The sequence below is a fragment of the Puntigrus tetrazona genome, chromosome 21 (genome assembly GCF_018831695.1).
Source record: "Puntigrus tetrazona isolate hp1 chromosome 21, ASM1883169v1, whole genome shotgun sequence".
NCBI lineage: Eukaryota > Metazoa > Chordata > Actinopteri > Cypriniformes > Cyprinidae > Puntigrus > Puntigrus tetrazona.
In genome coordinates, this window is record NC_056719.1 from 11645381 (window position 1) to 11771699 (window position 126319).

Below are 126319 nucleotides of genomic sequence, written 5' to 3' on the forward strand. Positions count from 1 at the left end.
ACCTTGTGTACACACAAAAAATAGATGTTTACAGTGTTCTTCTGTAATTAGAAAAAACTTTTGTAAAATTACCTTTCTAGTACCAAAAAAACTAAACTAAATATAAGCCTCGTTCTGCTTAAAGCATGCGGGAGCTAATTTACAACTAATCAAATCTCAAATGGTTAGGATAATTTTCAGAGGATTAATGAGAACATTTAGTCTTTTCACATAAAACAAAAGATATCTTGAAGACCTTAGTTTAGTGCATATATACATTTGTATCTAAAAAAGCTTTTAAGGGTAATTTTTGAAGTTGAGCAGCATATTGCCATTACTGTCAACATATGGAAAGTGCTGTATTAACATTCTATTTGACATCTTTTATGTATCAATCAATCATTTTATTTATAGCTTTTAACTTCAGGTTGCATCAAGCACTGTGATGCATAATGACAGGGATGTATAGTGGCGAGGTGACCAATTTCTTATTAAATGCAGAGCGGTCTCTGTAGTCAGTTCAACGATAGTCACTAAAGTTAAGTATATACATTTATATGTACATATAAAAAAGTTTAAGTTTGAACTGCATGGTACAAATGAGTACATGTTTTCTTTTGACATTATCTGTTTCAGTACCGTGTGTTAAAGATAACTATGAGAACCTGTATAGTAGTTAGTCTTTGACACAATCTGCCGGAATAGACAGGAAATTCTGCATGTAATAAAGTAGCATAGAGTTGAGACTCTGTTTTTACAGCTCCATAATTGAAACAATGGTATGCTTCCTTGAGTGGTTATGCAGTTACAAAAATATTTGATGTGCTCTGTTTGCACAAATTAGAAAGACTTTTTTTGTATCCATGGTACCATATAGTTTACATGCATGACTCATCTAATAAGCTAGTTTGCATTCCTCTATATTCCCTTTGGTGAGCTGTTGAGTAGCTGCTTCTCATCAATTTCAGGTTTTCCGTTCCATATTATCTATCCTCATTTTCAGATCTCTCTGTAAATACCTCCATTAAGTCACGCTGTTGTTGCTTGCTTCACCCCGTCTTTTCAAACTCATATTTCAAACATCACTTTGCCCATAAACAAAATGTATATACCTTTCGCTTCTCTGCTTTGAAAGTATACATTAAGTAGTGTCTATCAGCGGCATGGTGTCTGTCTTTTCATGTTCTTACTTCTCTTGAAGCATGCCAGTGATGTGGCCAGAAACTCAGAGTGTATCTTTGAGGATTCGCTAATTGGAGCACTACTCCAGTATATATAGTTCATCATATTTTGGATGGTTGACTCTGCATATACTCTCTCTCTCTCTCTCTTTATATAATTATTATGAAAAAGTTTTGTAAAGTTTACTGTGCGAACAACTAATATCGTTTTCAATCTCGCTGAAACTGCTACGCTCACCTTTCTGTACGCCTGTTGCCTTCCAGGCGGACTTGAGCTTAGGTGGTCCATCACTGCAGGTGGATGTCACTTGAGATGCCTCAGCTGACTCAGGTCTCAGCAGGCGTTCATCACCATCATTACTGGCGCTGGGCTGAGGCCCTCGGGCAATCAGTGCCAGCTGGCCAGCTGGCGGCATCCCTGGCGCAGGCTCCCAGCAGCACCTGCCATGGCCTGGACAGAAGCCCCCATCCTGTCTCTCTGCTCCCTATCTCCCTCCATCATCGCTCATCAACGACAAAGCCCGACCCTATCTGGCAGCAGCACGCTTTGCTGGGGAGAGCGGAAGGCGGGGCATGAACAGCCTCTGCGGCGGAACATGCATGCACAAAGCACTAGCCACACACTAGCCTCAGCATCCTCCGGCAACTGCCAATTACTTCGCTGACAGTATGCGTCTCGAGGCAGCCAGGACCAATTTCCCTATGCCATCCACCACTTTACACCACCCCTGCGGACCGGCCCGACGATTTGGTTTAGCTGGCGCACCAGTGCAAATCGACCTCACCACCACACAATGACTCAAGGGTTGCCAGGGGCAATGAGCAGGTGGCGGCACGTTAAACTTACAGACACCGTCGTCCATTAGGCTAAGAGGCCATACGATATGCTCATCCTCCCTTTCCCATACTTCCGTTCTCCTTCTCATCCCTTTCTTTCTCACCAAAATTGGTTATGATTCCTAGCCTGCAGGATCTCAGGTATATAATTGATCCTGATGAAAGAGGCTCCACTTCATTGGAAGAGAGATGAGACATTTTCGATAGTGTTTCATCCCATCAAATGTAGGAGTCGCTGGCACGGCACTGATGTAGCTTACTATTGTCATACTCTAATGACGCCAATGATGTACAACCTGCACATTTTTACTGAAAATAGTTTGTTCGAGAATATACTATTTGGTCAGTTTGCCAAGTGTGCGATGTTTTGTAGATGTTATTAGGTGCGCGAAGTGAAATGGTCAAGCATGGTCACTCAGCTTGTAATGTCAGGACTCTTGAGTGTTTGTATTTAAAATCTTTGTTCCATTGCATCTGATGTTGCAGTGAATACAGTGTTTTTACCAGTGCAGTGTTTTTGCAGGCCTTGGAAACCTAGAAGTTAGCATCACTAACAAAGAGCAAATCAAGTCATTTCCTAATAATTTTTGGATTACTTCAGAAATAGAAAAATGGACCACTTCAAGAATTAAAATTACATCATTAATCCACTTGTTGATATCGATTTGAACTACGATTCAGATATTTTTGGGTGTGAAAACTGGAAGGCTTAGAGCTATCTCATTGATTACCAAGTAATGAACTGCTGTCATGGTCCAGAACAGTTTTGAAAGACATCATCCTTAATATCATTTTGTATATACCAAAAAAAAATGCGCAAAGCTTATGTTCAAGGAATGTTTGCGTTAAATTCGCCAGAACTGAAACATATCAACCAAACATCAAGTGACATATGGACAGATGGATCTGGAAATTACAAAACAGATAACATAATACAGACAAGTGTGTGGAATCAAGGTTGTTTGTAAGAGGCAGGTTGTAACTAGTAGGTTGTATACTCTCCATACAAAGTAATCTGTAAGTCGATTAATTGCTGGCACTTTACCTAAATCTACATCCAGAAACCTTCAAATACCTCAATGAAACTTATTTAAATACTATAAATTTTAAGTTTATGTCCCATTTCTGACTTTTCTTGCATTCCTGTTTTTCTCCACGCATTTTCATGGTAAAAACAAGTTTCCCATAGCTAAATATATATTCAATAACATTGTACCCAGTCTATCATGCAAGCTATTTTATCACGTAACAAATGACATTTCAGAAACTGTAATTAAAAAATAAATGAGATGGAATGTACTAAGAGAGAAAAAAGCACAAGCAATGCCATTTATTCATTATTTATTTGTGCATGTTTCATATATGTACAACACGAACGAAGCTCAAAAGTGCACTGCAGATGGGATTTGTTGAAGATCGCGTCAAAAAGAAACAAAGTATGTTTATGCACATTATTCTCTCTCTGCGTCTGAAAAAGTCAATATGTGGCGAAAAGATTAAAGGTTGTTGGGTATAAGAAAATCATTTTACTCCAGTTTACTCAGTCTGCTATTTTATTCCAACTGTTACTCCTGACCAGTTGCGTCCATAAATATATAGTTTATACATAGATTACATTTCAGCTAAGTGTAAAAAGGTGCAACGAAAAAATGAACTTATTGCTCATTTATAAGTCAAAACCCGGTTCCGAACTCTGCAGATAGGTAGATCTCCAGGAACAGGACTGATCACCCAGAGCTAGCCTAATGATGGGCGGCAGCAACAGAAGTTTGTCTCAAATCTGCAGTGTTGTATTTTTATTTTGCATCGCATCTTCCTGGAAATGAGTTTCTAACTGTGCGCATAAACCTACCTAGCTTTTTTCCTCAATGAGAGAAGTTAGCCTGTGCATGAGGCTTCCGGTTTGTTACTCTATAGGTCAATAACAGAGTAGGTATACAGGTATATATAATAGTAAACAGTTATACAGTTTGCACTTTGAGATAATACATTAAAATAACGTGATAAGACACAACAATTTTCAAAATATCAAGCAACAAAACAAACTTATAAAGCTGAAAATAGCCTATACCCATAAAATTTTCAAATGGCGGCCATTTTTATGTCAAGAAAAAGGTGGATTGGAATGTGTGAAAGAACTGTGGCAGACATTTTGAATTCAGCCCTCTGGTTTCTCGGCTTTCCACCTGGCTGGCCAGTTCAATTATCACTAAGAGCTTTCCGCTCCTCTTGTGTCAATATACACGATACACGCTTTTGTGCTGAGCAAAGGCTCTTCTGAAAATGAAACTTGTCAGACACACAAGTTACACACTAGCACTCCTTACGCATCTTGTGGACACAATTCATCTCATGACAGGTTCATCTTTTTACTGGAATTGAAATGGAGGTTGTAGAAAACTTAAATTGTGAGAGTGGCACCGTCTTCGTTTTAATTTACATAGAAGCTTTTGCTTTGCATCACTGATCCCTGACAAGATATAAACTTAAATCTGTCAATCACTTTACCAGCGCTGTCCGCAGAGGAAGTAAAACACAGCGCAAAACTGCTAAACCTGTTTCCGGCAAGTTATTATATCAATTGATCGGTTTAAGTTTTGGATGTAATGTAAATACATTCCTTGTTCTAGTCATAGACTGTAAAAAAAAGATGGGCGCAGCATCTCTGCTTACTTCAACTATAGAAATCGAAGCCAAATCGTCTCAGCCTTCTTGAGTAAATGGCGTCATTTGGAGTAAGAGTCTGCGCAGTAGAGATTAGTTTGGAGCCCGAATATGTACAATATTGTTATGAGATGGAGCCACGGTTTCAAACTCTCACAGACCCAATCAACCACAATGACATGACTGTTTTTATAGCATCAAATTACTAGCTAAAACAAAACGAACAATTAAACATATATCAGAGTGAAAACAACTACCATAAATGACTAAAAACATATTTCGGAAAATTGTATTAAAAAGTGTAATAAATGTTTTTATTTTGACTCAAGTCCCATTTGTTTACATGCAGCCAGCCACTCAGGGGCGATCAAAGAGCAGGCAGCTTCGCTTTCCACGACACGTGAGGTAAACAACTACTTTGGTAATGTTTTCTTAAGATAGGGTATGTGGAATTGACACTTGAGTAACTAAAGATATATAGGTGGTAGAAATGACAAATTTAATGAAAAATGCATTTTACAAAATAGCAAACTGCAAGGTATCAAACCATATGTTGCCAATTGTGGTATATTTACTAAATTAAGTAGTTTAATCCATTTGTATTGTAGTTTTTATTTATTTTATTTATTTATTTTTACAATTCCCTAACAAAAGGTCATTCCACTGATGTTAACTAGAAGCTTTATGTGTAATTGTGAGATAAACAAGAAAATTTCTGATAACTGAAAAGAAAAGTGGACTTAACTTGGGCCTTTTTTTCATAGATCTTTAGAAAACAAAAAGGAGGAAGTCAAGTGAGATATATATTTTAAATTAACAGATTTTTATTAAACTGTATCATTATATATTATATAATATTTATTCAGCATTTCGTATATATATATAAGGAATAAATATACAGTCTGTCTAGAGCATGTCAACTAAGTTATTTGAGGAAGAGAAATATTTATGATAATAGAACATATCCTTTTTATAGTTCTTTTTCATTGCTCAGTCAAGGTGACTGTGAATAGGAAGGTGAAAGTTAATGATTAAATTATTCCCAAAGGACATGGCAAGGTGATGTCATCTGACACTACAAAAGACGCATTTACCCAACTAAACAGGGATTTTAATTTCGTGTGAGTCTTCAGTAGTTCATGTCCTTATGAAGGGATCACTATGTTAAAACTGACTTTTACTTTAAAGAGTGTTATTTGATGCTTTTTCTGTGCCATACCTTACAGATACAGTAGTATTCTATAGGGACTGATCAGGAAAAGTTGCAGTGACCAGTGGCTGGGCGATCATTTAAATTCACACAGGAAATTATCCATAAATGGTGACAAAATAGAAGTATTGTCAGTGATGTAAAGACCCTGGGGCCCACTACAAAACATTTTTCAAAAACAATTTGGCGACAATTTAAAAAATGTTACATAACATTACATATTAAAACCCTGATCGTATAATTAGGAAATTTCATGACAATGTTAAAGACAATTACATGAATTTACTGCCTATAACCCTATCTTCTTTTAGACCCTGCATTTCCTTCATTTACCCCTAGAGGTAGACAGATCTCTGTTTGTCATACGAAATATTGTATATATTATTATATTAAATATTGTATTCATTATTATCATTTTAAACTGTTAAGTGAAGAATACCAATATAATTGTAAATATGCCTACTTATTGGTGAATGTATTATATTAATTACAACTGTTAAGATGTAGTCTATAATAACAGGCCAATTAAAAGTTGTGTTTGCTGTCATTTTGTGTATAAATATAAAGAATAGTTTACAGAGGAGGCAACAGGACAAAGTGGACACGAAGACATCTAACCGTTTAAATTAAATGTTTGGTTAAAATGCTTTTAAAATAGATTTTGTTTCGGTTGCTATGCTGGTTGAGTGCTTTATCATTTTGTATGTAGATCTAAATATTAATAAGATATTTGTATGTAGGTCTGCTGTTAAATATTAATAATAAACAGAATACGTTTCATTTCTATGGCCAAGAATTCGCTACAATATGACAAGACGACCTGTGCTTTGTTGAGCGTCCACCCACAAACCCTCGCCACCGGAAACAGGCCGTGAGTGTAAAGCGGAAGTCATAAAGGGTGGTGGAGCTCAAGTCTGGAAAGCACAGTGTCTTATTTTACGACTTTAAGTAACGGGTGAAAGGTGAGTGTATTTAAATTTAAACGTGTAACATAAAACTTATTTTACAAGTTTATTCATTACCCCGAGGCTGTGGGGTGACATAAAGTGTTCGTCGGTAGGCTAACCGGCTAACCGCCCGAGAAAATTTCATTCACGGATATAGCGAATATTTTGAGCGTCATTTTTTGATAAATAAAAGCTAAAACATTTTGACCATGAATTTAGAAGTGTATAATCCATTGAGTACACAACCGTTTCGAGTTTCCATGATGTTTGTTTATATAAGAGGGTGGTGGCTAAAGAGCTAGTGTGATTAGCTCTTTGTTACCAGGCAACCCGCTATTCCCAAAAATGCTGTTGTGAACAAGCAATTGTTTCCATTTCAGTTTATTTTTATATGTCACATGTATTTTGCATTTTATGAGGAACATTGCATTCAGTGTGCCGGGATGAATGTTATGCCGAACCTTAAATTAGAGTAACCTAAGGTTTAATTCCTTGTAAATAAGTTATTTGATATTAGTAAATGCGTATTTACTACATGGGAAATTGTTCAGCTGATCTTTTAACAAGTCAAAACAACTGCAACAACTCGGCAACATGAAATTCAAGAACTAGATCAGGAGCGGAGAGCTGGCATCACCTCGGCTGTATTGAATTTTAAAACCCAGCGGGGTGTGGGGAATGTCCTGAGATACTGTTTCCCTGTCGTCGTTTTTATGACTTGGGACCTTTTTTCTATTCTGGAGCGGTCAGATGCGGCGTTCTAAGCGGATGCGGTCGCCGGATGGCTGGATCGCGGAGTACAGTTGGGAGGAGAGAGTGGAGGTGCACAAGAGACCGAAGCGCAGCTCTCGCAGCGGGGAAAGAGAGCGGCAGCCCGGCAGAACCCATCACTATAAGACATACGAAAGGTGAGTAAAACATGCTGGCGTTTAAAATGTGAATTAGGTTTTCTTTTCAGTTCGAATGGTATTGGATTTGTTGTTGGCGTTGAGCCCTGTCGGCTTGTTCTGGGGGTTTGCAGTGCCTTGCAATGATTTAGTGTAGCGTGTTCTCGGATTCAGAAACAAACTGTCGGGGTGACAAGTGCTGTAATCGGGCCTGTCAGAGGGTCCTGATCGGTGTTTGCAATTCGGAGAATGCCACAGATGTAAAATCCTTCCGACAGTAGATTCCCGGTGGAACTTGTTCCAAATTTTATGCAGTGATTATGTTTTCAGTATCTGTCACATTGATTTAAAAAAAAAAATGTACAGTAGAAAATGTTAACAGCCATTTTATTGGTTTTCATTTGACCCCCCCAGGCATTTTGAAATGCAAACTGATAGCTTGTAAATGCCCATACACTCCCAGAATAAAAACTTTATTAGTGTTTACTCCAGTGAGATGCAACATTGTTCATTACTAATGACCTTTTAAAGTTGCTATGAAATTAAATTCTGTTTTCCAAATCGTGCTTTCTTATTGTGAATCATTTATCTCTGCATTCTTGTTAGTTTTACAATTTCGTATGACCTTTTTCATTTTAGTAGCTGAATCTTTTAATAAAACTGCACACTCGCTTCTACGTAGTTTTAAAATCGGTGTCCTAAAATCCAATCAACAACCAATGAATTTAACAAAATGTAACTCTTTTGTTAAACTGTTACACTTGGATGTGCTTTGAAAGCGCAGGGAAAAATGTCTTGCTGTTTGTCTCCTCACAACTTTTAACTTTAAAAATCAGGTGAATAAATCTAATTGGCGATAATTGTTCATCAAGTGGGGAAAAAACAGTAGGTGCAGTTCTGAGCAGGCACAGCACAACCATAAGTCTGTAACAATCTGTTGAAGGTTGGTTGTGGTAATATGAATTGAGATGGCCTTCAGTTGGCGTAATACAGAACGTTCTGCTTCTTTGCTATAGGTTGACAGCTGTGATTTGGATCGCAAGTTGTTTAAATCAAACACAACTCTTAGGCATCTTCCTAATAGATTTACTGCTTCAACATTGACAGGTTAAAGCATCACTTTTCAGTCACAACCGCTCTCTCAGGGCTCGTTTCTGTGGCTCATTCTAAGTATAGCTTGCTTGTCGGTGCTTCCCTTTCGAGAAGACACTTGATGCTTTCAGCACCCAGCAGATCACGATTCAGCATTCCTTATCCCCTGCTGAAAGGGCCGATAAATTGCAGCAAATGAAAGCCACCTATAAATTTAGCTGTCAAAGGACTCATTGTCATTATATGCACAACTGCGTTTTCTTTTTCAGTATCTGATGGTTGTTATTTGCAGGTGTCACATTAGCTCAAAGAGGCTGGAGTGCAGAGAGCGCAGGGCCAGAGAGGCCAGTCTTGAGCATGGAGGTTTTAAAGTCGCGTGGACCCGGTCCGGGAAACGGCGAGGGAGAAAGATGAGAACCATTACAGCCAGTCGTCCACGCATAGAGGACGAAGTCGACGGAGCAGCAGAGAGCGCCAGCGATCACGTCATCCCAGTCCCCGCTCAGACTCGGTAAACGATTTATCAATACATCGATTTTTCTTTCTTTTCTTTTTTTTACTTCAACTGATGTGTTTGTTAATGTTTCTGAAGTCCAGATTTACCTTAGAAACCATCTGCTCTAAACGCACAGTAAGGTGGTCAAGGAATCAGTTGTCTGATTCACTTGAACTTCACTCATTGGTTGCAGAAATGGCTATTTGTTGATTGCTTGAGGGTCTTGAACAGAATTAGCTGTTCTTAAGTGCACTTCAAAGAAAGTTGTTTCCTGTCTGAAAATGTGTTGCCATGTCTTTCTTCTGTAACACACACTATGGTGGCCCTGTGCCGTTGTTGGCGATGAATTTGAATTTGCTGCTGCCGTCGTGGCCTGGCGCGGGGGTCCGAATCACTCCCTTCCCTTCATCAACCCCCCCTCGCTGAATGAATGAATGATGCGTCACGGGCCTGATTCTGACTGGTGTTTGATGGTGGTGATGGTGATGATGATTCCCCCTACTCCAGAGAAGTCATCGCAGGAAAAGAACCAAGAGTATTGAGGATGATGAGGAGGGTCACCTGGTCTATCACAATGGAGACATGCTAAGAGCAAGATGTATAGAACACAAACCTTTCTCTATATAACTGTCTGTTCTGTGTCTATTAGTGGGACAATTCAGCCTACACTTGGGGTTATAAGGGGACCTTTGAAGACTTCTAATATTAACCACTTTGAATTTTAACTATCATGTGTGAAACTTTAATTGGGCACAGAATTGTAGATTCAATAAATAAGATTTAACTGGAATGAACTTGTCAAGTTCCGTTAGTACTGTAAAATCTGTACTTTTGGATGTTGTGTCCTCCTGTCCCAAAGCTTTACTTATGACTGCCTCTTTATCCTGTTCATAGATGAGATTATAGGGACTCTGGGCGAAGGAGCCTTTGGAAAAGTAGTAGAGTGCCTTGACCGTTCAAAGTAAGCCAGATTTTTTCACTACTTTGTCATTCAGGAAATGCTTGTTGTAATTGACATTTAACTATTTTTACATGCGCTCAAATAATCAAATTGATGGCTCAGTCGGATTGTAAAACTACATGCTCTTTGTGCTCTAAAGTTGTGTTTGCAATACATAAATGCACAATGTGAATTTGTTTATAAAAAGATAACATTCAGAATTAGAATTTGAATTGCATACATTTTATTTAAAAAAAAATGTGCATGTGAATAAAGCTAGTGTGCTTTTGCCTGCAGAAGCAATGCAAGAGTTGCGCTGAAGATCATCAAAAATATCGAGCGCTATCGTGAGGCAGCCTTGTCAGAGGTTGATGTGCTTGAGCGGATAAACTCGCTTGATGAGGAAAAGAGATTGTGAGTGTTTGAAATACTTTGTAAATATCCAAGGTTTCGGGACGGAATGATTTACTTCTATATCTTTGCAGTGCTTGTGTCCGGATGCTGGACTGGTTCGATCACCACGCCACATCTGCATAGTGTTTGAGCTGCTGGGACTGAGCACGTATGACTTCCTGAAGGAGAATGGATTCATGCCCTTCTCGTTGAACCAGATCAGATTCATGGCAGACCAGATATTCAGAGCCGTGCAGTGTGAGTATAGATGCAAAATTCTGCATAATAATAAAAAAAAGCTACGTAATTTCAAAATGTAGATCATTCACTTTTCTTTTTGCCATCAGTTCTGCATCGAAATAAGTTGACTCACACTGACCTCAAGCCTGAAAACATTCTGTTTGTGGACTCCAACTATGACATCAAGTACAACTCCAAAATGGTGAGTAACAGCGTAATAAAATGTCATATACTATGTTTCAAAGTTTTGGGCTCAGTAAATTAATGCAAGAATATATAACATTTATCAAAAGGTATTACAAAATATTTATATTTCAAATACATGCTTTTCTTATTTAAGGAATGCTTAAATATGTATTATGATTTTTTGAAGCCTTTGAGCAGTAGTAGGAGAGGATGATGACAATTAATGTTGAATGTATTCTAGAAGCGAGAGGCGAGAGGACCTTAAAGAGGCTGGATGTGAAAGTTGTTGACTTTGGCAATGCTACCCATGACCACGAGCACCACACCTCTGTGGTGTCCACACGTCACTACAGGGCTCCAGAAGTTATATTAGGTAAGACGTTTACGTTTGTGCTGTTGTTTATCCACTACAACATGATTTTTGAACATTGCAAAATCTGTGCTGGCAGAACTTGGCTGGAACCAGGCGTGTGGACGTGTGGAGTTTGGGCTGTATCCTGATTGAGTTCTATCTGGGGTTAACCTTATTTCAGGTGCAAATGACAGACTTTTTTCTATTAAAATGCCTTTGTGGCTTGATTTAGTTTTTTTTTTTTTTTTTTTTTTTTTTTTTTTATATATACACATGCAAAATACTTACAAAAACTCTTTTCAGACTCACGACAGTAAAGAGCATCTGGCGATGATGAGAGAGGTTTTAGGACCCATACCAGCATACCTGCTTCAGAAAACCAGGTGCAGTATAATAACTTGAGATAAAGCGTTTGTCACTTGTTTCTGAATACTTGTTTCTTACGTGATCAGATGTGAGACTATTTTAGATTTGCCTTTGACTGATGTGTGACTGTGCTTCATTGTCAGGAAGCGGCGTTATGTGCATCATGACAAATTGGACTGGGATGAGCACAGCTCCGCAGGGAGATACGTGAGGAAACACTGTAAACCTCTAAAGGTATGTATTTTTTTGGTGATGCATTCCAGTGGTCTTTTAACTTTTCCACTACTATCTGCACTGTATGTTTAATACTTAATTAAAAGTCTTGTGAACTACAAATTTTGGAGATGAGACTCATTTGTGTTTGGGTTGCCTTGATGAAAATAATATGGTTGAATCTCTGCTCCTTACTCAGCAATACATGTCCTCTAAAACTCCGGAGCACGAGCTGCTGTTTGACCTGCTGCACAAGATGATGGAGTATGATTCATCCAAACGAATCACCCTGGAGCAGGCCATTGGACATCCCTTTTTCAACCCGATAAGAAAAGAGAGAAAGTGACTTGGAGGCTACACAAAATGAACCTTACTGCTCCCAGGGAGACTGCTGCTGACTGTATCAGTCTGCTTTAAGACTGCCTGCTTCATCGCCTTTGTCCATATTTATTGTCAATTTGATTATATGGGCCAAATTTATCTGTACGTTTGGCAAATTAAACTTGAATGCGCTTTGAATACACACCATTTGTCTTTATTTTGTCATTCTATTTAATAATACTGACCTGGCATTCAGAATTAGTCAAAAGTCTGCACCACTATAAACTCTTTTTCTTTCCTCAGTTAGTGCTGTTATAATCTTTTTCCTGCAGATGGCGCTGTTCTAAAAGGCCTGTTCTTTACACTCTTAGTTCTGTGGTCTAGTTTTTTGAGCAAAGCACATGGACATCATCTGCGGAAAATTGAGATTTTGCAGGATGAAATGCAAATACTCTTTGTTGCAAAATGTAGTTTTTATTGCTGACAGATACAAACGATTCCTGCAATAAATCATTGGTAATTTGACAATTAGAGGCACACGTGTAATGTGCAGCGCACAAAAAGTCATCCTTTGACCGTTGCGTGAGTTTATTTTGGACGCTTCGACTTATATCTACAGTTTTCTGGTAAAGTAATATTTTCAATATCGAATTTATATTTTGGCGCGCGTGGCAAAGTGAGGTTAAACAAAACAAGTAAAAGGTTGAACAGAAAGCGAGGTTGCGTTTTAGACCTCTAGTGTTTGAAGCATGAAACTACGAATTATTTGCGAAGGAGCAATTGGTTTGGCAATTACTTGAAAGTGGCTTGGTTTAATTTTTGCTTGACATCAATGTCAAGCAAAACAATGAGAAAAAAATGAAAGGAGAAAGAAAAAAGTCATGTTTCCATGTTTTTAACCAAGCCTTCTCATTGGCTTACTATATTAACGGGGTCATTTTTTTCCGTACATCAAATATTTGCTTAAACATTTACCCTCGAACACAAAAAAATGGATAAGTATGTTTGTGGTTTTTATATTTTATGTTTGTGTGTATTATAATAAAATCTTACGTATTGACAGTTCTACAAAAGCGCTTAAGCGGCTGTCTGCTACAATTTCAGGCGCGCAACGTTAATTATAGCTTCATTATAATAGCTAAATTATTGCTTTATCTCATTTTTGCGTTTGAAACGTAGTAAAATAATAGGCTATGTTAAGAGTTTGTTTGCAAAAACATTTTGGGGTATTATTATTATTTTTATTTAAAAAATTAAATAAATTATATATAAATATATGTATGTCTAATAAAAACAACTTCAGTTTGAGATTAGCCTATCCGGAATGCGCAATAAAAATCGTTGATTGTTTTTTTTTTTTTTTTTAATAATAGTTAAAAACAGAGTTTTTGCGTTTTTGCAAATGATCTCTTCAGATGCTCTTAAAACCCCGTCAACCTGTTTTTTTTTCTTTTGACCTTTGTGGCAAAGAGGGGGGAGACCTCGCGTGCGCGCGCGCGCTCACACACACACACACACACACACACACACACACACACACACACATAGTATTTGCGCTCTGTCGTTTACATAGTTTTGTTGACGGCAGTTCAGCAGCGAAAAAGGGGCTGACTGGATACTCTGAGACACACTTCAGAGGAAACAATTTAACCTGCGCTCGAGACGCAGACGGGCGCGCGACCGTCAGAAGTACAAGCTCTTTTCTAGTGTGCGTCACATCGTTGAGTCTCCTGTCAGCCGCAGTTACGCCAGAGCCATAAACGACACTGAAATAAAGGTCTTCAAGAGTCTCAAAAGAGGATTCGAGAACAAGGATAATATTTTAACCGTAATGCCAACAATGGTTTCAACTGGGGATTCAAAAGATGTGTCAGAGACATCACAGAGCAATGGACATCACACAACACAGATATTTCATTGTCTAACGACCCTCGTGTGTTTCATGTTGTCGGCGTCTTCGGTGGCAGTTTGTCTGTTAATGAACGTCAAAACATCTCATCTTGAGCGTAAAATTGAACTTCTAGAAACGGAGCGACTGTCTTTGATTCAACCTGTGCACGCCACACTGGATGCGCACGCGACTTTTCGGGATGCGATAGAGAAACTTGTGCAGGAGGTGAGGCGTCTCTATTTTCATTATATATATATATATATATATATATATATATATATATATATATATATATATATATATATATATATATATATATATATATATGCACAGTAGTAACATTTAATATATAACGTGAATGGAAATGAGAGAATATAGCCTAGCTATTCACACTAGAAATGTTAAATAATCTTCCGTGTTTATTGTGTTAATAGGTGTTTTTTTATTACGTGTAGCATTCCGTTTTAGGACTAAAACATCTTAAAATGTAACATTTAAGAATATTCTGGTAATTTGTAATCATCAGTGTATAGGCTATATGCATATCTTCTAAATATATTTTTGTTTTCTCAGAAAATGAAAGAGGAATGTCAAAAATTCGCACAGTTCGAGAAGCAGCGCAAGAGTGCTCGTGTCCTCCAGGTTTGTTCCTCTGCATGATATGTTTTTTGTTCTTTTCCCTCCTAAAACGGTCAACGAAGGCGTATTGACTCTATTTTTTATATCGAAACTCAACTGTGCCTTAAACTGGGTCAATAAATGATGCAGCAGGTGACTTGCTAGCACGTGTTCAATGATCATTTCAATAGTGACTTGTCTCGTGAAGCTGTCTGCAGTTGTGCCTTTTCATAATTACGTTCTACACTGTTTTACAAACTTAAAATGAATGCTAAAGTTATAACCTGCGGTATAAATGCAATTAAAGATAAAGAAAACCTAGATGAAACTCTGAAAAAACACGCAAAGTCATTAGGAAATAACAGAAATTATTGTGACAAGTCAAATGGATGGACACAGAGATGTTGTAATGATGAAACATTTTTTACAGCCTGGATAAGTGTCAGTGTTCTGACATGTCAGCGTGACCACATGCAGAACCACAGCTTATATGCTTCATGCTGAATTAAATAACTAACATGTGGAAGTTATAAAGATGAGAGTGGTGCTCCTCTGTCCGCAGAGGCCGGTGGATGCCACAGATTTATTGTGTAAGCTCAGCTACGAGACATTAAAATTCATTGCCAGCTATCGGTGCAAAGTAGGGGATAGACTGAGGATACTTAACCTTGCATGAATTTGTTGCTCTGTTCTTATGTTTTAGTCCTTGGAAATTTGGCTGTTGCCTGAGAGAAAACGACAGGTTTACTCCAACGCTGTTTAAGAGACGTACCCTCTCAGGGCATAGTGGAATTATGCATGGAGAAATTTACTAGCCTATGAAGATTTCATGGTAGCGGTGCCTACCAAAAGAGGGCCTCCCATGCACCCTCTGATGTTGTTGCTAAAATGTGGGTATAATTTAACTTGTAGCCCTGTCCCACAGGACACTACAGTTTCAATTAAACTCAACTCAACTCAAAGCTCTTTTATCTTTTTTCTTTGGATTCTTTTTCGAGGACTGGTTTCATATCTGTTCATGTATAGCCTTATCGTGCTCATTGTTCCTTTCCATGCTTAAAATTTTGCCATGAGCAAAGAGCATATGTAGAGTTTTGCTTCTCATATCGTTATCCTGAGGTACTGTGGCTAGAAATGAAATACAGTCTTTTTCATCCCTGATATTGAAATATCAAAGAGGATGGAAGAATAGTAGAAAGAACATGAAAGGCATAAGACATCAAAAGTCATCTTGTATGATGCTTGATAACTTAATAATGTACGTTATCTTTATGTATTCTACGAGATCTGTTTAAGATCTTATGGCAGATATTTTGAAGAAACATGAGATGTATTTAAGATAGATTTGTTTTGTTTATATTGTTATTTTTGAAAGAACCATTAGTCCGGTTTTAAAAATGATGTTCAATCACTTTTCTGAGCAATCAAATGATTTATGCTTATATAATGTATAATTGTGTAATTACACCTATATAACAGGCAAACAATCCCATATACTTACACAAAAGGAGTCTCAGCTAGGAGCCAGAAAATAATACAGATTACACAAAGAATGGGCTTTTTTATGATCTTCAATAGTTAGTATTTGATCATTTGTATTTAATCATTCACTGTTTAGATCAAAATAGTAAAGAGTCGGTTACGATTTAAGTAAAACTTAACCCTTTTATAGGAGCTTTTATTGGCAGTTTCACAAATTATTTCATGGTGCTTGTTAAGGGTATATCTAGAATGTACAGGCTGGCTGCTTGTATAATAATGGAACACTTACTGTGATATATTTATTTTTTTCTACAAGTATACTATAATGGTATTTGTTATCATTCCAATAAAAGTTAAGAGTTAAGTTATTTTGACATTATTTTAAAGAATATAATTGCAATTTATTGGAAGTAAGAATCTTAGTTCTTAACAGTGAATAGACCTTTTGTTCCTCACTTAAGTTGCACTTCCTGTCTCCAATTAAAGGCTCAGGTGCTTTGGTGAATTAAGCTGTTTTTTTTTAGCTGAATGGTAAACCTGAGTCATCCGTCTGTGCAATTTGCTGTTCCTTCCTTTGCTTTTAATGGGCTTCTTTTCAAGGCAGACATCAGAAAACGCACTTGAACTACATACACAAAAGAACCAAGACCTGCGGACCATGAACTAATGAGCTCAACAAAGCATTTAATTGACCCAGGCCTCGTCAAAACCGAAGCCACTCAGACTTGGGCTTCCTCTGAACCTGTAATGACAACACACTGGTCGCTTAGACCTCAAAATGAACTCTCAGACACTTCCCTATAATATTTAAATTCATTGTAGCTACGAAATACAGTTAAACAACCTTCATAATTAACAAACTGTACCACTGGTACAAAGACTGTGTATGTAGTAATATGCAAGTTTTGAGCTCTTCTATATGAGTTTGAGTTTCAAAACCCTCCTCTTTTGGTTGAAGCTCTGTGATCATCATGCTGAAAGCAGTTAACATTCATCTCTATTGTGTTTACTTGTGAGCATTTGTGAACTTGTCAAAATCATTATACTGTCTTTTTTTTTGTAGTATTGTCTTGTCAAGGATGAATAATATTTCCAAAATCGTCATTTCAGTGTGCTCTACTCTACATATTGCAACACAGCAAGAATCCCAGCCACATCACCAGAATACAGATGTTTGCATTCATTGCGAGTCTCTATTGATAGATCCCACATTCATAACTGAGTCCAATAATACAGCTGCGTTTGTTTCACAAGTGAGCCTGCAGCTATACTAGCCATTGCTTAGAAAACCTCTGTTATTGCCACTACGGACAAACACATTATCTTTAAACCAAAATCTGAGCGTGACTGTGAAAAGCTACAGTAGGAGAAATCCAAATGTTTCACATAACTGCGTGACCCCATACCCAAGCCTCAGGGTGATGTAGATCCCAACCCGTCACGGATCCGGACACCTTGTCTCCTCTCTCAGGTTGGGAGGTTGCTCTGGAAACTGCGCGACGTGCTTGGATAAACGTGCTTCTTAAGAATGTAATCCGCCCTTGTTTTATTGGCCTACCCATTGAGAAGGCTGTAAGCTTTAATGCTTCCTCCAAAAGTCGTCTAGGGCTCTAAGGGTTTCGCTGTGGGTGAGATGGAGGGTACAGATTATCTGTTGGCCTCTGTGTTGGTTTTGAATTTTTTCATGTCTGATCTACGTTAAGCTTTCCCCTCTGCGCGTAAGTGTAGTCATATGCTATAGCTTCATGTTGATTTAAGTAGGCATGAAGCAGGGTAACGTGAAAATCTAGCCTTCTCCGTGCACACTGGGTGCTTATGTGTTTCTCCACACCGTGTTAGAAGGCTTTTCACTTTGCTGAGAAAAAGCGGATATCTCAAAACCTGCGGCCGAGGAGATGCACTGGAAAATGAATAAATATTTTTCTCCAGAAACGACTGGCCAACTATAGCGATTGAATCTCCAGCACACATATTGCGTTGCTTCCTCAAGGCACCTCGAAAAATCATACTGCAGATATTTTGTAAAAGAACAGTTTAAACTGAAATGACGATTCTTTTGTAATGAACTTCTCATGTGTTTCCCAAAAACTTCCATTTTTCATCCATACAATGGAAGTCAGTGGTAACCAAAACAGTTAGGCTACCAACATTTTTCAAAATATCTTTTAATGTTCCACAGAAGAAAGAAAGTCATACAGGTTTGAAACGACATGAGGGTGATGACATAATTTTCATTTTTGGGGCGAAACTATCTTTTAAGTGCAGCCTGCGAGCACATGTGCGGCACAAACTTTTCTTATTACTTTCAATTGACATGAGTCTGTAGCTGCATGGCTTTGCGAAATAGGCGGTCAGAATGTATCTCCATCAGGATCTAGCTAAATAAATACAAAATAAAGGCAATAGCTGTATGGGTTCTGTACTCTCGGCTTATTAAAAGCATCTGTCTGTAGTTTGTGGGAGGGCATTCTGGCATACTCTCAACATCACTGTAAAAACTCCTCCCTGTTTGGCTGCAACATTTCCCAATTTCATTTGAATGAAATGTGAGGCCATGTACCCACTGAAAATAGAGAGGAGATATGGAAGCAATTATGGTATGTTAGGTCTGATTATCAGAAAAAATAGGTGATTTGTTGATCATATGGTAGACTCGCTCTTTTCACTCCCTCTCATCTAACACCTCACAAGAATTTATACATTTGGAGAACATTTTTACCTCCTTGCTCAATCCTAGGTGATTTTAGAGATCTCCAATTACAGTAAAATAAAACCAGGGTTCTTTTGTAACTATTTGATAACTGCAATGAAAACACTTACTACGTTTTTCATCTTTGTCAAAAGTGATCAGCGTTATCTTTTCTCTTTAATATCAAAGGTTATGTTAATTTACATACAATAAGAGTGCTGTTGCGGAGTCCTGATTTTCACGCATGTGAAGGCCTCTTTTTTTAATGGTTTGAAGTTCTTCAGATCTTGGCTCAGCTTTTTGTTTGTTTCGGGTCTGCATGAAAAGAAAAGTTGGCAGGCCTGTTGCAGTTTTAATTTGTTTCCTAATTCGTTAAACAAGTGTTAAAATGCTCTTTAAGCACTTGCGGTTGACAGAACAGGGTAATTCTTAGACTATCTGAAACACAAGAAAGCCATTAATTGAGTGTTTTCATAACAGCTTACTGGAACCTGTCATGGTTCATTCATCTTCATGCAGTTCTAAGTCAGTATAATAAAAATTCTTCATCAGATGACTCTCATGAATCCATTATTTTCGTTCTTTTGCATGTCCACCGTAGTATGATACTTGAAAACAAATGACTCATTCAAATTGGTTCTGTACTTTCAAATACCGCCTTAAAGAGATACTCCACCCTAAAATTAAAATTTAGTCATTAATCACAATGTACCACAAGATATTTTGGATGAAAACTGGGATATTTTTTGACTGTCCCATTGACTGCCAAGTAATGAACTCTGTCAAGGTCCAGAAAAGTATAGACATTGTCAGAATAGTCGATCTGCCATCAGTGGTTCAATCTGTATTTTATGAAATGACAAGAATACTTGCAAAGAAAATAAAAATAATACTTTTATTCAAACAATTTGTCTCCTCTGTGTCTCTCCATGTCACTGTAGAGCCATTTTGGAGAGTAACCGCTTGAATGGCAAACTGAGTAGACTTTTTCTTTGTCAGCTGCACCACCAGGATACTCTGTTTTTTCGTTAAAATCAAAGCGTAAATACACATAGAAAATGTATCCTTGTGTTGCGCCTCTAAGAGGATGAAAGATTTTACGGGTTTAGAAAGACATGGGGTAAGTGATTAATGTGAATGAGTAACCTTTTAACAAAAAACATTTCTTTAATACCTAAAAAAACTGAACACTGAAATCTAGCTAAATGAATCAGAATATAATTAAATCAAGAGCTTGTGAATCAGAATCAAATTGAGTAACGCTAAAACTGTTTTTTTTTTTTTTCCCACTCTCTCGCAGAGAGAGAATCCACTGTTTTTCATTCTAGTCTCTGAGCCATTCATTATAATCTCATTCACATATCCATTTCCTTCCAGTCATTCCTGCTCTTTCAGTGGGGTTGTGTCGCCGGTTGAGTCGCACATGCCGGACATCATGCTGTCTGTTTGCATGATTATGTCTATTGAAGGAGCTTGATCCTTGTCCTTGCGTTGTCAGGCCTAATCTTAATTGCAAATCTCTCAAATGCCTCCAGCGAGCCAGAGAATTTATTTTCTCCCTCTGTTGTATCCCCCCATCTGTATGGCAGCATGCCACGTCTTTTCACATTTTAAACTTCTCCCTTAACTGTACTTTTGGTTTGCATGGTCCATGGCAGAACCTTGGAGCTGTGCGAGGCTTGGAGCCTGATTTCCTAGACTGAGATTTTTGAACAGGGTTGCACTTTTTCGCTGCCATGGGAGATCTTGCCATTTTTCTACAACATTTTTTACTGTCAAGCTGTGAGGTTTGTTTTGCATCGTTTTCACCTGGGGCTTTTCTGGAAACTGGTCTTGAGTGATTAAAAAAAGAAAAAAGGCATCCCTAACCGCTTTCAGATTGGGCTATTTAGGCTACATGTTGCTTAACTTTAATGTCAAACAGTGGAAAGACAGTAACGGTTCCTCATCATTCCCAGTCTGGTAGATTTTCCTTCCAAAGTCCTACACATTTAATTACAATGATATTATCTTTTGATGGCTTTTGGTGGCTTTTGATTTAAAAAGGTTAAGAAACACTGCTGAAATGGATCTTGAGTGACATGCGCAATTTCTTACATGTGGATCTCCACTGACTCTTCATGCTCAGTTTGTGCACCCCTGTCCTGATTCATTCTGGGACGTCTGATGAACAAACCTCAGGCAGATTGGCCTTTGAGCAGCTGCATTCAGTTATCTAAAAAGAAAGAATTCAAATCCGTGTGAAGACTACTTTGCAGACTTAGTCAGAGTTGCGTGCAGTTGGATTCAGGATGATTATAATCTCCTAATTATGTGTGTTATTGTAGCCCTGTTTTGATTGGCTGGGAGATAAGATGTCTTCCTCCTTCAACCAGTCTCTATTGAAGAGCAGTTCAACAGATGTCATTTATATATGTTTTTTATGTATCTTGACTGGAGGAAAAACACACTCTATATTTTGTAAGTGTACTGTGCTGACCTGTTAAAATTTAGGATAAATTCTCCCAGGATAGACAGACTCTTGTTGGGAAAGTTTTTCCTGTATTTTCTATTAAGCGTATACAGCTTGTTTATATGTGTGTTTTGGCTTTCGGAAGGCTGTGTGTTTGTATGGGTGTTTGTGGTTTTTGAGTCTGAGTGAATGTGTAGGCCTCCAGCACTTAGTGGGGGGTTGTATACTGAACGTCTGGCAACCCTCTGATAGTCTAAGTCAGACTTTGTCCACTGCTAGTGAGCTTCATCTGTGCCAAATAAACATTATCCTGCTTCAGACAACAAGTGTTGATTACACACAGTTGTAAAGTAGATTTTAAAACATTCTGTTAGACAAATTATGTTTAACTGTTAATAAATTACATTGCGGAATTTCAAGATAAATTAATGAATTAAATGAATTCAGTATAATTTTGTTTTACATTTTTAATGTTTTTGAAGTGTCATGCTTACCACAGCTGCAAAAATTTGTTACAGTAATACTGTGACATGTTATTAAAATTAAAAATAACTGTTTTTTATTTGAAAATATTTTATAATGTAATTTATTCCTGTGATAGCAAAGCTGATTTACCAGCAATAATTATTCCAATCTTCAGTTTCTTTCACAAATCATTCTAATATGCTGATTTGGAGCTCAAGAAATAATTAAATAAAAAAGAAAAAAAAATTTGTGGAAACTATTATATTTTTCAAGATTCCTTGATGAATGTGAAAGTTCAAAAGAATAGCATTTATTTGAAATAGAACCTTTTGATAATTTTTGCCACTCTTGATCAATATCTCACTAAATAAAAGTTCTAATGTTCCATCTAAACTTACATTTCTTTTCATTTCAATTTTGTTTTCATTAAATGCATATTTGCTAGGCAAAGAGGAATTTGAAACACTGAAACAAAAGGCATCCTCAGAAAGAAAGAAAATGTAATTAGCTTTTATTAGCTAGCCTAAATAAAGTTACTTTATGTCTTTCTAAATTGTTATATTAATGGAAAATCTTGCCACTAGTTATTCATTTTTTCTCACACATGTATATGAGGAGCACAAATTATATACTGGATTCCATGGACTTTTAGTTTTATTTCTGGGTTGCGATTGTGTGTAAAGTTTCACATGCATAAAGTTCTTGGCTTTATCTTCGCTTAAATGCAAGTAGTGTTGTGTGCCATGTTTGTGTGTGAGTCAATATAGACATATTTTTTGACTCACGTCACAGACTGTCTGCATCCCTCTCATCCTTCACTGAGAAAAACTAACTTCCGGATGTCCCCCTAGCGTTCATATCCTGGTGAGAGACCATCAGCGTGTTTTACAGAACAGAGGTGGGTCTGTTTCTCCCACCTACTTAGAAAATGTAAGCGCTCGTCATTGTTTAACTCTGTTTGTTTATGTTACTCTATAGTAGAACAACAAAACAGATTACGAAAAACCGAGAAATGAGCCGGAATAAATACTCCCTCATTTTTTCCACTTTCTCTCACATGGCTTTTGTCGAACATTAAAAATGTTGAGTCTGGTTTACAAAGGAACATCCCGTGCTTGAGAGGTCATTGAAGTGTTAGGATGGATTAGAGGTTTTCCTAAACAATGTGGGTCTGGTTTAGTGTTATGGCCTGGAATGAGCACTTTAAGTGAGTGATGGAAATCAATAGATTAAGCACAACAGTGTGAAGGAGTAACGTTTACTACGCTGTGTTAAACCAGGGTAGCTTGTGTCAGTGAGACTGTTGGACTGTTATCTAGACCGACGACTCCCTTGTCAGCTTGGACACAGTCCACACGAAGTCAACTTAAGGTCAGGCAACAACCAAAAAATGTGATGTCACCCAAACAACATGTATCATGGGATGCATTCAAGAATTAAATTAAATGAAATTAAATAGAAATGAATTACGTTTATATGCTTGACTGACTTATTATCAATTATCAATGTAAATGTTTAAAAAGAAATAACAGGTGGTTAAAGAATGTTGTATATATATATATATATATATATATATATATATATATATATATATATATATATATATATATATATATATATATAAATTTACTGATGCATTTGTTTGCTCTCATATTTCATGGTGCTTGTTGGCAGGTCATCGAAAAATTGTTATGAACATACAGTGTTTTTTGTTATTATGTACGCCCTGGTTTCTTTCACTTCTGAGTTATGACATCACTTCTTGAGATTCACTCATCTGCACATCTGCTGCTGTCGGCGCGCACACACACACACACACACACACACACACACACACACACACACACACACATAATCACACATTACACACCAGATAATCTAGAGTGACTCATTTGCAACTAAACATACAAACTGTCTGTTCACAGTTAATCCACTGCACAGGAAATGATTCCAGCTGAACCTTCTTTCACTTTTGATTACTCTGTCTTCTCCACTTACTAGCATAGCGCATCTGTCCCAGTTTGGCTCAGCTTTATATTAATGCTCATACAAGACCAGGAGCATTTAATTTAGCCATCTGCAGATGTGATTATAGTAATTCAGTGAATCTTCATTGAGTTTACTGAGCCTTATTTTATATCACTACTGTGGATGCTAAAGTTCAGTTAACCGTGTCTGATCTGCATCAGCTATATCATGGAACTCTAAAGTTCATTACTTTGAACAGTTGTAAAATTAGCCAATATCACATGAGAAAGAGTGCTGTTGTACTTAATATTAGAATGGCTGTAATTTGTCTGCAAGCGGTGACATGTTCATGTTTTTATCATAAAGCTAAAGTTAAAAAATATATAAAGTTCGAAATTAAACTCTAATGGCAAATATCCATCCTTTTTCAAATCATTCTTTTCTATGTTGGGATGCAGGCAATTTAAAATGAATGACTTATTCATCTAAGTATCACTAAGACAATGTAAGCTTTACGAAAAAGTATGTAAATACATTAATATGGCACATTTTAAAATGCAACATGTAGCACTGATCCATATGTTTTTCTAATAAGGAACCATTGGCCTGAAAAGGTTGAAGACCCCTGATTCAGATGTATATCAGAAGTATATACATCATATATATGTCATGCATGAGTACCGTGCAAAGGCCCATAAGCGTTGTTTCTCTGTGTGTGTTATTATTGCTTTTTTTGTGATAATTTGTTATGGTGCCCGACCCCTGTAAAAAGCTTGAAGGCTTGTATTTACCATTAATCTAAACAGATACTTAGCACCCAGCTTTCCCAGAACCTCAGAGCAGTGCAGTGCAGGTGTACACCAGTAGCAAAGCTCTTCTGATGAAATATAGTCCAGACTTTAGACCTGTGTTTCTCATTACCACGCGTCAAGATTTAAGCTTTCTGGAGTGGCGGAAAGAGTGTGAGATCTGGGCACAGCAGAGATACAGGAGGAAACTCAGGAGACAGACAGGGCTTCTGGCCTACATATGTTAATGTCATTACTCCGTTCAGTTAACGAGGGCAGACTGGGAGAACAGGTAGTAAAAGTAAACCCAGTAGAAGCGAATCCTTCCTGTGTGTTTAACGTTGGACCCTTAACATCAGGTGCCGCTGGACACGCTACATTAGCAGCTCTGGCCCACCTTTGAAGATCAGGTCAGAATACTGACACTCATTGATCCGTTGTCAGTGTTGATTTTTATAATAGACACCTGCCTGAACCCCACACAAAGCGAACTGGCATCACCTTTAAAAATCTTGAAATGTTTTAAAGGGTTCTGTCTTTAGGTCGTAATTCAGCTCAGAATATGAGCTTTTAACTTTTGAGTCTGCTTTACATTAAGTTGTTTGACATATACACTTTAGGAGTAAACACCATACTGACAGGTTGAGAATTTTGACCAGGAAACATTTAAAGTACTCAAAATCTTAAAGTGGTTTTGAAATTAGATGTGACCTATATGACCTTAAAGTTAACATGCTTACCTTCACAATAGTTACAGTTAAGAGTTCAACCAGATATTCAGTGAGGTAAAAATGTAGGACTGAATTTCTGCACAAAACCATCAGGAAAGTAAAGAGGTACATTTTGAGATTTCCATACAGATTTATATTTATTATATTCTGATTATACAGACTTTGATTTGATCTGAGTTTTAATTCAGTTTGAATTGATTCTGATTCATCCGGGAGAATTTATATTATATCTATTTTTTTAAATTCCAGTTCATCAGAGAGTCCTGTAAAATGAATAAAAATAAATCAGGATCACTTGAAACTGAAGATTGGAGTAATGGCTGCAAGAATAAATAAAAATAATGACATTACTATAATGACACTACTGTATTTCAGAGCTGTTTTATAGCAGAGTCTGAGAATCATTGCTTTTCCTGTTTTCGTTTATCTCTGTGAAGCTGCTTTCTACACAATCTGTATTTAATACAATGCCATCTAAATAAAGGACTGACACTTGTTTTAAATTGCAATAATATTTCACAACCTTGTTTTTATTACTTTTTTTTACTGGGATTTCAGTAACACTTAACAATAAGGGTTCATTAGTTAACATTAGTTGAAATAAACAAAAAGTGAAAAATACATATATATATATATATATATATATATATATATATATATATATATATATATATATTTAGTTTTATATGTTAATATTAGACCTGAGCTACTATGAACTGTGAAGAATGAAAGATTGTATTTTTATTAATGTTAAAAATACTGCATCAATATTGTATTGTTCATTGTTAGTTAATTAATATGAGTTAAAGCATTAATTTGATGTTAACTAATTAGTCTTAATGTAAAGTGTTATGGGAACATGTCCCTGGGAGAGTAATGTCAGAAAGATCAGTATCAGCATCTATAAAACCCCTCACCAACTTTCTCATAGTAACCCTCCAGTCTCCTGCAACTCCTCTTCTTGGCATGGAATCTATATCTAAAGTGATGCTTTCACTTTAAATTAAAACTAATCGTGAAATGGCTCATGAAAACAGCATGTAACAAAGACTATCTGCCATGAAGACCAGCAATCACTGCCTATAATTTGCAGCTTTATGAAGTGAGAGGCTGCTAAATTTCAAAAACTAAGACTGAAACATACACATGCTTTCACACAGACGCTCTTGAATGTGATGTACAGGAGGAGCTAGTCAAATTCACACAAATGACAGATTGAGTAGGTGTTACATGAAGCGCCTGGCTGAGGTGTGTGTGACCGTGACTGACTTCTGCTTATTCGGAGCTAATTTAAGTGTCCTGTCTGCAACCGTGTTCCATATGCCTGTCCTGCATACATCACAAATACAAGGTCCTGTTCCACCCCAGTTTGCTGCACTCCTTACATCAGGGTGCTGACACCGGACCACCCTCTGCCAGCGGGGTGGTGTAACCAGACCACTCATCTAAGCCATCACTCACAGGGTGACAACTCTTCTTTTCTCCACTCTGTCTTCAAACCGTAGTGCATTTCTGGACTCAGCTTACAGCTGCTTATGATCTTTAACTGGATTTGAATTCTATACCATGAAACATAAAACAGTGGACACAGGCAAATGCTCTAGCAGTTCCTCTCTTTAGAAACTCGTGCTGTGTAGCACAGCGCTATGGGAATGCCTCCAGTGTGACCGCGCTGAATCTGCTGTGTAATCTGTCCAATGGAAGGGCGAGATGTCACGGGCAGGTGACGTCACACCAGGAAGCTTAAAGGCAGGTGCTCTGAAACCGGCGTCAGCCTTTTGTCATTCAGCAAGTGCTCTCTGTGTGTCTGTCTTATTTACTTTTGCTTGTTTCTAAAAATGTGGAAAGCAGTGTAAAACAAGGGCGAGGGCAGGCAATACATGTATAAGCAGTGTGTGCATCCCTGCAATTGTGACTTCACACCACAGGGCTCACGCACACATTGTGTGTTGTCTGCCTAATAGTAGAGCATGCAGCGTTGTCTCCTGGAAGGCTCTCTTCTTGAGGTAAGGAGCCTTCACCAGCTTTCTCTGTGGCGCTGGTCCTGCTGTTGCCGAGGCAGAGCAGTGGCTGCTCTTGTGGACATCGCAGAGGGATCTGATGGAGGAGATTGAGATGACTGACTCCCTATTTCTTTCCCCTCCTATCAGAATTAGTGACATCTCTCTGGGATTGGAAGCCCGATTCGTGCTTTCTTCCTCCCAGGCAGGTGAATTTACATCGCACCTCTGTTCGCACCTCAGATGAGGCTGATGTGATCAGCGTCCATGAAGATCCACACACTACCTGGCATGAGGGGCTGCTGGTGGTGCGCCAAGCAAGCCCAGTGAGCTATTACTGCAAGTTCGGCCACCACCTCAACACCAAAGCATGCTGTTTTTTTTCTACACACTGACTTGTCCAGACTTCTGTGAAGATACCCTGCTTCTTTTTTGCCGCCTTCTTTTACTGTGGTAATATGGCAGGTTGTCTGAGCATTCCTACGGGTTAAATAGATGCTCACGAGCTGTCTGTCACCCAGAGCGGCATCACCTTTGTTACAGGCATACAAGGCAAATCTGCTGAAAGCTGGGTGAGCATGAACACTTAGATCCTGGAGGGTATCTGAGGGCTCAGGAAAACTGCTGTTTATGCATAGTGTATGCAGAGATATCTCTGGTTGACCCTGTCTGATGTAGTCTTCAGGACACCCAGCGTGTGCGTTTGGGTCTGTTCTGCAATGCTGTGATTACAGTCATATGCAGTCATTGTTGCCTTACCATTCACCGTTCCATGGAAGACACAGGGCAAACCAACCCTAGTGATATGCTTCCTATGCAAAGTGTGTCTGACTGTCCTGGTACTCAGTGCTCTGTAGCATCGACCAGACGGCAACAGTTCAAAGATGGAGTGTGCTGGATGTGAGGGGTCAGAGTGATTTTCTTAGCCCTTTTGTTCATTCTGGATAAGTACAGTTCTTGGAGAGTGGGGAGGGTTGTACCAATGATTCTCTCAGCAGTCCTGACTACCCTTTGTAGTCTTCTGAGGTCAGAATTTGTAGCTGAGCTGAACAAATAAATGCATAATATAAAAAAAACATGTCAACCTGGTGTTTGGAACTCCCAAAACCAAAATTTGAAACTTTCATAACCCTTAATAGAGGTACTTTAACATAGTGGCACTATTAAAACACATTCTGCATTACCATATTCTACTACCTTAACCTAACCAATACCTAAACTTAACACACTACCTTACGAACTATTAAGCAGCAAAAGTCGTAGTGAATGATTTGTTAATAGCAAGTTAAATTAAACCTAATATAAAGTCTGACCTGTTCTTCATATATGTTGACTTCAGTATAAAACTATTTTACAAACATTTTTACATTTACATTTTTTTTTATACTGTGCACTTATATGTGAAAATATATAGTAAATGTATGAGGTTTTTTTCATCATATTTAAGGGTTTTGGTGTAATAAAGTTTGAAATACTTTAAAGTGATACTGTCAGCACACTAAAACCCTCTCCAGAAAGTTGCATCTCTAATTTCATTTCCTTGAAAGCACTGCCGCTACAGCCATCAAAGCAGCACTTTTAAAACAAATCCACTGCCTTCAGCAATCAATTTCTAGACAATTACTATCAGACTTCAAATCACCCCTTCAAATGTTCCTGTTATTATACGTAATCCATAGGTCACTACAGTTAGTTGTGTAGAATTTCTTTGGTGAATATCTGTCATATACCCTAAATCTCTGCAAAGCACTAGTCTAAACCAGTTTTGTGGACGTGACCCGAAAAAACCCACCCAATTATACAAGATTTGCAATTGCAATTAGTTCAAAGAGTGAGTTTAGCAGTAAATGTCAGAAGAGTAAATGGCCCTGACCTTTCTTGAAGAAGCAGAGACTGAGGAGGAATGCAGCCCTCCACCTGCATGTGACGAAAGCCAAACCTACCAACCGCAGTATGTGTGGAATGTGGACCGTTTGTTGCTTTGGACAGCTGCAACTGGGCAGTTCAGGTATGAAGTCCTGGCATGGCCAATAGATCAACACCCAGCCCAGCGTAATGTTTTCCTTCACTGCAGGAGAGCAACACAGCACCTGCTGCACCATCACTACATTGCTAGGGGCACAACATTAAAGTATCTCACTCTCACTTTCTCACTCTGAATCTCCAAGCAAAACAAATGACCTTAACTGCACAAATAAAAATAATTGGAGAGTTTTAATCGCTGCAAATGTCCCAAACATGATGCCATTAAGTCATTTTAAGAAGCTATTTGTTTCTCATTTCCTGATAGTAAATGCAATTCGTGATTTTTTTTTTTTTTTCACAAAGTGCACATGTTTTTGATGAGAAACACCTGTTACCCATTAGGCAGCATCAGTGAACTGTTTTTGCATATATTTTGGTAGCACTGAATATGAATTTGGTGCTACTTTAGATCTATTTAAGAGTGATAATCTGCTAATCATTTTATAGAACTGACCAGATCTGTTGCCCATCTGTTGTGTTCAACTCCTCCGCCGCCCTTGGAAGATGGAACGTACTGGGAATGTCAGTTTGTATAATGATCTTAGGGCCATGTTTAATGCACATCTTGCGTAATTCTGTCTTTGAGGCTTTGTGGGACTTTGGTCTTCAAGCTTTAAAGGTCTTGTAGATCTTTTGTATTAAGGACAGTGCTTCCTGGGATTGTTGCGCAGCTGGAACATAGACTGATCCTTTTTGTTCTCATCTAGTTGGTAAATTACAAAAGACAGAACAAGGCTTCAGAGAGAATAAAATAAAAATAGGCATTTTAACGTGCAAATAAACAAACAAGCAAAAAATGTTATAAAAAAGCATTTTTAAATGTAAAAGAGTAAAACAATTTAGATATTTATATGTAATACATATAAATATCTAAAATACAATATACACATTAATTAATTTTACCACATATATGTATTTATATGTGGTAAAATATATTTAATACTTATCCATATGGTATTTTAGGATTTATACATATATAAAAAGATATATGTATTAGTGATTTCATATTATTTATTGCAATCAATTGCATGTGTGTGTTGTGTATATTTATTATGCATATATATGTATTTAAGAAAAATGTGTTATGTTTATATGTTAAATATATTTACATATGATATAATTTTTAAGAATATATATGCATGTGAATAAACACATGTACATTTTTTTCAAAATATATGCGGTGTGTGTTTTTATATACAGTACATAATAAATCTTAAACATACACACATATATTATGTAAACAAAAGCTTATTTTGGATGTGATTAATCACACATACTGTATGTGTTATTCTTTTATTCCTAATATTATTAATAAAATGTAATCATTTTATTTCTGACATTTATATTATATATTAATATTTACATAGTCACATCTCAAAAATGTCTAAATCAAAATATTATTTATTTGAGAAGGACAAGGTAAAATATGATTTCTTTTCATTGTAGATTTCCTGGGAATAAGTTGGTTTGAGCTGAATTGTTATTAATGGCATCAGGAAAACTTAATGGGTCATGGTTTGGCCCTTTTCCTGCCCCAGAACAGGGCACTGAACCCTTCGACCTCAACCATCCTGCAGCCTGGCATGCCCAATTGTAGCAAAGCATTTATCAGCACTCTCTCTGAATCATTACCACTGCTGATCGCTCCACAAAGACTTTAAGGTCCATGTCCACTGAGTTAACTTGTGTTTATACACAACTCGTGTCCAGTTTCCATCTTTGGTTGCAAAAGATCGGGGAATAAACACAGTTTCATTACTGAGCAGGCTTTTCAGCAGCTGCACGCTCTTGCTAGTGTTCATTAATTAGCGCTCATTCATTGTGATTACAGAGGGGAATGATGCTGGTGGAGTCGGGCTGGGAAGTAGAGCACAATTATGGGAAGCATTTCCTCCGTGTCTAATGGGACTCTAATAGCTGTGGATTACCGTAGGTTTGGAACTGGTAAAACAGCAGCGGTTTTCTAACACTGCCCCCAAAGGGACGTCTGCCTGGGCACACAGTGCTCAGCCCGGCCTGTTGCCGCTGATTGGTCATTCTTGAGAGGGTGGGACGGGCTTAGGATTCAGAAAGTAGTGGTTCAGGATTTACGGTGCAAGGCGTTTTCACTGACCTTCGTTGTAATGGATTTTCATTCTGCGTTTAGGAAGCATTAAAGAGACAACAGATGCAAAAATCCTGTCGGAGAGGGCTCAGTTGGAGCTCCGGCCTTATGTCGCTGTTGATCGTGTGTGTGTGTGTGTGTGTGTGTGTGTGCTATCCTGAATGCGTCTGTCCCTTATTATAGACATCCACACCACAGCAGCCACAGCCCAAATGTTTTCTTTGTTAAAAGAACTCAGGCAGAATAAACATTAACACAGTGGCTTTCTGCCCATCAGAGGATAGAGAGAAAGAAAGAAAACAAATAACTACCGCCATATGTGTCCTTCCCACACTTCCCATATCCACCATAAACCCTCATTGAGAAGGTTAAACATTTAACTGAGAAATAGAAAGCCAACATACCTCTCAGATATTGAGGATGATTGTAAACAGTGCACAGACCTTAAATAAACACACAAACACAAAACATACACATAATATATCATATGAAAAATCCAGAGAAATTTATTTTGCAATTATGCTACATACTTTCAGTTCTGAGGTACTTCTATTGTAGCTCTTTTCTTTTCACGTTTACAGTTAGACATTTTTTCAAAAGCGACAGTGGAAGCGACATAGTACATGTAGCAAGGAATTTTTTAAATTATGTAATAAATAAAAAAACTGACCGAATAGAAAAAGAATAGAGCAAGATAGTTATTTTAAACATATCTATAGAAAACAAGCCATTATTAAATAAAAACAATGCCTAAAATAAAGTAAATGAATGAAAAAAATCTGTCAATAAAATGAAAGTCTAAAAAGGCAAGCTTTTAAAGAAACAGAATTAGAATAAAGACTGCAAGAGTTAGATGATCAAATAAAATATTTTTCTTTCAGTAGTTTTCTTTTTCTTCAGTGAAATGATGTGAAATGACTGTCAAAATATTTGTGCCAAATTCTATGCCAAAATCTTTTTTTAAAGGGGTCATATGATGTTGCTAAAAATAACATTATTTTGTTTATTTGGCGTAACGCAATGTGTTTATGCGGTTTAAAGTGCAAAAAAAAGCGCATTATTTTCCACATACTGTACATTATTGTTTCTCCTCCAAGCCCCGCTTCCAGAAATGGGTCGATTAGTACAAAGCTCATTGTTTCAAAAAAACGAGGTGTTCTCTGATTGGCCAGTGCACTGTGATTGGCCTAGTACCACAAGCATGTGGCATAAATGTTATGCCCCTTACTATAACATGATGCCACTACCTTGCGCTATGACGCCACAACAACATCAGTGTTGTAAATACATCTTAACCACTGATTCTAGTTGTGTCTTCTTTTGGAAGCAAAGTAGTTTCACTTTCACAACGACACACAGCGTCTTCTGAACATGGCGCCTGCAGCAACACTACAGTGAGAATAACAGTTCCGCCTTCTTTTGCTTAAACATTTGGCTGGTGTTATAAAAAATAAAACCCACTCTATAATGTAGAAAAGTGAGGGCGTATTTAAATGAGACTTTTAAAAGTCATAACTTTATTAAAGAATATCTCTTTGGTTTGAAAATGTAATCTTTGCAACTTTAGGATCTTGCCTATGCAATCAGCTTGTAACACTCCAAAGAGAAAGGAAAACTTAAAATCGTATCATATAACCCTTTTAAAATAGTTTATTTTATATAGTTTAGAAAAATAATTATATTTCTATTGGCAAGAAGGTTTCGAGTAACACTTTAGAATAGGTAACACATTCACTATTAACTACAACCCTCAATAAATTCCTAATTTGCTGCATATTAATAAGTAAGTATAAATAAGTTAGTAAGGTAATTGTTAAATGTAGGTATTGGGTAGGATTAGAGATATAGAATTACGTCATCTAACATCATTTGTGCTTAATTACTACTAATAAATGGCTAATTTTGTAGTAATAAGCATGATAATAAGTTAACTAGTATATAAAGGTTGAGATACAGTATAATAAAGTGTTACCAAAGTTTCAATTTAATGACTTAGTATATAATGTGTAACTGCCATCTTATTTCAACTTTATTTTATTCATCATTTCAAATATTCTCATGTTTTTAATGTCACGTAAAGTTAAAATGCATTTTTTCTGGCATAGCTACAAAAAAATGGTGACTGACGTTGTAATTTAGTTTTTTTGGACCACATAACATTGCTTTTTATGGAGCTAAAATGAATAAAAGGAAACCTGTTATGTTAAAAAAAAAGACTCAACTAAATTCTTTTCTTTATATTATGCATTTTAATAAAATATTTAAAAACATCATGCAAGGGGCACATTCAGTATTACTTTTTATGTATTTTTAATAAATTAATAAATGAACAGCAATGACCCTATAACCACTGTTAAATGCTTAGACATATTTTTTCAGCAACGTATGAATTAGAGTTGACTTCCCTCCTGATTCCTGCATGGATGCCCAGCGGAGCATGTGTTTTTAATTTATTCTCTTACAGGTCAGGGTTGTATCTTTCCTCAGGGCTAATCAGGTATGATTTGAGTGTGTGATCGGAGCTCTTCTTTGTGATTGGATTAAAGATTATTTTGCACATTGCACCTCAGAATCATTGGAGTTCATCATTCATTCACACACATGAAGAAGGAGTTATGAAGAGTGTGAAGGATGACAAGACAATCTAAAGAGATAGATGCAGACAGACATGCAGGAATGCCCCTTGCTGTGTCTGTGATGCGGTATTGTCCATACTCTTCAGGTGAAGTCTATAGTGTCCATTCATATATCACTGGATATGGCAGCGTCAGTCCAGATGGATGTGGTTAGACGTCTGTAAAACTTCTGACCTTTCACATTTCTTGACAGGTCACAGAAGGGGGAAAGGGGTGAAATGAGGTGTTGTCATCTGAGGAGGAATTTGAAAAATGATGGCACTTTTATATAATGTGCTTTTCATTTTAGCCCATTTTTAAAAGTTTCAAGTGTAGTACTTATTATTTTTAATATAGTTCTGCATTCAAAGCTATGCTGAAAAGATTTTATTTATACACAAACTTGGCAACATTATTCATTTTTAAGTGTCAGTTACAGGTATAAACCTAGGAAACCAGACTTTTATCTGCATTTGACATGGCAAATAGAGATGTCCGACACTGAAAAGTTGGAGGCAGAAGGTCCCGTGGATGCTAACTCTTATCCTCCACTGCTGTCTTTTCCCTGGAAGACATGTGGTATGAATCAGTGCAATAGGAAACAAAGCGGTATGATGCACTAGGGTCCTTGTCTGTAATAATTCAAAACTTTTAAAAAGATCATGGGTAAAGCATTGATTGCATGGGAAAGGCAGGAGGAAGGACCATTAGTATGGCTTGGATCTTCTTTGAAGCTCAGCAAATTGTTTTTAGTTTTAGACTTGAGGATAAATATCAAAGCATAAAAGGATTGCTTTATACCCTTCAAAATCAAAAGTCATTTTTGACCGCAACATTAACTGTGAAAATATTTACCACACAGACTTGTCTGCAGAGAGTTTAGGGCATCAAAGAGGCTTTCAAAAATGGATTTATCAAGTAAGGTCTAAAGTCAAGGTAGGAAAAACATTTGTAAACAAAGAGTTTAAAATGAAGCAATGCATCTCAGTAAAATTATTCATGCTGATAATTTAGTTTTAATTTAATTTAATTTTATTAGATGCTGATTATTTAATTCTACAGTTGATTTAAAGCTGTTTTGACCAAAATTGTTGTAGCGCTGTGGTAAATGTTTTCATGCATATTTAAATAAAAAAAAATATATATATATAATAATAATAATAATAATAATATATGTGCTCTTTAATTATCCTTTATATATCTATTATATCTATTAGTTGTCGAAAAACATTTCTTAATATTTATGTTAAAAACAGTTATTTATGGTTGATATTTTTGTGGAAATTGTACATTCACGGATGAATAAAAAGAAATATTTTGTAACATAGTCATTAACTGTCACTTTTGACCACTTTAATGCATCTTCGCAGAACAAAAAATCATACTGACCCCAAACTTTTGCACTGTAGTGTATGTATTACTCTCCACTGACTGTGGTTGCAACAAAATTGCTGGTTACTTGTGGGAACATTGTTTGGTGCCATTTGTGGCATAGCAATTACACTTTTAATTGTTTTTATAGGCAGAAGCACAGGACAGCTTCCTTTGTTGTGATAAAAATATGTACCTTTAACAGAACGTTAATAATCAGAAAGTCAGTTGGTTTTGTGTTTCTCCATTCGCAACACATTAAGCGGCCCATGAATGTTGTCATAGTCAGTGCAAACATGTCGTTCTGGTCATATTTCATTTACTGTTAGGAAAACAGTTTGGCAGGGATGTTACAACATGGCCTTGATCTCCTTCTAATTAATCACACATCCTGTCACACAGCGTCAGTGAGTCAGTCAACACTTTTATTTAGGAGATAGCTTTTTGGCAGGCTGCTAAACAAGGGCATACCTAAATAAGAGCAGTGCTCCAGCTGTGAAAGTTCCTCTTGAAATGATGCCACTGCACGCTGTGGGAAAGTATCAACTCTGCGACACACCAAAGACTTTTACTGTCAACTGACAGCATTGGATAAAATCATTTTTGTCAGGAATTAATTGGTACTTGACACTGGACATTGTTGCGAGGAAGCATAAATATGTTTATTTTTCCAAACATCCGAGCAGTTTCTTGATTTTTTTCTCCATAACTCATTTTAGCATTTTGTATATTCTTTTTTTTTTTTTTTGAATTGCCACATGCTTTTCAAGGTCGAACATATGCTTTTGTTGTTCAGTGTTTTGTTGTATGAATGTACTTTAGCATTTCTGACCATTTTTGGAGCGTTTACCTCCACGTCCAATCAGAAATGCAAATGTGTAAGAAATGTTTTTTGAGCATCAAATCAAAATTCAAGACTGGTGTAATTAGCTGTCTCAGGAATAAATTCCATTTTAAAATACAGTATATCCAAGTTGAAAACTATGGAAGCTTGTTTTGACAGATTAAAAAAATTAAAATAGTAATTGTGACTTTGGTAACATTAATGACTGAAATCATTGCAAGCTTTGGCAGGTTTTGTTACTACATCCTTCTAAAGGAATTACTTTTTTGGATCGGTATTCTAAAGTGAAGATCATGATAACTCTCTACTAATTACTGAAGTCACTCTAAGCTTGTGAGGTTTTTGTAAGGTTCTGGTTAGTGTGTATGATTTAAATCATTACTAGTGGGTTACCTTCACTTTGACCTTCACTTCAGAATACGGATCCAAATAACTAGTAGTTTCTTCAGAAGGATGTAGTAACACTTGAGTCATTACATCAAAACCTAATATCAGCTTACAATGATGTCAGCTGATATTAGGGATTAATTCACATTAATTATTAACGTATATGCAGTAGTTCTTAGGAGTTCTCCAGTATATATTAAAAACTGTAGTTTTTGATTAGCTAATTGTGAACTACCAGCTTAAACTGAGTGCTATTACTTACTAAATTGTTAATCAGAGTTTCTTGTTAGATAATAGTAGTTATTACAGTGTTATTAGTGCATTAGTCATTTCTTCTTGCGTAGTTATTCACTGACGATGAAACAGTATTCTAAAGTGTTACCATGACTTTTATCTAATTAATCACAGGAATAAAATTCTCTTTTAACATTTATCCAAGTAGAAAACTATGGAACTACGGCTTTTTATACTTTTTTCTTACAAATTCTGAGTCAGAATTGTGAGCTATAATGTCAGAATTCTGACTTCTAGCTTGTTTTATCAGAATTGTGAGCTATAAACACAACTGTGAGTTATAAAGTCCAATTTGAGAAAAAAGGACTGCAATTCTCTGCATTTTCTTACAATTGTTAGTTTTTAGCCGACTTTATAACTCACAACTGCATGATTACATCAAGCAATTCTAAGAATTATTTTTTTAATTTGCGAGAAAAAAAGTCACAATCGTTTTTTTAATTTGTTTTATCAGCGGTGAAAACAAGCTATAGAAAACAGTAGAAACAGCTTCAGTGGAAACACAAGAAGGTCATCCAAGTTGGAAAAATTTATGTGAGAAAATCTCCATAGAGATCCTGTATTAACACAGCATTCGACACTCCATTACACATAATGACCACTGTTGACAATCAATGCAAACAGTGCTTAAATTATCTAATGGAGAAATGACAAATTATACACTAAATAGAGTGGTGAAGTGAAACTACACTGGAGAGGAATCTCACACTAAAAAGATTGATTATGCATGTCACATTTACCATACTATGTTTAATAGCTCTGAAGAAGCTCAGTAGTTTGACTATGGTTTACCAGTGCTGCAACACAACATTGATACAGTGTGGTTTAAATTAAACTGTTTTTGCAGATTTTTGTGACCAAACCAGTGTCAGAACCAGTAACAAAAATGTTGATAAACGGATATTAAAATTTGGGTGATACCAGTAAGCATGTTTTGGCTAACTAAACATACCAGAAGTATAGCTTTTGGGTATCTCTTGTTCTTTGAAAACTGACTGCTGGCTGCTGACTGCTGACTTGGCAATGGTTCAGAAAACAACCACTGACACCCTCCACAAAGAGGGTAAGTCACAGAAGATAATTTCTGAAATGAATGGCACTGTATCAAAGAATATTAAATGCAAAATTGACTGGAAGGACAGAAATTAAGTAGGAAAAAGTGCACAAGCAACAGGAGTGACTGCAAGCTTGAGAATACTTTCAGAGAAGCCGATTCAAACACCTGGGAGAGCTTCACGAGTAGCCACACTCAGAGAAGTCTTCAGGAAAAAGGCTACCAAGCCACTTCTGAAACAGAAACGTTAGAAGCATCTTACCTGGCCTAAGGAGAAAAATGGGGACTGTTGCTCAGTGGTTTAAAGAACTAATTTCAGATAGAACAAAATTTTGCATTTCATTTGGAGATCAATGCCTGGAGTGGACTGGACTGGACAGGCACAGAATCTAAGCAGCTGGAAGTGCAATGTGAAGTTTCTGAAGTCAGTGATGGTTTGGGATGCTGTGACGTCTGCTGGTGTTGGTCTATTGTGTTTTATCAAGAACAAAGTCAATACAGCCTTCTATCAGAGATTTTGGAGCACTTTATGCTTTTATCTGCTGACAAGCTTCAAAGAGATGCTGATTTTCTTTTGCCTTTAATTCCAAGTGGTTTGCTGACCATGATATTACTGTGCTTGATTGGCCAACCAACATGCCTGACCTGAGTGAGGCCCATGTGAAATCTATGGGTTATTTCAAGAAAAAGATGAGAAACAGTCGATCCAACAATATAGATGAGCTGAAGGTTCAATGGTGCGTTAGCAGAAAGCCACAGACCGATCGCTTCAATTTACTCCTCATTGGTGCTAAAGGAGCCCAGACCAAGTACTGAGTGCATAAATTAACATAGTTTAAATAACTTTCTGTTTTAAAAATGCTGTCAGATGCTGTATTTTTTTTACTTTCAGTAGCTGTAAGCTCTAATCATCAGAACCTAAAAAAACTTTACTTTACATGTAATGAATCTAGAATACATGAAAAAAGTTTTTCACAATTAATTTTTTTAAATGACTGATATTAATGTTCTACTATTTTTCTAAGTAAATTAACAATATAATAAACCCAATTGAAAGATTCAATTGAAGTGTGTTAAATGACAGCAAAGGTCATGTAAAAATACAAGGAAAATTGTCTGACTGTGCATGGTCAGATGCATTCATTTATTCCAGCAACGGAACATTAATTTACTAGCTTCATACAGTATTTTTGGGTTGTGACCTACTAGTGAAATACTTTACAGTGAGGCTGTGCTTTCTGTACCGAACAACTTTCACAGGAAATACTAGTGCTTGAGCCATGATCTAGGACTTTATGTTGTATATAAAGACATTAAACCTCATTCTTGTGAAACTGAGAACGTCCTGTACTCCATCTCTCCACAGTTTTCCCAATGCACAGAAGTGTTCTCTGCTGTGATGTAAACGAAGAAAAGAGTGAGTAAGCACACGACAGATAAAAACGAGTCAGAGGTCACAAACCAGGGCCAAGCACTGTGTAATCCTTTAGATTTATTGCCTTATTCTGTTGTATTTGGTGTAAGAGTCTGTTATTATGGGAAAGAAGGCAGCACAAACATGATCAAGCGTCAACTCTGACAGTCCTCATGGTTTACGTGATAAGACACATTACATGAGAAAACAGGTGACCCGTGGGAGCCAGTGGAAAGCTTCATTTATACACTGTCATGTCCATTTTTCATATAGTGTGTTTTTCCAACTGGAAGGTTGTGACACGGCTCCTCTCCAGGACTCCTGGGGACTGAGTGTGAGTTAATCTCATAGGGATTCGCTGTAATTTCCTCCACGGACCCGTGGCATCAGACCTGGCTGCTTTCTCTGTCAACATTGACTCAGTCAGTGGGAAATCAAGAAATCCAAAATAAAAAGACAATCCCTTTATTACATGTCCAACCCAGTAAGCAAGGCTCTTCCTTTTTCCCGGCCTGTCGAGGATGAGAGATGATATCTGGCACGCTTCTTGACCGAATGAGCGATAAGGGTTACTTAGTCTTTTTCCCATTAGATCTCATTCCATTGAAGACAGGATCGCCACGGCCATTACTTAAAACAGCTCATGTGTTATTGCTATACAAAAATACGCAAGCTGTTTTTTTACAAAGAATGGATCCCTGAGATGCAGCCGTTGAATGAGAGGTGATGCTTACAGTTACTGATCCACAGTCGTTCATCGAGAGGGGAGGATGTTGTTTTTTTGACTTCTGACTCCTCTTCTCCTTTTGTGACTCGGTGGAGTGCAGTCGAGAGCAAACAGTCCCCTTGGTCTCTTAACTGAACTACAACTGTGAAACATGGGTCATGGCACATGCATGAATTCTCGATTGCTGCACCTATTAAAGACGTCTTGATAATCAAATCTTGAGTGAGGGGTCATTTAGTAGTTTCCTCCATTTTTTCTGAGCTTCCTGAACACCTGAGTGAGAGAAATTAACTGGAAAAGAAACATTTTATCAGAATTGCAGGCTGTCCAGATAAAAAAAGAAAGAGAAAAGTTTAAGTTTAATCGGCTTAGCAACTCACTGAACACTCCATAAAGTATTTATTGATAATTTAATTGATAATATATTGATAATTGATCAGAAAACTTTTGCTCTCACTTAAGATTCCTATATGCGTGGATTCCTTTCAAGAAAAAGGTTTTCCTCCAGAAACATTTGCATCGTTTCAACTAGTCATTAGAAGAACTGACTCATATAAATCATTTGGTTCAGGGATCTGGCCACACTGGCTGCTTTGTATGTTTTTGATTCATTCAAAAATAACCGTTTCATAAGATGCATAAATAGGAATTATGTTTGTTTTTGCTTACAGTAAGAACTATTACAGTTACCTTCTTATTGGTCGCTGAAGGCATAACCAAATTAGCCCAATATTTAATAAACAAACATGCACAGGATTTGTAGAATTATATGACTAAAGGAGTTATTTTTCTAGAGAAATTTGCTGAGCTTTTTACAATTGTGCACTCCATGTGGGGTCTATTCATGACTCACTCCTTTGCAGAGATCGAGCCAGCATCCATTACATCTAGTTCTAACCACTACACCACACTGTCTGTTTGATATCAGCCTCTTTGTATGGTGTCTTTCTTTTGCTAAGAGTGACTTGTACAGACCCTCAGGCTTTTAGAAACTCTGACCTTTTCAGAAAGCAACATGAAAAATAGCAGTGAAAGAATGCATCTATTATTGCCTGCCCAAACTCTTTATAGCTTCCCTCTCTCACTGCAGTAAACCCCAAATGATGAACACTCGAGAAGATAAATATCGCTGTTAGTCACAAAGGCTTATTATTTTCAATGGTTTTTACCAGTAAGTCGCCTTGTCAGGATTCATCACAGACCACAGGCACCACAAGAGTCATCTCTTCTAATAGTCTGACCATGGGCTTATGTAATAATGATATGCTGTAAAAGAAAAGCGGGCCCTGCTTTCTGTTATGATAAGCAATCTGGGGAACAGACCGTTTTAGTTGTGATCTACAATTCAATGGACTCTGAGAAACTAAACAATTCTATTTTTAATCTTGAATTCCCCACTTCAGAATGTGCTGATTTTTCTCGCAGTGCTTGAGACCCGCTGGAGCCCAGCAGAAGACTGGCTGGCTGGGGAATGTGTGTGTGAAACTGCATTTTCTGCTAATGGCGAGAAGCTTCATCGTTGTCTCATGTGTGGCCGGCCGTCAGGGGTGGTGAGTAAAAGCCAGCAGAGTTTTTGGGGTAGAACTAGAGAGCAGAGGTTAGCCATGAATGACCTGATGAAGACCAGCACAGCTGAACGTTTTGCTGCTAAATTCTGGGAGTATAAATCACCTGCACTTTGGCAAGATGGCGGCCTGGGTTTCACCTCTGACACGACTGTGTACAAGATGTTTGGGAAAGTTTGAGAGACTTACTGTAAATTGACTTGTTTTACTGTTGACTTGACTCAATTGTAACTCTCAATTGTAAGTTGTACTCTCAATTGTAAGTCGCTTTGGATAAAAGTTGCAAAATGACTAAATGTAAATGTAATGTAAATGTAAGTTTGAGTCAATGTTGATATATGTGACTTTATATAGTGCACAAATTTACTGCATTGTTTGCAAAACTATATTAAATATTAAAAATAGGGCTATTGAATGCTATTTTTTGGCTTTTAATTGTTGTTATAGCTAATATTGATACATGATAGATATTAAAATAATCACTCGTTAATTGGTACAAGTTATGATTAATGCATTACAACATTATAATGTACACAGTTTAATTTTTTTTAAAAGATACTTTTATTCAACAAGAGGGGTTACATTTATATGAAGTGAAGACAGTCATTTATATGAAATCTGTTTAAAATAAATGCAGCTCTTTAGAACTTCCCACAAAAATATTAAGCAACACAACTGTTTACAGCTGTATTTCTAAATATTTTCTTAGCACCAAGTCAGCATATTAGAATGATTTAAAGGATAAACATACAGTATATATGCACATCAGACATATGTGAGCACTGCTCTGAATGATTTGCTATGCCTTGTTAGTGGAGAGAACAAGTGATCTTTTTGGTCTCTCAAGGAGCATTTCTGTCATTCAACCTCACATCTCCGGTCAGGAGGTACAGAGGTCATGACCCTGCCTCCAATGGATTCTGGGAGAAGGTCTTTGTGTCGACAGAGGTGAGAGGATATCAGAGCCGACGACTGACAGACTTATCAAGGCCTTACAGCTCTGACACATACAAACACAAACAGGAAGAGCTTGATGTGTAATCACGGAAGTTTTAACTACTTAGAAGAAGACCTAAGATGATAGCCAATAGTAAAAAAAACGATATATACTAAAATGTTGTTGAAACATATTTATTTTATGATGTATATACTACAAATACATTTACATATGTATGTACCTAATAAAAATACAGTGCAGTTGTACTTTTTGCATACTATACTTACAGTGTGCTAAACTGTCTGGAACAGCTAATTTTGTGCTTAATTGTGCAGAAGTAGTGCTGAAGTCCAAGATTTAGAATATTTGTGTCATTCAGACCCAAACATACACATATCCATCTAAAGAGCCATCTAAAGAGGGCTGGAAATGAGATACATAACGTTTTGTAATTCTCAAGTGGAATTTGTTGATTCCTGCTTTTGACACAATCTGCTCTCAATTACTCTGCCCAGAGTTTAATAGATGCTTCAAAAACTCTCCCCTCTCAGATTGTTAACATCTACCACAACGTCTTTGGTTCAGAAAGAAAGGGCAAACCAGGATTTTTTTTTAATGTAATGTGAAGTTCATTCTATTCTATGAAATTTCTATCTTGACTGCTCTCTGAAGACTTTAGCATGGTAAAGGATATGACAATGTTAATGTATTTGTTCTTGGTGGAATATATATGTTACACTGCTGAATGTCTGCTGCTGTTGGTTATTGCCAGGGCCGGCCCAAGCCTTTATGGGGCCCCTAAGCAGAATTTTATTTTAGGGCCCCTCAGTGCCACCAATATGACTAAAGCTTGTTTATTCACACAAATCTACACCACTTTATCTAAACCACTTTGCCTGGTATGTGTAGTTTCCTGTGATTTTTTTTTACTGTAACAATTGCAAGCTTAATTTGCACTTAACATTTAAAGTCTTAATGTATTAAATGACATACTTAATGTGGTGAGCTGAAATGTAGCCAAATAAACCAGCGGACAATGCATTTACAGGACATAAATATTAATCAAAGTTGTATTTTTATTACAAGTTACATGGTTTTATAGCCTAATATATATTTAACAGCAGAGAGCATCTGTAAAACAACAACTCTTGATGTATATTTAGCCAATTGAGGCATAATGATATTGGAATATAATAGCACTCAAAGGTAAATAATGTTAGGTTGTTTATGAAACAGAAGCTTATTTCTTTTGCAAAATTATATACCCAGAAAAGGTACTTTTATGCAGAAGACAAAAACTTAAATCAAGTAAAATGACATATTATGTAATAAAATGTCTACTTGTTGATGTTTTGATGTTCAAACATGAACTTTACTAAAACAAAAACATACCTTACGCTACGCTAACCTATGAATGTCATTAGGCTATTCTTGTGGCCACGGAGCCCTAAGCCGCCACTTATTTCGCTTATGCCTCTGGTAATTACTGTTGTTGTAGATTATTGCTGCTGTAAAGCAAGTATATAAACATACACTGACACAGTGCTGTAAATATTTAAGACACGTCTGCAAAAGTAGTTTGTAAAATAACCTGAAGCAGATCTATACAGGTGGAGCTGGGGAAGGTGGAGGGTTTAAGAGGAGCTCTGAAAACAAGCTGCAATCTAATCAGGTGAATGCTAACTAATTTATGTCACATATTTGTAAATTCACATTTGTAATAATCAAGTTAGAATGTAGTACAATTAAATACAATTTAAATGTACTTCTGAATAACACAGTACAGTTATGATAAAGTATTTCTGCTTTAGTTTATTATTTCTTATTTAATCAGCACATCAGAATAAGCTTATTTATTTAACATAATCTTTTAAAATGTACTTTAAAGTAAAACTTTACAAAATGCAAGCCATGTGCACTCTCTGTAGGTACATTTAAGTGGTCTTTTATTTTATTAACATTAGATTTTGTGCAAGTACAGTTTTTCTAACACTTCTTTTTGACTAAACTAGATGTAAAAGTCCAAAATACTGCAAAGAATTCTTTTAATGGATTTCAAGACTTTAACTTGCATTATTATAATATGATTTTATACTACGAAACCTTTCTATTTTGTTTGTTTGTTTGTTTATCTTGCTTTAATTTTCCTTCTCTGTTACTTTCTCTGAGGTCAAGGTGTAATGTGTCTTGTCTCTCCGGGTGTGCACAGATGCTGAAAGTGTTTAAGTTCAGACCCCTAAAGTTCAGATAGCGGCATGTGTAACAGATTTTTTAACATTTTGTAGTTTTCTAAAACTGGCCTATCCACTGAAGCAAATGTAATGCTTCTTTCATGACAGCACAGGCCAAATTGTCACGTGTTACGTGGTCAGACTGCAGTGGACCGAATGCATGTGTTGACACATGGTCAGATAGTAGGGCTGCAGGCAGAGTGTTCATGTGGTTGGATTAAAGCTGGATAAAAGGGCTATAAGAGCTGTTTTCGGGTAATTTATTTGCACAAGCTACTCAGTTACGATGCTGTTAGCAGTGTTATATCAGTGTAGACTGGAATGTATACAGTTCACGGGTGCAATGGCACATCTGTGCAGAGATCCCATGGAGTCGTAAGGCTTTACCACTGTGAGTAGAGCACAAAGATAAACAGAGGCTTTCGCACAAATGCTTAGGGTTCGCACAAATGCTTAGGAGTTTCCTACACAAATATCATACACATTTATGGTGGTTGTCAGAAAGCCACTGTAACAAATAGGGTGAACACATTAACCAATTTCAACTTCATTGTTAAGCTATAATTTTTATGCCAGTTCTTATTGAAATGACTTATAAAGCCAATTTGATTCATCTTAAAATTTTAAGCAGCTGGGCTTTTCACTGTAAACAAAGTCAAAGAAGCTCATGTTTTAAATAAATATAATAATAACAATAATAATAATAATAATAATAATAATAATAATAATAATAATAATAATAATAATAATAATAATAATAATAACTGCATGCAGGAGTATGCATTTTATTTTGTTTTACAAGAACAAAGGCAATAATAATTAATGGTAAACCATTTATAATTAGTTTATTTTATATGGTAAGGTATTTTTTATATTAAATGCTTGAAAGTTTGTCAAACTGTTTCAAGTCATTTTTACAATATAAATATGGTTTCCTTATGACTACTTAATTTAGCACATCTCCTCAACAACCCAGATGATTTGAGCAATTATTCATGTCTTTAGGAAGTGAATCTCTTTCTTGTCATTTGTTTCCCAAAAGTGTTGCACCTCCTGACCTTCCTCTTGTTCTTTATAAAAGTATCTCCTAGAATTGCGCCTCTAAAGCGTCCTTTGGAGTATTTTACCATAATCATCTACAGATATGAACAATTTTACATGGATCATAGTGGCATTCACTTAGATCCGCTCGCAGGGATACAGCCTCGTCTCGAGAGCTTTATCACAGAGACAAAATTACCACATGACCTGCGTGGTTGGACCGCCTCAGAATTTCACAGATATTTTGCGAGCAGAGCGAAGGGTGCATCTTGTTTTCATTTGGATACTTCCATATTAAATAGCCTCTCAGATGTAGCCCATCAAATGGATCATCAAACACATGTTTTTCATCTTTTAGTCGATCATTTCAACTCAATTTGAATGGTTAGACTGTCTTAATCCACACAAATCCCCATGTGAGTTGGTAAACTACTTAACTGACCGCATGATTATCGCTACAGTGAGCACTGAAATGCTGTTCCTCGTTACACTAGCGGAGATCTGCGGCACCCCTTGCTGAGTTGAACCATGGGCTTCCTCCATGCTGTGTTTCCTCTCAAGTTGTGTGAGTGATACCGGGCCCAGTGGACCGGGTGATGACTGCTCTGTTAGCCAATGACCAGGTGAATATAGGCACTTATTAAAAACCTGTGCGCTTTCTAACTGAGTCAACCTTGGCCACCCTTGTGAGAATTGTCCAAATCAGAAGACTGGATGATCAGAGAAAAAACGTACACTATTGTGACATTCTGTTAATAGGGCTTGTTTTAAAGGAATTTTCCGGGTTACCGCAGAAAGTATTTTGACTTGTGTCTTTTATGGTGGCCAGTATGACCAAAACATTCAATCTAAATCTCAGTGGGAAGTGCCAATTGATGCCATTTCAAAGATGGAGGCAATTAGTCAGGTAAGACATCGTAGTGATTTTAATGCATATGAAAACGAAGCTGTTTGAGGAGTTGACTTACTGACATGCACTGTGTAAAGGTCCTAGATCACATATTTTTCACAACTCACGACTTTCAGAACTCTTTTATGTAGTTTAGTCCTTAACAGCATGGCATTAAATGTATAATGTAATATATAAAAATAACTTTTTTGGAGTCTCAGTGCCATTTTATGGTGCACATGTGTACAAATCCAAGACTTGAATGAAGTGTATTGAAGTTGGAAATTGTAAATTCAAATCTAATTCCCATTTCCGTCTTTGTCTGGAACGCGGTATAAGTATTTTTATATTATGGTAACAGTATACAGCATGACTGTTCACCTGCAGAGTTTAGTTCCTTTGCACACCTGCCTGTAATTTTCAAGTAATCCTAAAGACTCTGGTTCTAGTTGCATTAACATAGCCATTATATTAAGGCTGTGTTTGACCAACTACAGCTAGCCAAGTCTTAATCAGTCTTACATTTTTTAGGTTTAAAATGAGACCTTTTAGACTTATCTTTTATGTAAATGATACCTTAGTTCTTTATCTTCAGGATACAATAACTTGACTCTAGCACCAGGGGACTTAACTCTTGCTTAGAAATGTATTTTCATTGGCCAAAGATGTATCTTACTTAACTAGATTAAAGGCAAGCCACCTTAAATTTTTACAGTATACTTCCATTTAAAAGCATTAGTGCATAAGGTGCATAAGTACTTAAGGATACTTTTAGACGTATCTGGTCTGTTTTTTGCCATCTTACCAGAGTCAGCTAAAGAAATTTTAGAGCTTGGCCAGGGAAAAATAACTTTAAAACTTTAAAACACATTTAATTATATGCACACAATTTTTGGGGTAAGGGTTGTGGTTGGTTATGCTGCGGTATATATTGTGGTGGTTCAAAATTGAAATATCTGTGAACTGTTGCTGAAAGTTAATAATCTATCATATTGAAAATACGCCCTACACCTAATCCAATCCTAAACCTTCCTGATAGTGTTAACAAATGCAAAACTGATGTAAAAATGCATTTGTTGATGCAACTATACCATTTCAACTTTGTTTTACACAGATTTATGCTACTTTGTCAATAGCAAAGATGACATATATTATTTTGAATATATTTATATATATTTAATTAATCATAAACAAAGGTATTTATCATCAAAATTAATTCATTTAACTTATCCCCTGCAGGGTCACAGTTATCATCAACATGTTGATGATTGAACCTGTTCGTTCAGACTAAATATGAGTTTGTAAAAGAAGCAAAATGTGTTGCCAGTTATGCTCTCGCCTACATGGCAAGTCAATCTGTAAAAACTTTTTCTATGCCTTTACAAGATGAATTGAAATGATTTTCTGTTGTAATCAATAGCATGTCAAATGTTCTTGAGCTTATGTAAACCCATAATATTGCTTTAAACATTAGTAAACTGCATTCTAGTTTAAAATAAACATGTTTACCCTTACCAACCATCCAGCACCCAAATTTGAGTACGTCTGGATTGTATTAAGTTGAATTATAGCATAGCTGATTATAATTTGACTTCTGGGAAATCTACTTGGTAGTCTCGTGTTATTCGGTTTACACATTTTATCTCTATAGGGACCATTTTCCTTTGCTCACTGATGAGGGCAGAACTGATTTTTCTACATGCACTTAAATTAATGCACATGAAATCTCTGTTTTTTGGTCATGACCTTTTCTTCCTCAGAAGAAGGTTTCTTTGTCAGGTCAATTTTAGAGTAACTAGGAGTAATGAGTTGTATTAATCATTTGTAATGGCTATATGTTTCATTTCAAATCACTTCCTGAATATATCATGTTGATACAATAATTCTGGAAGCAATTCATTGTGCCACAATATATGAGGTTGCCCCTCTGATCAGCCTTACAGGCTCAGTATGGTTAAAGTTAGGAGTAGATTTGTGGTTAGGCTTATATGTCAGTCTGGCAGGCACAATATGGGGCAATTTCCAACAATGAGCATTATCAACAAACACAGTTCACTTCATAACTGTGACAAATCGATGTTTGTACTCTACTATGAAAAGAAGAAGCTTGTTTCATATTTATTTTGGATGTTGTTTGTCCTCATCCTGCCTTTGTAGTTTTGGTCTTGGCTCTCTTAAGTTTTGCCAGAAAGCAGTCCTTTATTCTTGTGAAATTTGTTGTTTTTCCCAGAAGCTAACTACAAATGCTTCAAATGTTTTGATTGTCCAAATATCTGTAGGATCGATCTGTTGGATCGCAGATGTTGTCCAGTTGTGTAAAATACTTAATCATTAAGCCAAATTTTTTTTTTCTGTTCATGCTCACTAATTCCTTATCTTGGCCCTTAAATCTTCGGATTTCAGGAGGAATGTCTTCTTGGGTGTGAAAACTACACTTAGAGCACTGACATAAATATGTCAGACTCAAAATCTCTTTGTTAAGTCGTTATTTGCGAAATATATTTTCTTAATAGGAATTTTGCTGTGTAAACAGAATATTTTCTCCTCTGTTAGACCCCAAATATATAATTCATATTTGTCTTTGACATGATACAAGAAAGATTTTATATTTTTAGCTGACTCTTTTCAAATAGTTGATTTTTGGCAAGTTGCATGGAAACCAATGAAAGTCTACTGGACCACAAACACAAAATTTGTACATCCTTTCCAGAACACATTTATGTGTTGGAATTTTTAATGCACATTTATGACCATAAATGAGAAAAAAGCAGTTCGAGTAGTTAAAATGTAAATCAAACTGACCTAAACGCAAGGAATAGTTACCAATAAAAATTTTACTTTCTCTGACGAATAGACTAAAATTTAATTTATTCACTAATAATCTTCCTATATGTATATAGCTGTCATATTGCTTTAAATAACTTTAAATACTGTAAGTACAAGAAAAAAGGACTACGTTTGCAGTTTGCAGTTTGCAGACTTGACAGCCTCTGGCCCCTTTGAACAATTGTTGCATGTCCAAAATGGAATGACTGGGAGTGACTGAATGGCAAAAATCACACCCGTCACAGCACTTCTTTATTCTCATGTTAAATGAAAACATTTGTTTGCTAGTAGTGTTTACTGAGGGACATATCCACAACAGCGAGCGCTGAATGGTTCGGGTGTTTGTTCTCTCTGCACTGGTCTGTTATACCTACATGAGACACTCATATACCAAACAGGTCGATGAATCATTTTACACACGCACAGCTACCACACCAAACTCTTAGGGTGTGTATTTTAGATTCTGCAATTCTGCAATTAAAAATAAACCAATAATAAACCAAACAAAATAAACTGCAGCAATAAGATCCTGTTCGCATAACTCGAATGTGTGTAATTTCTGCTTCTGTGTTTGTATTGCATATTTTGTTGGTCCATCTGGAGTCCAGAATAACTTCCCTTTGCAGGGGGCCTCTTCATAGCAACTCTGTTGCTAAAATATGTTGATGCCACAGCCATCGACAGGCAGTTCAAGGCCTGTTCTGGTTTCAAAAGCATTTTCCTCATAATATCGGGCCGGATCAATCCGCCTCACTCTTATGTCATCAGTGCACATGGGCCGTCTTCTTTTGATATGCATGTAAATACCGCAGTCGCCCTAAACCCTTCAGTCAGATGAAGGAGTCGACTTTACAGCCCATCATTTCTCCAGAGACTAACAGTTTGATGCGATCACATGATAGGTGCAGACCCCAGTGTCCCCCCTCTGGAACCACGGAGGAATGAAATCAATTATGTGCACATAGACGAAAACATACTTCACAATTATATGCAGAATTCTCAAGTATGTCTTTGAGGAGACAATGGATAGCATTGTTCAGAAAGATAAACATACCTCTAAAACTTCATTATGTGGCTTCATTCATGCTTTGCTGGATGTCAAAGATCCAAATAAATCAGAAGATGGAGAAAATGCTCGGCCCTTTTATGGGGCGTTCAGTATTTGTTGTTGAATTATAAAGCCTGTCATTTCTTAGCGGGGTGTCTGAAGGAGACAGGAAGATCAGATGGCCGTCTTGGAATCTGTGGACAACTCATCCCAGATCTAGTTTGCATATGGTCAGACATATTTTTCCACTGCTGTATTTGTGTTTGTGTGCACAAGAAAGAGAGTGAGAAAGAGAAGAAAAGAGATACTAGCTATTCCAAAGAAAACATTGTTGTGGTATATAGCAAATTTCCTGTGTAGTACCGCTTTACAGAAAACATCATACTATTTACTGCGTGTCGTCATTTTCTCCACAAGACGTGATGGTGCATTTTTGATGTGTCTTGGCAACTGCTGTGAATCCTGATATGCTTCACTCTTTCTTCAAGCTTCTACCTAAAAAAGGACAAAGGCCTTTTCACAGTTTTGTATGTTATGTCAGCATATTTGTGGGTTTTCCATCCGTATGACCTCACTTAAATGGGTCGTTTTTAGATAAAAGAGTTCATTGTTCAATGGTTTTAGTACTCAAAACCTTCCCAGTAAAAAAAAAGGCCATTTATTTAAAAAAAAAAAACAAAGAAAAGAAACTTTTATTTCTGGTTCTGCAGCATTCTAAAGCCAGACAGTTATCGATACATAACTGCCCACAATTACATGTCATCAGTTTTCCCTCTTCCATTTAAATGGTAATTCATACTTTATTTGAGGTTTAGTGTGTAATACAAAGGTTGAATCAATATAACTGAAAAGTTTGGGATCAGTAAAAAAGTTAGGATTTGGTTATTTAATTATTATTTATTTATTAATCCTAAAGAATCCTTTGCCATAACAGGATTAAATAACATTTTAAATAAAATAAAAAAACAACTGCACAATTTGACTTTTTATTCATATAAATACAGCCTGGAGGATAAAATCTTTTTTTTTTATCTTTCTTAAACTGTCCTTTGAAAAATAAATCCTCTTTTTCAGTCCAGATCAAATCTGTAGTTCAATATCAGTCCCAGGATCATTTTTAAGTATACAGTAGATATGAAATGCCAGAAGAGATGCCAGCACCACATGCCTTTATTAACTGAGTAACTCATACAGATCAAATTTTTCACTAATACTATAATGATGCACTTCCAAACTTAACTGTGTTCTGTAGTGCCAAAGGAAACATGCTGCGGTACATGGCCAAGCACAGGAGAAGAGAATCAGAGCACTTCTATTGAAAGTGGCGGTTTTACTGTTGACTAATAGAAGCTTGCTCTCACTTACTGTTTGAGTTGCTCTCTGATGGGTGAAGTGCTTGAACAAAATGTTCTTTAAAAGAGATGAATCACAAACAGAGTCATATCGAAAACAGACCAGCATAAATGATATGAATTGATTTTAGGTTTAAGAAAGATTTAGGTTTCCTTCATTTTATTTAAATAAACAAATATCCTAATATAAATATACATGTATTGAGAATGAAAACCCACGTAAGTTATTTTAGATAATTAATTTGTATTATAATCTACAATTCTGGTAAATACAGGTAGGTTTGTGATTAGGGATGCGACAATATTATAACCTAGTATTATTGCTGATAACTGATAAATGGCAGATAAAAATGTATAAATAAATGAAAATTAAACACTTAAAACTAAAACCAAGTGTTTTAAATGTTAGAAGTGAATATAGTTATAACATTAAATATGTACCGTTTTGGATGTTCATTTTGATAAAGATTATGTTTAACAAGTTTTTAAATTAGTGTTTTATGACTTTGAAGGTAATCTTCAATTGTTTAATAATTATGTAATAATGCATCTTAATGTATACAATTCTAAATGAGAACAAAAAAAGGTTAAAAACGACATGACGGTGAGTAAATGATCTATTTCTGCTGTCTGGCTTCTCTATTATTTCATATGTTCTTCAAATATTTATGTTTCCTTTTTAGCCTTTCTTCCTCCTGTTGCTTCATCTTCATTTTAAGATTTATAGCGTTGTCATATACAAACCCTCTTTATAGTGGCATAACAATAACAATCTTTCATTCCTAATGGAAGGGGAAGAATTATTGAGCTGTCAGCGAGTATTATTCTCAAAGTTATGAGCACTTGGGTTCTTTTGACCTCTTAAGGACAGTCTTTGAAAACACAAAACATATGTACACATAACATAAGATATTTATGCGTGCACGTTCACTTCCCTGCATGCGTCAAATACACAAGCTGTATACTATAACCTTCTTCTGTACTGTATATCTACTGTATATGTGTCCACTTTAAACAGTCCACAAAAGAAGGAGTATTTACATGACATGTATCGCATGGAGTCTCGATATTGTCTAGAACTCTAGGGGTGCTAAAGCAGAAGACCACAGAAACAGGATATGCAGCTTGAATTTTCCAACGTGGGCCAGAGATCTGTCTTCACCGGCTCATTCTCCACTGTCTCCACTCTTCTAAACAATGACACCCTCCCTGCTGAGATCCCCTCTGGGCAGCTTTCATATCAGCGTTAGCTCTGTCTGTTCAGCTGGGTGACAGAAATGTCTCAGACTCTGGGGCCGTCCAATGGGAGTGCTGTTTACAGCCTGTGAAAACACCAGGTCGCCACATCTGGAGCCATCTGGAACCACCCAACCTGGAGATCTCCCCCAGTCTGTCTACATATGCACAGCGTCTGTCTTCTCTAGAGGTCAGGAGGATACACGCAGACGGTTGTTCCCTAACCTTTTTTGTCTCAAATACTCCCACAGGCCTATCAGTTAGCATTAAAGGGATAGTTCACTCACAAGTAAAACTTCTGCCATCATGTACTCAGCCTCATGTCGCCTGGATAAAGCAAATTCAGTTTTTTCCTCTCTATACAATGAAAATTATTGGAGCCCAATGTTTTTGGACCCTGCAGTGATGACCCAGTGGTCAGAGGAAATCATTTTGAATGAGCTGGACAAGTAAATCAAATTAGGTGGTTTATTAAAGTGGCAAAAAAAAACATTTACAAGTTTAGATCCAGAGTTTAAACAAAAATTGTACTACATGGACAAAATGTAAAGCTGTTGTCAAAAAATATCTATAACATATCTTCTTGTTCATTAGAGACCTTAAGGGTGAGACAATTTACCTTTTTCAGTGAACTTTGCAGGCTTTACCCTTATAACCAACACCAAACCTTACGCACTTACTTTAATGGACATGTATTTATTAAAGTGACCACCACCAGAATAGTAATAAAAAAAAACATTGCATACTGTGAAATTAAAAACAAAAAAACAACAACAAAAAAACAAGGCACATAAACTAGGATAAACAATTTAAACTTTTGACAGTTTTAGGGCCAGTCATCAGACAGTCTAAGTATTAATAAATTATGCAATTAAGTCATAATAATGTTCAAAAATATTCTACTCATAATGATGATACATTTTGATTGATGCTAAATATTACATATGACAGTGCTGCAAAATTATTAGTTATTAATTAATAGTTAAATAAATAGTATTTAACATATTAATTGACTAATTAATTATTAATACAATACTAATTGTAAAAATTATCTTTTGCTGGTGAGAGTCTGTATGGTCCTTTTTTCTGTGGCTCAGAAAACCAGATGACATCACTGCATAAAACTGATGTACAGTCAAACCAAAAATTGTTAATTCAACTGTGATATTGATCAAGCAGTGGTCTACCAGTAAAATGTACAAATAATGTCAATAATGCAAAAGGACAATAGTAAAAAGCCAATTTTTGGTCAAAGGCTGTAATTAATTGATACAGTGATGTCATCGTCCAGCCCAGTTCAGTTTAAATAGTTTCTGTCCGATCAAGTCGATGATATCGCTGGAAAAGTGTCAGCAGCAAGGAACCAAAACCTGGAAAAAAAATTGGGAGAAACTGAGGGCTCAAAGGTCATTCACATTTTTCCTTCTCATACTAAGATTTCTATGGATTCCCTGAATCTTTTCACAAGATTAGCTGGTAAACTCAAATACTCCCAGTAACCTGCTGGTGTATCTGGTTGGGTCTCACTGGTTAAGGTGATCCTTCGCTCTTTCTCTCTATGCTTTGAGCCCAGGGTTGCAGGAGAGTCTTTCGGCCGGTGGCCAGCATAATGAGCAGAGGGAATGTTTTCACAACTGGTGTGCATTTTCCCTTCACTAGAGGCTTACTTATATACAATAGCATTATTTTCAGAATAACGAGCAGGCTCCAAGGAACTCATGAACCACGTTAGCAAATACAAATGCTGTACCTGCATTTCATCGTCTCTGTTATTTCCCAGTTCTTGTGCCATTAAAGCAGTTTTTAAGAATGCGACTTTATGGAGTAGCAGAAACGATCGGTAAGATAAAGGCTATATGATATCGTGTTCAGTGTCTTTACTGTGTCATGCTGCAACTGTTAAGAAAAAGCAGAGAACAGTGGGAGATTTACAGGGTAGTCAAAAAGGGGTCTTTATGATAATGAACAGATAAATCAGGTGGGAGTCTGGGGTACCAGCATGCAGTTGCCCCTGGTATCAGAGACTAACCATCTTTGTGTGCTGACTGCTATTGGCCCGCTGATGAATTGCTTCTCCTTCTTAAAGGAATACTGCTTAGTATAAGACGAGAAGTTTTAGTTTCATTCCTGTAACTTAAATATTTATTCTTTTGGCAGGTTTTTAAAACATTAATGTATATGTAAGTTTCTAGCGATTCACACCCACAGCCACGTTGTTGCTAGGGCTAAAGAAATGCTGCAAAACACAACACTAGCAATGCGAAAGTCATGGATTCAATTCCCAGGGAACCCATGAACTGATAAAATGAATTGCAATATAAGTTGCTTCGGATAAAAACATCTGCCAAATACATAAATGTTAATGGTGTGTTAACATTCATTGATTCCCTCATTAATGAACTCATTAGTGACAGGAGAGGCCAGAGGTAAATATTATTACTCCATATATAAACTCAATGGATTTGCCTCCCGTATGTGTGTCTATATAAATTTATGAGAACATTTGGCCAAGCTCAGCTCGTTCATCATAGGTGTGCTTTTCATGATATCAAGCTCAACAAAAGTTTGTGTTCTTTGCCAAAGAGGTGCCGTTTGTATTTTATTTAAGGGTATGATCCTCTGTCTCATGGAAGAAAAAGGGGTAAAAATGATCAGTCTATTCTCCTTTACTTATATCTCATTTTATTCGACAGCTTGTTTTGATGCCTTCAGCTGTTAAGCCAAAAACTGCAAGCCAAAAAGACCTGGAGTTTCATTAGTGAACTTATGAAATATAATTTACTGCATAATGACTTATCAGGCTTTCCAGGAAATGTGACCTTAATAAGGAGAAAATTGGCTTCTTCTCTAATTGTAAACCCTACAGCTGTGGATGCACCTACTATACAAACCCTAACCTGCACATTCCATAAAAGACCAAAAATGTGTCTTTGATATAAATGATTTCAAAAAGAATAACAATGCTGTCATGGGTTGTTTTAATAAAGGGATATTAAATATAATTTTCTAAAAGGTCTAGGTCATGCTTTTCTCAGAAGTCTAATTATTACATTCTTTGGTTTGAATCTAAATAACAAAACACAATCAGTTATGTGTGCACTGACACTGAACCTATTTCCAGTGCAATCTATTTGATTAGATATTGTACATCAGTTCACCTGGTGATCTCAGACCTGTTTTTCGTTATATTGTAGTTCTCTCTTGATTCATTATGCTGAGTTTCATAATGGAGTTTTCACTTCATCAGAGCTTTATGGTCACTAAATCAAGAACATTTACTGTAAACCCAGAACCGCTCATACCTTCCTGTTCAACCTTTGCAGGGCTCTTTGAAGTGAAACACCGGGTGTCAAAATCAAACCCTGTTGCTCATCAGCTCAAATGAGCTGTTTATTCCAATCAATGCCATAAAGTGCCTTAATTTGAATCCAACCTCGGTCCAAATCAGTTATTATAGCCAAACATAATGTATTCTGTAATACAGATACTATTATGCTATTTTGGCAATGTATTATAAATAGACTCTGTGCCAGGAACTGACACATTTCAGTGCGTGCCGTACACATTGCTATTTACTTTGACACTCAGGTTACATTATTAGTAGTTAAGTAAGGCCAGGCTTGTGAATATTGAAGCAGATTTTGTGGTACGATCCTGTCTGTGGATGATTATTTTATATTAAACGTCATATTCTGTCTGGGAGATGCAAAGCAAACATCTTCTCACACGGGATAAGTCAGGTTGTGTGTTCCAACCTGTCATTAGAATTTTCTAGCAAAGCGTGACTCAAAAGATCAGGCTGTAAAATGGTTTGCCGCTCACCTCTTGAGGCCATACGCTAACGACATGATAAGATTATAGCGGACCGGACTCCTTCCAACCACATCGGTTACTTAAAAAAAAATGAGCAGAGAAAAAAACACGCTGTATTTCGAACTCATCCAAGGGAGAGAACTTTTAAATTCTGCCCTGCAATCTTTCTGGGTTTAACTAAGACAGCTATTGTTAGAGACAGCTGTGAAGGATGAGGCGGCCATTTCAGCTGACCAGCATCCAGTTTTTTATGATAAACTGCTTCAATAAAAATAATTATGTGCGGTTTTTGGAAAGCAAATCGATATGGAGCGTTTTCTGTGTTTTACATCAGTTGCTTTGAAGTATTCAAGTGTTTACAAGACAAACACTAAAATAAGAAAATAAAAATGTGAGACTTGCCCTTTGAAAGAAGCCAGGCAGTTGGGCTCTTCTGACTGGAAAACCCACAAAAGAGTTTAGGTGTCACCGCTGTGAGTTGTTCACAGGCAAGTGCAGCAGAATATTTTCTTCATAACATGCAAAGATCTAGGTGTAAACCTAACTGTACTTGATTAGATTTGCTTAGAGCTGTTTAAAAGCATCAGCTCATCTGTTATGTGGTTTGTTTTTCATATGTTCTTAGAGGAGTTCAGGAAAGACTGCATACTATAATCATTTGACTGATTCATTGTTGCAGTTCTTTAACCACGTGTAACTGCAGCTGAATAGCTTATATGGATCATATTAAATTAAAATCAGGACCATGGCTGTTTTGTTATACTGGGCTCTCTAGAACGTGCTCCATGCAAAATGTCTGAGCATTTGATTTCCATTTATAACCCCCATAAATAAAAGTCTAGGCAGACACTTGATTTATTGTCTTTTATCTATCGTGAGAGATGTCTGCGGACAGTAGCAGGAAAAGAGGGCCGTAGAGACAGATATCTGCACTAAAGTTCTTCCAAGGAGAGAGATACAGCGATCACTGGAATACAGGGGTTCAACATGGGGTTATAGATTTAAAGATCAGTTTAGAAATGCATCAGAACAACTTTTTTATAGAAAAACTAATGCACAGTCTGGTAAAGAATTAAATAAAGTATGTCTTTTTTTGCTGTTGTTGCTGATAAAGTGTTGCTGATTATTGAATGATTATTGAATCAATTACTAATATTAACAATGATAAGTAAAAAAATAAACTATTTCTACTACATTCAAAATTCACATTGAATTCAGTGTATAACTAGATGTTACTTAAAAATTATTTGAGAAATTTAAAAGCGTTGCAGATTCCTTAGTTCTTTCTTGGCTATCCAAGGTAGTATTTACAGCCAAAACATGCTCACTATTTCAAATTCTGAAACATTTAAAGACACCATAATGCAACATAATAGAAATTCACCCTAGATAAGGGGTGACCAAACGTTTTTCTGGAGGGCCACTGTCCTGCAGAGTTTAGCTTCAACCCCAAACACACCTCAACCAACTAATCAAGATCTTTTAACTGCTAGGTAGTAGCTTGTTAGAGCTAAACTTTGCAGGACATTGGCCCTCTAAGAACAGATTTGGACGTAGGCATATATATTCCATAGGCAGATCTTTATGAAAGTGATGCATATTAGTCCTGGTAGGTAGGTCCTTTGAACATCTGCCATCACTGTTGTATAAATCTTAAGTCTTCTATTTTTCAGATAGGCCTAGCGGGTTAATTTAGTCATGGTTTTCATCCGAGTCTTTGATCTTTGTTTAACTTTATTTTTTTAACAATATGCTTTTCGAATCAGATGTTGTCATCTTTATTTCCAGCAGATCAAGAAGAGCATGTTTGGAAAAGTGTACTACCACTATGCTTACGCTACCATGAGAATATTTTTACAAATGATTCATTGCATAGTAGGCCTATATACATTGTTCTCAGTATGAACATTTGTAAATTTGCTGTTTTTAGTGTAACCAAGAAAAATAGTTTCATATTAAGGTGTAAAAAAGGACATCTGTAATTCAAGGAGAGAACGAACGCTTTCTATGTAGCAGTTTGAGACTATTGGTTGGTGTTGGCGGCAGTGGTCTGCAGCGGAGCCTTGATATCTTAAGATGTTGATCAGCCGTCTTCATCTAAGTCTGGTCTGAATTTGATCTTGGGTGGGTGGGTGGATAACGAGGGGGCAGTAACGGCTTTTCCTCCTCTTTTCACACCCTTACTGCCAAATGAGCCTGTTCTCTGGTGTTAAAATTAACTTCTTAACATATAACACCTGTTCAATTAATGTCCAAGGAATTCAGAATAAAAGACCCCCTTAATTACACATTCTCAGGCCTCTCCTAATACAACACTGATGGAGGGCGAAGCCCTTTTTCAAGCACCTGACAATACTTTGCAATCAAAGTGTTAAGGAATTAATTAACGTCAAGTCTTTTGAAAGCTAGTGTAAATGTTATCAAGGGCTGGTTCCTTTTTATGTACACTCATGTTGGTCTCAAAGCATTCACAAAGGAAATGTCTTGCATGAACGTGCCGGATTTCATTAACTTGCTGCATTTAAAGTTACGGGCTGTAGCTGCAGAATATTTGAATGACCCAGATGCTTTGTGTGCGACTTTTTTTGAGATGAATGGTCAAATACTGTAACTAAAGATCTGATTAAGGTTCATTTGTATTGCACTTATTAAAATAAACTAGCTTTAAACTATGATTCCTTGCGTTTGCAGTTTTCCTGTAGTTTTACATGGTAGTCGTCTTTGTTGAGTCAATGATTCACCTTAATGAGCAAGTCTTTGAATCATTCACTTTACAAATTCTTTGGATGCGTTGACAATCATGGCCTCTGATGCTTGTTAAATGCATTAATATAAATGTGAAGGTATTGGGGATGCTATCTTCTGGTGAAACAAAATTTATTCGACAATACACTGATACACTAGTATGTACTAGTGAATACTTGTTAAGTGTACATTGTTGTTCACTTATTATTGATTTTACATACATGCCATGTTGTAATAATAGTAATTTGGAAATGTCATATCACGTGGCATTCTTACTCTGTGCTGTTCATGTCCTTGGAGTTATCTATGGATATGGTTTCTATGGCAACACTATTAACGCTGAATAGGCTGCAGCAGCCAGGTGATACAAGTTGTAGCTTACTGAGAATTCCTGTTAATCAAGTGTAGTTACGAAGATGTGGATTTTTACAAGTTAGAATCTCGCAATTATGATAATTACGACATTATGTGAACGCTCTTTGAGGTATACTGTGGAATAGAAATGTGTACTTAAAATTGTGAGTTATGACTGAAGTGAGAAGAGTTTTCTGAAGGTTAGAGGATGAACAAGCAGATTTGTAGAGATATTCATTGTATCAAACTAGCTTAACAAACAGACTTTTGAATTACCATTGGGTTTTACACTAACATCTTTCTTCAGTTTTCACCATGAGGATTTATTTTTAATACTTTAAAGCATGCAGTTCTTAGATAAAAGTGTGCTGAAAATGGTCAAGCGCAAAGACATCGAATTGCAATGAGTACGCTATAATTGCTAACAACCATGTTTACTGATCAGGCTTAATTGTTTATTTTGAGATGTATTAATTCTTACTTTGTCTATTTTGCAAACCAGCATGTTTTAGTTAGTGCAGTTTGGGTTTTAATGTAAACTTGTTGACAAGCATTATGGTGGTTTCAATAAGGAGAACAGGAAGTGAACTCTACCTCCAAGCATATTTGGCAAGGGTAATTTCAACAGATAAAGATGCATAAGCTAAAAGTGCCTGACCCAGCTTTTCCCTGTGATAAATCTCCCACGCCCAGATCATGCCCTGTAGAGGGGAGCCGATGTTTATGCGAGACATTATAAGGGTGTTGGTATAGATTACCACAGATCGTAGAGCGGAGTGTGCAAAATGTCTTCCATATGACATTCACATCACATCATAGCTGTCAGTCATTCAGTTCATGACATTTTCACGCAGACCATCATTTCCATTTTTTTGTGTGTAAATTCCCCAAATGCTAAATAGCACCAAATATAGTGTGTTTGCATGATGTTATGACAAATATTGTACTCGATATGGTTGCAAACTTTGAGACTTTGTAGTATAATCAGGTTTTATGTGAGTAATAAATGTTAGAAATTAATCTCATATGCCTCACTTTTAACACAGGGCCTGTTGCAAAGGTTGGGGTAGAAGTATGTCTTTTTCCTACAAATAAAAGCTTGTGCGCATTAGAATAATTTAATTTCTGTAAAAGAACAATGTGTACAGTATTGTCTGAGGGAAAATGTCTTTATTACACCCAGTTGTTTGGCAAATCAAGAAATGCCATACTTTACTTGCTACCTAACTTGATCAATTTGATGCATAACATCTCAGTGGGAAAATGAATCCAGAAGGTCTCAGAAGAGCCCTTTCCGTGTAGATAAGACGCAGAGCATCTGTGAAAGGTCAGAAGTAACAAAAATAGCCAGAAAATTAACAAAGGTCACTTTTGGTCCACTATAGTAAGGCATATGAAAAATGTTTTTATCAGGCTAAATTATCTCAAATTGATCAAAGCAACTAATCCTGCTATATACTGTGTTCTAGTGGTGGCATCTTAAATTATGAATTTATATTGTCTATACCAGGGATGTCTAAACCTGTTCTTGCACTGACATGCAGAATTTAGCTCCAACCCTAATTAAAACCATCTACAGATCCAACTTCCAGGCAAGGGTTGAGACTAAACTCTGCAGGACTTTGGCCCTCCAGAAGCAACATTGGACAGCCCTGATCCAAATCATTCAGTATTTAAATTATAGCTAAACTATTCCAATGCACACAGACTTTTGTAGTGTTTTCTTGTAGTTCAGTAGAGCATGGCACTGCCAAATGCGTAATGTAATTCAGCTTTCTGGTATCCACTAAATTCAGCTTTCTGCTAGTCTACTTTGTGAGAAGTCTTTGTGTTTGTTTGACCAGACCTATATGATGTCATTTTATTACTATTATGCTGCAGAAAAGGGACTTTTCCTTGCAAAAATTGTCTTTCCTTGTGTCTGTTGTAAGCGTCTTTTCCCACCTCTCTTATCTGGGGGTGAAGATCCCAGAGAAGTTTCCACCAGAGCTATCAGGCCTGCTTGTGGAAAGGGATGTGTGTAAGACTCTAGCATGCAGTGACTCTCCCAGCCACTAGGTGGTTCCAGTGGTGTATACAGTTCTTTGTGTTAGTGCTAATCAGGTTCATTTGTAACACCTGTGGACTGGTCTATTTAAGCAAGCTTCTCTCAGTGAATTATGTTCAGTCTTGGACCTTTAATGGATGTATTTTTTGTTCCCGAGAAAAGCTGTTTTTTCATTTACGCAAGTATTCTGCTGCCATTTTGTTTTCTGTACCTTTTGTGGAAGCTCGGCTTCTGAGTTTTGTTGTACTTTGTTAAATACCCAGTAAACACCTTTTTTGTTCAGCAATCCAAGCCTTCTGAATGTTACTCCTCTGCTCTTGGGTCCAACTAAAATACATGTCTGCTATGGCTCAGTGAGGAAAACCTCATTCCCTCAACTGAGAGACCTGTGTTCGATCCCAGCGCTTGGCACCCCATCACAGCAAGACTGAACCAAAAAGATGGACCCAGCAGAAGATGCTACTTCCAGTGCTGAGCATATCCTTGCTGCTCTTTCTGACCAAGCCTCTATGGTTCACAAACATGAACAGATGTTAACTGAGATCCTTCAGCAGTTAAGTCAGCTGTCTGCCCATCCAGCATTTACCACTCAATCCACGCCAACGGATCATTCTAGACCTTCACGGACTGACTTTTTACTTGAGCCCAGGCTACCCGCACCAGAGAGATATGATGGGAACCCCAGAGAGGTGTCGAGGGCTTCATTACTCAGTGTTCTCTAGCTTTCGGCCTACAACCTAACAGTTTTCCAACTGAGAGCAGCAAGGTGGCATACATAATGACTCTCCTTACAGGAAAGGCGCTGGACTGGGCAACAGCATTGTGGGACCACCACTCACCACTCACTGACAATAGTGATCTGTTTGTTGCAGAGATGAAGAAAGTATTTCATCATCCCCCTAGTGGAGGAGATATTGACCACAGACTACTTCAAATTTCTCAAGGAACACGGAGCGTGGCAGAGTTCGCTATTGAATTCCGCACTTTAGCCACAGAGAGTGGTTGGGACCAACAGGCCCTAAGAGCAGCTTTTCACCATGGTCTCTCCCCTGCACTAAAGGATGAACTGGCATTTCGTGATCCAGCTCCTGACCTGGAGTCCTCATAGCCATTGCCATCAGAATAGACAACCGCATTCGAGACCGCAGACAGGAGCGCCACAGGGACGTTGGAATGTCTGAGCCCCAAATTTCTAGTAGCACCTTTGAATCACCAACACCTTCTATGAATCCTGAGGAACCCATGCAATTGGGAAGGGCTAGGTTGTCACAAGCTGAAAGAGACCGTCCGCATGAGGAGAGATGCTGCCTATATTGTGGAAAACCAGATCATTTCAGGTTCAACTGCCCTGAGTTAATGGGAAAAGGCAACTCTCGTCCAAGGAGAGGGGGCTGGGACGAGTAATTAACTTCCCCCGACCCGGCAGTCTCTGGGGTTTCACTCCATGTTTCACTGCATCTGGGTAATCAACGTCACAAGTTGTGGGCTTTCATTGACTCGGGAGCTGCAGGAAATTTTATGGACTATGCTTTGGCTAAACACCTGAGAATTCAGCCTCTTATAACCCAAAGACCTTTGACCATAACCGCATTGGATGGGAGACCTCTGGGTTCTGGCCAGGTAAGCCAATACACACCACCTCTCCACATGCTGACTAATAACCATAGTGAGAAGATACAATTTTATTTGATCCACTCACCAGAGTTCCCTTTGATTCTTGGCTACCCATGGCTGTCTCTTCACAACCCACACATAGATTGGACATCTAGAGAATTAATTGCTTGGGGCACTAATTGTGGGGATTCAGACCTGTCTCTTTGTTATTTTTTCGAGTTCCCGAAGACATCTCTGAACTCTCGACCAGACACTCCCAAGTCACTGCCTGCTCCTCTCCGGTCAACAGCCCAATCCATAGAGGTACGAACTATTCCCAAACTTCAACCTGTGACCTCTAGTAACTCAGTGTTGTCTTCTCAGTTATCTCGAGTCCCCCAGAATATACAGATCTCTGTGAAGTCTTCAGCAAGACCCGTGCTGCTTCCCTGCCACCTCATAGACCCTATGACTGTGCAATCAATCTATTTGCAGGAACCTGTCCTCCTAGAGGGAGACTGTATTCACTCTCAGCCCCTGAAAGAGCCGCTATGGATGACTATATTAAAGAGGCACTTAACAGTCAATTCATTCGCCCATCTACGTGCCAGCAGGAGCTGGATTTCTTTTGTAGCAAAGAAGGATGGTAGTCTTAGGCCATGCATAGATTATCGTGGACTTAATAGCATTACGGTAAAAACCGCTACCCCTGCCACTCATGACTACGGCCTTTGAACTTCTACAGGGGCAACCATTTTCACAAAGCTTGATCTTGAAATGCTTACCACCTTGTTAGGGGTAAGGGCTGGTGACGAATGGAAGACTGCTTTCAACACCCCCAACGGACATTATGAATATCAGGTAATGCCTTTTGGGCTAGTCAATGCACCAGCAGTATTTCAGGCACTTATTAATGATGTTCTACGGGATATGCTAAACAAGTTTGTGTTCGTTTATCTTGACAGATATTCTTATCTTCTCCCGTTGCTATCAAGAACATGTCCAACATGTACGATCTGTCTTGTCTCAACTGCTAATTAATGGATTATTTGTCAAACTAGAGAAGAGTGAATTTCATGTGTCTACCGTCTCTTTTCTTGGATTCATTGTTTCAAAGGGCAGTGTTCAGATGGACTCCAATAAGTTTAGGGCAGTGCTGAACTGGCCCCAACCACGCTCTGTCAAACAGGTCCAACGCTTCTTGGGGTTTGCAAACTTTTATAGGAGGTTCATTAGGAACTTTAGTTCTATTGCACAACCCCCTTACTGCTCTCACCAAGAAGGGATCAGGCTCATTTAAGTGGACTGATAAGGCTAATCAAGCTTTCCTCCGGCAAGCAGCGCTTCACTTCTGCCCCCATCCTCACACTCCCAGATCCTGAGTTGCCCTTTGTAGTGGAGGTGGATGCCTCAGATGTTGGGGTCGAACAGTTTTATCACAGAGAGCAAGGTGATGGCAAGCTCCACCCTTGTGCGTGTTTCTCTCGGCGACTTCTCCCGCTGAGAGGAATTATGACATTAGTAACCGGGAGCTTCTGGCTGTGAAGTTGGCACTAGAGGAATGGAGACATTGGCTGGAGGGAGCTAAACACCCATTCCTTATCTGGACAGATCACAGGAACCTCACGTACATCCGGGAGGCCAAGCGGTTGAACTCCCGCCAGGCTCGTTGGGCCCTATTCTTTAACCGCTTTGACTTTACCCTCTCATATCGTCCAGGTTCCAGGAATGCAAAGCCTGATGCCCTCTCAAGGCAGTTTGACCCACCTGAGGTAGAGGGCAGACCCGAACCAATCATACCCAACTCCAGAGTGGTGGCATCTATCCAGTGGGGACTTGAGGTGGCAGTTAGGAAGGCCCAACAAAGACACCCTGTTCCAGGCAACTGCCCTCCAGGTCGTCTGTTTGTGCCCAACCCCATGCGTTCTGATGTGTTACAGTGGGGTCATGCTTCTCTTCCTTCGGGCCATCCTGGGAGTACAAAGACGCTGAGACTCATCCAGAGAAGATTTTGGTGGCCAAATATGCAGAGAGACGTTCAGGCTTTTGTCAACGCCTGTACAGTTTGTGCTCAGAACAAGGAGCATGAGAACCCACCCTCAAGGCTTACTGCACTCACTACCCATCCCTACACGCCCCTGGTCACATATATCATTGGACTTTGTTACAGGTCTACCAAGTTCTCAAGGTAACACAGTAATTCTGGTGGTGGTGGACAGATTTTCTAAGGCATGTCATCTCATACCATTACCCAAGATTCCCACTGCAGGTCAGACAGCAGACCTACTAGTGAAACATGTCTTCAGAATCCATGGATTTCCCCAAGATATGGTCTCCGACAGGGGATCTCAGTTCACTTCTCGGTTCTGGAGGGCTTTCGGACGTCTAATTGGAGCATCTATTAGCTTGTCTTCTGGGTTTCACCCTCAGTCAAATGGGCAGACTGAGAGGGTCAACCAGGACATTGAAAAGACTCTAAGATGCCTGGTTTCCAACAACCATTCTGCCTGGAGTTCCCATTTGATCTGGGCTGAATTTGCACACAACACTCAATATCATTCATCCTTACGCATGTCTCCTTTTGAGTGCCAATTTGGTTTCCCTCCTCCCCTGTTTCCTGAGCAGGATCCTGAGGTCCGGGTTCCAGCTGCTGCTCAGTTAGTGCAGAGGTGTCGACGGGCATGGCAGAAGGCTAAGGTAGCCCTACGTAAGGCCACTCAAACCCAACAGAGGTATGCAAACCAACATCGGAGGGTTGGACCATCACTCAGACCAGGTCAGAGGGTGTGGTTGTCGACTAAGGATCTACCGCTACATGTTGAGTCACGGAAACTAGCTCCTCGTTTCATTGGTCCTTTCAAGGTTCTCAGAAGGGTCAACCCTGTGTCTTACCGTCTCCTCCTACCCAGGTCCATGCGTATTCATCCCACTTTCCACATCTCTCGTTTAAAGCCTGTTTTCTATTCTCCTTTGTCCCCAGCCAGGAAGCCACCCCCAGTACCTCGCATTATTGGTGGTCAACCAGCTTACACAGTGCGCAGACTTCTGGACTTTCGCCAGGTCAGAGGGAGGAATCAGTATCTTGTTGACTGGGAGGGTTATGGCCCAGAAGAGCGGTCGTGGGTGCCTGCTCGAGATATTCTCGACCCAGACCTCATCAGGGACTTCCACCGTCGTAACCCAATTCAGGGAACGTCAGGAGCCGTTCATAGAAGAGGGGCTCCTGTAAGACTCTAGCATGCAGTGACTCTCCCAGCCACTAGGTGGTTCCAGTGGTGTATACAGTTCTTTGTGTTAGTGCTAATCAGGTTCATTTGTAACACCTGTGGACTGGTCTATTTAAGCAAGCTTCTCTCAGTGAATTATGTTCAGTCTTGGACCTTTAATGGATGTATTTTTTGTTCCCGAGAAAAGCTGTTTTTTCATTTACGCAAGTATTCTGCTGCCATTTTGTTTTCTGTACCTTTTGTGGAAGCTCGGCTTCTGAGTTTTGTTGTACTTTGTTAAATACCCAGTAAACACCTTTTTTGTTCAGCAATCCAAGCCTTCTGAATGTTACTCCTCTGCTCTTGGGTCCAACTAAAATACATGTCTGCTATGGCTCAGTGAGGAGAACCTCATTCCCTCAACTGAGAGACCTGTGTTCGATCCCAGCGCTTGGCACCCCATCACAATGTGTTTCCCCTTACATTGAGGAAGGGATCAGTGATATCTGCACAGCCTGTTGCCAAAGACAAGAGTTTATGTCACATATACAATTTAATTGGTTATATTTACCATTACGTGATGAAAAGTTCCCTTTTGCTCATGTTTACTTTTTTTTTTTTTTTTTTTTGTGAATTTGCTGATTGGTTTTATGATGACTGCTGTGTGGATGGTGCTTCATATCACTTCTCCGTTTACAGTAGACAGATGTTTTTGGGTTTTTTTTACATGTGAAATTTTACTTAAATGTATCTAGTATGACCACAGCTGTAGGGGTCATTGACCAAAGTTATAAATTATACATAAATATATGCAATTCACCCACCGTTACCCTCTTTTCACAGGTCCTCCAGGAAAACGTGGAAGAAAAGGCAACCCTGGTGAGTGCCTGTACATGACACACAAGTTTATACATATCCAATAGTTTAAAAATGACCTGAACCTAACCTAAAATTACAGCAAAACAAATGCTAAGCAACTTTCAGCTGTTCTCCAAGATAAAAACTGTCAAGATCCTCTCATGTGTTCCAGACCTTTCATTTTTCATGTCATGTTTGATTTGTATTTCATTGAGGAACCATTGAACAGATGGAAATGTCCGTTCATATTATGCGGTTAGGAAAAGGCTTTTCTCTGTGGTAGTCATTGTGACATTGCTATCACGTTGTTCATGGGGTTGAAGAGGGAAATTTTACTGCTTATCTTCTAACCTTTGAATTTGAGGACATCATGATTCAACAAGGAAAAATGATCATAATTAATGAAATGTAGCTGCACAGCTGTGCCTCGTAATCAATAACATTTATAGACATTATATTATTAGACATTTTGTAGCTCACTTGAGTATTAGTAGACAAGGCCTTACCCTCCATGTCAAACCCCACAGAGAGAATTTTATATTTGACTAAAGTATTTTAAATACACTCTGTACTTGTATAGAGATTGCATACATTTGCAGCAGCCATCAGTCTGGATGTATTTTGTCCATAGACATTTATAAAATAAATTATTTTATCAAAGTTTTAGACATTGAAATAAACCCCAGAAATGATTACTCATATGCAGCAGATTTCACCCTGTATTTGAAAATATATTGTAATTTAGTGCAGTGCAGCTTTCTCTGGCTTTCTGTATTGTGTGAAAATATGCAGTCAGCCCATGATAACAGAACTACAAAATCACACCTAATATAAAATGACATTTACAATTTTTTTAATTAGGTAGCAACATTTCATCACATGGCTTTTGCTGTTTGTTTCTCGTGCATTCCAGTAAAGCAGGGGTGATTAAGGCACTACTCTAAATAAGTAAAAGTCACGGCATTGCTTCTAACTTTTTGTGAGAAATGCAATTAGCTCAATGATTTGACAATGATAAATAATGTGTAAGTTTAGTAGTTCCTGTTGGCCATTCAATATAGACCTACCTTTCTTTCCTCTGCAACCAATCACAGGCCTTCTCAATGCTTGGGCCCTTTTGCTTCAGCCCTGCCTATCCCTTATGTTAACCATATGTACACAATTGTACAAACTTGAGAATGATTTAAACACCACAAGTTACCGGAGTATGTCCTTCCCTTAATGACCATTGTGTACCCACAGTGTAAATGGTCTCAAATTGGTTTCTGGAACATCGATAATTATTCACTATACTCAAATGGCCTCCAGAATCATAAGATCTCAATCAATAGAGCACTTTTGGGAGATGGTTGAATGAGAGATTTTACATCATGGATATGCAGCTGACAAATCTGAAGCAACTGATATATCATGTTCATATTGGCCAAATTCTCTAAGAATGTTTCCAGCATCTTGCTTTTTGTAGTAGTAGTATTGCTACATGCTAAAGAAATAGCTTGTTGTATTTATGCTGAGATATGCTAAGAACTTATGTTATCTACTTGATAGATATATCAGTCTTGTTTTATGAAATAGCTAAGTATAAACAGCTGTCCAAGAAAACTGCTTCCTGAAGTTCTTTCCTTCTGGGAGGTCCTTCACTGCTCCTTCCTAGAGTTATTAACATATTATCATATACAGAACATATAATTATTGCATGCCAGGCTTGAACACAATCGTTTACACTTGCAAAATGTATCATGCAGCTGTTTACTGACATCTCTGGTCAATTTAAAAGCTTTATAGTCCCTTGGATGCAATATAAAGTGGATTGTTTTGTATCTGGAAACCTTACACGTGCTTATAACGGCCCATTTCTGATTAATTATTGGGCGGGTGGTAGCAGTAAATAAGGAGATATTTTTCTCTGCCATGGAGCTGCTGCTCTGGTGGTCTAGTACATTTAGTGGCAGGCTCACTATGTTCATCTTCAGTTTTACTGTCGTGTTCATGTATATCATCACGCAAGATGTGTACTAATGGACCAAATTCATCACATCATGCTAGGCATGCAGACTGGAAGTGATCTCAAAGCAGATATGACACACTAACTGCATGACAACAAGAACGTGCCCACGTCACGCTCCATATACACACAGATATTCAAACACATTGTCAGAGGAGAAGAACTGTGTCTTTGTTCTGTGCGTGATGACTTTGGCCGGTTGATGGAGGACCAAGGACCTCCAAAACACACAGCCTGGTGTCCATAAAAAGCTGCTCTCCTGCTGCAGGGCTTTGGGTGACCTGAACTTGACACAGTGGGAATCTCCTTTCCTCTATTCGCCATGACAGAGACGGATCAAATCCCTCTCGTGGCCGTGTGACTGAAAGCACCCTTATCACCAGTGTCATTTGTAGGAGTTATCGCTTGTTTACATGGCTCTCTGATCCTGTGCAGGAAGATCTAGATCCTCCCAGAGCCGCTTGTGTCTCCAGATCTATTCTGCGTCACATTCCACTCCTACTATCCCTCAGGCAGCAGAGCGGAGAGACATGCCAATGACTGTCTTGTGCATTATGTTCATTGCGCTGATCAAGAGCGAGGGAAGCTGTGCGGCACAGGAAATAACAACCCAGATGTCTACTTGTGATGCTTCTGACACTCCATAAAGGGTTACTGCAGGAGCTTGACCCCACCATGAACTCCTGTGTTTTGCATTGAGAGCATGAGTCGCGTTGTCATGGTATATACAGCATAGTGCTGAAGGGACTCGCCAATAAATCAAAATTCATCAGGGTAGATTGCAGACCACCGCATACAATTTATTTCACAAGAATGCTCTTTTGGACACCAGCATCGTTCCCACACTACTGGAATGTTTTGGATTTCTCTCTTGCCTGAATACATTAAGGATTCTCTAGATTCACAGACTGCTGAATCTGTTAAGTCGGCACCAAAAAAGCACTGTTAAATGTATTTCTGAAGCATTTTAGCCTTCTAAGTGCAAAATCTGTCAACACAGAAAATCCCACTAGAAAACAGTTATTATTTTTACAACTCAGACTTAATTAAGCTCTCAGCTATGATTTAATTTAGCATTAAATCAGATGTTTCTCATAAAATTCCTTTGCAGAAATAAAACGACACAAATGAGACAATTGTTAACATGCAGTACAGAATACAGAGTTCTAACATAAGCTGCTAAAATAATTTAATTTTAGAAGAATTTATTGAATTTTGAGTTTATATGGAAATGTCCATCTTTAAACCGCAGACTTTGAGAAGCTGATTATATCTTTTCTGATACTAAAGACAAGACACATGTGGGATGTAGTACTGTGCATTATAGTTTAGAATTTGGCTGATTCAAATTCAGAAGTGCCCTCTAGGTAAAGTTATCAACAGAGTTAAAGGGATAGTTCACTTTGAAACTAAAATCTGAAGTTTATCAGCTTACCCCAAGGGCATCTAAGGTGTAGGTGTCTTTTTTTCTTCATTAGATTCAATTTTGAGATTTTTAAGTCAAACAGTTATAGTCTGTCAGTCATAAAATGGTCAGTAAAGGGAACTTTCTCTATGAGAGGAAAAAAGCATGCACAGAGAAATCCAAATTAAACCATACCCTATCACAAAAATACATTGAAGGCCTAAGACACAAACAGTATTTATATATTTTTATATATAAGAGTATTTATATGATTTTTCAATGTCTTGTACACCACCATGTCTAAATGATCTGAGGGCCTGCAGGCTTCTGCTTCAAGTCATTCAAGCAGGTTTGATTAAAAATCACAAAATTCACTAATGATGTGAAAAAAAGACACCTTAGTTTCTTTTGGGATAAACTTTTGAAAATGATTTAGAGTCTAAGAAGCATCACATGTTTTTCACTATATGTGATTTCTAGGTATGTTTTCATAGTCTTTGCTCTAGTAGTTGTATATATATATATATATATATATATATATATATATATATATATATATATATATATATATATATATATATATATATATATATATATATATATATATAAAAATTCAGCAAAATTAAGAAACAAAACATGGTCCCACTTACATATTAGGTGTCTTTAGGTACTTGATAAAATAATGAATTGCTAGGTACAAATGTAATTGTTTAATTGTGTGAATTGCAAACAATTTGCCACCATTGATGGAATATGGGTAAGATTTGGGCAGGTTTAGTGGTATTATTTCAACCTTAAATATTGCCTGACGTTTTGTATAGTAATGACTTGAGTCTTACCACATGCTTACAAATCACTTGGTCAAGTCAAGCCAAGTCAAGTCAAGTGGTTTTTATTGTCATTTCGACTACATATAGCTGGGTAGTACATAGTGAAATGACACAACGTTTTTCCTGGACCTGGTACTACATAAAGTCACACACAATACAAAAGAAACTCACATACTGGGCTAAGACAGTGTCTTAACCACATAAAGTGCAAAGTGTGCAAACAGCAAGTAAGTAGAGTGCAAAACCCAGTGTGCAAACTAGTGCAAAGACAAAAACAGTGCAAGAATCAATTTATTGTTGTTTGTATTTTGTGTACTTGGATAAGTTTTCTAAAGTAAAGATCATGGTAATCTACTAATAATGACTCAAGTTTTACCAAACCTAAGAAAAGGAATTATTATGCGAAGCCTTACAAAAACCCCATTCGCTTACAATGATTACTAGAAAGGTATCATGTTATTCACTTTAGAATAGTGATCTAAATAATTAGTAATTCCTTATAAAGACTTTAGTAATATTTGAGTCATTACTAGTCAGTTACCATTAGAAATAATTATACAAACTATGGACTGGTATATAGTAGTTCTTAGTAGTTCTAAAGGAGGTATGAAAAAACAATAGTTACAAATTATCTAATATAATCGACTAAGCACTATAACTTACTAAATCATTAATTCTTGTTAGTTACTAGAAGTAACTAGAGTGTTAATGTAATCTTTTTCTTCTGTGTAGTTATTCATTTATGACGGAACAGTATTTTAACAGTGTTAATAATCTGTTACTAATACTATCTGTTTATTGAGATGTAACAAAATATAACAATATCTGTGCAGTACTAATTCAATTAAAATTTTCTTTCAAATGTAGTGAAATTAAAGTATTTCTTTATTGTTTTGTGTATTAAGTGTGAAGCCCTATACCTCTGGTTCCTTCTTCCTTTTGACGCTATCCACCTATCCACTTCACAACACACAGACGTTTGCCAAATCTGGAGCTGTTCAAAAGTGGAAACGAAACAAGGGTCCATTTTTATATGCGCCACTATCTTTTGATTGATAAATACTATGAGCCAGAACCAGGTTTCTTCCAGGTGCAGACACTTGAATTCTGTGTTTGTATGTACTGTACACACTGACCTCATCGATTCTGACATCTAAACGGATATGCATGGATATGAGTTTAATTCCTTATGTTGACAGAAAAGAGACAACATATTAATCATTGTATAATTTATTATTTTATCATTAATATCCTGCACGATTACTCTTCAGTGCAACAAACTGTTGTGACTGTTACATACAACTGTTTGTTTTTCTTTGTGTTTCAGGAATTCCAGTAAGTACCCCGTTATCACAGAGGCTTTAATTCAGAACAAATGTTTGTTGGTCTGGAGGTGGGCAGATACAGCATGGCATGCCATTGGCTTTGCAGCCTTGATATAGACTGCAACTGAGGTGAGATAAGATGAAATGGAGAATATATGCTCCAGGAGACAGATTCTGAATTGATCGCACTCCATTTTTCACTGTCTGGCATCCATCCTGACTGCCTGTATCGTAATAACCAGGCATGCCTTTAAAAAAATCAACAGCTGATTCAAATCTTTCCGTGCCTTCACACACATAGTAAACATAGTACATGTATGCATTGTAATACATAGTACATGTTGAAATGTATGTATACGATCCTCCTTATCATAGCAACAACGCAACAGCTTTTATTGCTGTGGTTGCATCACATTTCTCAACATGAGCAGAAAGCCACAATAATAAAGGAGAAGAGTGCGTAAACATGCATGGTTGCCCCAAACACGTTCCATTTTATGAGCTGTTTGTCACATAAGCTGTGTTTATGTATTGCAAATGGACTATTAAAAACAATGGCACAATGCAGAAAGGAACACTTGAACAAAGTAGGATGCAAACAAACATCTATCTTTGAAAAACAAACAAACAGATATAATAGATTTTTGTGTTTTTAATTGTACTGCTTCTTTTTCTTTCTTTAAATCATAACAGGGTTCTCCAGGACGAGATGGCTACCCGGTAATTGTCACACACTGATCACCTGATCCCATCTGCTTTAACCACAAGCTCACAAAGGACTTGGGGTCTCATTGCAGACCTCAGCTGACAGACAGTGTTAGTGTCATAGTGCGCCACCTGCTGGACACATTAGAAGTTATTGCTAAAAGAACTAAATAACCAAACAAGGTTTTTAGAGTTAATGCAGTGGTCTCAAACTCAGTTTTCTATAAAGGCACAGCTCTGCACAGTTCAGTCCCTACTCTGTTCAAACACACCCGATGCAGCTCATTAAGGTCTTCATGATCATTAGAAACTACCAAGCAGTTGTGATTTGGAGATGGTTGAGCTAAACTCTGCAGAGCTGTGGCCTCCAGGAATTGAGTTTGAGACCACTGCTTTACAGATCCTTCAACATTCAGCGATTAACTTAACATACATAATTCATGCATAAACTAGCTGATGCCATTTGGGTTGGGTTTAAACTGCCACATGAGATCTTGTATGCGTACTGTTGGCCAACTGTGGTTGCAAGATTGTTACAAACATAGTTCTAAAGTTTGGAATTCCCTGAATCCATAGTTCCAGCAAACATTTGTAAACAATATTGCAAAATCTCAAAATTTTAAATTTGTTTAAGAGAATTAACACAATTAACAAATTGCATGCATTTATAGTCGATTACACAGGCATACAAAACATCTGTATCTATGAAACATGAACTTTAAACCCCAGAAAAAAGTTTTAATTATCAATATTAGATAAGCTAATTTAATCATAACAAATCTTCTTATTTGAACAGATTTATTATTTTGAGTTATTATAAAAAAGTCATTCTTGATTTTTAACCGATACACCTACACAACTCTTACAGAACAAAAGAGATGTTGTTCTTTCCAATAGCTTTGCTGCTTTTAAGAGGCATTAGTTGCGTGAAGCCTCCTGACAGGCCATCGTGATCCAGATGCGATCAGTTGCATGCGTTGGCAAGCTCCGCTCCGCATAAAGATCAACTGGGAAATATGGCCCTGTGTGAAGTCTCTCCAAGCATAACAAGAGAGCTGCTCCAAACTGAACTGTGTGCAGGACTGCACCACATGTGGCCCTTACCGGATTTCCAACTGCACTCAGAACTATCACCATACAAGTCATCCATTTCTTCTACATCATGCTAAGTAGACTGACATGTGCAACCCCTTTGTGCTTTCCTGTCACTTGTCCATAGTGAATACACAAGCACACGCTACCAGATCAAGACAGACATCTCTATTGTCTGTGTTTCTTGACTATGCTCTTCAGAATAAAGACATTCAATGGAGAAAACTATTAGAAATATCTTTATTGTTTTCTTAGTCTAATTTTACAATGTGCATATGTTAACACATTGTTTTAATAGATGTTGCGTTTGGATCTACACCACCTGTTTTACATTTATTATGGCTTTTTGTTCAAAGGTTTTCCAATAAGAAATGTTCACATTTCATTTAGTTGGCTTAAAGTTTTCACTGGTCAGAGACTTAGAGTGCACAGACCCCCTTTCAGCACCTTCAGTGCCATGGACAGCATTTCCTGTCATTTAGTCTGAGCTTACTGAAGCCAGTGTCTACCTCCATCCAATATATAGTATGTAACATCCAATGTATAGGACCAAATGTGACAGAGGGCAACTGGTAAGGCAGTTTAGGACTGGCGGATGGGAGTGAGGTTTAGGGTGAGAGTAACAGAGTCTCCCCTGATCTCAAGAGGTGCACCAGTGACTGATGCTAGATACTGTGGTCTTTAGGTCTTTAGGGTCCTTGTTCTCCCATAATGGCAACCTGAGATAGAATTCCACATGAAAAAAAAATTCTCAAATGCCACTGTAGGGAAGTGCTAAAATAATAAATTGAAACTATAAAAAGTCATCTTGTTCTGTTTCTGTCTCTCACAGGGTCCAATGGGTATGGATGGTAAACCTGTAAGTGCAACATATTTATTGCTGCACAATAACACACGTTATGCTGTTAAAATAGAATAACTTCTAATAACAATTTCTCTCTTCTTATAGGGACCTCCAGGTCCAAGTGGTAGCCAGGTAGGTTTTTCATCATTGAAAATGAAACTGTATTTTTTGTGTGTTTTCTGTGAATTCTGTCATGGGCCAGTTTTACATGTTAGATTTCTAATGAAGTCATAACAGCAACATCTGGTATAAACCAGCCCCACCTCCTGGTTTATACAGCACAGGTATACTCACCTCAATCATAAGAGTGTGAATCTGTAAAATAGTTTTAGATCTTATTCCTCAGTTTACTTCAGGGGCTGTTTGCAAGTAAAAACGGTAGTTGTGGTAAAAATCTGCATCAAGTTACAATTTACATGCTACATAATAAACTAAACTGAAATTTATGTAACACTTTATTCCGATAGTCCACTGTAGACATCCTACCAAGAGTAAGTAACTATGCAACTACATATCAACAAGCAGTCATAAGAGTATTAGTAGACTGTCTGCATAATATCTTCTAACACTTAATTTTGATTAGTCCACAACATACAACATACTGACGATTAGAAAATTTATAAGTATGTAAACTTATTCGACTAACCCTAAACCTACCCTAACAGACTACTCTGAGAGTTAGTAGACATGATATTGCAAATTAATGATAATTAATGATAATTAGTCGATATGTATTTACAAAGTTACTTATAGTTAGCAGAATGTCTAAAACTGACTATCAAAATAAAGTGTAACCAAAACATAACCTTAATTTGAAGGCTGCTCATGGATCAGTAAAATTTTTTGCAAATACACATTACAGATGTCTTGTGACTTAGTAGAGTTGTGCCTTAAGAACAATACTGATGCAACAAAAATGAAAGGGATACTACAGCCAATTTAAATACTGGCATCATTGTTAGTCCAAACCAATAAGACATACTTTTAAAAAAACTTTGGAAAGCAAACAACAGTGGAGACCACTAACTTTAATTAAAAAAATGTCCTACAGTTTTGAACAACATAAGGATAAGTAAACTATGAGAGAATTTTGGGTGGAGCAACCTATAAGTACAGAGTTAGCTACAAATGTACTAGTAGTTACTAAGACCCCAATTGTGCACCTTATGTCTCAAATTCAGTAAAAATGTCTGGTGCAACCCTGTCTCTGGTCTTATGCTCGTGTATGTTTACATGGAGGAGGTCAGCTGGGGCTCAGTGTCACCGTGTGGGAGAAATGAAGTGGTTGATGCCTCTTTTAAAACCCATTTGAAGGGTAAACATTTCAGCAATAAATTTCTCAGAACTGCATACATGTTGGGTAAAGCACATCAGTGGAACACCAGCAGCTTTTGCCAGTTACGTCAAAGTTTAGAGTCACCAGTTTAAAATCACACTCAAGAGGATGAATGTTTTCTTGTTAAAAGTAGAAGGGCACTTAAATTGAGTGTTTACTTGAAGGACCATTGAAGATTAAAGAAAGAGGGGTGTGTTTTTGACTGGGCACACATCAAGAAGAAGATTCGCATAAACATCTTTATGTAACAGGAGAGATGTACAACATCTCAACCTTATGTAAATGTGTTTTGTCATTATCATCTAGTGTAGATTCTCCATCATAATCAAAGCATCAGAAGATGAAAACAAGGGATTTGTCCAGTGTAATCATTGTCCAACAGTAATCTATTAAATATTTCATGGCATATCATGGCGATCTATAACTATAAAACCTTAGTCCGCTTTACAAATAAAAAAAAACGGTGACAAAAAACTCCAAGATTCCTGCTCTACCATTTTGTAGCCCACAAATCCATGTTTTGATTTCAAGTCAACATTAAGAGTACTTGGGACAAGACTCCCATGTTTAACATTCTTTAAAAATACCACAACACCACTGCTTACTGCTTACTGCTTACTGCTTACTGCGATGAAGCTCAGACTTGATGAAGCTCAGAAACAGCACACAAAATTACAGCATTCAAGGAGCTGCAGTGAACACAACACCACAGTGCACGATGGAACTGTGATAATCAGAATCGTGTTGTTTTTGTGGTCTTAAGCAAAGTTTCCTGCGTGGACAGCTAAGCAGACTAAAACCAGAATAATATCATACGTTCCCACAAACCAGCTGTCCACTCATGAAATAAGAGCTCTTGTGTAAAATCATATGCAGGAGTCTTTGCTGTCATCAGGAATGGAATGTCATAACATTGTTTTATTTTTACTTTTCTATATCTTTCTTTTCATATTTTGTGATGTATTGGTTTTCATTTACTCAATCATTCATTCAAACACTCAAGATTTAACCACTAAAACATCTGCCAGTCATTTCTGAGGGTGTAAGAGGTGTAACTTGTGGTTTGCAATGGAAATAGCCTGCATTGTTAAGAGCAATTTTTAATCTGTCACTTCTTTTGCCAGGGAATGCCAGGACTAAAAGGAGATAAGGTATATCCAACCCACAATACATTCCAGCATGATAAATGTGCAATTTATGGAGCCATCAAGGCATGATAGTTTTGATTTGAAGAAACTTATTCACGAGAATAAGCTAAGAGTTGCTCTCTTCACAGGGTGATCAGGGAGACATGGGTCCCAGGGTGAGTGTCACAAACATCTTTTATTACACTCAGTCAGAAGTCTTAGTTTACAGAGATTGCACTGATCTGAGGATGCCCCTTGACCTGGAAGTCAGTTATAAAGCCATTTCCTTCCAGATGGCAGGGTTTGGTTGCTAGCAGTTTTACATTATTATGTTGATAGACATAAAATCTTTATCTGTTGAACTAATTCAAATTACAACCTCAATATGGTATCCATCACTGTACCCCTGCGTCCATCAAGACAGTTTTCTCCTGATACATGGGGAAAAACTGTGAGCCTTGACAAATCAGGAATTCGTCAGTGCAGATCGCACCACTTTTCTATCTATATCTACTTGAACTATCATTTAAATCATTTGGCTCCCTATGCTTCTTTTCCACCATACCTCATGACCATTCAGCACAATTAGAAACATGTGCTTTGGCTGCTCTTTCTTTATGTTAAGAACATGTGTTGTATGCGCTACACTGTTTTTGCTTTACGCCATCAGTCTGACAGTAGAAAAATGAACCAAATCATTGAGAGTGGTGACATGAGCAGTCAGGAAAAGGAAAACAGCCTCTCCCATGGGCTGTGTTCCTCTTTTTTGTGTGAATGTAAGAGCCAAATTAGCGCTTTCTCAACTGCATTGAAGCAGGAGGAGTATGACCCTTTGGAATCCATTAAAGATCTCATGGGACAAAGGCCCCTTGACCTGAAGTCGATTAAAGCCATGTTTCCTTCCAGATGGCAGGACTTGAGTTTGTAGTGCAGGTGGATAGTTGACCTTATGCTTACTCCTGACTTGTGACTTTGCCCTTTGCCCAGACATAGAAGAAGCATATCAGACTCACAAAGTAGTCTTTGTAGCATCTGAGGCAGCCAAGAAGAATGTTTTGCTGAGTCGTATACAGGGTTGTGCGCCATTCAGAACTGAGGTCCCAGTTTGTTTCCTGAATTTGAAATGTGTAACTCAAAGTACTCACGTAACTTTACATTTCAGACAAGGAGAGTTTGTCAAGAGTAAATCTACATGTTGACTAGACAAGCACTGTTCTGGGAGAAAAGGTTTAAAAGGAAGATTGAGGGTTTATATGCCTTACAGATCATATCAACTTTAACATCCAGAATATCCCTAAAAACCATCTAGCAACAACCCAGAACACCAGAGCAACAAACTAAAAACTGCATGGTAATATATTGGTAACCATGAAGCTTGCATGGACAAGCACCCATTTTCTGATGACTAAATAGAAATGTAGCTTAGGCATGCTGTGCTTGTTCTCTACGGCTTTTCAGTACTGCTCCTGCAGAGTAGGTTTTTGTGCACAAACTCCCTTGACGATCTATGACAAAGAAATGTCATGAAAAAAGTTTCTCCTGGAAAAAAAGTAGTCTTTCTTTGTGAATCTGTTGCAGACCTATCTAACCGCAACTCTAAACATAAACCTCATTGCCATGTGCTCCCATTGAAAGTTAATCATATCCAGAAGGTGTATTTGGGCTTGGCTTCTTAAAACAAAAGAATAGCCAGAATAACTCTCACAGGATTCAATTTCAAGTTGAAGCTCGATTCTGCACAGAAGTACAATATAAGATGTCATCACCCGCCGTTAAATGTATCGTAACAATGTCATTCTCCGAATCATCTCCCCTTTCTCCCTTATGTCATTTCCTGCCTCCGTTTTCTTCTATATGACCTCTGACCTCCCAGGGACCACCGGCCTACGCTGCCTCTGCAGGCCTGCTCAGTAATCAGATTCTCACGGTTAAGGTTTGTCCTTCCCAGCCTATCATCCTTTGTGCTTGTTCACAAACATCTGTGCCTCATACCTTATTTTACTTCACTTTGTTTTTTCACTTCTCCTTTGTTCCCACAACCCTTTACGCTGAGGGAAGATGGTGCAAGCTGAATCTGTTTCTCCAGCTGTGATTACTGGCATCGCTGCTTTCTTTCTTATTCACTCTGTCCATCTTTTTCACTATTTGTCCATCTGTCCTCTGCTGTTAGATGGTCTTCCCTCGCTATGAGCATGGCTTTCTCTCAGCTACAGTTGACCACCACACTTTTCACAGGCGCCTTCTAAAGGTAGAGCTGGACTTGCATGCATGCATGCTGCTTTTCTCATTTTTTCAATTTCTTCTGTGTGTCCTTGGCCTCAATTAGCTCATCTGGCAGTTTACAATGTTGTGTTGCATGCCTGTTTTGAATTTCAAAGAGGATAATTGTTGTGTTTATTGACAAAAGAGACGAAAACATGTTTGCCAGACCACAGCAAATAATCAAGCCAAAATAACTTTTTGCCTTTTTAGACGTAAAAGTGTCTTGAATTATTTTAATATGTTAATCAAGAAACGTTTTGTGAGGAACAGACATTTCTTCCTACATAGCTGCTCCTTGATGCTTCAGTCCCAGAAACATTTTAGCATTTGCTGCAACCAAACTCAGCATCAGTGCAGACAAAATGAATATTAAACATGGTTTGTACAATCTAAGTAGGCAAAGTACCTATTCGAGATCAGAAACAACAGTGAAAGTCTTTTCAAAGAAAATACTTAAATACTTGTTCTCTCTCTGTCTTTAGGAGATCAAGGTCAGACTGGGCCTCCAGGTCCCCCAGGACCTCCAGGAACACCTGGTCCCAGAGGGCCTCCAGGAAACACAGGCAGAGATGGACCACAGGGCCACCCAGGAGAGCCGGTGAGACACTTGCATTCTATCTCACATGGCCTCTAGTGCCTGTGTCTGTACTGAGCTCACTCGTTCTACAGCTGTTGTGACTCACATATGAGTCACACTGTGCTGAAGACCCGCTCAGAAGACCAGGTGCAGCTTCTCACTGAGCTGAACCCTGTGCTCAGTGTTGGGTTCAGATATACTGCATTTGCTTCTACATTTGTTTTCTTGGCAGATGCTTCCATATCACTGACTTAAATGCATAGATTGTTTAAGACTTTTTCAAGTGCGATGGTTGCTATTTGTTCAAAATTACTAAAGTGTATTGATATTGCACTGCTTTGTGGTAAGTTCTTGGTGATTCCTTGGATGAAAAGGCTGTTAAACACCAAGTCATCGCTAATGTTGACTCCACTTTTGCATGTGTTCTGCATTACTGGCCCTAGTAGGATCACTGTCAGCGGCTCTTCAACTCATTGAGCATGTTGAATTGGTGGGACAGATTACTTTTATTGGCTGTTCAATAGGGCTGGTCCAAATACTAGTTTTAAAGCTTTGGTAGTAATGAACATGGAATATTCAAAGAGGGGCTCTCTAATAAAGGCAGGAATCGCTGTGTGTCTGTCCTTTTGCATTTTTATCGTCAAGAACCGTTCATTCAATCAACTTAATGCATGGTGGGTTTGTTGATGCGGACCCAAGGGAGTGTTGCATTTTAAAGGTCCCATGGCATGAAAATTTCACTTTACGTGTCTATCTAGTCAGCAGTTTCAGCAGGCAACAAATTTTACAGCTACGTTATTATTCCAGCTACCGTTACAACTAGTCACTAGTCAGCTAATCACAACAATAAATATACACTAACACATGATTACATATAAATCATCAGTTTATTGCTTTACACACATGCACACAAACATTATTTCATGATCAACGTAGTTGTAGAGATGCAATAAAACCTGTAAACCAAAAGAGTATATAATTTAACCTTTTTGGATAAGAAGTGTGCAAACTCAAGCATTTTTGACACTCATTTCTTTCCAAGATGCACGTTTTGTTGTGTTTCACCACAGCTGTCATCGTTTTTTTGACAGGCAGTGTTCCGACCCATTTTAAAGAGTGAGGTGCAAATAAGACGTTTTAACGGGATTCCAGCCACAGTCAACAGATGAACAAACGAACATACAAATTTTAAGTTATTTATTGGGTTAACAAGTAAAATTAATATATAGAAGGAGCATTGATTTCAGAGAGACCCAAGGCCAAAATAATAAACCAAAAGAGCCTAATAAAAATAAAAAACATAACGACAAGGGAGGTAGATGGTCTGTTGGCTGTGGTGGAATCTGGAGCTCATCACGCCATAACCGCAAACGCCGAAGTGAGCTCGCCATGTTTTGGGAGCGCCGCCCTTTTAAAGACGCCCCCATCAGGATTCGCCCAATCACGTCCCTCGAAGAACAGCCAATCCCTGCACACATACATTCAAAATACACAAACCCTGACGCCGGTTACCGTAACAGGCAGTACCATTGGGTATATATGATCATATTTCTAATTTGAGGCTTACATCGATTCTGGCACCCAACATCACAAGAAGATGATATTTTAAAGCTCCTTATGTAGCTGAATATGCATTGTTTTGAAAAACCCTTTGTCTTGTATCCAGCTAGCACTGACATAATTGTGAAGATGTTAAATTTGATTGGCCTGGTTGTGCGTCACTCAGAGAAAACAGGCCAATCACAAGAGATACTGATGAATAGTAATTAAACAGACCAAAATCGACCTGGTTTTGGCAGATCTCCTGAGAAAGGAGCTGTGAAAACATATTGACATGGTTTTTGTTACTTACACCACAAATATATTCTATATATTCTTAAGGACATCAACACCTAAAATGAAACTCTAAAAAGGTGAATGACATGGGACCTTTAATAAACTACAGAATAGCATGAGACTGAAGTGATGCACTCAAGAATTGGAATTTTATTTTACAAATTTCTAATAGATTAATTATATAATTAATTATATTTAATCAGGTCTTGAATTTGTGTCTATATCGCATAGTTTTACTTATTTCCGCAGCTAAATTATATTGAATATGTAGGTAAAATGTGTAAAATAAACCACACAAAATATCAGATTAAATCAGTCATTTGAAAACAGCGTGAGTGATTTGACTGTACTGTATCTTCTCTCTATCACTCTCTAAATTAAGTACCTTTTCTGCTCTACAGGAGCTTTTGCAAGACTATAAGACTTTTGCTGGAATCTCAGGGACAGTTGACAGAACTGAATGTAGACAGAACGTTCACATAACGTTTGCATATTTTGCATGCCTTTTTTTGCAAGTTTGTTATTCTAAACGTAGATGTGTGGCAAACATTCTCATAATAGTAGCTTTTAATTAAATATATGCAAGCTATAGGTCAGCGCAAATGTTTTTCATTGGCGAGTGGTCTGTTGCTGGTGCAGATGTTCAGCCAGTTGGACAAGTTGAGAACTGTTTCGCAGGGGATGCCAAGTGTTCAGAAAAATAAAAAACATTGAATGCCAACCCACCAAACAATAATTGAATAATTGAATATTCTGGTCCAGCCCTACTGTTCAAGGCCTTAAAAGTACAAAGCACACACCCACAATTTTCTTTAATATTTCTTACAGCCTGTTTACCTCATGCCAGTCAATGGCTACTTAAAATCATCAATCATACAAAACCTCAACATGCTGTTCTCAGTAATGCATTATATAACAGTCAGTGAGGTGGGATACTCAGTGATTGAGCGTTCAGCTTCAGAGTATGTTACTCTGATGGTTTATGCATTTGTAGTAAATTCCCAATGTTTTCCTAAGCAAGTTTATCCCAACATATGTTCAGCACTTTATTTCCTTTTCAGGCTACCATCTAATCCAAATAAAGAATTGTGCAATGATGAAGGGCAAAAATTCTCACCCGGCACTCTCCCTCATATTGGGAGCAGATGTTCTGGGGTCAAGAAGCTCAAAGGCCATTTCCTGTTATTGTATCCCAAATTATGTTTATATATGCCTAAGTGAAACCACCTCATTAGGCCTGATGCTGTGCCTTTGTCTTTCTCAGAAGTGCTGTAGAACATGACAAAAAAAGTCACAGCACTATCTGGGCTGCGTTTAAGAAATTGAACTGGAGAGTTGTTAGGTGACACATTTCAAGACATGTTTTTGTTGCATAGAGTGTTCTGATAGGAATACAGAGATGACATGACAATATCCTAATTTGATTTTAGGCAAGTGTTTTTATGCAATATTTCTTCTGTTAAATGTAGCTGACTTGAATACATCCTTGGAAGGTTACAGGATGTTTTCCAGAACAGAAATAGATGTTTAAAAGGCCATTGTGTGGTTGTTTACTGTTGTTTGGTGTGTTCCAAAGTTACACTCCCATTAGCTGAATAACCGTCTGCGTTTAGAGAAAAAACCTGTGAGCTGCTGTCTGTATCAAGGAATTTGGACACATTTGGATTATTTTCATTTGTTCTTCACTGATTTGAAGTAGAAAAGTAGATGCAAGCAGTTACACTATACATCATAGATCTAAAAAGGTCTAGCATTTAGTGGGCAGTCAAAATGCTTCTTTAAATATGACTAATTTTTGCTATTTTAAAACAGGGTCCTCCTGGAAAAGATGGAAATGAGGTAGAACTTCATAATTTTTCCTCCTTTTTATATGAACTCATTTTTTTATTATTGATCTATAACTTAATGGAATTTACCCCACAGGGACCAAGAGGGCCAACTGGCATGCAGGTATCAAATTCAAATTCAAATTTTATTTGTCACATACACATACATAGTACATGGTACAACATGCAGTGAAATGTTTTTTATATATAAAGAAGAAGTGTACAAAGTATAAAAAATAAAAAAATAAAATAAAGAATAAAATATAAAGTATAAAGTATAAAATATAAAGTGTAAAGTGGCTGTGTGAATGTCCAATGTAAAGTGACTAGTGCAATATTTTCCTGTGTAATTGTCTATTAATTATATACATTTGTATATACATTTCTACATTTGTATATACATTGTATATACATTTGTCTATTAAAAATGTGAATCTCATAAGTGGTTAAATATTTTGGACAAATGCATGAAAGTAGTATTAACATTAAAATAACCAAAGCATGATAGATACTTGTAAAATACATGGATGTACATTTAATATTCACTACTGCTTAATTTTACTGCACAATATTTGCCTAAAAAAAATAATATACTTTGTTTTTATTAAGGGAATGAATGGTGTCAATGGCATGCCTGGTCCACAGGGCCCTGCAGGGGACAAGGTTAGATTTTCACCCCTTTTCTGTTTTCATACACACAAAGACAATCTTCATTTTAATGTGGTTGTTTGGAATATAGGGTGATAAGGGTGCTCCAGGTACTGAAGGGAAGAGAGGGACTGATGGATCCCCTGGCATGAAGGTGAGCTGTCTGTTGAGAAACTCTCAGTTATAATAAGAAGATGAAGTTATAGTGTTTATCAGATCGATGTAGTTTCATTTAGATCTGTTTACTGAAAGTAAGTGCACTAAGTGAAACAATACAATACTCCTGACTCTTTAGGGTGAAAAGGGGATGGTGGAGAACCAGGAGCCCAGGTGAATATTTAACAAAGTCTTTTTTAGATTACATACTTGAACTTCTTAGATGCTTGACGGTCATTTCCATCTGTCTCTCTCTCAGGGAGAGAAAGGAGCTACTGGCTTCATAGAAAATGCTGATCTAGATGTTAGACTCAAAGCTCTACAGGTACATTTCAGCTAGAAAATGGCACTGGTGTAAAGACCCTTCTGTTATCTTCAGTAATTGGTTTTGTATTGATATTTTCTTTGTACCAATAGGGGCCTCCAGGACCTCCAGGAGCGCAAGGGCCAAAGTATGTTTTCATTGAACTGCATGGTCATACACCAGTTGCTATGTGCTGGGACACATAACATTCAGATATATCTCAAATATGTCTTCAGTAACAGGGAGAAACTGGCTTACCTGGGGCACCAGGATCTGAAGAAAGCAGGTTTGTTCATATACAGTCTGATTATGCTTAGTTATACAAGTGTACTGCATTAAATAACTTGATGTTTTATCCAGGGCCATAAGGAGAGAGAGGTGATACGGGAGAGCCTGGAATGGCAGGAGTAAAGGGAGAAAAGGGGAGATTGGACTGATAGGGCCTATAGTGAGTATTACCATCATATAACATGCCATGTTTCTTACAAACTTATTGGGTAGTGATAAATGTTGATTTGTCATGGCATTTTAGGGTGAAGCTGGGCAAAAGGGAGATAAAAGAGACTCTAGACTTGAGGACAATCTGGTGAGTTTAAAGCACTTATATGAAGAGCGCACGTAATCCAGATGTAATTTAATTTGATTGATCTTTAATAACTCACTTGTAGGCCCAGATTATTTCTTTTTGCCCGGCCCACAGGGCCACCTGGACCACCTGGGCCTGCCGTAAGGAATACAGATTAATACTTCCTAACTAGATTTTTGATAAAATAAAAATATTTGTTAGGGAAAGCTAAACATACTAAACTTTCCCCCTTTTCAGGGGATATCATGGATTGCCTGGACCCAAGGTGAGACTAGAAGCAGCTGTTTGAAATTTAATGTTCATAAAGATGAAATCTAACATCAATTGAAATATAAAACAGAGGAGAGCCTGGTGAAGCAGTTAAAGGAGAAAAGGGTGATGCTGGAGAGAAAGGTCCACCGGGCAGAGGTGCATATTGGTGCAAAAAACAATATGCAGAAACCAAATTAAGAATAGGTTGATACAATTCTGCCGCTTGTGCGTAGGGTCTTCAAGGCTTTCCAGGGTCTAATGGCTTGGTAGGCCTTCCAGGTGCAAAAGGTGAAAAGGTCAGTGTTTTGTACACCTTAAGCGACAAGACCTAAAATGACTACAAATAATCTGTTAATGTTGTTTTTCTTTTGCCGCTGTGGTTTGTGTTCAAGGGAAACAAAGGTAACCAGGTTTAGATGTAAGTAATCATTATGTGACCAGTTATGTAAGCATATGAAGTCATATCTGAACTTGGCTCTGCTGTGATAGGGTTCCCAGGTCTTCAAGGAGAAAGAGTGCTGTCTCTATGGGTCCCAAGAGACTCGTTTGTCTTTTTCAAGGTTGACAGGTCTCTTGGGACCCATAGACAGCACCCTCTTTTCTCCTTGAGACCTGGAAGCCCTATCTGCTTAGAGCCAAGTTCAGGATATGACTTCGTACAGCACATAACTAACAGCATAATGATTGCCCATCTAAAACCTGGTTCACCTTGTTTCCTTGAACACAAACCACAGCTGACAAAACAACATTATTAGATTATTTGTAGTCATTTTAAGTCTTGTCTGTTTAAGGTGTACAAAACATGACCTTTTCACCTTTGCCTGGAGGCTACAGCCATTAGACCTGGGAAAGCCTTGAAGACCCTACGCACAAAAGCTGGCAGAATTATATCAACCCATTCATAATTTGGTTTTCTGCATATTATTTTTGCACCAATCATTGCCTCTGCCGGGTGGACACTCTCTCAGCATCACCCTTTTTCTCCTTTAACTGCTTCACCAAATCTCCCTGTTTTATATTTCAATTATTCTTCAAGATTTCATCTTTTATAGACATTAAATTTCAACTTAGCCCCTTTCCAGTCTCACCTTGGGTCCAGGCAATCCGCCAGTATCCCTGAAATGGGGAAAAAGTTTAGCATGCTTAGCTTTCCTAACAAATATTTTTTATTTTATCAAAAATCTAGTTAGGAAGTATTAATCTATTATTCCTTCACGGCAGGTAAGGTGGTCGGTATTTGGTGAATCTGAACCAAAATAATCTGGGCCTACAGTGAGTTGTGAGATCAATCAAATTAAATTACATCTGGATTAAATGCGCTCTTCCTTATAAGTGTAAACTCACAGATTGTCCTCCAAGTCTAGAAGTCTCCTTTATCTCCCTTTTGCCCAGCTTCACCCACTAAAATGTGACAAATCAACATTTATCACTACCAATAAGTTTGTAAGAAACATGTGTTATATGATGGTAATACTCACTATAGGCCCTATCAGTCCAATCTCACTTTTCTCCACTTCTCTGCCATTCCAGGCTCTCATTATCACCCTCCTCTCTCCCCCTTATGGCCCTGGATAAAACATCAGAGTTATTTAATGCAGTACACATATGCACCATCAGCATAAATCAGACTGGCCTTATGAACACGCCTGCTTTCCTTCAGATCCTGGTGCCCCAGGTAAGCCAGTTTCCCCTGTGCAAAGACATATTTGGGATATATCTGAATCCCATGTGTCCCAGCAATAACTGGTGTATGACCATGCAGTTCAATGAAAACATGCCTTTTGGCCCCTTGCGCTCTGGAGTCCTGGAGGCCCCTATTAGTACAAAGAAAATATGATACAAAAACCAATTACTGAAGATAACAGAAGGTCTTTACACAGTGCCATTCCTAAGCTGGGAATGTACCTGTAGGCTTTAGTCTAACATCTAGATCAGCATTTTCTAGGCCAATGGCTCTTTCTCTCCCTGAGAGAGAGACAGATGCAAATGACAAGTCAAGCATCTAAAAGTTCAAGTATAGCGAAAAAGGCTTTTCTTAAATATTCACCTAGGCTCTGAGTTTTCTCACCATCCCCCCACCCTAAAGAGTCAGGAGTATTGTATTGTTTCATAGTGCACTTACTCAGTAAACAGATCTAAATGAAACTACGCATCGATCTGATAAACACTATAACTTCATCTTCTTATTATAACTGAGTTTCTCAACAGACAGCTCACCTTCATGCCAGAAGTTATCAGTCCCTCTTTGTAATTGCCTGGGCACCCTTATCACCCCTATATTCCAACAACCACATTAAAATGAAGATTGTCTTGTGTATGAAAACAGAAAAGGGTGAAAATCTATGTCCCCTGCAGGGCCCTGTGGGCCAGGCATGCGTTGACACCATTCATTCCTTAATAAAAACCATTATATTATTTTTTAGGCAAATATTGTGCAGTAAAAATTAAGCAGTAGTGAATGATAAATGTACATCCATGTATTTTACAAGTATCTATCATGCTTTGGATTATTTTAATGTTAATACTACTTTCATGCATTTGTCAAAATATTTAACCACTTATAGATTCATTTTTTAATAGACAAATGTATATACAATGTATATAAATGTGAAATAATAACACAAATGTATATAATTAATGAACAATTACACGGGGAAAGGAAAATGTACACTAGTCTTTACATTGGACATTCACACATACACTTTACACTTTATATTTATACTTTATACTTTATATTTTATTCTTTATTTTTATTTTTCTTTTTATACACTTTGTACACTTCTTCTTTATATATAAAAACATTTCACTGCATGTTGCTACACATGTACTATGTATGTGTGACAAATAAAATTTGAATTTAGATTTGTTCTGCATGCCAGTTGGCCCTCTTGGTCCTAAATTAAATTCATTAGAGATTATAGATCAATAATAAAAAATGAGTTCATATAAAAAGGAGGAAAAAGGTGGGATTCTACCTCATTTCCATCTTTTCAGGAGGACCCTGTTTTTAAAATAGTAAAATTAGTCATATTTAAAGCATTTTTGGCTACTTACTAAATGCCTAGACCTTTTTTAGATCTATGATATAGTGTAACTTCCTCTACTTTTCTACTTCAAATCAGTGAAGAACAAATGAAAATAATCCAAATGTGTCCAAATTCCTTGATAGACAGCTCACAGGTTTTTCTCTAAGCACTTGAGCCCAGAGTTATTCAGCTATTAGGAGTGTAACTTTGGAACACACAAAACAACAGTAAACAACCACACAGCCAGCCTTTTAAGCATCTATTTCTGTTCCTGAAACATCTGTAACCTTCCAAGGATGTATTCAAGTCAACTACATTTAACAGAAGAAATATTGCGCAAAACACTTTACAAATCAAATTAATTTGTATGTCTTCAGTATATTCTATAGACCTCAACAAAAACATATCTTGAAATGTGCCCCAATCAATCAATCAATCATTTTATTTTATGGCGCTTTTAACCTTTGAGTTGCATCAAGCACTGTACAGTATAATGACGAGGATATATAGTGTGAGAGTGACCAATTTCTTATTAAATGCAGAGGCGGTCTCTGTAGTCCAGTTCAGCGATAGTCACTAGAAGTTAAGTGTCCCCAACCAAGCAAGCCAGAGGCGACAGCGGCAGGAAACAAAACCCCATGCATAAGAATGGAGAAAAAACCTTAGAGACAGACTCAGTTGAGTCCAGTTCTCCTCCTGACCGGGCAGCCCAGCACTTAACACTCCAGTTCAATTTCGCTTGGCTGTGTCAGATAGTGCCGATGACTTGAAATACTGCACAGCAACATGACAGCGTCGGTGACACTGTGGGCTTTTTGTCATCTACAGCACTTCTGAGAAGACAAGGCACAGCATCAGGCCTAATGGAGTGGATTTCACTCCAGGCATATATAAACATAATTTGGGATAATAACCGGGAAATGGCGCTGAGCTTCATATTTAGAACGCCTGCTCCCAATGAGGAGAGTGCCGGGTGAGAATTTTTGCCCTTCATCATTGCACAATTCTTTATTTAGATTAGATGGTAGCCTGAAAGGAAATAAAGTGCAGACATATTTGGGGATAAACTTGCTTAGGAAAACATTGGGAATTTACTACAAATGCATAAACCATCAGAGTAACATACTCTGAAGCTGGGCAACCTCCAATCACTGGAGTATCCACAGCTGTTATATAATGCATTACAGGAACAGCATATTTGAGGTTTTGTATGATTGATGATTTTAAGTAGCCATTGACTGGCATAGAGTAAACAGGCTGTAAGAAATATTAAAGAAAATTGTAGGTGTGTGCTTTGTACTTTGGGCGAACAGTAGGGCTGGACCAGAATATTCAATTGGCTATTATTGTTTGGTAGGTTGGCATTGAGATGTTTTATTTTTTCTGAACACTTGGCATCCCCCTGCCGAAGCAGTTCTCAACTTGTCCAACTGGCTGAACATCTGCAGCAACAGACCACTCGCCAATGAAAAACTTTGCAGCTGACCTATAAGCTTGCATATATTTAATTAAAAAGCTACTATTATGAGAATGTTTCACCACATCATTTAGAATAACAACATAAAAAAGGCATGCAAAGGAATGTGCAAGCGTTATGCTGAGCATTCATATACATTCAGTTCTGTCAGCTGTCCCTGATTCCAGCAAAGTCTTATGATCTTTTAGCTCCTGTAGAGCAGAAAGGTACTTAATTTAGAAAGTGATAGAGAGAAGATGCAGTACAGTCAAATCCACTCATGCTGTTTTCAAATGACTGATTTAATCTGATATTTGTGTAGTTTATTTCACACATTTTACCTACATATTCAATATAATTTAGCTGCGAAATAAGTAAAACTATAGATATGGTACAATTCAAGACCTGATTAAATATAATTAATTATAATTAATCTATTAGAAATTTGTAAATAAAATTCAATTCTTGAGTGCATCACTTCAGTCTCATACTATTCTGTAGTTTATTAAGGTCCCATGTCATTCACCTTTTAGAGTTTCATTTTAGAGTGTTGATGTCCTTAAGAATATATAGAATATATTTGTGGTGTAAATAACAAAACCATGTCAATATGTTTCCACAGCTCCTTTCTCAGGAGATCTGCAAAAACCAGGTCGATTTTGGTCTGTTTAATTACTATTCATCAGTATCTCTTGTGATTGGCCTGTTTCTCTGAGTAGCGCTAATAGGCCAGTGGTAGTATCTTCACAGTGTAACTCAGTGCTGGCTGGATACAAGATAAAGGTTTTCAAAACAATGCATATTCAACACATAAGGGCTTTAAAATATCATCTTCTTGTGATGTTGGGTGCAGAATCGATGTAAGCCTCAATTGAAATATGATCATATATACCCAATGGTACTGCCTGTACGGTAACTGGCGTCCAGGTTGTGTATTTTGAATGTATGTGCAGGGATTGGCTGTTCTTGAGGGCGTGATTGGCGGAAATCCTGATGGGGCGTCTTTAAAAGTAGCGCTCCCAAAGCATGGCTCATGGCGTTGCGGTTATAGGCGTGATAGGCTCAGATTCCACCACAGCCAACAGACCATCTTCTCCTTGTCATTATGTTTTATTTTAACAGGCTCTTTTAGTTTATTATTTTGTACCAGGTCTCTCTGAAATCAATGCTCCTTCTATATATTAATTTTACTTGACTATTAATAAATGCCTTAAAATTTGTATATTCGTTTGTTCATCTGTTGACTGTGGCTGGAATCCCGTTAAGCGTCTTATTTACCTCACTCTTTAAAATGGAGTTGAACCTGCCCTGTCAAAAGCTGTGGTAGCCAAAACAACGTGCATCTTGGAAAATGAGTGTCAAATGCTTGAGTTGCACCACTTCTTATCCAAAAGGTTAAATTATATATCTTTTTGGTTTACAGGTTTTATTGCATCTCACAGCCTCGTTGATCAGCGAATAATGTTTGTGTGCATGTATTGTAAAGCAATAAACTTATTAATTTATATGTAATCATGTGTTAGTGTATATTTGTTATTTGTGATTAGCTGACTAGTGACTAGTTGCTTGTTAGCTGGAATAATAGCAGTAGCTGTAAATTTGACTGCCTGCTGAGCTACTGACTAGATAGACACGTAAGTGAAATTTTTCATGCCATAGGACCTTTAAAATGCAACCTCCCTTGGGTCCGCATCCAACAAACCCACCATGCATTAAGTTGATTGAATGACGGTTCTTAGTGATAAAAATGCAAAGGACAGACCTACAGCGATTCCCTGCCTTTATTAGAAGGCCCCTCCCAGCTTTAGATATTCCATGTTGATTACTATAAAGCTTTAAAACTAGCTCTTTGGACCAACCCTGTTGAACAGCCAGCAAGTAATCTGTCACCAATTCCAACATGCTCAATGGGTTGAAGGCGCTGACATTGATCCTACTAGGGCCAGTAATTACCAGGGCCATGCAAAAGTGGAGTCAACATTAGCGATGACTTGGTGTTTAACAGCCTTTTCATCCAAGGAATCACCAGGCACACAGAAAGCAATTGCAATATCAATACACTTTAGTAATTTTGAACCAAGCTAGCAACCATCGCGCCAGAAAAGTCTTAAACAATCTATGCATTTAGAGTCAGTGATATGGGAAGACATCTGCAAGAAAACAAATGTAGAAGCAAATGCAGTATATCTGGGCAGCACTTTAGGCACAGGGTTCAGCTCAGTGAGAAGCTGCACTAGTCTTCTGAGCGAGATCTTCAGCACAGTGTGACTCATATGTGAGTCACAGCAGCTGTAGAGCAGTGAGCTCAGTACAGACACAGGCACTAGAGCCATGTGAGATAGAATGCAAGTGTCTCACCGGCTCTCTGGGTGGCCTGTGGTCCATCTCTGCCTGTGTTTCCTGGAGGCCCTCTGGGACCAGGTGTTCCTGGAGGTCTGGGACCTGGGGCCCAGTCTGACATGATCTCCCTAAGACAGAGAGAACAGTATTTAAGTATTTTCTTTGAAAAGACTTTCCACTGTAGTTTCTGATCTCGAATAGGTACTTTGCCTACTTAGATTGTACAAACCATGTTTAATATTCATTTGTCTGCACTGATGCTGAGTTTAGTTGCGGCAAATGCTAAAATGTTCTGGGACTGAAGCATCAGGGCAACTATGTAGGAAGAAATGTCTATTCCTCACAAAAAACGTTTCATGATTAACATATTGGAATAATTGAGACACTTTTACGACTAAAGGCAAAAAGTTATTTTAGCTTGATTATTTGCTAATGAACAACATGTTTTCATCTCTTTTGTCAATAAACAACAATTATCACTCTCTTTGAAATTAAAACAGGCATACAACACAACATTGTAAACTGCCAGATGAGCTAGTGAGACCCAGGACACTGAAGGAATTGAAAAAATGAGAAAAGCAGCATGCATGCGCACAAGTCAGCTCTACCTTTAGAAGGCTGCCTGTGAAAGTGTGGTAGTCAACTGTAGCTGAGAGCCATGCTCCATGCGAGGGAAGACCATCTAACAGCAGAAGGACAGATGGACAAATAGTGAAAAGATGGACAGAGTGAATAAGAGAAAGCTAGCGATGCCAGTAATCACAGCTGGAGAAAACAGGTGCAGCACCATCTTCCCTCAGCATGTAAAGGGTTGTAGGAACAAGGGAAGTGAAAAACAAAGTGAAGTAAAATAAGGTATGAAGGCACAGATGTTTTGAACAAGCACAAGGAAGTGATGGGCATAGGAAGGACAAGCCTTAACCGTGAATCTGATTACTGAGCAGGCCTGCAGAGAGGCCCAGCGTAGGCGGTGGTCCCTGGGAGGTCAGAGGTCATATAGAAGAAGCGGGGCAGGAAATGACATAAGGAGAAGGGAGATGATTCGGAGAGGCCAACATTTATTCACGATACATTTAACGGCGGGTGATGACATCTTATATTGTACTTCTGTACCCAGAATCGAGCTTCAACAGAATTGAATCCTGTGAGAATTTATTCACAAGTATTCTTTTGTTATTTTAAGCCAAGCCCAAATACTGGATATGATTAACAATGGGGCACATGGCAATGAGTTATGTTTAGAGTTGCGGTTAGATAGGTCTGCAACAGATTCACAAGAAAGACTACTTTTTCCAGGAGAAGCTTTTCGCATGTTTCTTTGTCATGGATGCGTCAGGGAGTTTGCTTTTAAAAAACCTACTCTGCAGGAGCAGTACTGAAAAGCCGTGAGAACAAGCTGGCATGCTAAAGGCTACATTTTCTATTTAGTCATGAAATGGGTGCTTGTCCATGCAAGCTTCATGGTTATAATGCCACCATGCAGTTTTGGTTTGTTGCTCCTGGTGTTCTGGGTTGTTGCTAGATGGTTTGGGATATTCTGGATGTTAAAGTTGATATGATCTATGGGCATATGACCTCAATCTTCCTTTTAAACCTTTTTCTCCCAGAGACGGTGCTTGTCTAGTCAGCATGTAGATTTACCTCTTCCAGCAAACTCTCCTTGTCTGATGTAAAAGGTGCAGTGCTGATTTACATTTCAAATTAGGGAAACAAACTAGGACCTCAGTTCTGAATGGCGCACAATGACCCTGTATACGACTCAACGAAACATTCTTGCCAGCTTACTCAGATGCTACCAAGACTGCTTTGTAGGTCTGATGTGCTTCTTCTATGTCTGGGCAAGGGCAAAGTCACAAGTCCCAGGAGTAAGCATAGAGTCAGCTGTCACCTGCTCTGAAGCTCAAGTCCTGCCATCTGGGAAGGAAACAGCTTTAATCGACTTCAGGTCAAGGGGCCCTTGTCCCTTGGATCTTTAATGGATTCAAAGGTCATACTCCTCCTGCTTCAATGCAGTTGAGAAAGCGCTAATTTGGCTCTTACATTACTGAGAACACAGCCCATGGGAGAGGCTATTTTCCTTTTTCTGACTTCACTCATGTCACCTCTCAATGATTTGGTTCATTTTTCTGCTGTCAGACCCCAGTAGCGTAAAGCAAACAATTATGCGCGCACTTCTGTACATATTCTTAACATAAAGAAAGAGCAGCCGAGCATGTTTCTAATTGTGCACGAATGGTCATAATTGTAGTGGAAAAGAAGCATAGGGAATGATGATTTACGTGATAGTTCAGTAGATAGAAAAGTGGTCGATGCACTGGCAATTCCTGATTTGTCAAAGGCTCACAGTTTTCCCCATGTATCAGGAGAAAACTGTCTTGATGGGCGGTACAGTATTGGATACCATATTGAGGTTGTAATTTGAATTAGTTCAACAGATAAAGATTTTATGTCTATCAACATAATAATGTAAAACTGCTAACAGCAAACCCTGCCCATCTAGAGAAATGGCTTTATAACTTCAGCTTGGAGTCAGAGGCATCCTCAGATCAATTGCAATCTCTATAAGCTAAGACTTCTGACTGAGTGTAATAAAGATGTTTGTAACACTCACCTGGGACCCATGTCTCCTGATCACCTGTGAAGAGGCAACTCTTAGCTTATTCTCGTGAATAAGTTTCTTCAAATCAAACTATCATACGCCAGTACCATTGCACATTTATCATGCTGGAATGTATTGTAGTTTGGATATACCTTATCTCCTTTTAGTCCTGTCTAGCCAAAGAAGTGACAGATCAAAAATTGCTCATGTAATGCCATTCTTTCCAGTGCAAATACAAATTACCTCTTACACCCTCAGAAATGACTGGCAGATGTTTTAGTGAATTTAAATCTTGAGTGTTTGAATGAATGATTGAGTAAATGAAAACCAATACATCACAAAATGAAAAGAAGATATAGAAAAGTAAAATAAAACAAATGTTATGACATTCCATTCCTGATGACAAGCAAAGACTCCTGCATGATTTTACACAGAGCTCTTATTTCGCCCAGGTGGACTGGCTGGTTTGTGGGAGCGTGTGATATTATTCTGGTTTTAGTCTGTAGGTCCACATGGGAAGCTTTGCTTAAGACCACAAAACAACACGATTCTGATTATCACAGTTCCATCGTGCACTGTGGTGGCTAATATTCCTGCAGCTCATGAATGCTGTAATTTTTGTGCATTTCTAGGCTTCGTAAGAGTCCTGAGCTTCATCGCATTAAGCAGTAGAAGGCAATGGCTTAATGCGCAGTGGTGTTGTGGTATTTTTAAGAGATATTAAACATGAGAGTCTTGTCCCAAGTGCTCTGTGTTGACTTGAGAAATCAAAACATGGTTATGGGCTACAAAATGGTAGGCAGATCTTGGAGTTTTTATGCCGTTTTTTTATTTGTAAAGCGGACTAGGTTTTATAGTTATAGATCATATGATATGCATGAAATATTTGTAATTACTGTTGGACAATGATTACACTGGACAAATCCCTTGTTTCATCTTCGATGCTTTGATTATGATGGAAGTCTACCACTAGATGATAATGATAAAACACATTTACATAAGGTTGAGATGTGTACATCTCTCCTGTTACATAAAGATGTTTATGCGAATCTTCTTCTTGATGTGTGCAGTCAAAAACACACCCCTCTTTCTTTACAATCTTCAATGGTCCTTCAAGTAAACATAATTTAAGTACCCTTCTACTTTTAACAAGAAAACATTCATCCTCTTAGTGTGATTTTAAACTGGTGACTCTAAACTTTAGCGTAATGGCAAAGCTGCTGAGTGTTCACTGATGTACTTTACCCAACATGTATGCAGTTCATGAAATTTATTGCTGAAATATTTACCCTTCCAAATGGAGTTTTAAAAGAGGCATAACCACTTCATTTCTCACACGGTGACACTGAGCCCAGCTGACCTCCTCCATATAAACATTTGAGCATAAGACCAGAGACAGGGTTGCACAGACATTTTTACTGAATTTGAGACATAAGGTGCACAATTGGGAGTCTTAGTAACTACTAGTACATTTGTAGCTAACTCTGTACTTATAGGTTGCTCCACCCAAAATTCTCTCATAGTTTACTTATCCTTATATTTGTTCCGAAAACTGCTTAGGACATTTTTAATTAAAAGTTAGTAGTCTCCTGTTGTTTGCTTTCCAAGTTTTAAAAGTATGTGCTTATTGGTTTGGACTAACAATGATGCCAGTATTTAAATTGGCTGTGATATCCCTTTCATTTTGTTGCATCAGTATTGTTCTTAAGGCACAGCTCTACTAAGTCACCAAGACATCCCTGTAATGTGTATTTGCAAAAAATTTTACTGATCCATAGGCATTAAATTAAGGTTATGTTTTGGTTACACTTTATTTTGATAGTCAGTTTTAGACATTCTGCTAACTATAAGTAACTTTGTAGAGAAATACATATGCGACTAATTATCATTAATTATGTTAATTTGCAATATCATGTCTACTATCCTCAGAGTAGTCTGTATTAGGAGTAGGATTTAGGGTTAGTCGAATAAGTTTACTATGCTATAAATTTTCTAATGCAATCAGTATATTTGTATGTGTGGACCTAGTAAAATTAAGTGTTAGAGAGATATGCAGACAGTCTACTATTCTCTTATGACTGCTTGTTGATATGTAGTTGCTAGTTACTTACTCTTGGTAGGATATCTACAGTGGACTACTCCAGATAAAAGTGTTATAAATTTCAGTTTAATTTATTATACTTAGCATGTAAATTGTAACTTGGTGAATTTTTACCAACTTGTTTTACTTGCAAACAGCCCCTGAAGTAAACTGAGGAATGAATCCCTAAAACTATTTTACAGATTCACCTCTTATATGATTGAGGTGAGTATACATAGTATACCTAAACCAGGAGGTGGGAATAGTTTTATACCAGATATTCACTATTATGACTTCATTAGAAATCTAACATATAAACAGCCATGACAGAATTCACAGAAAAACACACAAAATACAGTTTATTTATTGATGAAAAAGAAACCTACCTGGCTACCGTTTGGACACTGGAGTCCCTATAAGAAGAAGAAATTGTTATTAGAAGTTATTCTATTTTAACAGCATAACGTGTGTTATTGTGCAGCAATAAATATGTTGCACTTACAGGTTTACCATCCATACCCATTGGACCTGTGAGGGCAGAAACAGAACAAGATGACTTTTATAGTTTCAATTTATTATTTTAGCACTTCCCTACAGTGGCATTGGAATTTTTTTTCATGTGGAATTCTATCTCCAGATTTGCCAAGTATGGGAGAACAAGGACTAAAGACCTAAAGACCTGATATCTAGCATCCAGTCACTGGTGCCTCTTGAGATCAGGGGAGACTCTGTTACTCTCACCCCTAAGCCTCCTCCATCCGCCAGTCTAAACCACTTACCCGATTTGCCCTCTGTCACATTTGGTCTATACATTTGGATGTTACATACTATATATTGGATGATAATTTTTGCTTCAGTAAGCTCAGACTAAATGTTGAAATCGCTGTCCATGGCACTGAAAGGTGCTGAAGAGAATCTATGTACTCTAAGTCTCAAGCCAATTGAAACTTTAAGCCAACTAAATGAAATGTAGACATTTCTTATTGGAAACCTTTAGAACAAAAAAAGCATAATAAATGTAAAACAGGTGGTGTAGATCCAAACACAGCATCTAATGAAAACAATGTATTGCATTGTAAAAATTAGACTAGAAAACAATAAAGAATATTTCTAGTTTTCTCCATTTGAATATCTTTATTCTGAGCATAGTCAAACACAGACAATAGAGATGTCTGTCTTGATCTGAGTAAGCGTGTGCTTGTGCTTTCACTATGGACAAGTGACGGGAAAGCACAAGAGGGTTGCACATGTCAGTCTACTTAGCATGATGTAGAAGAAATGGATAGCTTGTATGGTGATGATTCTGGTACAGTTGGAAATCGGTAGGAGCCACATGTGGTGATCCTGCACACCAGTTCCAGTTTGGAGCAGCTCTTGTTATGCTTGGAGAGACCACACAGGGCCATATTTCCCAGTTGATCTTTATGCGGGCGGAGACTTGCCAGCATGTGCAACTGATCGCATCTGAATCACGATGGCCTGTCAGAGGGCTTCCACGCAACTAATGCCTCTTTAAAGCAAAGCTATTGGAAAGAACAACATCTTTGTTCTGTAAGAGTTGGTGTAGGTGTATCGGTCAAAAATCAAGAATGACTTTTTTATAATAACTCAAAATAATAAATCTGTTCAAATCAAGAAGATTTGTTATAGTTAAATTAGCTTATCTAATATTGATAATTCAAAACTTTTTCTGGTTTTAAAGTTACATGTTCACTAGATGCAAGATGTTTGTATGCCTGTGTAATCGACTATAATGCATGCAATTTTGTTAATTGTGTTAATTCTCTGTCGATTTAAAATTTTGAGATTTTTGCAATATTGTTTACAAATGTTTACTGGAACTATGGATTCAGAAATTCCAAACTTTAGAACTATGTTTACCAACAATCACAACTACAGTTGGCCAAGCAATGCGCATGATCTCATGCCCAGTAGTTTAAACTTAACCCAAATGGCATCAGCTGGTTGTGCATGAATTATGTATGTTAAGTTAATCGCTGAATGTTGAAGGTCATAAAGCAGTAGTCTCAAACTCCATTCCTGGAGGACCACATCTAGAGTTAGTTTAACCATGTAAATCACGCTGCTTGGTAGTTTCTGATCATGAAGACCTTAATATGATGGGTGTGTTTGAACAGGTAGGGACTGAACTGGCAGGCTGTGCCCTATGAAAACTGAGTTTGGACCACTGATAACCCTAAAAACCTTGTTGATTATTTAGTTCTTTTTAATAACTAATGTGTCCCCTTGGTGGCGCACTATGACACTCTTTCTCTGTCAGCTGAGGTGCCATGACCCCAAGTCCTGTGTGAGCTTGGCAGTTAAAGCAGATGGGATCAATTGATCAGTGTGACAATTACCAGGTAGCCATCTCGTCCTGGAAACCCTGTTATGATTTAAAGAAGAAAAGAAGCTTAGTACAATTAAAAACACAAAAGAAATCTACTATATCTAATTTTGTTTATTTTCAAAGATAGATGTTGTTGCATCCTACACTTTGTTCAAGTATTCCATCCTGCATTGTACTGCATTGTTTTTAATAGTCCATTTGCAATACATAAACACAGCTTATGTGACAAACAGCTCATAAAATGCAACGTGTTTGAGGGCAGCCATGCATGTTGCCTCTTCCTTTATTATTGTGGCTTTCTGCTCATGTTGAGAGAGTAACAGTACAACCACAGCAATAAAAGCTCTTCTTGTTGTTGCTATGATAAGGAGGATCATGCACCTTCCACACATTTCAACATGCTATATTTACAAGTACGCCCATGCACTATGTGGCACTATGTGTGTGAGTTTGAAAAGATTTGAATCAGCTGTTGGACTTTATTTTAAAGCATGCCTGGTTGTCTGATACAGGCAGTGGGATGGATGCCAGACAGTGAAAATGGAGTGCGATCAGAGATTCCAGAATCCTGTCTCCTGGAGCATATATTCTCATTTCATCTTATCTCACCTCAGTTGCAGTCTATATCAGGGCTGCCAAGCCATCGGCATGCCATACTAACATCTGCCCCTCGGGCCAACAAACATTTGTTTCTGAATTAAAGCCTCTGCTGTTGCTTTGAAATTTATACTGGAATTCCTGAAACTAAGAAAAACAAGCAGTTGTATGTAACAGTCACAACAGTTTTATTTACTAATGTCGTGCGAGATATTAATGATAAAATAATAAATTGTAATGATTAATATATTTGCTGTCTCTTTCTGTCAGCATAAGGAATTAAGCCATATCCTTTATATCCGTTTAGATGTCAGTGATGGGAATCTGTGTACAGTACCTTACAAACTGGGAGATTCAAGTGTCTGCACCTGGAAAACCTGTTCTGGCTCCATAGTATTGCTAATCAAAGATAGTATTTATATAAAATGGACCCTTGTTCCCGTTTCCACACTTTTTAGACAACTCCAGATTTGTAGCGTCTGTAGTGTGTGAAGTGGATGAGTGGATAAGCGTCAAAGGAAGAAGGAACCAAGTATAGGAGCTTACATAATAAAACAATAAAGAAATACTTTAATTTCACTACATTTGAAAAGAAATTTTAATTGAATTAGCTACACTGAATATTGTATATATTATTTTGTTACATCTCAATAAACAGATGGCATTATTAGTATAGATTATTAACACTGTTAAAATACTGTTTCAAAGTCATGAAATGAATAACTACACAGAAGAAAAAGATTCTATTCTTTACTCTAATTCTTCTAATTAACTAACTTAAAAAATTAATGATTTTAGTAAGTTATAGTGTGTGAAGTGGAGTTATATTAGATAATTTGTAACTATTGTTTTCATACCTCCTTTAGAACTACTAAGAACTCACTACCTTTCAGTCCATAGTTTGTGCAAATTATTTCTAATGGTAACTGACTAATGTGGCTCAAATCTATAAGTCTTTATAAGGAATTATAATTGTTTAGATCCCACTATACAAAGTGAATAACGCAGTACGCACCAGTAATCATTGTAACGATAGATTTCAAGGCTCCATAATAATTCACTTCTTGTTTAAACAAAACTTGATCATTATTAGTGAATTACCATGATCTTTACTAGAAAAGCTGATCCAATTTCAAAATACAAACAACAATAAATTGTGTGCACTTCATAAACTTTATTATTGTTTATATTCAGTGTTCTTGCACTATTTTATCTTTGCACTGTTACTAGTTTGCACACTGTTTTACCTCTTATGCATTTGCACTTTGCACTTTATGTGGTTAAGACACTGTCTGCGGTATGTCTTTTTGTATTGTGTGTGACATAGCACCAGGTCCAGGAAAAATGTTGTGTCATTCATATGTGCTACCCAGCTATATGTAGTCGGGAAATGACAATAAAAAGCTCACATGACCTGGCTTAATAACCATTAGTGATTTGTAAGCGTGGTAGACTCAAGTCATTTACTATACAAAACACGTCAGGCAATATTTAAGGTTGAAATAATACCACACTAAGCCTGCCCAAATCTTACCCATATTCCACTCAGTAGTGTGGAATTTTTGCAAATTCAGTGTAAACACAATTACATTTATACTGGCAGTCCTTCACTGTATTACCTAAGATTTCCCTATTATGTAAATGGACTTCTTAATTTCTTGAATTTTGCTTAGATATTATATATATATATATATATACATATATATATATATATATATATATATATATATATATATATATATATATATACTCTACCTAAGAGCAAACACTGTAAAGCATACTAGAAATCACATATAGTAGAAAAACATTTGATGCTTCTTACACTCCTAAGTCATTTTCAAATTTTGACTAAAATTTGAAGTTTATCCCAAAGAAAACTAAGGTGTCTTTTTAGGTATTCAAATGGGTGTGACTTTTAATCAAACCTGCTTGAATGACTTGAGGCAGAAGCCTGCAGATCCATTTAGACATGGTATGTTACAAGACATTGAAAAATCCATATAAATACTATTTATATATAAAAAATATATAAATACTGTTTGTCTTAGGCCTTTAATGTATTTTTGTGATAGGGTATAGTTTTAATTTGGATTTCTCTGTACATGCTTTTTCCTCTCATAGAAAGTTCCTTTACCCCAGCCATTTTGCAATGACAGGCCAACTGTTTGACAAAAATCTCAAAATTGAATCCTAATAAGAGAAAAAGACACCTACACCTTAGATGCCCTTAGAATGGCTGATAAACTTCAGATTTAATTTCAAGTGAACTATCCTTTAACTCTGTTGTCTTACCTAGAACACTCTAGATTTGAATCAGCCAAATTCACAAACTATAATGCTGTTCACATCCACATGTGTCTTTTGTCTTTGTATCCAGAAAGAATATAATCAACTTCTCCAGTCTGCGGTTTAAAGATGGACATTTCCATACTAAGCTCAAATTCAATAAATTCTTTAAAATTAAATTATTTAGCAGCTTATGTTTGGAAACTCATATTCTATGCTGCATATTAACAATTTATCTCATTTGTATGATTTATTTCTGCAAGGAATTTTGAAACATCTGATTTAATGCTAAATTAAATCATAACACAGAAACTTAATTAAGTCTGAGTTATAAAAATAATAACTGCTTTTCTAGTAGGATTTTCTGTGTTGACAGATGTTTGCACTTGAAGGCTAAAATGTGAAATACATTTAACAAATTACTTTTTGGTGCCGACTTAACAGATTCTTGATCTAGATCTAGAGAATCCTTAATGTATTCAGGCAAGAAATCAAAACATTCCAGTAGTGTGGGAGAGCATTTAGTGCCAAAAGAGCATTCTTGGCAAGAATAATTGTATGCAGTGGTCTGCAATCTACCCTGATAGATTTTGATTTATTGGCACGTGTGGCACTGCTGCTGTATATACCGACAACGCGACTCATGCTCTGTGCAAAACACAGGAGTTCATGGTGGGGTCAAGCTCCTGCAGTAACCCTTTATGGAGTGTCAGAAGCATCACAGTAGACATCTGGGTTGTGCTTCCTGTGCCGCACAGCTTCCTCGCTCTTGATCAGCGCAATGAACATAATGCACAGGAACCGGTCATTGGCATGTCTCTCCGCTCTGCTGCCTGAGGGATGTGATAGTAGGAGTGGAGATGTGACGCAGAATGAATCTGGAGACACAAGCGGCGCTGGGAGGATCTGAATCTTCGATCTTGCTCCTGCAGGATCAGAGCCATATGAAGCAAGCGATAACTCCTACAAATGGCAGTGGTGATAAAGAGGTGCTTTCAGTCACACGGCCTGAGAAGGGATTTGATCCGTCTCTGTATGGCAAATAAGAAAAGGAATTCCCACTGTGTCAAGTTCAAGTCACCCAAAGCCCTGCAGCAGGAAGCAGCTTTATGGACACCAGGCTGTGTGTTTTGGAGGTGTTAGTCCTCCCATCAACACGACCAAAGTCATCACGCACAGAACAAAGGCTACAGTTCTTCTCCTCTGACAATGTGTTTGAATATCTGTGTGTATATGGAGCCTGTGTGAAATTACGTTCTTGTTATCACTTTGATTAGTGTGTCATACTTCTTTGAGATCACTTCCAAGTCTGCATACGGCATGATATGATGATGTAGTCCATTAATTACACATCTTCGCGTGATGATATCGTGAACACGACAGTAAAACTGAAGATGAACATGATTGGGCCTGCCACTAAATGTACTGCTAGACCACCAAACGGCAGCTCCATGCGCTCCCTTATTTACCTACCCGCCCAATTAATCAGAAATGGGCCGTTGGAATTACGTGTAATTTCAGATACAAAACAATCCACTTTATATTGCATCAAGAGGACTATAAAAACTTTTAAATTGACCAGAGATGTTAAGTAAACAGCTGCATGATACATTTTGCAGAAGTGTAAACAGTGTGTTCAAGCCTGGCATGCAATAATTATATGTTCTGTATATGATCAATATATTATGCTCTAGGAAGGAGCAGTGAAGGGACCTCCCAGAAGGAAAGAACTTTAGGGAAGCAGTTTTCTTGGACAGCTGTTTATACTTAGCTACTAATAAAACAAGACTGATATATCTATCAAGTAGATAACATAAGTTCTTAGCATATCTCAGCATAAATACAACAAGCTATTTCTTTAGCATGTAGCAATACTACTACTACAAAAAAGCAAGATATGAAACATTCCTTAGAAATTTGGCCAATGGACACTTATTCTCAGTTGCTTCAGATTTGTCAGCTGCATATCCATGATGTAAAATCTCTCATTCAACCATCTTCCAAAAGTGCTCCTATTGGATTGAGATCTTATGATTCTGAGGTCATTTATGAGTATAGTGAATAATTATCGATGTTCCGTGATTTAAGGACCATTTACACTGTGGGTACACAATGGTCATTAGGAAGGACATACTCCGGTGACTTGTGGTGTTTAAATCATTCTCAAGTTTGTACAATAGTGTACATATGGTTAACATAAGGGATAGGCAGGGTGACAAAAAGACCCAAGCATTGAGAGGCCTGTGATTGGTTGCAGAGAAAGAAAGTGAGTCTGTATTGAATGGCCAGCAGGAACTACTAAACTTACACATTATTTATCATTGTCAAATCATTGGGCTAGTGCATTTCTCACCAAAAGTTAGAAACAGTACAGTGACTTTTTACTTATTTAGAGTAGTGCCTTAATCACCTGCTTTACTGGGATACCACACGAGAAACAAACCTTAAAGCCATGTGATGAAATATTGCTACCTAATTAAAAATTGTAAATGTCATTTTATATTAGGTGTGATTTTGTAGTTCTGTTATCATGGGCTGACTGCATATTTTCACACAATACAGGAAAGCCAAGCCACTGCTAGAATTACAATATATTTTCAAATGCAAATTGAAATCTGCTGCATATGAGTAATCATTTCAGAGTTTATTTCAATGTCTAAACTTTGATAAAATAATTTATTTTATAAATGTCTATGGACAAAATACATCCAGACTTGATGCTTTCTGCAAGTATATACAATCTCTATACAAGTACAAAGTGTATTAAAATGCTTTAGTCAAATGTAAATTCTCTCTGTAGGGTTTGACATGGAGGTAAGGCCTTATCTACCTAATACTCAAATGAGCTACAAAATGTCTAATAATATAATGTCTATAAATGACTATTGATTACGACACAGCTCACGGCTACATTTCATTAATTATGATAATTTTCCCTTGTTGAATCTTGGTGTCACTCAAATTCAAGGTTAGAAGATAAGCAGTAAATTTCCCTCTTAACCCCATGAACCAAACGTGATAGCAATGTCATGTTCCACAGAAAAGAAGCCTTTTCCTAACCGCATAATGTGAACGGACATTTCCATCTATTCAATGGTTTCCTCAGCCAAATATAGGTAAACATGACATAAGAAAAATGAGTCTGGAACACATGAGAGGATCTTGACAGTTTATCCCCTGGAGGGGAACAACTAGAAAGTTGTAGCATTTGTTTACTGTAATTTTAGGTTAGGTTTAGATCATTTTAAACTATTGGATATGTAACAAACTTCCTTGTGTCATGTACAGGCACTCACCAGGGTTGCCTTTTTTCTTCCACGTTTCCTGGAGGACCCTGTGAAAAGAGAGGAGTAACGATTGGTGAATTGCATATATTTATATAATTTAACTTTAGTCAGCCAGCCCTACGGCTGTGGTCATACTAAGATACATTTAAGTAAAATTTCACATGTAAAAAAAACCCCAAGAAACATCTGTCTACTGTAAACGGAGTGATATAGGCACCATCCACGGCAGTCATCATAAAACCAATCAGCAAATTCACAAAAAAAAAAAAAAGTAAACATGAGCAAAGGGACTTTCATCACGTAATGAAGTAAATATAACCAATTAAATTGTATATGTGACATAAACTCTTGTCTTTGTAACCAAGGCTGTGCAGATATCACTGATCCAGCCTTCCTCAATGTAAAGGAACTTGCATCCCTTTCCACAAGCAGGCCTGATAGCTCTGAGTGGGAAACTTCTCTAGATCTTCACCCCCCAGATAAGGAGAGGTGAAAGGCGTACAGCAGACACAAGGAAGACAATTTTTGCAAGGAAAGTCCCTTTTTCTGCAGCATAATAATGTAAAAATGACATCCATAAGTCCCGGTCAAACAAACACAAAGACTTCTCACAAGTAGACTAGCAGAAAGCTGGTTAGTGGATACCCAGAGAAGCTGAATTACATTCGCGTTTGGCAGTGCCATGCTCTACTGAACTACAAAACACTGCAAAGTCTGTGTGCATTGGAATAGTTTAGCTATAATTTTAAATACTGAATAGTTGGATCAGGGCTGTCAATGTTATCCTGGAGGGCCAAAGTCCTGCAGAGTTAGTCTCAACCTTGCCTGGAAGTTGGATCTGTAGATGGTTTTAATTGGGGTTGGAGCTAAATTCTGCATGTCAGTTACAAAGAACAGGTTTAGACATCCCTGGTATAGACAATATAAATTCATAAAATTTAGATCACCACCACTAAGAACGCAGTATATAGCAGGATGATTTGCTTTGATCAATTTGAGACGTTAGCCTGAAGTAAAAACATTTTCATATGCCTTACTATAGTGGACCAAAAGTGACCTTTGTTAATTTTCTGGCTATTTTTATTATGACCTTTCACAGATGCTCTCAAATCTTTTATCTACGGAAGGGCTCTTCTGATTCTGGATTCATTTCCCACTGAGATGTTATGCATCGATTGATCAAGTTAATTGTAAGTAAAGTATGGCATTTCTTGATTTGCCAAACAACTGGAGTGTAATAAAGACATTTCCCTCAGACAATGCTGTACATGTTCTTTTACAGAATTAAATTATTCAATGCACTTTAAGCTTTTTATTTGTAGGAAAAGACATGCTACCCCAACCTTTGCAACAGGCCTGTGTTAAAGTGAGGCATATGATTAATTTCTAGCATTTACTTACTCATAAAACCTGATTATCACCACAAAGTCTCAAAGTTTGCAACCATATCAGTCACAATATTTGTCATAACATCATGCAAACCACACTATATTTGGTGCTATTTGGCATTTTATGATTACACACAAAAAATCAAATGATGGTCTCGTGAAATGTCATGAACTGAATGACAGCAGCTATGATGTGATGTGAATGTCATATAGAAGACATTTTGCACACTCAGCTCACGATCTGTAGTGTCTATGCAACACCCTTATAATATCTCGCATAAACATAGCTCCCCTCTACAGGCATGATCTGGCGTAGGAGGTTATACAGGAAATGAGTCAGGCACTTTTTAGCTTATGCATCTTTAACTTTATTGAAATTACCCTTGCACTTAAATATGCTTGGAGTGAAGTTCACTTCTATTTCTCCTTATTGAAACCACCTATAATGTATCAACAAGTTTACATTCAAAACCCAAACTGCACTAACTAAAACATGCTGGTTTGCAAAATAGACAAAGTAAAAATTAATGCATCTCGAATAAACAATTAAGCCTGATCAGTAAACATAGTTTATTGTAATTATATTGTGCCATTGCAATTCGATGTCTTTAAGCTTGACCATTTTCAGCACACTCTTATCTAAAGTTCATCTTTAAAGTATTAAAAATAAATCCTCATGATAGAAACTGAAGAAGATGTTGATGTAAACCAATGGTAAGTTCAAAAAGTCTGTTTGTTAAATAGTTTGATACAATGAATATCTCTACAAATCTGCTTGTTCATCCTCTAACCTTCAAACTCTTCTCCCTTCAGTCCATAACTCACAATTTTAAGTACACATTTCTATTCCAGTATACCTCAAAGGCGTTCACATAATGTAAGTAATTATCATAATTGCGAGATTCTAACATAAAAAATCCATCTTCGCTAACTACATGATTAACAGGAATTCTCAGTAAGCTGCAACTTGTATCACCTGGCTGCCGCAGCCTGTTCAGCGTTAATAGTGTGCCACCAAAACCATATCCATAGATAACTCCAAGGACATGAACGGCACAGAGTAAGAATGCCACGTGATGAGCATTTCCAAATTACTATTATTACAACATGGCATGTAAAATCAATAATAAGTGAACAACAATGTACATAACAAGTATTCACTAGTACATACTAGTGTATCAGTGTATTGTCAGATAAATTTTTGTTTCACCAGAGATAGCATCCCAATGCCTTTAAAATTTTATATTATTGCATTTAGCAAACTCAGAAGGCATAATTGTCAGCATCAAAGAATTTGTAAAATGAATGATTCAAAGACTTGCTCATTAAGGTGAATCATTGACTCAACAAAACGACTACCATGTAAAACTACAGAAAACTGCAAGCATGAGGAGATCATAGTTTTAAAAGCTAGTTTTATTTTAATAAGTGCAATACAAATAGACCTGAATCAGATCTTTGGTTACAGTATTTGATAATTTATCTCAGAGATGCACACAAAGCATCTGGGTCATTCAAATATTCTGCAGCTACAGCCCATAACTTTAAATGCAGCAAGTTAATGAAATCCGGCGCGTTCATGCAAGACATTTCCCTTTATGAATGCTGAGACCAACATGGTGTACATAAAAGACCAGCCCTTGATAGCATTTACACAAAGGGCTTGACGTTAATTAATTCCTTAACACTTTGATTGCAGAGTATTTGTCAGGTGCTTGAAAAAGTGCTTCCGGCCTCCATCAGTGTTGTATTAGGAGGCCTGAGAATGTGTAATTAAGGGTCTTTTATTCTAGTTGTGGACATTAATTGAACGGGTGTTATATATTTGAAGTTAATTTTTTAACACCAGAGAACAGGCTCACAGTAAGGGTGTGAAAAGAGGAGGAAAAGCGTTAATTGCCCCTCATTTATCCACCCACCCACCAAGATCAAATTCAGACCAGACTGAGATGAAACGGCTGATCAACATCTTAAGATATCAAGGCTCCGCTGCAGACCACTGCCACTTAACACCAACCAATAGTCTCAACTGCTACACATAGAATGCGTGCGTTCTCTCCTTGAATTACAGATGTCCTTTTACACCTTAATATGAAACTATTTTCTTGAATTTGCATAAAAAAGCAAATTTACAAATGTTCATACACAAAGACAATGTATAGGCCTACTATGCAATAGGTATTTGTAAAATATTCTCATGTTAGCGTAAGCATGGCATTTAGTACAGCATGCTCTTCTTGATCTGCTGGAAATAAAGATGACAACATCTGATTTGGCATATTGTTAAAAAAATTAAGTTAAACAAAGATCAAAGACTCGGATAGAAACCATGACTAAATTAACCGCTAGGCCTATCTGAAAAGAATAGAAGACTTAGTTTATAACAGTGATGGCAGGCGTTCAAAGGACCTGCCTACCAGGACTAATATGCATCACTTTCATAAGATCTGCCTATGGAATATATACCTACGTCCAAATCTGTTTCTTAGAGGGCAATGTCATAAAGTTTAGCTCTAACAAGCTACTACCTGGCAGTTAAAAGATCTTGATTAGTTGGTTGAAGCAGAGAGTGTGTTGGGGTTGAAGCTAAACTCACAGGACAGTGGCCTCAACTGTTTGATACCCCCTTATCTAAGGTGAATTTCTATTATGTTGCATTATGGTGTCTTCAAATGTTTCAGAATTTGAGGAAATAGTGAGCATGTTTTGGCTATAAATACTACCTTGGATAGCCAGAAAGAACTAAGAGTCTGTGCTTTTAAATTTCTCAAAAAGATTTAAGTAACATCCTAGTTACTGGATTCAATGTGAATTTTAGTAGGTAGAAATAGTTTATTTTTTACTGTAATTTTATGTATGTTATGCTTATCATTGCAATATTAGTCATTGATTCAATAATCATTCAAGAATCAGCAACACTTTATCAGCAACAACAACAAAAAAAGACATACTATTAATTCTTTGCAGACTGTGCATTAGTTTTCTATAAAAAGAAGTTGTTCTGATGCATTTCTAAACTGATCTTTAAATCATAACCCCATGTTGAACCCCTGTATTCCAGTGATACATGTATCTCTCCTTGGAAGAACTTTGGTAGATATCTGTCTACGGCCCTCTTTTTCCTGCTACTGTCATAGACATCTCTCACGATAGGTATTAAAGACAATAAATCAAGTGTCTGCTGAACTTTTATTTATGAGGTTATAAATGAAATCAAATGCTCAGACATTTTGCATGGGCCTGTTCTAGAGCCAGTATATAAACAGCCATGGTCACAATTTAATTTAATGATCCATATAAGCTATTCAGCTGCAGTTACCGTGGTTAAAGAACTGCATAATGAATCTGATCAAATGATTATAGTATGCAGTCTTTCCTGAACTCCTCTAAGAACATATGAAAAACAAACCACCTGTGAATGAGCACACAATGCTTTTAAACAGCTCAAAGCAAATCTAATAAAGTACAGTGAGTTTTACACCTAGATCTTTGCATGTGAAGAAAAATATTCTGCTGCGCGCATATGAACAACTCACAGCTGTGACACCCTAAACGCTCCATATCGATTTGCTCTCCAAAGCGCAGTTATTTTTATTGGAAAGCAGTTTATCATAAAACTGGATGCTGGTCAGCTGAAATGGCAGCAGCCTCATCCTTCATGTCTCTAACAATAGCTATCTTAGTTAAGCCAGAAAGATTGCAGGGCAGAATTTAAAAGTTCTCTCCCTTGGATGAGTTAAATGCAAGAGCGTGTTTTTCTCTGCTCATTTTTTTAAATGGCAGTGTAGTTTGGGAAGGAGTCGGTCCGGCTATAATCTTATCATAATCATTAGCGTATGGCCTCAGAGTGTGGGCATAAACCATTCTACAGCCTGATCTTTTAGAGTCACTTTGCTAGAAAATTCTAATGACAAGTTTGGAACACACAGCACAGCTTATCGTGTAGAAGATGTTTACTTTGCATCCCAGACAGAATATGACATTTAATATAAAATAATCATCCACAGACAGGATGTACCACAAATCTGCTAATATTCTAAGCCTGGCCTTACTTAACTACTAATAATGTAACCTGAGTCAAAGTAAATAGCAGTAATACATTGCACTGAAATGTATCAGTTCGGCACAGAGTCTATTATAATACATTGCCAAAATAGCATAATAGTATCTGTTACAGAATACGTACTGTTTTGGCTATAATAACTGATTTGGACCGAGTTGGATTCAAATTAAGGCATATGGCATTGGATTGGAATAAACAGCTCATTTGAGCTGATGAGCAACAGGGTTTAGTTTACGGCTTGGTGTTTAAAAGCCCCAGAGAGCCCCTGCAAGGTTGAACAGGAAGTATGAAGCGGTTCTGGGTTTTTACAGTAAATGTTCTTGATTTGAAAGTAAACCATAAAGGCTCTGATGAAGTGAAAACTCCATTTATAGAGACTCAGCATATGAATCAAGAGGAACTACAATAACGAAAAACAGGTCTAGAGATCACCAGGTGAACTGATGTACAATATCTAATGGAAATGATTGCACTGGAAATAGGTTCAAGTCAGTGCACACATAACTGGTGTATTTTGTTATTTAGATTCAAACCAAGAATGTAATAATTAGACTTCTAGAAAAACATGACCTAGACCTTTTTAGAAATTATATTTAATATCCTTTATTAAAACAACCATGGCTTAGCATTGTTTATTCTTTGAAATCATTATATCAAGACACATTTTGGTCTTTATGGAATGTTTTGAGTTGAGTTTGTATAGTGAACATCCACAGCTGTAGGGTTTACAATTAGAGAAGAAGCCAATTTTCTCATATGAGTCACATTTCCTGGAAAGCTGATAAGTCATTATACAGTACTTATATTTCATAGTTCACTAATGAAACTCCAGGTCTTTTGTGCAGTTTCTGGCTTAACAGCTGGAAATCAAGACAAGCTGTCAGATAAGGCTAGATATAAGTAAAGGGAGAATAGACCAATCATTTTACCTTTGCTTCCACACTTGAGACAGAGGATCCCATACCTTAAATAAAATACAAACAGCACCTCTTTTGGCAAAGAACACAAACTTTGTTGACTTGATATCATGAAAGCACACCTATGATGAACAGAGCTGAAGCTTGGCCAAATCTTCTCATAAATTTATATAGACACACACATACGGGAGGCAAATCCATTTAGGTTTATGTAGATAATAATATTACCTCTGGCCTCCTGTCACTATTAGGTTCATTAATGAGAATCAATGAATGTTAACACACCATTAACATTTATATATTTGGCAGATGTTTTTATCGAAGCAACTTATATTTGATTCATTTTATCAATTCCTTGTTCCCTGGGAATTGGATCCATGACTTCGCATTACTAATGTTGTGTTTTGCAGCATTTCTTTAGCCCTAACAACAACGTATTTTATGGTGTGATAAGCTAAACTTACATATACATTAATGTTTTAAAAATGCCAAAAGAATAAATATTTAAATTACAGGAATGAAACTAAAACTTCTCATCTATACTCGCAGTATTCCTTTAAGAAGGAGAAGCAATTCATCAGCCAGACCAATAGCAGTCCCAGCACACAAGATGGTTAGTCTCTGATACCAGAGGCAACTGCATGCTGGTACCCCAGACTCCCACTGATTTATCATTCGTATCATGAGCCCTTTTTTTGACTACCCTGTAAATCTCCTGTTCTCTGCTTTTTCTCTTTGATTTGCATGACACAGAAGTAAAGACACTGAACCGATATCATATAGCCTTTATCTTACCCGGTCATTTCTGCTACTCCATAAAGTCGCATTCTTAAAAAACTGCTTTAATGGCACAGAACTAGAGCAACAGAGACGATGAAATGGGTACAGCATTTGTATTTGCTAACGTAGTTCATGAGTTCCTTGGGAGCCTGCTCGTTATTCTAGAAAATAGTATATTGTATATAGTAAGCCTCTAGTGAAGGAAAATGCACCAGTTGTGGCTTATTCCCACTCTGCTCATTATGGCCACCGGCGAAGACTCCTGCAGCCCTGGGCTCCAAAGCATGGGAGAAAGAGCGAAGGGATCACCTTAACCAGTGAGACCCAACCAGATACACCAACCGGAGTTACCGGTGTTGAGTTTACCAGCTAATCTTGTGAAAAGATTCAGGGAATCCATAGAAATCTTAGTAGTAGAGAAGGAAAATGTGAATGACCTGAGCCCTCAGTTTCTCCCAATTTTTTCCAGGTTTTGGTTCCTTTGCTGACACTTTTCCAGCGATATCATCGACGATCGGACAGAAACTTCTTTAAACTGGTGGGCTGGACGATGACATCCCATATATCAATTAATTGCAGCGACCAAGTGGCTTTTTACTGTATCCTTTTGCATTATTGACATTATTTGTACATTTTCACTAGTAGACCTGCCTTGATCATCACAGTTAGATTAACAATTTTAGTTTGACTGTACATCAGTTTTATGCAGTAGTGTCATCTGGTTTTCTGAATCTAAGCTTGTTCCCCAGGCTCTATAATAAAGATAATTACTACAAATGAAGTGTTGTGGACAATAATTAAATTAGTCAATTAATAATAATACTATTTTATTAACTGTTAATTAGTATTATATTGATACTAATCTGTTATATAAATCTTGTATCATAAATATATCAATCATTATAGGTAGAATATTTTTAGACAACATTATGACAATTGCATAATTTATTAATACTTAGACTGTCTGATGACTGGCCCTAAAACTGTCAAAAGTTTAAATTGTTTATCTAGTTTTATATGCCTTGTTTTTTTGTTGTTGTTTTGTTGTTTTTAATTTCACAGTATGCACAATTTTTTTATTACTATTCTGGTGGTAGTCACTAATAAATACATGTCCATTAAAGTAAAGTGCGTAAGGTTTGGTGTTGATTTATAAGGAGTAGAAAACCTACAAAGTTCACTGAAAAAATCAAATTATCTCACCTTAAGTCTCTAATGAACAAAGAAGATATGTTATAGATATTTTTGACAACAGCTTTACATTTTTGTCCATATGGTAAATTTTTTATTTTAAACTTTCTGGATCTAAACTTGTAAATGTTTTTTGCCACTTTAATAAACACCTAATTTTAGTTTACTTGTCAAAAAGCTCATTTCCAAAATGATTTCCTCTGACCATAGGTCATCACACCAGGAATCCAACATTTGGGCTCAATAATAATTTTCATTGTATAGAGAGGAAAAAGCTGAATTTAGCTATCCAGACATGAGGCTGAGTACACTTGATGGCAGAAGTTTACTTGTGAGTGAACTGTCCTTTAATGCTAACTGATAGGCCTATGGGAGTATTTGAGACAAAAGGTTAGGAACAACTTGTCTCACGTGTATCCTCCTGACCTCTGAGAAGACAGACGCTGTGCATATAGACAGACTGGGAATCTCAGGTTGGGTGGTTTCAGATGGCTCAGATGTGGCGACCTGGTGTTTTCACAGGCTTGTAAACAGCACTCCCATTGGGCGGCCCCAGAGTCTGAGACATTTCTGTCACCCAGCTGAACAGACCAGAGCTAGCAGCTGATGTAAAGCTGCCCAGAGGATCTCAGGAGGGTGTGTTGTTTAGAAAATTGGAGATGAGAATGGGCAGTGAAGACAGATTGGCCCCACGTTGAGAAAATTCCAAGCTGCATATCCTGTTTCTGTGGTCTTCTGCTTTAGCACCCCTAGAGTTCTAGACAATATCGAGACTCATCATTACATGTCATGTAAATACTCCTTCTTTTGTGGACTGTTTTAAAGTAGTTTTATATACAGTGAATATGCAGTACAGAAGAAGGTTATAGTGTGGCTTGTGTATTTGTAGTATGCAGTGAAGCGTGCATAAATATCTTATGTTATGTACATATGTTTTGTATTTTCAAAGGCTATCCTTAAGAGGTCAAATTAAGTGCTCATAACTTTGAGAATAATATAGCTGACAGCTCAATAGTCTTCCCTTCCAGCCCAAGATGAAAGATTATTATTATTATGCCACTATAAAGAGGTTTTGTATGTAACCAATAGAATAATGAAGAAGCCAGACAGCGAAATAGATCATTCTCACCGTCATATCGTTTTTAACCTTTTTTTGTTCTCATTTAGAATTGTATACATTAAGATGCATTATTACATAATTATTTAAACGGTGAAAGATACCTTCAAGTCATAAAACACTAAATTTAAAAACTTGTTAGAAAACATAATCTTTATCAAAATGAACATCCAAAGCGGTACATATTTAATGTTATAACTATATTCACTTCTAACATTTAAAACACTTAGTTTTAGTTTTAAGTGTTTAATTTTCATTATTTATTTTATCTGCCATTTATCGATTTATCAGCAATAATACTAGGTTATAATATTGCTTACGCATCCTAATCACAAACCTACCTGTATTTACCAGAATTTGTAGATTATAAAGTACAAATTAATTATCTGAAATAACACGTAGGTTTTCATTCTCAATACATTAATATATTTATATTAGGATATTTGTTTATTTAAATAAAATGAGAAGAGCCTAAATCTTTCTTAAACTTCTAAAATCCAATTCATATCATTTATGCTGGTCTATTTTACGATAGCGCTGTTTGTGATTCATCTCTTTTTTAAAGGCCTTTATTTTGTTCCATGCATACCATCAGAGCAACTCAGAGCAGTAAGTGAGCAAGAAACTTCTATTAGTCAACTTAATGCGAAACCATGCACTTTCAGCTGAAGTGCTCTGATTCTCTTCTCCTGTAGCCATGTACCGTAGCATGTTTCCCTTTTGCTTTTCACAGAACACAGTTAAGTTTGGAAGTGCATCATTATAGTATTATTGAAAATTTTGGTCTGTATGGGTGATTTACTCAGTTAATAAGGCATGTGGTGCTGGCATCTCTTCTGGCATTTCATATCTACTGTATACTTAAAATGATCCTGGGACTGATATTGAACTACAGATTTGATCCTGGACTGAAAAAGAGATTTATTTTTCAAAGGACAGTTTAGAAAGATAAAAAAAAAAGATTTTATCCTCAGGCTGTATTTATATGAATAAAAAAGTCAAATTGTGCAGTTGTTTTTATTTTATTTAAAATGTTATTTAATCCTGTTATGGCAAAGAGATTCTTTAGGATTAATAAAATAAATAATAATTAAATAACCAAATCTAACTTTTTACTGATCCCAAACACCAGTTATATTGATTCAACCTTACATTACACTAAACCTCAAATAAAGTATGAATTACCATTTAAATGGAAGAGGAAAACTGATGACATGTAATTATGGGCAGTTATGTATCGATAACTGTCTAGCTTTAGAATACTGCAGAACCAGGAAATAAAGTTTTCTTCTTTGTTTTTTTAAATAAATGGCCTTTTTTTACAGGAAGGTTTTGAGTACTAAAACCATTGGAACAATGAACTCTTTTATCTAAAAACGGCCCATTTAAGTGAGGTCATACGGATGGAAAACCCACCGATATGCTGACATAACACAAATGAAAAGGCCTTTGTGTCATTTTTTAGGTAAACTTGAAGAAAGAGTGAAGCATATCCAGGATTCACAGCAGTTGCCAAGACACATCAAAATGCACCATCCGTCTTATGGAGAAAATGGCGACCACGCAGTAAATAGTATGATGTTTTCTGTAAGCAGTACTACACAGGAAATTTGCTTATATACCACAACAATGTTTTCTTTAAGGTCGTGTATCTCTTTTCTTCTCTTTCTCACTCCTCTTTCTTGTGCACACAAACACAAATACAGCAGTGGAAAAATATGTCTGACCATGTGCAAACTAGATCTGGGATGAGTTGTCCACAGATTCAAGGCGACCTGTCTCCCAGCCAGACACCGCTAAGAAATAATGAGCTTTATAATTCAACAACAAATACTGGAAAACGCCCCATAAAAGGGCCGAGGCATTTTCATCTTCTGATTTATTATTTGGATCTTTGACATCCAGCAAGCATGAATGAAACCACATAATGAAGTTTTAGAAGTATATTTATCTTTCTGAACAATGCTATCCATTGTCTCCTCAAAGAACATGCTTAGAATTCTATATAGTGAAGTATGTTTTCGTCTATGCACATAATTGGCGATTTCATTCCTCCGTAGTTTCAGAGAGAGACACTGGGGTCACCTATCATGCTTGATCGCATCAAACTGTAGTCTCTGGAGAAATGATGGGCTGTAAGGTGACTCCTTCATCTGACTGAAGGTTTTAGGGCGACTGCGGTATTTCTATGCATATCAAAGAAAGCGGCCCATATGCACTGATGACATAAGAGTGGTAGTTGATCGGCCCGATATTATGAGAAAAATGCTTTTGAAACCAGAACAGGCCTTGAACTGCCTGTCGATGGCTGTAGCATCAACTTATTTTAACAGAGTTGCTATGAAAAACCCCTGCAAAGGAAGTTATTCTGGACTCCAGATGGACCAACAAAATATGCAATACAAACACAGAAGCAGAAATTACACACATTCGAGTTATGCGAACAGGATCTTATTGCTGCAGTTTATTTTTGTTTGGTTTTATTATTAGTTTATTTTAATTGCAGAATTGCAGAATCTAAATACACACCCCTAAGAGTTTGGTGTAGTGGCTGTGCGTGTAGGTGATTCATCGACCTGTTGGTATACTTAGTGTCTGCGGTGTTATGTAGACCAGTGCAGAGGAGACAAACACCGAACCATTCAGCGCTGCGCTGTGTGGATATGTCCCTCAGTAAACACTACTAGCAAACAAATATTTTCATTTTAACGCGAGAATAAGAGTGCTGTGACGGGTGTGATTTTGCCATTCAGTCACTCCAGTCATTCCATTTGGACGCTGCAACAATTGTTCAAAAGGGGCAGAGGCTATCAAGTCTACAAACTATAGAGCTGCAAACATAGTCCCTTTTTCTTATACTTACAGTGTTAAAGTTATTTAAAGCAATATGACAGCTATATACACTTATAGGAAGATTATTAGTGAATAAATTAGAATTTTAGTCTATTCGTCAGAGAAAGTAAAATTTTTATTAGTAACTATTCATGCGTTTAGGTCAGTTTGATTTTACATTTTAACTACTAGAACTGCTTTTTCTCATTTATAGTCATAAATGTGCATTAAAAATTCAACATAAATGTGTTCTGGAAGGATATTACAGAATTTTGTGTTTGTGGTCAGTAGACTTTCATTGGTTTCCATGCAACTTGCAAAAATCAACTATTTGAAAAGAGTCAGCTAAAAATATAAAATCTTTCTTGTATCATGTCAAGGAGCAAATGTCAATTATATATTTTAGAGTCTAACAGAGGAAAATATTCTATTTACACAACAAAATTCCTATGAAAATATATTTCATAAATAACGACTTAACAAAGAGATTTTGAGTCTGAGCATATTTATGTCCAGTGCTCTAAGTGTAGTTTTCACACCCAAAGAAGACATTCCTCCTGAAATCCGAAGATTTAAGGGCCAAGATAAGGAATTAGTGAGCATGAATGAAAAAAATTTGGCTTAATGATTAAGTATTTTACACAACTGGACAACATCTGCGATCCAACAGGTCGATCTACAGATATTTGGACAATCAAAACATTTAAACATTGTAGTTAGCTTCTGGGAAAAACAACAAATTTCACAAGAATAAGGACTGCTTTCTGGCAAAACCCAAGAGAGCCAAGACCAAAACTACAAGGCAGGATGAGGATAAACAGCATCAAAATAAATATGAAACCATTCTTCTTTTCATAGTAGAGTACAAGCATCGATTTATCCCCTACCCAGTTATGAGTGAACTGTGTTTGTGATAATGCATTGTGGAAATTGCCCCATGTTGTACTTTGCCAGACTGACATATAAAGCCTAACCACAAATCTACTCTAACTATATACTGAGCCTGTAAGGCTGATCAGAGGAGCAACCTAAGTATATTGTAGCACAATGAATTGCTTCCAGAATTATTGTATCAACATGATATATTCAGGAAGTGATTTGAAATGTTTATAGCCATTACAAATGATTAAATACAACTCATTACTCCTAGTTACTCTAAAATTGACCTGACAAAGAAACCTTCTTCTGAGGAAGAAAGGTCATGACCAAAAACAGAGATTTCATGTGCATTAATTTAAATTGCATGTAGAAAAATCAGTTCTGCCCTCATCAGTGACAAAGAAAATGGTCCCTATAGAGATCAAATGTGTAAGCCGAATAACGAGAGACTACCAAGTAGATTTCCCAGAAGTCAGAATTATAATCAGCTATACTATAATTCTTAATACAATCCAGACGTACTCAAATTTGGGTGCTGGATTAGTTTGTTGAAGTAAACATGTTTATTTTAAACTAGAAATTACAGTTTACTAATGTTTAAAGCAATATTAGGTTTTACATAAGCTCAGAACATTTGACATATATGATTCTGTGAAAATCGGCTACAATTCATCTTGTAAAGGGGCATAGAAAAGTTTTTACAGATTGACTTGCCATGTAAGTGAGCATAGCTTTAGACAACACATTTTGCTTCTTTTTACAAACTCATATTTAGTCTGAGCGAGAACAGGTTCAATCATCAACATGTTGATGATAACTGTGACCCCTGCAGGATAAGTTAAATGAATTAATTTTGTTAAATACCTTTGTTTATGATTAATTAAATATATATAAATATATTCAAAAATAATATATATCATCTTTGCTATTGACAAAGTAGCATAAATCTATGTAAAACAAGTTGAAATGGTATGATTTGCATCAACAAATGCATTTTACATCAGTTTTGCATTTGTTAACACTATCAGGAAGGTTTAGGATTGGATTAGGTGTAGAGGCGTATTTTCAATATGATAGATTATTAACTTTCAGCAACAGTTCACAGATATTTCAATTTTAGGCCACCACATGCTATACCGCAGCATAACCAATAGCCCTTGCCCCAAAAATTGTGTATATAATTAAATGTGTTTTAAAGTTTTAAAGTTATTTTTTCCCTGGCCAAGCTCTAAAATTTCTTTAGCTGACTCTGGTAAGATGGCAAAAAACAGACCAGATACGTCTAAAGTATCCTTAAGTACTTATGCACCTTATGCACTAATGCTTTTCGTGGAAGTATACTGTAAATTTAAGGTGGCTTGCCTTTAATCTAGTTAAGTAAGACCATCTTTGTATTAATGCATTTCTAAGCAGAGTTAAGTCTAGTGCTGGGAGTCAAATTATTGTATCCTGAAGATAAGGGCCTAATTATCATTTACATAAAGATAAGTCAAGATCTCATTTAAACCTAAAATGTAAGACTGATTAAGACTTGGCTGGCTTTGTAATTAGTCAAACACAGCCTTAATATATGGCTATGTTAATGCAACTAGAACCATTTAAGTTACTTGAAATTACAGGCGGAGTGTACCAGGAACTAAACTCTGCAGGTGAACAGTCATGCTGTATACTGTTACCATAATATAAAAATACTTATACCGCGATTCAGACAAAGACGGAAATGGGAATTAGATTTGAATTTATTTCAGCAATACACTTCATTTCAGTCTTGGTTGTACCATATGCACCATAAAATGGCACTGAACTCCAAAAGTTATTTTATATATTACATTATACATTTAATGCCATGCTGTGGAGCTAAACTACATAAAAGAGTTCTAGAAAGTCGTGAGTTTATGAAAATATGTGATCTAGGACCTTTACAGTGCATGTCAGTAGTCAACTCCTCAAACAGCTTCGTTTTCTGCATTAAAAATCACTACGATGTCTTGCTGACTAATTGCCTCCATCTTTGAAATGGCATCCAATTGCTTCCACTGAGATTTAGATTGAATGTTTGGTCTGCTGGCCATGCCAAGACACAAGTCAAAATATAGAGTCAGCCGGAAGGAATTCCCACAAACAAGCCCTATTAACAGAATGTCACAATAGTGTCATTTTTTCTCTGATCAGTCTTCTGATTTGGACAATTCTCACAAGGGTGGCCAGGTTGACTCAGTTAAACGCACAGGTTTTTAATAAGTACCTACTATTCACCTAGTCATTGTAGGCAGTCATCACCCAGTCCACTGTTTGTTATCACTCACACAACGAGGAGGAAACACAGCATGGAGACCCATGGATTTCAACTCAGCAAGAAATTTTGCGGATCTCTCCGCGAGGAACAGCATTTCAGTGCTCACTGTAGCGATAATCATGCGGTCCAGTTAAGTAGTTTACCAACTCACACATAGGGATTTGTGGATTAAGACAGTCTAACCATTCAAATTGAGTTGAGAAAGCCAGTCGGCCTAAAGATGAAAACATGTTGATAGTCCATTTGATGGGCTACATCACAGGAGGCTGTCTGAGTATCAAATGACAGGTACACCCTTAGCTCTGCCATAGAAATATCTGAAATTCTGGCGGTCCAACCGCAGGTCATGTAGTAATTTTGTCTCTGTATTAAAGCTCTCGAGGCAGGCTGTATCCCTCTTGTGGATCTAAGTAGATACCACTATGATCCATATAAAATTATTTCCATATCTGTAGATGATTATGGTAAAATCCAAGGACCTTTAGAGGCACAATTCTAGGAGATACTTTTATAAGAACAAGAGGGAAAGGTCAGGAGGTACAACACTTTTGGGAAACAAATGACAAGAAAGATTCACTTCCTAAGGAACACTGAATAATTGCTCAAATCATCTAGTTGTTGAGAGATGTGCTAATTAGTCATAAAACCATATTTATATTGTAAATGACTTGAAACAGTTTGACAAACTTTCAAGCATTTAATATAAAATACTTACCATATAAAATAAACTAGTATAAATAGTTAATTGTGTACCTTTGTTCTTGTAAAACAAAATAAAATGCATACTCCTGCATGCAGTTATTAGTGTATTATTATTTATTATTATTATTATTGCTATTATTATTATTATTATTATTATTATTATGTATTATTATTATTATTTATTATTATATTTAAAAACACCAAGCTTCTTTGACTTTTGTTTTACAGTGAAAAAGCCCCAGCTGTAAAATTTTAGATGAATCAAATTGACACATAAGTCATTTCAATAGAACTAGCATAAGGTATGGCTTAACAATGAGTTGAGAATTGGTTAATGTGTTTCACCTATTTATTACGAGCTGCATAGCCACATAAATGTATGATATTTGTGAAACTCCTAAGCATTTATGCGAACCTAAGCATTGGCGAAAGCCTCTGTTTTATCTTTGTACTCTACTCACAGTGGTAAAGCCTTACGACTCCATAGGATCTGCACAGATGTACCCATTGCACCCGTAGACGTTCAGTCTGCACTGATATAGCACTAGCATAAATACCTTTGGGTAAGCTTGTACGATCGGTACCGAAGCAGCTCTTACCATGCACGATCAACCACGCGAAACACTCTGCCTGCAGCCTACTATCTGACCATGTGTCAACCACATGCATTGGTCCTGCAGTCTGACCCGTAACACGTGACAATTTGGCCTGTGCTGTCATGGCTTATTACATTTGCTTCAGTGGATAGGCCAGTTTGAAAACTTCTAAAATGTTAAAATCTGTACACATGCTATCTGAACTTTAGGGGTCTGAACTTAAACACTTTCAACATGTACACACCCGGAGAGACCAAGTTACATTACACCTTGACCTCAGAAAGTAACAGAGAAGGAAAATTAAAGCAAGATAAACAAACAAACAAACAAAATAGAAAGGTTTCGTAGTATAAAATCATATTATAATAATGCAAGTTAAGATCTTGAAATCCATTAAAAGAATTCTTTGCAGTATTTTGCAGACTTTTACATCTAGTTTAGTCAAAAGAAGTATTAGAAAAACTGTAGCACACAAAATCTAGTTAATAAAATAAAGACCACTTAAGTATACCTGCAGAGAGTGCACATAGCTTGCATTTGTAAGTTTACTTTAAAGTACATTTTAAAAGATTATGTTAAATAAATAAACATTCTGATGTGCTGATTAAATAAGAAATAATAAACTAAAGCAGAAATACTTTATATAACTGTACTGTATTATTCAGAAGTACATTTTAAATTGTATTTAATTTTTCACATTCTAATAATTATTACAAATGTGAATTTACAAATATATGTATAAATTGAATTAATTCACTAGTTAGATTGCAGCTTATTTTTCAGAGCTCCTCTTAAACCCTCCACCTTCCCCAGCTCCACCTGACAGATCTACTTCGATTTATTTTACAAACTACTTTTTGCAGAGACGTGTCTTAAAATATTTACAGCACTGTGCCAGTGTGTTTATATCTGCTTTACAGCAGCAATAATCTACAACAACAGTAATTACCAGAGGCATAAGCAGAATAAGTGGCGCTTGGGCTCCTTGGCCCACAAGAATAGCCCTAATGACATTCCTTGAGTTAGCGTAGCGTAAGATATGTTACACTGTTTTAGTAAAGTTCATGTTTGAACATCAAAACATCAACAAGTAGACATTTTATTACATAATATGTCATTTACTTGATTTAAGTTTTTATCTTCTGCATAAAAGTACCTTTTCTGGGTATATAATTTGCAAAAGAAATAGAAACTGTTTCATAAACAACTCCTAACATTGTTACCTTTAGGTGCTATTATATTCCAATATCAGTATGCCTCAGATTATTTCAAATATACATCAAGAGTTGTTGTTTCTGGTACTCCTCTGCTGTTAAATATATATTAGGCTATAAAACCATGTAACCTTAATAAAAATTACAACTTTGAGATTAATATTTATATCTGTAAATGCATTGTCCGCTAGTTTATTTGCTTCATTTCAGCTCACCACATTAAGTATGTCATTTAATACATTAAGACTTTAAATGTTAGTGCAAATTAAACACAATTATTTACAGTAAAAATCACGGAAACTACACACATACCAGGCAAAGTGGTTTAGATAAAGTGGTGTAGATTTGTGTAGATAAACCAGCTAGTCATATTGGTGGCACTGAGGGCCCCTAAAATAAAGTCACTTAAGACATAAGGCTTAGGTGACCGGCCCTGGCAATAACCAACAGCAGACATTCAGCAGTGTAACATATATATTCCACCAGAACAAATACATTAACATTGTCATCCTTTACCATGCACAAAGTCTTGAAGAGCAGTCAAGATAGAAATTTCATAGAATAGAATGAACTTTACATTACATTAAAAAATCTAGTTTGCGCTTTCTTTTCTAGACCAAAGACGTTGTAGTAGATATTAACAATCTGAGAGGGAGAGTTTTTGAAGGCATCCTATTAAACTCTGGGCAGGTAATTGAGAGCAGATTGTGTCAAAACGAGATCAACAAATTCCATGAGAATTACAAAACGTTATGTATCATTTCCAGCCCTCTTTAGATAATGCTAGATGGATATGTGTATGTAGGTCTGAATGACACAAATAAATCTTGGACTTCAGCACTACTTCTGCACAATTAAACTCAAAATTGGCTGTTCAGACAGTTTGCATACACTATAAGTATAGTATGCAAAGTACAACTGCATATTTTTATTAGGTACATACATATATAAATGTATTTGTAAATATATACATCATAAAATAAATATGTTTCCAACAACATTTTAGTATATATCCATTTTTACTGTGGCTATCATCTTGGTCTTCTTCTAAGTAATTAAAACTTCCGTGATTACACATCAAATACTGTTGTGTTTGTATGTGTCCAGTGTAAGGCCTTGGATAAGTCTGTCAGTCGTCGCTCTGTATCCTCTCACCTCTGTCCACGACACAAAGACCTTCTCAGAATCCATTGGAGGCAGGGTCACAGCCTCTGCCTCAGGAATGTGGTTGAATGACAGAAAT

At 37.1% G+C, this 126319-nt stretch overlaps 1 long non-coding RNA gene and 2 pseudogenes across 1 annotated transcript; all 3 read left to right on the forward strand.

Annotated features, from left to right (window-relative positions):
- The first annotated feature begins 6739 nt into the window (after positions 1-6739).
- On the forward strand, positions 6740-12506 carry LOC122326932 (annotated as a pseudogene).
- A 1443-nt stretch (positions 12507-13949) lies between these two features.
- Positions 13950-88917, forward strand: LOC122326003 (annotated as a pseudogene).
- Positions 86088-86390, forward strand: LOC122326228. Its single transcript, XR_006247448.1, has 3 exons — positions 86088-86112; positions 86198-86263; positions 86356-86390. It is a non-coding gene; the product is annotated as an uncharacterized LOC122326228 (long non-coding RNA).
- Positions 88918-126319: the final 37402 nt, after the last annotated feature.